Source organism: Urtica dioica, chromosome 4 (assembly GCF_054948205.1).
Source record: "Urtica dioica subsp. dioica isolate 48M chromosome 4, U.dioica_male_clone48M_v1_H2, whole genome shotgun sequence".
Taxonomy (NCBI): Eukaryota; Viridiplantae; Streptophyta; class Magnoliopsida; order Rosales; family Urticaceae; genus Urtica; species Urtica dioica.
Window position 1 is genome coordinate 14667335 of NC_142759.1, and position 143048 is coordinate 14810382.

The 143048-nt window shown below is 36.3% G+C and overlaps 11 protein-coding genes and 1 pseudogene across 20 annotated transcripts; 7 read left to right on the forward strand and 5 right to left on the reverse strand.

The window, feature by feature from the left end:
* Positions 1-5598: 5598 nt before the first annotated feature.
* LOC149400730 (uncharacterized) lies at positions 5599-15188 on the forward strand. 2 transcript variants are annotated; one of them, XM_089611378.1, is made up of 23 exons: positions 5599-6689; positions 7241-7356; positions 7598-7806; positions 7926-8045; positions 8300-8428; positions 8519-8644; positions 8797-8852; positions 8928-9030; positions 9140-9257; positions 9426-9635; positions 10253-10586; positions 10894-10987; positions 11436-11544; positions 11698-11963; positions 12060-12187; positions 12308-12542; positions 12782-12970; positions 13053-13342; positions 13431-13614; positions 13721-13963; positions 14065-14153; positions 14235-14413; positions 14655-15188. In XM_089611378.1, the coding sequence occupies exons 1-22, from the start codon at positions 5869-5871 to the stop codon at positions 14380-14382; spliced, it is 4317 nt and encodes a 1438-aa protein (XP_089467504.1). In that variant the 5' UTR covers positions 5599-5868; the 3' UTR covers positions 14383-14413; positions 14655-15188. The 2 variants fall into 2 exon arrangements, with proteins under 2 accessions (XP_089467504.1, XP_089467503.1); XM_089611377.1 differs by lacking the exon at positions 14655-15188 and having other exon boundaries at positions 14235-14634.
* Positions 15189-16322: 1134 nt separating this feature from the next.
* GGT4 (gamma-glutamyl transpeptidase 4) lies at positions 16323-19039 on the forward strand. The gene is made up of 7 exons (XM_089611484.1): positions 16323-16516; positions 16664-17001; positions 17102-17620; positions 17713-17948; positions 18033-18297; positions 18366-18503; positions 18591-19039. Exons 1-7 carry the CDS (start codon positions 16402-16404, stop codon positions 18861-18863), a joined length of 1884 nt encoding a protein of 627 aa, XP_089467610.1. The 5' UTR covers positions 16323-16401; the 3' UTR covers positions 18864-19039.
* Positions 19040-19202: 163 nt separating this feature from the next.
* LOC149400732 (SNARE-like superfamily protein) lies at positions 19203-20115 on the reverse strand. Its single transcript, XM_089611485.1, has 4 exons — positions 19883-20115; positions 19724-19810; positions 19562-19630; positions 19203-19465 (listed from the first exon to the last, which is right to left on the reverse strand). Exons 1-4 carry the CDS (start codon positions 20111-20113, stop codon positions 19331-19333), a joined length of 522 nt encoding a protein of 173 aa, XP_089467611.1. The 5' UTR covers positions 20114-20115; the 3' UTR covers positions 19203-19330.
* Positions 20116-23114: 2999 nt separating this feature from the next.
* LOC149400733 (ATP-dependent 6-phosphofructokinase 3-like) lies at positions 23115-26151 on the reverse strand. The gene is made up of 13 exons (XM_089611616.1): positions 25837-26151; positions 25687-25733; positions 25564-25603; positions 25338-25400; positions 25120-25257; positions 24882-25040; positions 24731-24784; positions 24572-24640; positions 24352-24481; positions 24010-24275; positions 23883-23931; positions 23636-23790; positions 23115-23501 (listed from the first exon to the last, which is right to left on the reverse strand). The coding sequence occupies exons 1-13, from the start codon at positions 25939-25941 to the stop codon at positions 23301-23303; spliced, it is 1476 nt and encodes a 491-aa protein (XP_089467742.1). The 5' UTR covers positions 25942-26151; the 3' UTR covers positions 23115-23300.
* Positions 26152-62292: 36141 nt separating this feature from the next.
* On the reverse strand, positions 62293-64448 carry LOC149400734 (nudix hydrolase 8-like). Its single transcript, XM_089613156.1, has 9 exons — positions 64333-64448; positions 64014-64255; positions 63865-63930; positions 63640-63777; positions 63482-63556; positions 63342-63392; positions 62976-63010; positions 62770-62878; positions 62293-62688 (listed from the first exon to the last, which is right to left on the reverse strand). Exons 1-9 carry the CDS (start codon positions 64421-64423, stop codon positions 62512-62514), a joined length of 984 nt encoding a protein of 327 aa, XP_089469282.1. The 5' UTR covers positions 64424-64448; the 3' UTR covers positions 62293-62511.
* Positions 64449-68392: 3944 nt separating this feature from the next.
* Positions 68393-70922, forward strand: LOC149400735 (SNF1-related protein kinase regulatory subunit beta-2-like). 2 transcript variants are annotated; one of them, XR_016296283.1, is made up of 6 exons: positions 68393-68700; positions 69186-69364; positions 69437-69599; positions 70055-70320; positions 70458-70583; positions 70774-70912. XR_016296283.1 is itself a non-coding variant. In XM_089610264.1 (6 exons), the coding sequence occupies exons 2-6, from the start codon at positions 69186-69188 to the stop codon at positions 70882-70884; spliced, it is 828 nt and encodes a 275-aa protein (XP_089466390.1). In that variant the 5' UTR covers positions 68393-68700; the 3' UTR covers positions 70885-70922. The 2 variants fall into 2 exon arrangements, 1 of the variants encoding a protein (XP_089466390.1); XM_089610264.1 differs by having other exon boundaries at positions 70475-70583; positions 70774-70922.
* A 4765-nt stretch (positions 70923-75687) lies between these two features.
* Positions 75688-79879, forward strand: LOC149400736 (mitochondrial-processing peptidase subunit alpha-like). Its single transcript, XM_089612024.1, has 13 exons — positions 75688-75883; positions 76423-76653; positions 76760-77056; positions 77153-77320; positions 77421-77588; positions 77682-77762; positions 77904-77970; positions 78118-78215; positions 78371-78443; positions 78537-78607; positions 78727-78776; positions 79300-79412; positions 79507-79879. Exons 1-13 carry the CDS (start codon positions 75845-75847, stop codon positions 79557-79559), a joined length of 1509 nt encoding a protein of 502 aa, XP_089468150.1. The 5' UTR covers positions 75688-75844; the 3' UTR covers positions 79560-79879.
* A 3798-nt stretch (positions 79880-83677) lies between these two features.
* On the forward strand, positions 83678-89663 carry NAC075 (NAC domain containing protein 75). 7 transcript variants are annotated; one of them, XM_089611973.1, is made up of 7 exons: positions 83678-83746; positions 85028-85427; positions 85728-85905; positions 86228-86733; positions 87191-87514; positions 87718-87846; positions 88721-89663. In XM_089611973.1, the coding sequence occupies exons 2-7, from the start codon at positions 85299-85301 to the stop codon at positions 88811-88813; spliced, it is 1359 nt and encodes a 452-aa protein (XP_089468099.1). In that variant the 5' UTR covers positions 83678-83746; positions 85028-85298; the 3' UTR covers positions 88814-89663. The 7 variants fall into 7 exon arrangements, with proteins under 7 accessions (XP_089468099.1, XP_089468102.1, XP_089468096.1 ...); XM_089611976.1 differs by lacking the exon at positions 83678-83746 and adding an exon at positions 84394-84658 and having other exon boundaries at positions 87721-87846; XM_089611970.1 differs by lacking the exon at positions 83678-83746 and adding an exon at positions 84395-84658 and having other exon boundaries at positions 85025-85427.
* Positions 89664-100541: 10878 nt separating this feature from the next.
* LOC149400738 (Phosphotyrosine protein phosphatases superfamily protein) lies at positions 100542-102904 on the reverse strand. 2 transcript variants are annotated; one of them, XM_089613063.1, is made up of 7 exons: positions 102694-102904; positions 102322-102615; positions 101870-101992; positions 101527-101620; positions 101340-101422; positions 101160-101249; positions 100542-101090 (listed from the first exon to the last, which is right to left on the reverse strand). In XM_089613063.1, exons 2-7 carry the CDS (start codon positions 102517-102519, stop codon positions 100818-100820), a joined length of 861 nt encoding a protein of 286 aa, XP_089469189.1. In that variant the 5' UTR covers positions 102520-102615; positions 102694-102904; the 3' UTR covers positions 100542-100817. The 2 variants fall into 2 exon arrangements, with proteins under 2 accessions (XP_089469189.1, XP_089469188.1); XM_089613062.1 differs by having other exon boundaries at positions 102322-102598; positions 102694-102903.
* Positions 102905-110408: 7504 nt separating this feature from the next.
* Positions 110409-112079, forward strand: LOC149400739 (uncharacterized; annotated as a pseudogene).
* A 25977-nt stretch (positions 112080-138056) lies between these two features.
* On the forward strand, positions 138057-139795 carry LOC149400740 (Leucine-rich repeat (LRR) family protein). Its single transcript, XM_089611885.1, has one exon. The coding sequence runs from the start codon at positions 138227-138229 to the stop codon at positions 139493-139495; it is 1269 nt and encodes a 422-aa protein (XP_089468011.1). The 5' UTR covers positions 138057-138226; the 3' UTR covers positions 139496-139795.
* A 508-nt stretch (positions 139796-140303) lies between these two features.
* Positions 140304-142107, reverse strand: LOC149400741 (acid phosphatase 1-like). The gene is made up of 3 exons (XM_089611886.1): positions 141599-142107; positions 140663-140872; positions 140304-140566 (listed from the first exon to the last, which is right to left on the reverse strand). The coding sequence occupies exons 1-3, from the start codon at positions 141988-141990 to the stop codon at positions 140389-140391; spliced, it is 780 nt and encodes a 259-aa protein (XP_089468012.1). The 5' UTR covers positions 141991-142107; the 3' UTR covers positions 140304-140388.
* Between the last annotated feature and the right edge of the window lie 941 nt (positions 142108-143048).

Consider the following 143048-nt stretch of genomic DNA (forward strand, 5'->3'; position numbering starts at 1 on the left):
TTTCTTTTTTTTTTTTGTAAAAAAACGTTATGAAGTTCATTTAGCCAACTTGGGCAAGTTTATTTCAGCCCACTTTTTCTTTTTCATATAGCCTACTTGGGCAAGTTCATTTAGCTCACATTTTCATTCAGCAAACTAGGGCTTTTAATACTTCCTTCTCTAGACGCAAGTCATGCATCACAAACAACAGTAATGCCGCTTAAACAAAAAAAATGAAAAACAATGCAACCAAGACCAAAGCTGCCGTTGCAATTTTCTTCTTACTGATATGGTTCCCATCTCTCTCACTCTTCAGCCTCATCTTTAGGACCCTCCCCAGCATCCAGAAGCTCTCTGTTGCTTCTCTGACAACGACGAAAATTGCTCATCTTCGCCGTTTTCTCCTTTTTTCCTCAATGTTCTTTGATTTTAACTCATTTTTTTACTTAAAAAGTCACGGAATTTGTTGATCGTTTTTTGGTCGATCAACGCATCGTTTCGTTGACAATTGAACGAAAAATGACGGCAGAACGAAAAATGTTCTCTTCGACGACTGCTAAGCCACCGACAGCGGCGGCATCAGCAACTTTCGCCGATTTTCTTTGGCATTTAGAATATTGAGTTAGACCATCTTCAAATTTCACCTCTATTTTACATCTTTACATCAGTGAACGATGTTTTTTTTATCTACACTCCATCTCTATTTTACATATTCTTCAAAGAATATCCTAAGGATGTCCTCTTCCACTAGAATCTTTATAATTTAGTTTTAACCCGTTATTATTTTTATATATTACAAATTTGCCCAACAAAATTAATTTTGTTCATATTAGTCCAAAGACATATATTTGTCTTGATATTTTTATTTTTATTGTCTATGTAGTATTGTGACTTAAGTTTTTAATTATGTAACTTTTAAATGTCTTGATTTTGTTTTAATTGTCTATGTAAAATATTGTGATTTCTATTGTAGTAGTTTTAATTTTTTCAAGTATAAATTGTATTTGAATTAATGTTCTTTAGAATGCACTAATTTATAAGTAAATACATAATAGATATAAAGTATTAAATTATAATTATAATTTTGGGCTAATTTTATAATTTTGTATTAAAACAATTTATATATATATATATATATATATATATAGAATAGTACATCTTCATATTTGAATATGCATTGCACATGCTCTTAGTTCACTTTCTTAAGAAATTAAATCCATTTATTGTTTTATTTAAGAGAATAGTCAAGTACTTCAAATCATAAAATTTAAGTATTCTCAAAATAACTTTAACCTAAAAATAAATCAAAACTAAATTCCTCAAATGTAAAATTGAACCATTTTTTTTATGAAGATCACGAATCCTCAAATCCAAATATATTATAAAAAATTATTTTCCCACGTTTTCGTAATAGCTAATATTATTACTTGTGATGGTCTCACGTTTTCGTAATAGCTAATATTATTACTCTTGACGGTTGTTTGAATAAAGTGAGACACAAATGGATAATAAAAAGTGTTATTTATCAGGCAAGCTGCTGATTTTTGGAAAATATTCGAGCGGATCAATTCAACAAAATTGAATAATTTTAACGTATTCTTATTCCGTGCAGAAAGAGGTATAATATCGAATATCGATGATTAGTTTTCCGAAATTGGAGCTATAATGAATGAGAAAGTATGCTTAACAGAAACACACTAATTGTGTAAACGCATTAGTTGTGTGAAAGAAGTGAGATGCAACCCAATTGTACTCAAGGGTTTGGGTTCCAAAATGTAACCCAATTTTGTAGAAGGTCAAGGACTTAGGCAAGCACAAGTCCACAACCAAGGTTTAAAATATCGATACCGATATCCATACCGAGGTTCTGATTTTACGGATATATCGAGTATCGACGGATATATCGACGGATATTCTATAACAATTTCAATACCGATTACCGATGATATCGGTGATATATCGATGATATATCGATTACCGACGGATATATCGACATAAATCCTATAACAAGTAGATATTTTTAAATAACCAAATATATATATATATATATATATATTATATATATATATATATTTGTATATATATATATATATATTTATATATATATATATATATCATGGAATCCAAATTATGAAAATACAAAATCAAATACTACAAAGTTCATGACAATTCCAATTTATCTATCCTAATTTCAATATCACATATTCCCGTCCACAATCATAAATTCCAATTCACACGTTGGAATATCATAATTTCTACACTAACCTTTATAAAGATTCTGAAAATTTTCAACTCGCCGGAAAATTCTCCGGCCGCCGTCAAAATGGGTGGCGGGTCGTCGGAAAATTGAAAAACTCGTCGGAAATTTAAAAAAAGTTGGGGATCTAAAAAATAATCAAGTACTAATCTCAAATATGCAAAAAATTTCAACAAAACTAGAGTTAAATCGATGTAAAAATGAAAAAAAAAAAATTCAACAATATCCGAACTTTATACTCATACCAGAGATATATCGGCTGATATCGGCGATATGGCATAACAATCCTTCATCGTCCGGTGATTTTTCACGGATATATAGGGATATACCGATATATCACCGATATTTTATGGATATTTTATAAAACGATAACGATTATTGATGATTTTTTACCGAGACTTCAAAAAAACCTATATATCGGCGATATATCCCTATATATCGCCGATATTTAAAACCTTGTCCACAACACACGCGCGCGCCGTCATGTCGGTCGTGCTTAAGGTTGTTTATGAAAATCCTCAACTCTTTATTGCAAAATTCATTTCTTAAATTTTTTATTCCGTAAATAATTCTTTAGTTATTTGGTAATTAATCAAAATTGTGTTGTAAGTTGTAATCGTGTGCATTACTGCATGGTTTTTGCACATGTGTGCATTACTGCAGGGGTTTTTGCACATGAATAAAAAAACGTATCTCTGGTTCAAACCTTATAATCGAAGGTTGATTTGGCCTATAAAAAAGGAGGCTTCTTCTCTCATATGAAACACACAAAATACATCTCTTCTCTTAACTTTTTTCTCTGAAATTGCTTTTCTATTTTTTCTTTGCAATCGGTGATAGTTTTCTTTACAGGTTTAGTTCGCTGGAAAAATACTGTTGGTGTAAAATTCCTCTTAAATTTTTCATTCCGTAAATAACTCTTTCGTTATTTGGGAATTAATAAGAAATTGTGTTGTAACCATGTACATTAATGCAGCGATTTTTGCACATGGATAAAAAAAACGTATCTAAATGTTTGCATGAATATTATCTAAACTATTATTAGGCTGAGCAGTTTTAGGTTTAAACCTTGTAACCGAAAGTTGATTTGGCCTATAAAAAGGAGGTTTCTTCTCTCATTCGAAGCACACGGAATACATCTCTTCTCTCAACTTTTCTCTCCGAAATTGTTTTGCTATTTTTTTAGTCTGTGGTAATTTATGTCACAGGTTTAATTCACCGGAGAAGTACCATTCATGTAAATTTTTTCTCAACACTGTTGTATCCTAAGAGTTTTGTCGCTCATCAACTCCAATATCCATGAGAGAGCGATATAAGCTTTAAAGAAATCGTCGAACGCTCTTCAAAGTCCTCTGATTTCTTTTTCTATTTTCCTATTTCCAGTTTAAGGTTTATTTTTGTGTTATTTTCTTTATTCGGTTGTTTCTTTTCTCTCTATTATTCTCGCATTATAAATATATATATACACACATATATTTTGTAATATTTCCAACAATGGTTAACTAACCATGTTATATCCCTCAAAGTCTACGCTTCAGCTTTACCTTGTATATTTTATAAGCTATAAATTATACCATGTTAGTTGCGATTTATTTATGTTTACGTATATAATCCTATGATATACGTCGGCATCTGAAGTAGTAATGTTATGGATTATTTACAACAATGCCCCTTGAACTCCTGCACGTGTAACACTATGCCCCCTCAATTTGAAAACCGTACACAGTCAACCCTGAAATCTTGCATCGTAACAAATATAGTCCTTCCGTCACATATTCTTGATGGACGTTGGGTGTGTGGTCACGTTTTTAGCATGTGACAAAGGAAAGTATCAAAATGCCCCTATTGTTAAAGAGAAGTTAAAAAAAAACTTAGTTCATCTTCTTCTTCAATCTTCTTCTTGGAACTCGTCTGCAACTAGAGTCTTCGAGAGGACCAAATACTTCCGGCAAGAGTTGTTTTGGCAGAGAGAGCATGCGGTGAAGAGTCCCCAGCACTCGACGCTGTAATCGTCTTCTTTGATCTTACAGAAGTGTCGAGAACCGGCGGAGAGGGAAACGAATCGGGTTTTGATCGGCGGGTTGTTTCCGTTGACTATTTTGCCGAAGCAAGTCAACTCTCCGATGAGCTCCGAAATGGCGCAGAGAGAGGATTTGGAAGCGACGAGCGAAGAGTGTTGAGATTTCGGTCGGGATTTTCAGATCGCCGGAGTTCGGTCCAAAGAAGAGTAGACCGTCGTCTCTTGTATCGCCGCATGTGAATCCGTATCCGGCGACGATGTTCTTGAAGATCGTGGTTTGGTTCAGTGTTAGGGTTTCAGCGGTGATTTGGTTAAGGGTTTTGACTAATTTCCAACAGTCAATGGTGCCGTAATTCTTCTCAGACTAGTACCGCCCTTTGATCGCGCACAAATGGGACTTCCCGGAAGCGATGTCGGAGTAGGTAGTGGCTCTGAACTCCTAAGGAACGAGGAGATCGTCGGAGGCTTTGGTACGGGGTCCAGCAGAACGCTCGAGAGGTGTTCGACGAAATGCCGCAGAGAAAACCTTCACCGCCGGAGAGCGTGAACATGGCAGGGATTTCGTCGAGGTTTTGATCGGGGTCCAGCAAAACGCCTGAGACATTTTTGGCGATAGAAAAAAAAGAAAAAAATACGTTTTTACCCTTGTTTGTTTAACACCGTCAGATAAATTTTGACAGAAGAACTATGTTTGTTACGATGCAAGATTTTAGGGTTGGTTGTGTACGATTTTCAAATTGAGGGGTATAGTGTTACACGTGCAGGAGTTCAAATGGTATTGCTGTAAATAATCCTAATGTTATACATAGCACTGTGCTATTAGCACACCTCTTACTTAAAGTTAAAATCAATCCAATTTTCAAAAGGCAAGTATAGCGATCAGTTCTGACATCTGATGAAGTGGACTCCTCAAGGCGAGACACGTTGAATTCATACTCGATTATAGACTTACAACGATGTGTCACAACTCACATGCCACGACTCGAGCCTTTGATATCAATCCTGGTTTAATATCATTATCTTTTACTTAATCACACCATGCAAGACAAAACTTTGTTGTTGGGTTGTTACTTGTTACCCAGCTATTGGGTCGGTTTATTCTTTTATATATTCCGTTCCCACAATTCCAACTTTTCAAGTTTTCTTTATTGTCCGGTCTTTGTATGGATAATTTAAAAAAAAAAAAAACCGAAAAGGGAAAAGGACAGGGATATTGGGCCCAAGCAAATTGTCTCAAGGCCTAAGGCCCAATAGGCATCTTCGCTGCCTCGTCATCTTCCTCCACTGTTTCTGTTTTCGTGCTGTTATATGCTTCTCTGTCGAATATTTTTTATTCGACACCTTCACGATTTCCATTAATGGCATTCACGAGGGTCTGGTTCTCCAGTGAATATTCCTGTTCAATCTCCTGAATTATTCTCGTACCTCGAAGAGAGACTCGAATTTAATCATATTCGTTCGGCTTCTCAGCCAGTCGAGTCGCTCGGCGAGCTCGGACGAGCCTTGCTCTCTCCACTGCCAATTCAAATTCGGAAGCTTTTCTATACCCTAATTCTGCTTCAATTACAAGAATTTCTTTGTTGGTGATGAGTTTGAGTTTTGATTCCTCGAAATGGCTGGGACTTTCCTCATCCTTCTTCTTTTCCGTGCGATTTTGGCGGCAACAGCGACTCAGTCCCTGAATTTCGAATCGGACGACGAATTTTCAATCGCCGGATTCGATTTCGACACGTTTCGAGGCGACTACACTCCTCCGGCTCCGCCTCCCCCGTCGCCGCCGCCGCACCCTCCTTCCGCCGCCTGCGACGACGGTCTAGGCGGAATCGGCTCGCTCAACACCTTGTGCGAGCTCAACTCGAGCCTCTCCTTCGAGGAAGACGTATACATCGAAGGAAATGGAAGCTTGCACATTCTCCCAGGCGTTACCATTAGCTGCCTCACGCTCGGTTGCTCGATTCTGATCAACGTCACCGGAGAATTCAAGCTAGGTCAAAACTCGACGATCATCGCCGCCTCGGTCGGCGTAAGCGCGCGAGTCGCGGAATTCTCCGAACGGTCGCTGATCAACGTCACCGCCTCGGCCGGAGATCCGCCGGAGCAGACCAGCGGGACGCCGAGCGGCGTCCAGGGAGGCGGCGGCGGACACGGTGGCAGAGGAGCCAGCTGTGTTTCTGATAACACGAAGCTTCCTGATGATGTTTGGGGAGGGGACGCTTATTCATGGTCGTCGCTGGACAAGCCGGCGAGCTATGGAAGCCGTGGAGGCACGACAAGCAAGGAGGTCAGGTACGGCGGTGAAGGAGGTGGTAGAGTTTGGGTTGAGGTCGCCGAGGAGGTCGAGATCGCCGGAACTCTCTTGGCCGACGGCGGTGATGGCGGCCTCAAAGGCGGTGGGGGGTCTGGAGGTAGCATTTATATCAAAGCTCATAGAATGTAATTGCTAAATACCTTCTCTTTCCTTCTTTTTTTTTTTTTCTGTGTGGTGTTATGTCTTTCTTATCATTCATTGTGACTTGATCGTTGATTGTGATTGAATTGAATTAGGTGGTTTTGTTTGCCTCGTGAGTTTTAATTGGTATTGCCACATTATTTTTCTCCTCTTTCTTTTTACGGGAGAGAGTGACGTGTGATTATGTTTTTCAATGACTTTGGTAAGTTGATTGCTTATTTCAAAGCGACTCAGTATGTATTTGTTTTTTGCTTACTTTGTTGGATAAGTAGGAATTGTTCTTGATGTGTATGCGCTTCTTTCTTATTTATTGGGCATGTGCTGTGCAGAAATGAAAGTAGATAATTTTCGATAACCTTGAATTTGTGGTTCATGACATGTCCAAGTGAGCAAAAGATGAAGTGATATCTTGAAATTAGATCTCTGTATATTATAACATTGCCTAGATTTGGTTCGGCTTGTGTCATATGAAGCTCGCTACTTTGGGCAATGATCTCTTAATTTCATGTAAACCTTGTTTACTTTTCGACGGCAGGACCGGAAGTGGCAAAATCAGTGCTGCTGGGGGTAATGGATTTGCTGGAGGAGGCGGTGGGAGACTTTCCATCGATGTTTTCAGCAGGCATGATGATACACAGTTTTTCGTGCATGGTAATAATTCATTGCTAGAAAAAAATAGAAGTAGTCTGTTTTTAAGCATATATTTCTATGGCCAGAGTTGTCAAATCTGTGGCTTACTGTAATATTTAGTATGGCTGTTTTGTTTTTAAAAAATGTAAAAGCAGGATGTGAGATAACAGTTGTACACGTAAAGGGAAATTTATTTTGGCCGATAGGATGAATTATGTTTAAGAGTTTAGTCTTTATTCATTGTGGATTTTCCTTACTACAGGTGGAAGGAGTTTAGGGTGCCCTGAAAATTCAGGTGCTGCTGGGACATACTATGATGCTGTACCTCGGAGTCTTATAGTGAGCAATCATAACTTGTCTACTCAGACCGACACGCTTCTGCTAGACTTCCCTAAGCAGCCACTTTGGACAAATGTGTACATAAAAGATCATGCTAAAGCTTTGGTTCCTTTGTTCTGGAGCCGTGTTCAGGTAGTCAAAGCTAAAATCTTTCTTTATGCAATTTACTGTATTTCTTCATGGCAAACGGTTAACTAGTCTTTAAATGTCGTCACAAGCACGCATGGTTTAAATATTTATTCATCATATAGGTTCAAGGACAGATTCGTTTGTCATGTGCTGCATCTTTGAGCTTTGGACTTGCTCATTTTGCTTCATCAGAGTTCGAGCTGATGGCTGAAGAGCTTCTCATGAGCGACTCTGTTATTAAGGCAAGTACGGTGAACACATGTGCACTTAGTTCCTTGAACTCTATGGATATAGGACTCTGAACTTATATTAACAGATATTATTACCTTTAAGGAGTCATTAATATATTATGTTCCTACAATTTCACTCTTTTTTTTTTCTTTTTTTTTTCCTCATTTGCAATCATGCAAATCGTGATTTGCCTATTTGGCTATAAGTGTAGCATACCGTTGTATATTTTCATTGTATTTACCTCCATCATTACATGAAAATTCAGATCTTTGGGGCTCTTCGTATGTCTGTCAAAATCTACTTGATGTGGAATTCCAAAATGATTGTAGATGGCGGAACTGATGCAATTGTTGCAACATCTTTGCTCGAGGCAAGCAACTTAGTTGTTCTCAAGGTATTTTATCCTTGCGCGAGACTTGGTGTCTGTTGAACCTGTATATCATACTATGTTCATCTCTGAATTGGTCCTTGCCTTTTGTTTTAGGAATCATCTGTGATCCACTCTAATGCAAATATGGGAATTCACGGACAAGGTTTCTTGAATTTGTCAGGACCAGGAAATCTGATTGAAGCAGAACGTCTGATTCTCTCGCTATTTTTTGGCATAAATGTGAGACAATAGCCCGTCGTTAAAATTTGATTTGGATCCATTTACTTAAAGGAAATACACTCAGACGCGTGCATGGAAACACAATCCTTGCGAGAATTTCACATTTAGCATTATCTGACATGCTTGTTTGATTTATCTTTGTAAATGCGCAGATAGATCCTGGATCTGTTCTTCGAGGTCCCTTGGAGAAGGCTAATGGAAATCATATGTAAGTTTTAGCTTTCTTATTATTAATTTGTTTATGCTATCCATGTTACGATGTATGTAATTTGAGGGATTTCAGGACACCACCGCGGCTTTACTGTGATCGCCCAGATTGCCCCCTTGAGCTGATTCATCCACCTGAAGATTGTAATGTGAACTCTACACTGGCATTTACTATTCAGGTGTTCAATCAGCCCATATTGACAGCAAATTATTTCTTGGCACATTGATTTATGTTTGTTTTATCATCTGTGTTTCTGAAAAAAGTGTAAATTGTGTTTGCTGATTCAGATATGCCGAGTAGAAGATGTTCTTGTTGAAGGCAGAGTAACTGGATCTGTTATTCATTTCCACCTGGTTAGATCAGTAAACGTCGCCTCTTCTGGGGTGATCAGTGCATCTGGGCTAGGTTTGGCTTTAAATTCATCTTTGATACAGGGCTTTTACACCATATAAAGTATGGAAATTTATTCGGAATTAGATTTTCAAAAGATATTTAAAAATATTGGCGTGCTGTGAAAGCTCATGATTTGGTTAAAAACAAATTCTTATTAAACATTTTTGGGACTGTCCTCAGGCTGCACATATGGAGTGGGCAGAGGAAAAATGTTAGAAAATGGTATATCTGGTGGCGGTGGGCATGGTGGAAAAGGTGGTGATGGATATTATGATGGAAATTTTATCGACGGTGGTGCAACATATGGAGATGCTGGCCTACCTTGTGAACTTGGCAGTGGTAGTGGAAATGAGAGCCGAGCTGGATCTACTGCAGGTGGTGGTATTATAGGTAAGTTTTCAACGCTTTTGAACTTCTAGATTTTTATTGAAAGAAACAGTGGTATATCTATATAAAAAATTGGCAAGAGGCTGGTTACATCAACTTTTGGATTTTTATTAGATGGAACAAGAAAAGTACTGCAACAAACTCTTTTGACACAATCTTGTGAACTTTTCAAAACCCAATGGTATTACATCACCCCGTGCTTCAATCATACAAAATCCTAATTACGGGCTAGAGCCTCGAATTCTGCAGCCTATAAAAACAACTGTCTGCTTGAAGCAAGCTGGAATTTGAAGCAATCTGGATAAAAATAATCAAAATTGACATGTTGACATATTTCAGCAGTTTTTTATCCTTTAATCTAGGTTACATATCTTCTATAAACCAACTCACTTGGGATTAAAATTGTTATATTGGTTGTAAACCAACTCACGTGGGATTAAAATTGTTATATTGGTTGCTCCCCTGCCCTTGATATGGACTTCAGTTTATTCCAATCTTGCCACAAATTATTGATCGAGCCCTTTAAACAGATTTAGCCTCTTCTGCTTTTGTTACTTCCTGATTTTTATTTGTTCTTGCAATGATGGACATTGTTAATGTGGTCTTCTCTCCTTGGACAGTTATGGGTTCACTGGAGCATGCATTGTCTAGTTTGTCGCTTGATGGTTCACTTAAGGCTGATGGGCAAAGCTTTGGAGTAGATTCGGCGAAGCAAAATGATAAGAAGTTTCTTTCAAAAATAGGTCCTGGGGGTGGCTCTGGTGGGACACTTCTTTTATTTATTCATACATTGCAACTTGGTGACTCTTCAATTATCTCCACTGTTGGTGGACATGGCTGCCCCAATGGTGGCGGTGGTGGTGGCGGAGGAAGGGTTCACTTTCACTGGTCAGAAATTCCAGTTGGGGATGCATATCTCCCAATAGCCACTGTGAAAGGAAGCATTCTTACTGGGTATCGTTCATACTTATGTTCACTTCCATGTGGCTAATTATAAATAAGTACCATTCGTTGATTTTCCTACTGTCTATTAGTAAACACACTAGTTAGTCTGTTACAACTGGGGATATTATTCACTCGCATTGATTTCTGCCAGTAAGGTTATGAATCACGATTCGCCGAAGAAATGGCTAACTCATATATCTTTTACCATCATCGTGGATTGCTTTGGTCTTCTACTGGGACTAAATCTCAGTTCTAGAATTGCTTTTAGAAAATTCATTCAGTTTGAATGCCTTTTTTTTCGCTCTCTTGATGGCAGGGGAGGATACGGCAGAGGTCAGGGTCGTGCCGGGCAAAATGGGACAGTTAGTGGAACAGCCTGCCCTAAAGGGCTTTATGGCATCTTCTGCGAGGTACCTCTCCAACTAATCTTGTCCCTCAATCTCCAACTAATGGCCTTATTTAAAAAAGAGATGAACAAAAATTCATTGTCTATGCCATTTCTGACATTAAAAGAAGTAGTTGATAAACCTACTTTGATGCTGATTGTACTTGTTATTAATAAGATATTAATTGGTGTCATCAACTGCAAATATTGTGAACTCCATCTGTTCCTTATCTTGTTTATATGTAAATCTGGCTTGTGCCACTATTAATAGAAAAAGTTACTGTTTCAAAAAAAAAAAAAACTGCAAATATTGTAAATCTCTTTATTGAGTTGTCTTACTCCAACATATCCTGATCTTAAACTAGTCACCAAACAGTCTTTGCTATATGGTTGGCCCATCTTATTTAATATTGTGTGGGATGTGTCTAAGGATCTGGTGAAGCACTATTTAATGTTTTTCTCACGTACCGCAGGAGTGCCCAGTTGGAACTTTCAAGAATGTTAGTGGATCTCATAGAGCACTTTGTTATGATTGTCCAGCCTATGAGCTTCCGCACCGTGGCATATATGTTACTATTCGAGGTATATAGTATATACATGGGTGGATATACTGTGAAATTCTTGTTCTTATTATCTTTGAACAGAAGGATGTTGTATATTGTTGGATGCTTTATATTATGGTTCTGTAGTAAAATTATTAGTATAGCCTAAAATTTTTGTCATTCTTCACTACAGGGGGCGTTACTGAAGCTCCTTGTCCATACAAGTGCATTTCTGACAGATATCACATGCCAAACTGTTACACGGCGCTTGAAGAGTTGGTCTACACTTTTGGTGGGCCTTGGTTATTTGGCTTTCTTCTATTAAGTATCCTCATCCTTTTAGCTCTGGTTTTAAGTGTTGCACGGATGAAGTACGTCAGCGTGGAAGAGATTCCAGCCCTTGTCCCTGCTCGACATGGCTCTCAAATAGACCTTCCTTTCTTGGAATCGTTGAATGAGGTCCGACATTTATTTATCGTGGCATATATTTTCTCAAGGACTTGTCTCTTCCCTCTAGCATTTATCAATAAAGTCATCCATCCTATTTTTACCCAGGTTCTCGAAGTAAATAGAAATGAGGAATCCCAAAACCACGTGCATAGGATGTATTTCATGGGGCCTAATACCTTCAGTGAACCCTGGTACCTGCCTCATTCGCCTCCGCAGCAAGTTAAAGAAATTGTGTAAGTTCGCATGAGTGTTTAGATTGATAAAAAATAGATCCTATTTCATTTGAATAATGCGTAAGCTCATTTAAATAGACACCACCCGTTTTGACATTACTTATCTTCCTTGCATGGTAGATATGAGGATGCATTCAATAGATTTGTGGATGAGATTAATGATTTAGCACCTTATCAATGGTGGGAAGGGTCAGTTTACAGAATTCTATCGGTCCTTGCATATCCACTTGCATGGCTTTGGCTACAGCGATGTCGAAAAAATAAGCTTCAGCAGCTTCGTGAATTTGTACGATCAGGATATGATCACGCTTGCTTGCGTTCTTGTCGTTCACGTGCTCTATATGAAGGACTCAAGGTTTATTTTCCCTCTTAGCTGACATTGAAGCATGCACTCTGAAAAATAAAATATTAACTGTTGTGTGCAGTTACTAAATATTTCTGCATGCACATGGACGTGTTTTTGTCCAAATGTCATGATGCAACATCACGAGTTAAATAAAGAGTAGCGTATTTTAGTAGTGGTCTATATAAAGAGTGTGTGTGTTTAAAAAAGAATAAGGGGGTTGAAGTATTTTATTTATTTTCATTTTGAAGGTGGCTGCAACAGCTGATTTGATGCTTGCATATGTAGACTTTTTCATCAGTGGAGATGAAAAGAAAGCTGATCTTCCTCCTCGTCTTGATCAACGCTTACCAATGTCACTCATATTTGGAGGAGATGGAAGCTACATGGCTCCTTTCTCTCTCCATAGTGACAACATTCTCACCATTCTCATGAGCCAGGTATGTAAACTTCTGTTGCTATAATTGATATGTAGTTCTCTCTTCTAGACAGGCGATCTCAAATATTTGACCCCCTTTTCAGTCTATCCCACCTACCATATGGTATCGACTTGTGGCTGGTCTAAATGCTCAACTGCGCTTAGTTCGTTCTGGACATTTAAAAATGACGTTCAGTCATGTGGTCCAATGGCTTGAAACGCACGCGAATCCGAAATTAAAAATATACGGCGTACGCGTTGATCTTTCGTGGTTCCCACGTACTGCTTCTGGGTATCGTCAGTTTGGCGTCGTGGTGTATGCTACTGAAAATCAAAGCAGCCTGGTATCTCATGAAACTCATCAGATCTCACCGCTCACTGGACAGGGATCAGGGTAACAACTTGCCCTTGATATTTTTGGAACGTTAATTTTTGTTAGCTACGCTAACTTTTCTATTCTATGGGCCTCGTATAATTTGCAGTGGGCCAAGATTTGATCGGGAAGATCAGCCAGACAACTTGAAAAGTGATGAAGACCGCATGGCAGATAAAAGGTTTTCTGGAGAGATTTTGAACGCCAGAAGCATAAGAACGCTGAAGGAGAATAAATCTATGTATTACCCTTTTTCTTTCGTATTGTACAACACCAAGCCTGTTGGGCGTCAGGTATATGAATAACCTTATTTGCACAAATTTCTCCCTACTATTGACTCTCGAGTTAAAATTCGGGTCAGGCTTCCTAAACTTTTCCATCTTTGTCCAACTGTTGTAGGATCTGGTTGGTTTGCTAATCTCCATTCTGTTACTCGGAGATTTCAGCTTAGTCTGTCTCGCTTTGCTCCAACAATATTCCATTTTGCTACTCAACTTCTTTTTGGTGCTATTTGTCCTTCCTTTCGGCCTACTTTTCCCTTTCCCCGCCGGAATTAGTGCTTTATTTAGTCAAGGACCAAGACGATCAGCCGGTCTTGCACGTGTATATGCCTTGTGGAACATCACGTCCTTGATCAATGTCGTATGTCTTTCTAGACTCAAAAGACTTCTGTTATTTCTTAAAGAAACCCATGTCTTTAAAATATGCACTCCTTAAGTTCTGTATCTCTTTCTCTCCCTCAGATAGTAGCTTTTATATGCGGATTCCTTCATTATACATCCCGCTCAAGTAAGAAGCACAAAACAGACTTTCAGCCCTGGAATTTTAGCATGTAAGTAAATTTCTGCTTGCCTGCTATTTAAAGAAAATACTCGTCTTCTTAATAGCGCATTTGCTAACTGTGAAAATGCAGGGACGAAAGTGAATGGTGGGTACTTCCGTCAGGATTGGCAGTGTGTAAAATAATACAAGCACGTTTTATCGACCGCCACGCGGCCAATCAGGAAATTCAGGATCACTCTTTGTATAGCAATGACCCTGAAGTCTTTTGGCAGTCCTGAATACCGTAATTCACAGTGTACAGTTCTGGGAGTTAGTAATCCATTCTTTCTTTCTCTTTTTCTTTGCCTTCTTCCATATTCTTTATTGTTATGTTTTCTTACTTCTCACTGATATGGATAGAGAACATTTGGTGAAACCCAGTGAAGGATTCCTTTTTGAGTTTTGACAAATATGTATTGAGTAGCTTCTTTTCTTTACAATTACCCTGTGACACTTGGTGGTGTTATATTGTAAATGTGATTATTATATCATTATCTTCCCAATCTGGCAGTTTTACGATGTTTTTACATGTCCTCGTAAGCCGTGGTGGTCTGGGAACCGGATTTTTTCATGCAAGCAGCTCGGGTTTTTGTGGAGAAGGTTATAGTTGCTCAGTAATTTTGATTCGGTCCTTTTAGTGGTAGTAAGTAGAATACCTTACTGTCAGTAGTGTTGGGGTAAAGCTACAAATATTATCAAAAGCCAAAAATCAATTTCTTAAAAGATTATTTCTTTTGAGCCAACTGTTTTATAGTTATACATCTCGAATTTTATCATACTCACAATAAAGGTTTTTCTCTGTAAAAATAGACGATGGAAAGCTGATTTTGAAGGTCATGCTAATATGAATGAAAGCTGTGATTAGTTATGAACGGAAAGACACGACCAGATATGAACGGAAGCCTTTTACATTCAATCGGTTTATGAATGGAAAATGGACATGAACAATATTATGTACCATGTTTATTTCTCTGAATAAATATTTTGCTTGGCCTCTTCAACGGTTCAACCTTTAAAATATGCGCCGCAAGATGGGTGTTGAGTGTGCAAAAACATGTATGTCGTAGTACTAGTTAGCGTGACATAAAAAAATTTGGAAAGTTGTTTTCATGTCATCGCAACTTTTTTTTTTTTTTTGTTGTTGACATCTGATAGGCCTTCGGAGTAGATATATGATTAATTATTGATTGCAACCTGAACAAGAAATTCAACCTCCTCATTTGTTGCGTAAATAAGTAGTCTGCTTATTAGTCGTCTTAACAAGTAAGATGGTGTGTCAAATGATTAAGGATTATAAAAATACAAAATAACCATTCAAACTAATTAATTTATTTACAAAATAGCCAAATATTTAAGTTTTAGTAAAAATCGAAGTTTTATTTTTTTTAGGAAAATAGTTAAAGTTCGACACGGTTAATAAATTTATCATCATGGCCGATAAATTTTTTACACGTACAACTAATGCTTGCGAAGTTTTAAATTTTGTTTATTTTAAACAAAGATCAGCTGTTTTGTAAAAAAATTAGCTATTTGTTTTATACTTAAAAGTGAAATTCAACGGATAATTTGTTGGTATGTTTGTGAAAACGCAGTATATGGATAATTCAAATGAATAGGTTCCTACAAACATGTACTGCTGCATTTAGAAAATTATTAAGTTTGTCTATATATGATAACAATAATAAATAATGATGAAGATATGATATATGTGTTATACTTTTCTTTAAAATAGAATATACGGGTAATTAAATATCAAAAAATTAGAAAAATAACCAATTTAAACGTTTGACATTGCTAAATAGTCAACGTTTGGTAAATCTTAAGTAAATAGCCGTAAATAATAACGTGGCCTAAAATACGAAAGTGTCTATTTATCTAAGATTTACATCTGAAAATACATGAAAATGATTATTTATTTAAAATTTACCAAACGTTGATTATTTAGCAATGTCACACGTTTAAGTTTGTTATTTAAAATTTACCGAACGTTTATTGTATGTATGCGTTTTTATTGTAATAAAATTATACAAAATCTCTGCCAATCAGAGAACACATTGCCATTTATACACACACAGTGTTTTTATTGTAATATAATTACGAAAAATCTCTGCCAATCAGAGAACACTTTGCCAGCGGGACCAGCAGTATCGTAACCAACGGACAAATACTGATTACGTGGGTGAAGTGAAGGAATAAGTCTTCATAGTTTTATGTTAATTGTTCTTAGGTAGCTCTCTCTCTCTCTCTCTCTGAGCTTGATGGATCAACAGAGCTTGGAATCCCCGCTCTTCCAAAGCACTGCCTCGGCTGATCAAAACAAGCGATGGAACAAAGCGCTAGTGATTGTTCTCGCTGTCACAATCACCATCACAAGTTAAGCTTCTTTCCCTAAGATCTCTAAACACTTTCTTTCTCCTCATTTTTCCCCCTCTCTGATTCGTGAGACAAATTGGAATCGGAGACCAAAAAAAACGTGGGTTTCAGTTTTATCATCTACGTGTTTCGCAAATCTTTCCTCAGTTACAGCCTGCTTTGTGGTTGCAAGCAATCAGAGTCGCATTTGGGCGGAGAAGTCGAGAGTCAGCGATGGGATCGGAGGAGGGAACGATGAGGTGGTGGAGTCGGAGGAGGGCGTGGTGGCGGCGGACGACGGGCGTTGCTCGGAGGTCGGAGCGGCGTTTCTGCGGCGGAACGGCCACGCTGTCGATGCTGCCGTGGCCGCCGCTCTGTGCGTGGGTGTCGTTAACCCGATGGCCAGCGGGATCGGAGGCGGCGGTTTCCTGGTTCTCAGGTCCGCTTCCACTTCGCTGACCCAAGCTTTCGATCTCAGGGAAACCGCCCCGTTCGCCGCTTCCGAGGTTAGAAATCACGATACTCGTTTGACGCCGAAGTTCAGATGAAAATCGACACACTTTTCGACGAGTTTTTGTTTATTTATTTTATGCATAAACTTGGCAGAATATGTATGAGAAAGATCCCGAAGCCAAGACTTACGGCCCGTTGTCAATGGGGGTTCCGGGCGAGATAGCGGGCTTGCACGAAGCCTGGTTGAAACACGGTCGTTTTCCGTGGAAGACTCTGTTCGGACCCGCCATAAAGCTTGCCAAAGACGGCTTCGTAGTCGCGCCTTATCTCGGGGGATATATAAAGAGCAAAGCCGATATGATTTTGGGAGACCCGGGATTGAAGCGAGTCTTTGCGCCGAACGGGAAGCTCTTGAAGACAGGCGATACGTGCTACAACGCGGAACTCGGGCGCTCGCTCGAGGAAATCGCCGAGCTCGGACCGCAAGCCTTGTACAACGGCAGTGTCGGCGAGAGGCTCGTCAAGGATGTGAGGGAAAGCGGGGGGATTTTGACGATGGAGGACTTGAGGAGGTACAAGGTGAAAGTAACGGAGGCGATGGCCTTCGATGTGATGGGCTACACTGTGCTGGGAATGCCACCGCCTTCCAGCGGAACTCTCGGACTTTCGCTGGTGAGTTTTTTTTTTTTGCACAATTGAGCCGAGCTTGATGTGATTGTTTTTTTGGAATCTGAGTATCCGAAGTTCTTGGTTGATTGAAACAGGTTCTGAATATCATAAATAGCTATGGAAGTCTTGATGCTGCGAAAGGGAATATCGGCCTGCACAGGGTGATCGAAGCACTCAAACACATGTATGCCGTCCGAATGAACTTGGGAGATCCCGATTTTGTGAACACGAGCCGATACGAGTCTGAAATGCTTTCCCCGGAATTCGCAAAGCATATTCGGGAAAAGATATTCGACAACACTACTTTTCCACCGGAATACTACACGAACAGGTCTGTTGTTTCACAACCGGTGTAATCTCTCTGTAGCTGTATTGACTCCGTAATTTACTTTTTTTTTTTTTTTTTAATTTTCAGGTGGAGTCAACTGCGAGACCACGGGACCAGCCATCTCTGCGTCGTGGATAAAGACCGAAATGCCGTGTCGTTCACGACAACTGTAAATTTCCCTTTCGGGGCTGGAGTTATGTCTCCGTCCACGGGAATCGTGCTGAACAATGAAATGGACGATTTCTCTACACCCACAGAGATAACCGCGGACGATCTCCCTCCCGCCCCTGCAAACTTTATCAGGCCAAACAAGAGACCTTTGTCTTCCATGACGCCCATCATCGTCACAAAGGTACAGAGAAGAACAAAAAAAATTCTTAGGTTCACATCTCGCTAATGACATTGGTGATTCTCATACAGGATAATCAGCTAGTCGGGGTCATCGGTGGAAGTGGCGGTATGAAAATAATCCCTGCCGTGCTCCAAGTTTTCCTCAACTATTTTATCTCGGACATGGACCCACTAACGGCGGTTCAGAACCCACGGGTCTACCACCAGGTTTCTTCTAGTTCCATTCAATTGATCCAAATACTTACACGGACATGTTTCTAAACCTCTAGATTGAGCCCGATTCATTGCTCGCAGTTGATTCCCAACAAAGTCATCTACGAGAACTGGACCGTGATTTGCGGAAATCACATCGAGATTTCGGAGGGCACAAGGCTTTTCTTGAGAGAGAGAGGCCATGAATTAGAGGCCAGGGCAGGAGGTGCCATCACGCAGCTTATCGTTCAAACCAAAGAAAACCCAATGAAAACGGGTCAAAGAAACAGAGACGGGTTAAATGCAAAAACTTTCCAAGGTACACTCATTGCCGTCAGTGACCCGAGAAAGGATGGGAAACCGGCAGCCTGCTAATCGCTGCCTTTTTTTTCATGTGTATATATCATCAATTGCGCCATCGAAGAATATGTATAATTAAAGATGATTTCAAATCTCGGGCAATCTGTATTTTATTAATCAAGTTCGTGATCATGTTGATCCTACAACTGAAAATTAAATAATAAAACGCAATCACCGCTTCTCAGGTCTCACCATGTTGATCCTACTCGTCATACGACACGAACCCTTCCTCCTTCGAGGGAGAGTAGTGATGAGACACAAAAACGAAATGGGTCCTAGATTTGTTGACAAGTATCGACTACAAATATATCAGCATCGCAGACAAACGAGGGTGAACTTTATTTATAAAAAATAAAAAAAAATAAAAAAAGATTGATTATACAGACGGTTTAAAAGGATTGACAGATCAGATCACATACAAACACACACAAAAAAAAAAACATCATCTCCGAGTTCATAGAGAAATTGATACAAACAGGTATTCAAGTTGCCTTGTCCATGAGGTGGATTGGGGCGAGAATGTTGGTCTTGCTGGTCTCGACGATACATCCGTTCATCACCATCTCCTCCAGCATGAAGTGTGCTTTCTCTAAGTGGAACATTATGTCAAGCTCGCACTGCAACACAGCAACAATACGAGCCTGTAAAACAAGGAAAGAAAAAAGAACAAATGGAACACAAATTATCTTCTTCTCTTTCACTACTCAACTCACCACATTGCCGAAATGGCGGTCCATGGTCTCAACCAACAGGTGTATGAACTCCAAGATCGCCAGTTCGTTCTGTGACGTGTACGACACGCAAAGACAGTTCAATTTTGAGTTTCCAATGATCGATCAATGTTAAGCGGTCGTAAAAACCTAGATGTTAGTTACCTCGTCGTTGTCGACTCCGACGAGGAAGAAGAGAGAGGCGTAGCGTCTGTACACGATTTTGTAGTTGCGGTGCTCAACGAATGAACACTGTTTGGTTTGATCGTTTGTTAATGGAAATTTTCAGAAGGAAAAAGGAATGAATCGATGAGGGAGAGAGACCTGTTGGTCGGTGCGAGCAAGGCATTTGCGGACGATCTCGCCTTCGAGGGCTCGGCGTTCTTCGAGGGTGAGATGTTCGTAGTACTGAGCAAGTCTGGTCTGTCCCTGCTTGTTCACCATCAATACGAATCTGATTCCCATTTTCTTCTTCTTCTTCTTCGATCTCGATTTTCCCTTCTCGATTCTTTCTTCTGAATCAGACCCGGTCTCTTTTCTTTTCTCATTGCCCATTCACGCTCCAAACGACATGCCTTTTGTGTCGTTTTTGTTATTCCCCGGAAACGACCTGGTTCTTCATGTTATTACTTTCTTTTTTTTTTTTTTTTTTTTTAATTACTTTTGTGGTTTGTTGGACACGGTTATCTCATTTTTTCTGTGCGGTAACCATCTATATCTCACTCTAAATTTGATTATGAATCAATCTCAAATTCTAATGTAAAATTAATATAAATTATAACGTATTACTAACATAAAAACGTGAACTAGGCAAAGAAGTTTATCATTATAAATACATGGGTTTGTTTTTACATTTTTTTTTTGTTCGAAATTCTTCTTTGTTATCGGAGCACAACGAAATGAACATTTGAAACGATTTATATGTTACATTTAAATTTAGAATTAATGACATTCTTGTCCCCTATAATATGGCACTCATGACAATCCACCCTTTATAATATAAAATCGATCACACTGCCCCTCAATATCATCAGCAATAATGATTTTGGACCTTCCAAGTATTTTCAGCCCAAAACGTCAGTTAAATACTCACGTGTTACGCGAGTTGAATGATATTATTGAAATGGCCTTGGGTCGGATATAACAGCTGATTTATTAATCCCCAAAATTATTTTGTAAAATCAATTGTTTGTAAAATCCTTTAAAAAATCATTTTGTTTTGTAACATTATTGCAATTGTTTTGTAAAATCCTTTAGAAAAAATCCCCAAATCGAGAGAGCTAGGGTTCCGTCTTCAAACATCTTCGATTCGAGTTCAACAAGTGAGATAGGGTACGGTCAGAATCTCTGTGACTGGGTGTGAAAGAGAATCGACCGGGAGTTCTTTTCGTGATGGAGAGAGTCATAGCAATGCGTCTAATCGCAAGAAAGCCCGCATCATTGTTGACCAAGCGTCAGTGCGGCGGTCAACTTGTTCTTGCAGTTTGAGCAACGTTGAGAGGACGTCACAGATGGGGCATAACCCAGCAAGACGCTTTTTTGGATGTCCTCAGTACAAAGTTAGTCTTGCTTCTCAATTTGGGTTTTTAAACAGTTTGATATTTGTAATTGGCCGGTACTATTGGTGATTGGCTGGTACTATTGGTGATTGACTAGTAATTGTTTTGTTCCTCATAATAGAAACTCATCCACGTGTTCATAATTGACAAAAGTTATTCCAGATTTGCTGAAGACAACCAACACAAAAAAAAATGATGCACAAGCTTCGGCAAATGAAGAGTTTGAAGTCCACAGTCCATCTACATTCATTAGTACTAACGACAATATGATGGTGTTGATAGCTAGCGAATCTCTGAAAATAAAGTTGTTGCTTGGTGTCATTGTATTTCTTTTGTGCTGATTTTGTTGAAGTAGAAGTGTTGGAAGTGGCTTGTCCTCTTTTTCTTTTTCTTTTTTGTTCAAAGGACATAAAGTTGTATTTCTTGGTATGAATTTGACATGAATTTGAAGTGATGTTGCTTGTGCCATGGTAGAAGTGATGTTGTTCAAGTACATTGTTTTAAGTTCTTTGACATGAATTTGAAATGAATGATTGAATGAGAACTTGTTTGACAAACATTTTTAATAGAATGACAGCATTATGAACATTGTAAAACTGGATACACAAAGCAATTACACAAACACAGATTCATTACACATTCTTACATAGATCAAGTTCCAAAAAGGTTTGTCGAGTTTTACATATCTAATTAACCTTATCTCAAAATACAGCTATAGAATAAGCCTAAAATAAAGTTATAGAATAAGCCCGATTTTTTCTTCGATGAAAATTTCTTCGTCGCTTGTGCTTTCCCTTTTTCCACTGTCCGACTTCGCACGAGACGATGACACAGACCCAGATCTTCCACCATGTTTTTTCGCCATAGATGGCTTCCCCGGAGATTTCCCCTTCGCCATTCAGAGAGTGACGATTTAGAGATTTAGGGTTTCTCCCTCAATTCGTTCGATTGACATTCACATATTTGTTCGAGATTAGGTTTTCTTTTTGTTTTTCTTTCATTTAATCCATTTCGTTTTTATTTGAATATTATTTTTATTTCATGTTTTATTTTATTTTTTTTAAAACGGGAATTATTGACTCATCTCGTTCGAATTAACCATAATACTCTTATTTCGGATACCACGTGCGTGCCACGTGCAATTTTAACTGACGGTTGGGCTTATTTTTTTACGAAAGGACGAAAATGAAACTAAAATGAAGATTAAAAGAAAAATATCGATATTTTTATAGATCAGGGGTGGATTGTCATGAGCGCAATACTATAGGGGCAAGAATGTCATTAATTTTGAAATTTACTATCATACCATTACTTCTTTTGTATTGAATTATATTAATATAAGATATCAATATGAGACAAACGTGCATGATTTTTTGTTCAATTTTTCATCTTGTGACTCTCCAAGTTCTCACTTTGTTGGGGTCTTCAGATTAGTCAGGACTGTTCCTCACAAGTTGGAAGAGGAAGAGACTGAACATTTTTCAAATTGATTTTGTTTTTATTTATTTATTTAGATATGATAAAATCTAGGGTACTATACATAATCATGAGACATTGAGAATGCGACCATATAGGTATTATGAACTCCATGCTCTACTTATTTCGGTAAATGAGTACATTGCAATCTTAACTAAACAGGGACTATTGTAAAATCTATAAGTGTCTGATTGACTAATTTGCTACACTATCTATATGTAAATGTGATTTTCTTTTGTTATTTTCTCCCAGATTAAGATTATGAGAAAATGATTGATAAAATTAATTCTATAATAAATTTTGTCCTCCGCAAATAATTGCCATTTGTGTAAAATACAGAGAAATCCATATCAATATATATCTATGTGTACTCTTATATAACACTCTCATCTTCTCTTACATGTTACCAAATCACAATTAAATATTAAAAAAATCATTTTCTTTCAAATTATTCCACATTTCTTATATTTTTATGTTATTTACTAAAGATATCTCAAAATTTAAAGACATGGAAAATAACAGGAAAGAAAATACTTGATTATGTTCTTCATTATGTTACAAAAATCATAATGCATTAGTTAGAACACAAACTTTATTTTAGAGCTTTGTAAAAACACTTGGTATAAACACAAGCTCTAAATAATTTATGCACATCTTAGTTACTTATATAATATAGCGATAAACATATGAAAAAAAAAACAAAATAGTCACATAAAACTAATTTCCTTATTCACCAAATTGTCATCGGCGCAAATTTCTTCCACGGCTACTTGGCACTGCAGCTCTTCTTCTTGTTTATCCTCGATGATGTCTTTGACACTCAGAAAACTCGGCTGGTGAGTCGACGATAGAAGCCTAGCCCACATTCTATCAGTTATAACAACCTTGTTCATCTTCTCCGTGATTCTCTGCCAATGTGGCAAACAAATTTAACACAAATCCCAATAAGATTGAGGCCTCTAGTAAACAATCTGGTTTAGCATATTGAAATGTTTTTGGAGTGCATACGCAATCATTTTTCGGGTGTAAAAAAAAAACTCACATAAAATGGTATGTAAGAATGTCTTCCATTGACAAGGCCTACTGTGATACCGGTGTAGCCCGCCATTGCTCCATGAACCGCGCTTTGAGCAAGAAGCGTGCAGTACACATTATCGGACGCGTTACTCGGAATAGCTCGGATCATATAAGTAGGATCTGTGACATGAACACGTGTAAACACCCATAAAAAAAGGAAAAAAAAAAAAAGTTATTCTAATTAAGATCAACATTGGGTGGATATTACTAACCAATGTATTTGAGGTTTATATTCATTTTACGTTTCTTCGCAAAATGATCCTGCAAAAATAGCAAAGTTACCGTGAGTAAGACAAAACAAACACGGCAACATACAAAGTCTAGAAAAATAATATGAACCTTGATTTTCTCGGAAATCCATAGGCCGACATCTTTGAGAAGCTTGTTCCCTGAAGCATCTTCTTTGGCCATGGAATTTATGCTCTCTTCAAGCAGCTCTTGCCCAGCTCCTTCTGCAACAACGATCACCATGTGCCCGTTTTCCTTGAGTCTCTTCTCTATGTACTCGAAAAGTCCTCCTGGGCCTTCGAGATAGAAGGGCGATTCCGGTATTAAGCAACAGTCCACGTCTCGGCTAGCAAGAGTAGCGTACATAGCAATAAACCCTAGCATCATAGAACACAAAAATCAGGCTTTTGATTATGGAACTACAAAATCTAGCTAAGAAAGAAAGAACCTTACCACTATAGCGACCCATCAACTTCACAACGCCGATACAGTTTTCGAAGCTTTCACTTTCAACATGTGCTGCGTTGATTGCCCGCTGAGCCTCCTCAACGGCCGTGTCGAATCCGAAAGACTTGTCAATAACCTGTAATAATAACATGAAAAGTTCTTTGAGCATTTATTAAATAAACAAGCCGTGAAAAGCAAGTGAGACTGGGAAAGCCGAGAAGTGTACCGGGATGTCATTATCAATCGTTTTCGGAATCCCCACGACCGCAACTTTGAGGCCTCGCCTTCTGATCTCCTGGGTATATGAACAAGAAATCTAATTCTCAATTTCTTGTATCAAATAAACGAACATTTTGTTTTCCTTTTTTCAAGTAAAATATATTACCTCGAATATCACAGAAGCACCTCTCTGAGTTCCATCTCCTCCAATAATGTAAACCTGTGATATGCCCAAACCAAATAAAAGTTACAATTTTTTTTTTTAATGTCCACTCAATGGCAAAAAAAATGAAGATTGAAAAATATTAATAACAAACCTGATTGATTCCACGATCTTGAATGCTGTCGACAATCTTGGGCTTATCGTGACCACCTCTGGACGTGCCGAGTATCGTTCCTCCGCGCTTGTGAATGTCGTTCACGAGCTTCGGGGTCAGATTCACCGTGTTCCGAGCATAGAAACCCCTATAACCACCCTGTAACAAGGCTCAACGTGAGTAAATTCACATTCAAATATAGTAAATAAATGCAAACAGAAAATGAGTTCACACTCACATCGATACCCAGAACTCTCTTGACGCCATACATGTAATACAACCCACAAACAATCTCTCTTATGACTGTGTTGAGGCCGGGACATAAACCCCCACACGTCACAATGCACGCATGAACTTCGTCAGAATCAAAATACACCTGAAAACCAATCAATAAGTCAATTAATTTCGTCTTAATTCATCAAAACCTGCCTCAAAATTAATATGATGAAAATATACCTTTTGGCGCGGACCAGCGCGCCTAAAATGTACGCCTCTGGGAGTGTTCTTGTGAACAATAATCTTCACAAGACAAAAGTCAGGAAATCACTTTCAACAATTAGAATATTACCCAAAAATACGTACAAAAGAATCAAAATTTATTAATTACTCTTAAAAGGGAAAGATTTTATTCTTTAAATTAAAAAAAAAAAAAAAAAAAAGGAAAGTACCGAACCAAACCGACCTTTTGTGTTACAGTGTCGTCGTCATGGACGAAATACTGCCTGCAACGAAATTGAACTTTGGTCTCAATTATTAAAAAATTAAAAATTAAATAAAAAAACAAAAATAAAAACTGACGCCGTACTTTACAACAGAATACGCCGGATTGTCCTGCAATGGATTTGGATAAGTCTGTCACCACAAGAACAAAAAAAAACGTCAGTTTTTCCCTTAATTACTCAGTATTTGACTAATTTACAAGCTGACGTCAGCGAAGTGGCTTTGAGAGACTCACTGGAAGATCGGGAATGTAATCGGACAAGTGAGGGACGTCCTCGAGCACATAGCCAGCTTCGCCGACCACGATCTTGGCGTTGCAATCACCACCGTTCATCTCCATCGCTGGTGAGAGATGATGATCGGAGAGCAGAGATTTGGAACGAGACACTTGAGGCTGTTATATGCAGCTTCGAGATTTAATCGCTCTTTGTTCGTTGTTAGTTGCTAAGAGCGTACGTGTAAGGATCTGAAACGACAACGCGTTGGCGTATTTATAGGAGATGGGATTTAGATGAGATAAAACACTGGATTCTATTATGCCTTGGTTTGACTAAAATGAATATGCGAATAATCAGAGTGTTCAACCTAAAAGTAAAAAGAAAAGGAAAAGGGAAATTCAACCCGTGTGTTTAGTTGTGGCTTCGTTGGGTTTCATATCTGTTTGAGTGGTTATTTATTGAGGGTTGAATTTATATTATATTAAAAATAAAGTTTAACAAACAGAAAAAATTTGAAGAACATTAAGTTCTTTTACATAAAAATAAAAAAAAAGAACAATAAGTTCTTTGGTTCCATATTCAGTCTGACTTGGTGGAGAGAGAAAGAGGGCGGTTTAGGTGGATTAGTATAATTGACATTTTCTTTTTTATTTTTTTAATTAATGATTATATATATTTTGTATAACCTTGAAAAACAAGTTGTTCCATATGTTGTTAAAAAAAAAAAAAAATGGTTTCATATGTCTTTCCTGATATGTTGGCGCAGATGATTGAGTCAATTAGAGAACTGAGTATATTGAAGAAAAAATTTAATTCGTATATATTTAAAGCTATTAACATATGAAAATTTTCAACGACATTTTCATATTTTTTTAATCCAATCCGACATTCACACGTATATGCAAGTTTTCTCATATTTTTTTTCTAAATGAAATTAGTAAGAAAAATAAAACAGAGATCAATGGATTGCGGATGGGATATGAAAATTAGTTTGATTTGAGCATAAAGCTACTTGAATCTTGAAAAATTTATAAAATTCAAAATTTTATATACAACAAGCCACTCGTTTGAGATTTTGTCCAAAAATTATACAACTTTAACAAAAAGACGCAAATGCCAAATTCTCATAGTTCAAACTTCAAATGCTAATAGTGACGCGCAAAAAATCACTTGTTCATAAAATTGTACGATCATCACGAATGAAGTGATCTAAAAAAATTAATTTTGTTTTGGAAATGTTTTAGCTCATATTTTTTTTACCAAAGAAAGTAGTTCAAGTGGTGAGCATCTATTCACAAAAGAAAAAAAACATTTATATGTTCTCTCTCCTTAAAACAGAGAAAACCCTAGATAAAACAAGGGTGGTATCAAACACGATCAGTCACTCTAATACCACTTGTTGTAATTACAATAGTGGTATTAGACGCGAACAATCGCTCCGATACCACTTGTAAGGATCGCTCCGATACCACTTGTAAGGAAACGAGGAGGTATCAGACCAAACGATTGCTCCGATACAACTCGTCGGGATTATGTGGTCACCTTGATAACCATATAAATTGTGGAATAAATTAATCACACTAACAAGAGCTAATTAAAAGGATGGTTATCTAACAAGATATAGATTTACTTTATTAATTAAATAATGAAAGCATTCAAACATGTCAAGCAACCAATAAGATCAAAGAACAAGGTTCACAGAGAACTTACGGATTGAGCTCACGAACATAAACTTCTAGCTTTCACAATCCGTCTTCAAACGCCTTGATCTCATTCTTCATGCTTTCAGATCCTCGTCTTTGAATGTCTTGATCTCCTTCTTCAAGCTTTCAGATCCTCGTACTCCTCTTGATGACACCTAGTCTTCCGAAACGTAATCTCCGGATGAATAAAGAAATACGGCGTGGGATCACACTCTTTAATCTCACACGATCAAGAAACAAATATTGTTTCAAGATCTCACTCTTGTTTTCTAAGAACGGAATAGAGCGATTCCAATGGGTAGAGAGAGAGAGAGAGAATCAGCCAAGAGGAGATGGAGAGCTCTTGGTCGAATGTATAGAATCACAAAAGTGTGTTTTTCTCTTCTCATGAACCCCCTATTTATAGTAGTGGAAATGATATATTATTGGTAGTTTCCAAAATATATTATTTACTTTTATTGTGTTCACGCTAGTGAATCTAAGCTTGGCCATTGGATCTTATCTCATGAATCTTATTTTCTCTCTTAGTCATCAGATCAATACCTATGAGATTTTATTTCATGTTTAAATAGAGAATATTTATTAATGAGAGAATAAAGGAAATATCTTATTTCCTTTTAAATATTATTATCTCATAAGAGAGAATAAATGACAATATCTTATTTCATTCTAAATATTATTCTCATTAATATTCATGAGAGAGAATAAATGATAATATCTTATTTTCTTTTAAATATTATTCTTTCATAATATTCATGAAAGATAATAAATGACAATATCTTATTTCCTTTTAAATATTATTTTCTCCTCATATTCATGAAAGAGAATAAATGACTATATCTTATTTCATTTTAAATATTTTTCTCTCTCCTTTATTTAAACAACTAAAGAGAAAATATCGGTAAGTACCAATATAGCATGGATGATTTTTATGGCACACGGCCAAGGGGTTTTGGCGCAAATTAAATTCGTCCCCTTATTTAATACAAGGTCCAATTGCTTAAAAGCCAATTAATTATTTATTTACTTGGTCCAACAATAAACAAATAAGTAATTGATTAATTATTTACTTGATCAAACAATAAATAATTAATACTACCGTAAATAATTATTTAATTCTGCAAATACCCATATATCAGAATTGATGTTGTCAATCACAATTACATCTTGTGAGATTATAATAATGAAACACATTATTATTAGAGGTTCTTTATTCGTCTTATCAAAGCCAAATCAGGGACTATGGACCTAGTAATAGAAGCTTAACAAATCCGATGAAAAGACAAAAAAGTATTTTCTCTTTTCCACATCGATTTGTCTAATCTTGGTCAGACTCAACCTAGGTAAACCAAGACTAAACTCTCTTTTATAGTAGAATTATATTTACTCATCGTGACGAGTGTCCACTGATCTAGTCAGTACGTGATCAAGATCCTCCAGGTTCAACCCGTATCGAGAAATGTCAATTAATCCGTTATACCTTTCTTGATACATATATACCCTAAGCATTGTTGCTTCCCCAGCGAAAGATTCTTCCGAACGTACATACTTCGGAAGTGCATGCAATCTATCGGTTCTGGAATCAACCCTTAGGTGAGTGAACATTGACCTTCTTTCATGAAGGTTGGATTTCGTATTTGTCAACCACTTCCCACTCGAATCATGCTCCGAAACTCCCAAGACATAAGCTGTGATTAACATGATTGTAGCCTTTTAGCTAATGAGTCAAAGAGTTTGGTAACATGACACAATGTCCATGATCACTTCAGGATTTAGATCAATTCTCACTGTGACCATCATAGCGACCCTGGTTAGTGTGTCGTCATGGTACTTAAACGACACATCTATAACCAAAGTCTGTCTGGGTCGTACACTTACCACAAGTATAGAATTCTCGCATGTCGTGATCAACTTTCACTAGTGTTCCGCATATATGACTTTAGATACAGTTGTCCAAGCATGTATCAGTCATCGACCATGTTTTAGCAACACCGCCCGAACTCAGGTGTCCAACACGTGACTCAGTTTAATACGGAGGCTATGAATGATAGTTGCTATTGATTCTGATATTCAGACATCAACCCACTAACCATATGATGCTAATAAAGTAAGCCATTATTCTATTTAGTAATCATTTATTTATTATCTCTCGTGGACAAGAATTCCTAACAGGAGACACTCTTCAACGGAAGTTGTCCAGATCTTGTCACTGATATGGGTAACATCATCTATGTTCCCCTTTTGGCCGATACCCGATTATCTGAAGGGCGGATCTGTTTTTCTTTGACAGCTTCTCATGGTTTTTGGAAGTTGAGGTTGGTTGATGCTGAAAGTTGCAGAGGAGTAAGGCTGATATTAGATTTAGGGGGAATGGCTCTGTGTGGTAATTTTGGATTGAAGGATTTTATTTTTGTCAAGTTAAAATCAATTGGTTTGTGTTTTTTAGGTTTAGGTTTTTTTGGTTAAATTAGATTTATCTGATTTAGATCAATGTATTGTCTTAGTTTATTTGCTAGTCAGCCGAGTCTCTCTTTTTTTTCTCTATTGTGCGTTTTTCCATTGAGGTTCATCTGCAACTTCAGACGCACTTTATTTGAAGAGAAGATGTTGGATTGGTCACCGGCCTCATGCTTTCGAGCTCCCGCCGTGAAGGTTCGCTTAATCTGCGGGAGTGGGAATTGAGGAGATGGTCCTCTAGTGGGAGCCTATGAGGGTGGAAGGTCTTCGGTTGGTTGTTGCTCGGGTGAGCGGCATCCTTAGTTCTGTAGGAGTTTATCTCCGTTCGAGAGACAAAGAAATGCTTTGGCAAATATTAAGAGACAGGAAAATGTTTCAGTAAATCCCAAACATACATTGTCATGTACGGCTGTCTCGGGTATGATTGTCTCGTTGGTTCTTAGGTGATAATTTCGGCTTGATTAATCGGTTTAATTTATGTGATCTTCTTCTTCGTCGTATCGTTCTCATTAGTAGCATTTTACTTTGAATGGAACTTCTTTGAAGAAAAAAAATGCGATGAGCATCTCTTTAGAAAATATGTTCCCTTAAAAAAAATGAAAACTTTTAAAAACTATGATTATGTTGGTCATTATAAATCGACCAGTTAGTTACATTTTACTAAGACGGAATTTTTTTGAAACAATCAAGTAATTGCCATTCTTTTGTAATGATATGTTTTTACACACCACTTTTATAGTATTCTCAAAATAATGTTACATATTTACATATAATTTAGCATTAAAAATAAATATTGATTTATATGTGAATTTAAAATATGGCATAAACTCTATCGCTTAGAAAAATAAGACATCTACGTCCAAGAACCAAAAAAATAATTTATTTACTCAAGTGATGAAAGCATTCAATAATTCATATTAAATTTTAAAAATTCTGATAGCATTGTATCACTTGTTTTATCGCGTGTGAGCGTGACAATGTACTTTTTTGTTTGACAAGCTTCAAGACTAACTACTATTTTATGTAAATACGTGTGGATTTTTTTTTTTTTTTTTTCTCTCTCTCTCTCTCTCAAAATAGTCCGGCATATGGGTCCTTAGTTATAAGTTATAACTTATAGCGATACTGACAGTTTTAATTCATGCGAATTTGAACCCGTCATAATAATAAATTATTTAGCCTATTATTATTAGAAGCGCTTTAAAAATGATAAGTGATTGGACTATTTTAAAGGTGTTAGTCATGAACTCATAGTCGGTGGACGGAATTATCAAATCAATAATGACTAATTAAATTGATATTCAATTCAGTTGAATAAAGCATCTCTTTTGAAAGTCAAAGTTGAGATCTGTGGAGAATATTCAGTTTGAGTATTGTTCTATTATGCATATATATGGGCTTCTTCACTCTGCCAAACTGCATGTGAATGACCTCTGTATCGCGCCACCGGGCTTACAGAATAACGTCATGCTTATGGTAATCATATAATAATATGCCTAAATATGCTATAATAATAGTATATACGACTAAGGAGGTAGTATCAAGTATCAACTTGCATCAGCTGTACAACTTATCACCGCTTGTAATGTAGTTAATTACACGGGTGACAATTTGGTCCGGACACGAAACACGAAACGGTTACGACTCGATTTAAAGCGGATTTGGATCTCAATAAATAGATCGGTTCTTAATTGCATCGAACACGCTAACACAATTAAATAATAGTTCAAAACAACACGATTACAGTAACACGATAAAAAGCCGATTAACACGATTATTAAATGGTCGACACGAAACACGATTACGACCCGTACGAATATGATCCAATTAACACGATTATGAGTAATATCACGATTACGATCCATTTAAACACGATTAATATTATATATGTAAAATTATAAATTTATAACTATAAACATAAAATTATAATTATAAACATAAAATTGATATTAGAAAACATGATGTAATAAATAAAGTATATTCGTATAAATATCAATTCACATATGATAACATATAGTCAATAGAATACCAATTGACATAACGAGAGCAAAAAGAATCTCAATTCATTTCGAACAATCACAATTACTATAGTCTCATAATAACGTATCATATTCAATTTTGTTTTATTTCAATTCATATCGAACAATTTTCATTCACAATCACAATAACTATCATCTCATAATAACGTATCATATTCAATTTTATTGGATTTCAATTAAATTTATATTGAAAAATCAAAATTTGAAATTGACAGTCACAATAACTGTAGTCTCATAATATTGTATCAATTCAATTTTATTTTATTTCAATTCAATTCATATCGAACAATTACAATTTACAATCACAATAACTATCATCTCATAATAACGTATCATATTCAATTTATGTGATTTTAATTCAATTCAATTCACAATCACAATAACTATCGTCTCATAATAACGTATCATATTCAATTTTGTTTGATTTCAATTCAATTAAATTCATATTGAAAAATCATAATTTATAATTGACAGTCACAATAACTATAGTGTCATTATTACATATCATATTCAGTTTCTTTAAATCGTATGAGTATTGGTTAGAGAGTCACTCGTAGTGTATTTGTTGAATATGTGAATGTGAATTTGGGTATTGATTATGTACTTGTTGAACTTTTGATTTTCGGTATCGTTGAACTTCTGGTCTTGGGCATTGTTGAACTTCTGATTTTGACTTGAGTTTAAAGTGTGTTTGTTCTGGTGTAAGTGTTTTTATTTTTATTATTTTACAGGCTATAAATGGATTGTGATTCTAAATCAATTGAACAAACAGTGTCGAGGTATCGGAAGTTAGTACAAAAAGAAATATGACAATTCTGATCTAATGACTGCTATGTTTTTTTATAATTATATCGCAACTAATTGAGTCCGAATGTCTAAACACGGTTAAATACCCATTTAACACGACTATTAAATTATTTAATTTAAACGGTTATGGATCTGTAAAAAAAATAAACGGTCGGATTTGGATCTAGATTTCAAACATGATTAATAAATGGTCGGATTTGATTATAGCAATTATTTATACAAACACGATTAACACGACACGATTACGACACGAACACGAAATTGCCATCCCTAGTTAATTATACATAATATTTGACATAAAATCTATATCTCTCTCATAAGTACTTCGGAGTTAACTCTATTATACCAGTAATAACATGATAAAGAAATTTTTACCAAATAGCCCAAATTATCTTCCTCGTAAAATAGTCATGATTTTATATACTTAGCAAAATAGTAACAATTTTAAGCTTTTTTTTTTTTTTTTAACAAAGCTAAAATATGACATTGATAATAAAAAAAAAAAAAAAATTGACACGTGCATGTAAGATATTTACCCAACATATAACTTGACATATGGTCAAAAATTATATTTTGCTCATTTTTAAACAATATTTGTACTATTTTGCATATATATTCATTAATTTTAATAGACAATTTAACTAAAACACCCTATAATTTTTTCAATAGCTCGAGGCAATTCATTTAAGAATGGGCATATACAAAAACTCAAGAGTATAAACACCAAACATTTTCCAAAATAATAGAAAAATACCTCAAGACAACAATGATTTAAGACTAGAATTCGATGAACGTACATCATGTAAGAACTCTTGGCAATCGAAAGATGGACCACGTAGAAAATTGAGGAACTAAATGTGTATTTCCCAATACCCTCCGAGAATAATGGATGTACCAAAATGCCCAAAGATCACCAGCCATGGAGAAAGACGTTGAAGTGTCTGATATGCCAAAAGACCGACAAAAAATTGAAACTAAAACTTGAAAGACTACATAATATTCGGGATATAAAACTCACTTAAAGACATTGGACAAGGTTATAAACTCTAAACACCTTAAATGCAACCGAAAAACTAAGCTAAGTGAAACAACAAACAAAATCATAATTCCATAAAAAAAATAAAAACTAACCCATCCAAAACAAAACTCATCCACAAATCCACCCCCAAAGTCCGTCACGAACAATCCCACCATTATCCACCCTAGTCAGTGTTGTCAATGGTGCCCACAAGAAGAGTTGTAGTCTTTATTTTGTACATTTGATGTAATAAAGTCTCATGAAGACTCTTGCTTGTAATTGCCTATCTATTCATTAATAAAGTTGAAACGTTCATTCATTCTTTCTTTGTTTGAAGCTTTATGATAAAACCTTAGTCTTTTAGTCCATAAACAAACTTAACAACTTACGAAGAGACAAATGTAGATTTGCATGAACAAACTCTTCGTAGTTTGCTTAAAACGTTATATTCGCAATCTTAGGGTCAAAGGACTATTGACCTCAGTATGATTGTTAGAAGAATCTATGATGTCTGGTTATGAGGCATTGAGAGTTGGGGACTCTATAGTTCTTCTAGGTATCTTCCGAAGATACTGAATTGACCAGTGCACTTCTAGAGACAATATAAGAACAAACCATTTAACCTCTTATGTCTCGAAGTCACTATGTATGAATTGCATCATGCTTACCTTAATCCTGAAATGAGACATGCCATTTCACACCTTAGTATTCTCATTTGAGAAAGTCAAAGTTCGGACTCACTATGTGATTCCGAACAAGGCCTATTGGTGAAGTACTAAGTTGTGAGTCTGTCATGAGTAACTTTGTGAAGTTCTCATAGATATGGAATTCATGTACAAGATTGCTGAAATGCAATGTATGTCACCTCATGCTTTGTTCCTTGGAGTGTGAATAAATGAACTGGCCAGTGTCCAAATTGAGTCCTGACTCTTTTGGATGAAACAATGTGACTTGTTAGCTCCTCGTCAATACATTGTTTCTAACTTATTCACAAGCGACAAAGGAGTTGAGGAAATAACAGCTAGAAGGGTAAAATGGTAATTTAGTAAATCCCGACTAGCTGATGACATTCATGAAGGGTAAACATAGATAATATTCAGTGGATCCGCTCATCATAATTAGGTCGAATTCTTGAGTAGAAAATAAATTCATTTGAACCGAGAGATTTTCAGTGTCAGCTCTTTAGTGGAGTCAGTTGGCATTAAGCTAAACTTGGAAAAGGTTTGTGAACTTTTGAGTCCAAGTGTTTAGCTCAAGCTTTGTTCATTTGGGTCCATGAGGTCACTGTCACGAATCACATCGATAGGAATAGTTAAACTGGAAGCTAAGTCAAAACAAGAACGAAAATTGTCGAAAGGGTATTTTTGTCTTTTGAGACATAAGGATGAAATGGATGTCAATAAATTTTGACAAGTTCATTTGATGACTTAATGTCACTCGGCCATAATATGATTAACTGGGCCTTGTGAATTAATTTCATTTCATAAGAATTTTATTGAAAATTCTTAATGGGCCTTTCTCATGTTGTCACGAACAAATGAAGAAGCTTCTAGAAGCTCCTTCTAGAGAGACTTGGGCGCCTACCCTAACAGAGAAATAGGAGAGTTTATTTTGTGCATAAATGTATTTAGATACTTGCCAAAAGAAAAAGAGGAAACAAATTTTGCATATGGGATGCATAAAGAATCGGCCATGTTGAGAGAAAAGGCAAGCCTTGAACAAAATAGGAAACAAATCAAGGCTTCTAGAAGCCGTAGCTTGGCCGAGTGTCTCAAAGGGAAAGAGAGGAATTTGGCTCATGAATATGTGATATTCTATAGAAGAGGAAACTACCTTATTGAAGGTGAGACCTCTCCTATAAATAGGAGCCTCATTTCCTCACATTTCAATCATTGATTTGAGAGACTCTCTCTCTAGAACTTTGGCCGAAAATCCTCTCTCTCTCTCTCTAGTTTATTTTCGATTTTTTCTTGTCTTGGCACCTAGGTCCTCACTCGACCTAGTGTTTAGCTCTGCGACTTCGAGACTCGTTCTTAAGTCGTAGTGTTTAAAAGTGCCCACTCACTGATTCCTTCTTTTCGAGTGATTTAGTGATAGAAACTTTCGTGGTTGCTCGAGGTGCCGAGGAAAGAAAGAGAGACGTGCTGCGAGGGGAGACGAGCGTTGCAAACTTTCCACAAGCTTCTTCAAAGTTCAAGCTTCAAGAAAGGTTAGTAAACTTCTAGCTCATATTGGTTTTTAATTACATGTACTTGCACTTGTCTAGGTTAGTAAAAACCGTTTTTACTTGTAAAAGAAAATTTTTAAAATTCCGCCGCTTACCGAAGCGTTAATTATTTTCTCAAACCCTAGATCGATTCCAACAAATGGTATCAGAGCTATGGTCAAAGATTAGCATGTACATGTTTTTAAAATTATGAGCTTGAAAATCGTTTTCGAAAGTTTACTAATTTTGTGACAAGTTAGAATTGTAATCTTAGATTTTTTTTTAATTTAATGCTCTTGTCTTTAAATTAAAAAGCATGTTGATTTTCTATGAGTTTGTGATGTTTTTAAAACACATTAGAATCAGTTCTAAAAGTTTTTAATTTTTTATATTGAAAAACGTGTTTTAAAGGTTTGAGAAATTTCGGTGAATTTTGTGACTAGTTACTTTGTCTTTCTAGTTTCTTTTATTTACCGTATTCGTTTTATGCTTGTTGTTATCTCTTTTATTCTATGTTATTACCCTTCTAATAAAACACAAATAAAAGCTTTAAACAACATCTTAAAACGTTCCGTTACACTTGATTCTTTTTCGCACCTAAGTAGGACCAAGCTTTAATTTATTTCTTTTTCTTCGAGCTGGAGTAAACCCGCATTAAAAGTGGCATAACTCTCTGCTCAGAAATCGAAATTTAATGATTCTTGAATCAAATTAAAGCTCTGTCTGTTCTCTGTCCAATGCCACCGGTTTCGGCTGAAAAGGACATCGGAGCCGCCAGATATGGCGATTTTACTCCGAGGTACGCGGCTGTCTGAAACTCCAGTTTTTTAGAAATCCGGATTTTCAAACCCCACTACCATGAGTTATAGAACTCTAATGAGAAAATTTTCTTGAGCAAAAATGTTTTTCATATGATTATAAACATGATGTGTAAAGATTAAAAGTTTTGATTTTTGAAAGATTAATTGAAATTGAATTTTTACAAAACTAGTTTGAATTTTGAAAAATTGTTTTCACTTTCAAACTTGAAAAATATTTTGTCATCCAAATCAAATAAGTTTTCAAAATGTTTTCAAAACTATATCTATATGACATATGTTCAAAATCTTTATGCTCTTGAAAATTTGAGTGGGAGGTCTCTTTGTAGACAAAGCCGAAAAATAAAAGGATGTGTAATCTCAAACTTTCAAGTGTTCGAGTGAGTTGAAGTTCACACTTCCCTCACGCACTTTCCCGAAATAGAAAATAGGAAAAGATCGAGTATGTACCTTGTGCCTTTATGCACTAATACTGCTCTGAACATGTCGATCTAGGATTCTCTTCTAGTTGTCCGCTCTGTCGCTCTCTAACTAGGAAATCTGTTTCCGAACTTAAAAGAGTCGATGAACCAACTCCAAAAACTAAGTGGGAGGGTTATACTCGTTGTTTGTAACCCGCGATCCCCAACACTAATGAAAGATGCAATAACGTGGGACTAAGAGCCGCTCTTGCGACCCTCACTTAAATGTGAGTACTCCAAGGCGTTATTGCTTCGATCATTGCTCAATGAGCTACGTCCGAGAGTGATGCAATGATGGCAAGGCCTCCCCTTGGGGGATTGTTTTTCAAAGCTGATCTTTTGGACTAAGTGGTTGGTTGCACGCTTAGGCTCAATCCCTAGTATCCTCCCTTGAGGCTCTGCGAAAGGATGTGAGTGATCAAACCAATTTACAAGGTGGCTAGTCAAAATAGATGTATTGACATCTTGGCTTAGCATTAATGATGTGTCATTTACTTATAAATGGAGATTTTTTGCGGCCTTCTCTTGAGGGAGTAAATTATCGTTTGGTTTATAACACCTTTGGATTTTACAAAAGTCTTAATGAAACTTAAATCCTAAACCAAAGACTAATCATAAACTTGTTTCAACTTTTATAGGCAATATGTCTCTCAACCCTCTCTCTACAATTCTTTCCTCGAATAAACTCGAAGGCGACAATTACGTCGACTGGAAACGTAACCTCGACATAGTCCTTACTGTCGACAAGCACAAATGGGTTCTCACCACCCCCTGTCCTCAAACGAATGATGATTCGACGCAAGAGGAGAAAGACGTCCTGGCGGCCTGGCTTCGATCCGATGAGATTGCGAGATGCTACATTTTGGCATCGATGAACAATGTGTTGCAACAACAACATCGTGATTATGAAACTGCCACCGATATGCTCTACAATCTCCATGAGATGTTTGGAGGGCAAGGACGTCAAGCTAGGCAACAAGCGGTCCGACAATTCATGAACTGTCGTATGAAGGCTGGAACTCCCGTTAGAGATCATATGATGCTGATCATTAGCTATCTCAACGAGATGGAGATTCTTGGATCTGAGATTGATGGGGAGACTAAAATAGATATGATCTTGGAAACTCTCCCCGAAACCTTTGATACCTTCAAGTTGAATTATTCCATGAACAAGCTAGAGTACACGGTTACCGAGCTCATGAAGGAACTTCAAACCGCTGAGGCACTCACTAAGAAAAAGAGGGCTCAAGGAGAAGTACATGCTACTGCCTCCACCTCTGGATCTAAGAAGAGACCTCGCAACGCCGAGAAGAAGAACCAACCTAAGGTTCACACGAAGAAGAAGGCGCCAAAGGCTCCAAAGGTGGACAAGTCTAACGACAAGTGCCACCACTGCAACGAGCCTGGTCACTGGCGTAGGAACTGTCCTGCCTACCTCAAAACCAAAGCAAAAGGTATTGTACTTGTTACTGAAGCCTGTTTAGTAGCTGATAATGTATCATCGTGGATTGTTGACTCCGCTGCTACTAACCATATTTGCTGCTCCTTGACTGGTTTTAGGAAAAGCAAAAGCTTAGAGGATGGCGACTTCTGCTTCAAGTGGGGTGATGAAAGCGTGGTGTCTGCGAAGGCTGTGGGATCCGTGACGCTATCTTTTGAAGATCGAACTTTAAATTTGAATAATGTTTATTATGTTCCTTCCTTTGGGAAAAACCTAGTATCTGTTGCTCAACTTTTCGAGCAAGATTATTATTTAAAGTTTATAAAGAATGGAATTCGTATTTCTTTTTCTAATTCTTTCGTCACTGATGCATGTATGAAGAATGGTCTTTTTTACATCTATCCCACTCAACCTTCTCTTTTAGACACCGAAATAGATAACGATCTAATTAGGGAGCCAAAGAGGATCAAACTTTCTGAATCCTCCGATCTAACAAAATCAACATACCTCTGGCACTTAAGACTTGGTCATATCAGTCTAGATAGGATTAAGAGACTTGTGAGGGATGGTCCACTCCAAGCCTCTGCAATAGGCTCACTACCTACTTGTGAATCCTGCATAGAAGGAAAAATGACTAAGCGACCTTTCTCCGATAAGGGTCGAAGAGCCACTGAGTTGCTGGAACTAATACATTCTGATGTATGTGGTCCGCTCAACCAACAGGCACGTGGAGGATACGAATACTTCGTTACCTTCACTGATGATTACTCAAGATATGGGTTTGTCTATTTGCTTAAACACAAATCCGAGACCTTTAACGTATTTAAGGTCTTTAGGGCTTTAGTGGAAGAGCAAACTGGCAAAGTGATCAAAACCCTTCGATCTGATCGAGGTGGTGAGTATATGTCTGGAGAGTTCGATGACTTTCTTAAAGAAGAAGGTATCGCTTCTCAGCTTACCGCACCTGGCACACCTCAACAAAACGGAGTGTCAGAGAGAAGAAACCGAACTCTTATGGAGATGGTTAGATCGATGATGAGTTACTCATCACTCCCGCTTTCCTTTTGGGGATATGCCCTCGAAACAGCCGCCTACATTCTGAACCAAGTTCCGTCTAAAACGGTTCCTGGTACTCCTTATGAGAGATGGACTGGTCGTAAAGTGAATCTTGGCCGCATCCGAATTTGGGGTTGCCCTGCACACGTGCTGAGGCAAAAGACTAGCAAGTTGGCTTGTAGGTCAGAATTGTGCCTGTTTGTAGGATATCCGAAGGAAACCAAAGGTTTTACTTTCTATAGTCCCGAGGACGATAAGACTTTCGTTAGCACGAATGCTCGTTTCCTTGAGGAGGACTTTATGAAGGATCCGAAACCTAGAAGCAAAATTGTGCTTGAAGAAGAGTTGGGTGAGGAAGCTTCTACCTCATCTGTAAGAACTGTTCTTACCCCAACTGAAACACAACCTAACTCATCAGAATCTCGTCAAGTAGTACTTCGACGTAGTGGGAGGGCTACTCAAAAGCCTGACAGGTACATGTCTTATGGAGACTCTCTTGTAACCGTCTCCGACATGGATGACCCTGTTTCCTATAGCCAAGCAATGGCTTGTTTTGAATCAAACCTTTGGCTTGACGCCATGAAAGTTGAAATGCACTCGATGTATGTCAACAAAGTCTGGAAACTTGTAGACCTTCCTGAAGGGATTAAACCCGTAGGGTGTAAGTGGATATACAAGAAGAAAATTGGTCCTGATGGGAACGTCGAGACGTTCAAAGCACGACTTGTGGCAAAGGGTTATTGTTGGAATCGATCTAGGGTTTGAGAAAAAGTTTAACGCTTCGTTAAGCGGCGGAATTTTAAAAATTTTCTTTTTAAGTAAAACTAGTTTTTACTAACCTAGACAAGAGCATGTGCATGTAAATAAAAACTAATATGAGCTATTAAAGTTACTAACCTTTTTGATGCTTGAACGTTGATGAGCCTTTGGAAGGTTGGCAACGTTCGTCTCCCCTCGCAGCACGTCTCTCTTTTCTTTCCTCGGGAACTCGAGCAACCACGATAGTTTCTATCACTAAATCACTCGAAAAGAAGGAATCAGTGAGTGGGCACTTTTAAACACTACGACTTAAGAACAAGTCTTAAAGTCGCAGAGCTAAACACTAGGTCGAGTGAGGACCTAGGTGCCAAGACAAGAAAAAAAAATCGAAAATAAACTAGAGAGAGAGAGAAGAGGACTTCGGCCAAGTTCTAGAGAGAGAGTCTCTCAAATCTCTTAAACTTGGATGATTGAAAATGAGAAGAATGAGGCTCCTATTTATAGGAGAGGTCTCACCTTTAATAAGGTAGTTTCCTCTTCTATAGAATATCACATATTCATTAGCAAAATAACCCTTATTTCCCATTCCTCTTAGGCGCCCAAGGCAGCCTTCTAGAAGGCTAGGATTTGTTTCCTTTTTTGTTCCTTGGCTTGCCTATTAGTCTCTTGGCCGATTCCCTTGTGCATCTAATATGCAAATTTGTTTCCCCTTTTTCTTTTGACAAGTATCTAAATACATTTATGCACAAAATAATTTCTCTTTCTTGGGTATTATGGGCGCCCAACATGTCTAGAAAAAGGCTTCTAGAATTTTCTTCACTTGTTCAAGACAACATAAGAAAAGGCCCATTTAGAATTTTCAATAAAATTCTTATGAAATGAAATTAATTCACAAGGCCCAATGATCAAGTCATGGCCGAGTGAAACATGTCATAAAATGACCTTGTCAAAAAAATTTATTGACATTCATTTCATCATTTGTCTCAAAAGACAAAAATACCCTTTTAACTATTTTCGTTCTTGTTTTGGCTTAGCTTCCAGTTTAACTATTCCTATCGATGTGATTCGTGACAGTGACCTCATGGACCCAAATGAACAAAGCTTTAGCTAAACACTTGGACTCAAAAGTTCACAAACCTTTTCCAAGTTTAGCTTAATGCCAACTGACTCCACTAAAGAGCTGACACTGAAAATCTCTCGGTTCAAATGAATTTATTTTCTACTCAAGAATTCGACCTAATTATGATGAGCGGATCCACTGAATATTATCTATGTTTACCCTTCATGAATGTCATCAGCTAGTCGGGATTTACTAAATTACCATTTTACCCTTCTAGCTGTTATTTCCTCAACTCCTTTGTCGCTTGTGAATAAGTTAGAAACAATGTATTGACGAGGAGCTAACAAGTCACATTGTTTCATCCAAAAGAGTCAAGACTCAATTTGGACACTGGCCAGTTCATTTATTCACACTCCAAGGAACAAAGCATGAGGTGACATACATTGCATTTCAGCAATCTTGTACATGAATTCCATATCTATGAGAACTTCACAAAGTTACTCATGACAGACTCACAACTTAGTACTTCACCAATAGGCCTTGTTCGGAATCACATAGTGAGTCCGAACTTTGACTTTCTCAAATGAGAATACTAAGGTGTGAAATGGCATGTCTCATTTCAGGATTAAGGTAAGCATGATGCAATTCATACATAGTGACTTCGAGACATAAGAGGTTAAATGGTTTGTTCTTATATTGTCTCTAGAAGTGCACTGGTCAATTCAGTACCTTCGGAAGATACCTAGAAGAACTATAGAGTCTCCAACTCTCAATGCCTCATAACCAGACATCATAGATTCTTCTAACAATCATACTGAGGTCAATAGTCCTTTGACCCTAAGATTGCGAATATATCGTTTTAAGCAAACTACGAAGAGTTTGTTCATGCAAATCTACATTTGTCTCTTCGTAAGTTGTTAAGTTTGTTTATGGACTAAAAGACTATGGTTTTATCATAAAGCTTCAGACAAGGAAGATTGAATGAACGTTTCAACTTTATTAATGAATGAATAGGCAATTACAAGCAAGAGTCTTCATGAGACTTTATTACATCAAATGTTCAAAATAAAGACTACAACTCTTCTTGTGGGCACCATTGACAACAAACTCCCACTTGACTCAAAGAAGGTGTGTGTAGTCCTTCATGCCTAATCCCTCACGATGTTGGTCGAAGACCTTGTTCGCTAGGGCCTTGGTGAATGGATCTGCGAGGTTGTCCACCGTTGAGATCTTCTTCACTTCCACGTCTCCGCGCTGCACGATCTCTCGAATCAAATGGTATTTCCTCTCAATATGCTTAGAGCGCTTATGGCTTCTAGGTTCCTTTGAGTTAGCGACAGCCCCACTATTATCACAATAAAGGGTCATGGGCTCGTCGACGTTTGGAACAACTTCCAAATACTTAAGGAACTTTCTAAGCCATACAGCCTCTTTGGATGCTTCACAAGCAGCCACATATTCTGCTTCCATTGTGGAGTCAGCAATGCAAGATTGCTTAATACTTCTCCACACAACAGCTCCACCATTAAGGATGAACACAGATCCCGAAGTGGATTTCCTGGAATCCTTATCCGCTTGAAAATCGGAGTCGGTATATCCCGTCATAGTCAGGTCAGTACCTGAGTATGTAAGCATCAAGTTCCTAGTTCTTCGAAGATACTTAAGAACATGCTTAACAGCAATCCAGTGCTCGGGTCCAGGGTTGGATTGGAAACGACTAACTACGCCAACGGCGAAACATATATCAGGTCGGGTGCAAAGCATAGCATACATGAGGCTTCCTACGGCAGAGGCGTAAGGAATTTTCCTCATGTCTTCAATCTCTTGTGCAGTCTTGGGAGACTGGTCCTTAGAGAGTGAAACTCCATGCCTAAAGGGTGTTTGACCCCTCTTGCAGTCTTGCATCGAGAAGCGATCCATCACCTTATCAATATAAGATGCTTGAGAGAGCGACAGGGTCCGGTTTTTCCTATCTCGAAAGATTTGGATTCCCAGAATGTATGCAGCTTCTCCTAGATCCTTCATATCGAATTGCTTTGCCAGCCAGACCTTAACCTCAGATAACTTACCCACGTCATTACCAATGAGTAGTATATCATCGACATATAGTACCAGAAACACAACTTTGCCTTCGTGTATTAACTTGTAAACACAAGGCTCATCTATTGACTGTTCAAAGCCGAAGCTCTTTACAGTTTCATCGAATCTAATATTCCATGACCTAGATGCTTGCTTTAGTCCATAAATGGATTTAAGCAACTCACAAACCTTGGTCTCTTGACCTTTATCCACGAAACCGTCTGGTTGAGCCATGTAAATGCGCTCGTCAAGATTGCCATTCAGAAAGGCTGTCTTGACATCCATTTGCCAGATCTCATAGTCGAGAGCTGCAGCTATGGATAGGAGTATGCGGATGGATTTAAGCATCGCGACTGGCGAGAAGGTTTCTTCATAGTCAATCCCTTCTTGTTGGGTATAACCCTTTGCCACAAGTCGTGCTTTGAACGTCTCGACGTTCCCATCAGGACCTCTTTTCTTCTTGTATATCCACTTACACCCTACGGGTTTAATCCCTTCAGGAAGGTCTACAAGTTTCCAGACTTTGTTGACATACATCGAGTGCATTTCAACTTTCATGGCGTCAAGCCAAAGGTTTGATTCAGAACAAGCCATCGCTTGGCTATAGGAAACAGGGTCATCCATGTCGGAGACGGCTACAATAGAGTCTCCATAAGACATGTACCTGTCAGGCTTTTGAGTAGCCCTCCCACTACGTCTAAGTACTACTTGACGAGATTCTGATGAGTTAGGTTGTGTTTCAGTTGGGGTAAGAACAGTTCTTACAGATGAGGTAGAAGCTTCCTCACCCAACTTTTCTTCAAGCACAATTTTGCTTATAGGTTTTGCATCTTTCATAAAGTCCTCCTCGAGGAAACGAGCATTCGTGCTAACGAAAGTCTTATCGTCCTCGGGACTATAGAAAGTAAGACTTTTGGTTTCCTTCGGATATCCTACAAACAGGCACAATTCTGACCTACTAGCCAACTTGCTAGTCTTTTGCCTCAGCACGTGTGCAGGGCAACCCCAAATTCGGATGCGGCCAAGATTCACTTTACGGCCAGTCCATCGTTCATAAGGAGTACCAGGAACCGTTTTGGACGGAACTTGGTTCAGAATGTAGGCGGCTGTTTCGAGGGCATATCCCCAAAAGGAAAGCGGGAGTGATGAGTAACTCATCATTGATCTAACCATCTCCATAAGAGTTCGGTTTCTTCTCTCTGACACTCCGTTTTGTTGAGGTGTGCCAGGTGCGGTAAGCTGAGAAGCGATACCTTCTTCTTTAAGAAAGTCATCGAACTCTCCAGACATATACTCACCACCTCGATCAGATCGAAGGGTTTTGATCACTTTGCCAGTTTGCTTTTCCACTAAAGCCCTAAAGACCTTAAATACGTTAAAGGTCTCGGATTTGTGTTTAAGCAAATAGACAAACCCATATCTTGAGTAATCATCAGTGAAGGTAACGAAGTATTCGTATCCTCCACGTGCCTGTTGGTTGAGCGGACCACATACATCAGAATGTATTAGTTCCAGCAACTCAGTGGCTCTTCGACCCTTATCGGAGAAAGGTCGCTTAGTCATTTTTCCTTCTATGCAGGATTCACAAGTAGGTAGTGAACCTATTGCAGAGGCTTGGAGTGGACCATCCCTCACAAGTCTCTTAATCCTTTCTAGACTGATATGACCAAGTCTTAAGTGCCATAGGTGTGTTGATTTTGTTAGATCGGAGGATTCAGAAAGTTTGATCCTCTTTGGCTCCCTAATTAGATCATTATCTATTTCGGTGTCTAAAAGAGAAGGTTGAGTGGGATAGATGTAGAAAAGAGCATTCTTCATACATGCATCAGTGACAAAAGAATTATCAGGAAACGAAATACGAATTCCATTCTTAATGAACTTTAAACAATAATCTTGCTCACTAAGACGAGCAACGGATATTAAGTTCTTCCCAAAGGTAGGAACAAAATAAACATTATTCAAGTTTTAAAGTGCGGTCTTCAAAAGACAGCGTCACGGATCCCACAGCCTTTGCAGACACCAGGCTCCCATCACCCCATTTGAAACAGAACTCGCCTTCCTCTAAGCTTTTGGTTTTCTTGAAACCATTCAAGGAACAGCAAATATGGTTAGTAGCAGCGGAGTCAAGAATCCACGTTGATACTATATCAGCTACTAAGCATGCTTCGGTAACTAGTACAATACTATGTTCCTTTGCTTTGAGATAGGCGGGACAGTTCTTTTTATCGGCCTTGTAAGGTTCTTCACAGTTCCAGAGGCGGAGGCTTTTTGCTCAGTAGCATGTGCCTCTCCTTGATTCCTCTTTCTCTTATTGAGACCTACAGCAGTGTGAAGCTCCTTCATAAGCTCGGTAACAGTGTACTTTAGTTTTGTAATGGAGTAGTTCAGCATGAAGTTATCAAGAGACTCGGGGAGAGTTTCTAAGATCATATCTATGATATTCTTCCCATTAATCTCAGATCCTAGGATTTCCATTTTATTTAGAAAACTAATGATCAGTATCATAAAGTCTCCAGCAGGAGTCCTAGCCTTCATGTGACAGTTCATAAACTGTCGGACTGCTTGTTGCCTTGTTTGACGCCTTTGCCCTCCAAATATCTCATGGAGATTGGTGAGCATGTCGGCGGCAGTCTCGATGTCACGATGTTGCTTTTCCAGCATATTGTTCATAGATGCTAAGATATAGCACCTCACAATCTCATCGGATCGAAGCCAGGCCGCTAAGGCGTCATTGTCCTCTTGAATTGAATCATCATTCGTCAGAGGAGGACACGGGGTGGTGAGTACCCATTTGTGCTTGTTAACGGTAGGTATTATGTCGAGGTTACGTTTCGAATCTACGTAGTTTTCGTTTTCGAGTTTGATCGAGGAAAGAAAGATTGAGAGATGGTTGAGAGACATATTGCCTATTTAAGTTGAAACAAGTTTATGATTAGTCTTTGGTTTAGGATTTAAGTTTTATTAAGACTTTTTATAAAATCCAAAGGTGTTATAAACTAAACGATAATTTACTCCCTCAAGAGAAGGCCGCAAAAAATCTCCATTTATAAGTAAATGACACATCATTAATGCTAAGCCAAGATGTCAGTACATCATTTTGACTAGCCACCTTGTAAATTGGTTTGATCACTCATATCCTTTCGCAGAGCCTTAAGGAAGGATACTAGGGATTGAGCCTAAGTGTGCAACCAACCACTTAGTCCAAAAGATCAGCTTTGAAAAACAATCCCCCAAGGGGAGGCCTTGCCATCATTGCATCACTCTCGGACGTAGCTCATTGAGCAATGATCGAAGCAATAACGCCTTGGAGTACTCACATTTAAGTGAGGGTCGCAAGAGCGGCTCTTAGTCCCACGTTATTGCATCTTTCATTAGTGTTGGGGATCGCGGGTTACAAACAACGAGTATAACCCTCCCACTTAGTTTTTGGAGTTGGTTCATCGACTCTTTTAAGTTCGGAAACAGATTTCCTAGTTAGAGAGCGACAGAGCGGACAACTAGAAGAGAATCCTAGATCGACATGTTCAGAGCAGTATTAGTGCATAAAGGCACAAGGTACATACTCGATCTTTTCCTATTTTCTATTTCGGGAAAGTGCGTGAGGGAAGTGTGAACTTCAACTCACTCGAACACTTGAAAGTTTGAGATTACACATCCTTTTATTTTTCGGCTTTGTCTACAAAGAGACCTCCCACTCAAATTTTCAAGAGCATAAAGATTTTGAACATATGTCATATAGATATAGTTTTGAAAACATTTTGAAAACTTATTTGATTTGGATGACAAAATATTTTTCAAGTTTGAAAGTGAAAACAATTTTTCAAAATTCAAACTAGTTTTGTAAAAATTCAATTTCAATTAATCTTTCAAAAATCAAAACTTTTAATCTTTACACATCATGTTTATAATCATATGAAAAACATTTTTGCTCAAGAAAATTTTCTCATTAGAGTTCTATAACTCATGGTAGTGGGGTTTGAAAATCCGGATTTCTAAAAAACTGGAGTTTCAGACAGCCGCGTACCTCGGAGTAAAATCGCCATATCTGGCGGCTCCGATGTCCTTTTCAGCCGAAACCGGTGGCATTGGACAGAGAACAGACAGAGCTTTAATTTGATTCAAGAATCATTAAATTTCGATTTCTGAGCAGAGAGTTATGCCGCTTTTAATGCGGGTTTACATTCCAGCTCGAAGAAAAAGAAATAAATTAAAGCTTCGTCCTTTTAGGTGCGAAAAAGAATCGAGTGTAACGGAACGTTTTAAGATATTGTTTAAAGCTTTTATTTGTGTTTTATTAGCAGGGTAATAACATAAAATAAAAGAAATAACAACATGCATAAAACGATTCAAGTAAATAAACGAAACTAGCAAGAAAATGAAACTAGTCACAAAATTTACTCGAAAATTCTCAAACCTTTAAAACACGTTTTTCAATATAAAAAATTAAAAACTTTTAGAACTGATTCTAATGTGTTTTAACATCATCCCAAACTCATAGAAAAACAACATGGTTTTTAATTTAGAGACAAGAGCAATAAATTAAAAAAAATCTAAGATTACAATTCTAACTTGTCACAAAATTAGTAAACTTTCGAAAACGATTTTCAAGCTCATAATTTAAAAACATGCACATGCATTCCTTTGACCATAGCTCTGATACCATTTGTTGGAATCGATCTAGGGTTTGAGAAAAAGTTTAACGCTTCGTTAAGCGGCGGAATTTTAAAAATTTTCTTTTTAAGTAAAACTAGTTTTTACTAACCTAGACAAGAGCATGTGCATGTAAATAAAAACTAATATGAGCTATTAAAGTTACTAACCTTTTTGATGCTTGAACGTTGATGAGCCTTTGGAAGGTTGGCAACGTTCGTCTCCCCTCGCAGCACGTCTCTCTTTTCTTTCCTCGGGAACTCGAGCAACCACGATAGTTTCTATCACTAAATCACTCGAAAAGAAGGAATCAGTGAGTGGGCACTTTTAAACACTACGACTTAAGAACAAGTCTTGAAGTCGCAGAGCTAAACACTAGGTCGAGTGAGGACCTAGGTGCCAAGACAAGAAAAAAAAATCGAAAATAAACTAGAGAGAGAGAGAAGAGGACTTCGGCCAAGTTCTAGAGAGAGAGTCTCTCAAATCTCTTAAACTTGGATGATTGAAAATGAGAAGAATGAGGCTCCTATTTATAGGAGAGGTCTCACCTTTAATAAGGTAGTTTCCTCTTCTATAGAATATCACATATTCATTAGCAAAATAACCCTTATTTCCCATTCCTCTTAGGCGCCCAAGGCAGCCTTCTAGAAGGCTAGGATTTGTTTCCTTTTTTGTTCCTTGGCTTGCCTATTAGTCTCTTGGCCGATTCCCTTGTGCATCTAATATGCAAATTTGTTTCCCCTTTTTCTTTTGGCAAGTATCTAAATACATTTATGCACAAAATAATTTCTCTTTCTTGGGTATTATGGGCGCCCAACATGTCTAGAAAAAGGCTTCTAGAATTTTCTTCACTTGTTCAAGACAACATAAGAAAAGGCCCATTTAGAATTTTCAATAAAATTCTTATGAAATGAAATTAATTCACAAGGCCCAATGATCAAGTCATGGCCGAGTGAAACATGTCATAAAATGACCTTGTCAAAAAAATTTATTGACATTCATTTCATCATTTGTCTCAAAAGACAAAAATACCCTTTTAACTATTTTCGTTCTTGTTTTGGCTTAGCTTCCAGTTTAACTATTCCTATCGATGTGATTCGTGACAGTGACCTCATGGACCCAAATGAACAAAGCTTTAGCTAAACACTTGGACTCAAAAGTTCACAAACCTTTTCCAAGTTTAGCTTAATGCCAACTGACTCCACTAAAGAGCTGACACTGAAAATCTCTCGGTTCAAATGAATTTATTTTCTACTCAAGAATTCGACCTAATTATGATGAGCGGATCCACTGAATATTATCTATGTTTACCCTTCATGAATGTCATCAGCTAGTCGGGATTTACTAAATTACCATTTTACCCTTCTAGCTGTTATTTCCTCAACTCCTTTGTCGCTTGTGAATAAGTTAGAAACAATGTATTGACGAGGAGCTAACAAGTCACATTGTTTCATCCAAAAGAGTCAAGACTCAATTTGGACACTGGCCAGTTCATTTATTCACACTCCAAGGAACAAAGCATGAGGTGACATACATTGCATTTCAGCAATCTTGTACATGAATTCCATATCTATGAGAACTTCACAAAGTTACTCATGACAGACTCACAACTTAGTACTTCACCAATAGGCCTTGTTCGGAATCACATAGTGAGTCCGAACTTTGACTTTCTCAAATGAGAATACTAAGGTGTGAAATGGCATGTCTCATTTCAGGATTAAGGTAAGCATGATGCAATTCATACATATTGACTTCGAGACATAAGAGGTTAAATGGTTTGTTCTTATATTGTCTCTAGAAGTGCACTGGTCAATTCAGTACCTTCGGAAGATACCTAGAAGAACTATAGAGTCTCCAACTCTCAATGCCTCATAACCAGACATCATAGATTCTTCTAACAATCATACTGAGGTCAATAGTCCTTTGACCCTAAGATTGCGAATATATCGTTTTAAGCAAACTACGAAGAGTTTGTTCATGCAAATCTACATTTGTCTCTTCGTAAGTTGTTAAGTTTGTTTATGGACTAAAAGACTATGGTTTTATCATAAAGCTTCAGACAAGGAAGATTGAATGAACGTTTCAACTTTATTAATGAATGAATAGGCAATTACAAGCAAGAGTCTTCATGAGACTTTATTACATCAAATGTTCAAAATAAAGACTACAACTCTTCTTGTGGGCACCATTGACAACAGTTATACCCAACAAGAAGGGATTGACTATGAAGAAACCTTCTCGCCAGTCGCGATGCTTAAATCCATCCGCATACTCCTATCCATAGCTGCAGCTCTCGACTATGAGATCTGGCAAATGGATGTCAAGACAGCCTTTCTGAATGGCAATCTTGACGAGCGCATTTACATGGCTCAACCAGACGGTTTCATGGATAAAGGTCAAGAGACCAAGGTTTGTGAGTTGCTTAAATCCATTTATAGACTAAAGCAAGCATCTAGGTCATGGAATATTAGATTCGATGAAACTGTAAAGAGCTTCGGCTTTGAACAGTCAATAGATGAGCCTTGTGTTTACAAGTTAATACACGAAGGCAAAGTTGTGTTTCTGGTACTATATGTCGATGATATACTACTCATTGGTAATGACGTGGGTAAGTTATCTGAGGTTAAGGTCTGGCTAGCAAAGCAATTTGATATGAAGGATCTAGGAGAAGCCGCGTACATTCTGGGAATCCAAATCTTTCGAGATAGGAAAAACCGGACCCTGTCGCTCTCTCAAGCATCTTATATTGATAAGGTGATGGATCGCTTCTTGATGCAAGACTGCAAGAGGGGTCAAACACCCTTTAGGCATGGAGTTTCACTCTCTAAGGACCAGTCTCCCAAGACTGCACAAGAGATTGAAGACATGAGGAAGATTCCTTACGCCTCTGCCGTAGGAAGCCTCATGTATGCTATGCTTTGCACTAGACCTGATATATGTTTCGCCGTTGGCGTAGTTAGCCGTTTCCAATCCAACCCTGGACCCGAGCACTGGATTGTTGTTAAGCATGTTCTTAAGTATCTTCGAAGAACTAGGAACTTGATGCTTACATACTCAGGTACTGACCTGACTATGACGGGATATACCGACTCCGATTTTCAAGCGGATAAGGATTCCAGGAAATCCACTTCGGGATCTGTGTTCATCCTTAATGGTGGAGCTGTTGTGTGGAGAATTATTAAGCAATCTTGCATTGCTGACTCCACAATGAAAGCAGAATATGTGGCTGCTTGTGAAGCATCCAAAGAGGCTGTATGGCTTAGAAAGTTCCTTAAGTATTTGGAAATTGTTCCAAACGTCGACGAGCCCATGACCCTTTATTGTGATAATAGTGGGGCTGTCGCTAACTCAAAGGAACCTAGAAGCCATAAGCGCTCTAAGCATATTGAGAGGAAATACCATTTGATTCGAGAGATCGTGCAGCGCGGAGACGTGGAAGTGAAGAAGATCTCAACGGTGGACAACCTCGCAGATCCATTCACCAAGGCCCTAGCGAACAAGGTCTTCGACCAACATCGTGAGGGATTAGGCATGAAGGACTACACACACCTTCTTTGAGTCAAGTGGGAGTTTGTTGTCAATGGTGCCCACAAGAAGAGTTGTAGTCTTTATTTTGTACATTTGATGTAATAAAGTCTCATGAAGACTCTTGCTTGTAATTGCCTATCTATTCATTAATAAAGTTGAAACGTTCATTCATTCTTTCTTTGTTTGAAGCTTTATGATAAAACCTTAGTCTTTTAGTCCATAAACAAACTTAACAACTTACGAAGAGACAAATGTAGATTTGCATGAACAAACTCTTCGTAGTTTGCTTAAAACGTTATATTCGCAATCTTAGGGTCAAAGGACTATTGACCTCAGTATGATTGTTAGAAGAATCTATGATGTCTGGTTATGAGGCATTGAGAGTTGGGGACTCTATAGTTCTTCTAGGTATCTTCCGAAGATACTGAATTGACCAGTGCACTTCTAGAGACAATATAAGAACAAACCATTTAACCTCTTATGTCTCGAAGTCACTATGTATGAATTGCATCATGCTTACCTTAATCCTGAAATGAGACATGCCATTTCACACCTTAGTATTCTCATTTGAGAAAGTCAAAGTTCGGACTCACTATGTGATTCCGAACAAGGCCTATTGGTGAAGTACTAAGTTGTGAGTCTGTTATGAGTAACTTTGTGAAGTTCTCATAGATATGGAATTCATGTACAAGATTGCTGAAATGCAATGTATGTCACCTCATGCTTTGTTCCTTGGAGTGTGAATAAATGAACTGGCCAGTGTCCAAATTGAGTCCTGACTCTTTTGGATGAAACAATGTGACTTGTTAGCTCCTCGTCAATACATTGTTTCTAACTTATTCACAAGCGACAAAGGAGTTGAGGAAATAACAGCTAGAAGGGTAAAATGGTAATTTAGTAAATCCCGACTAGCTGATGACATTCATGAAGGGTAAACATAGATAATATTCAGTGGATCCGCTCATCATAATTAGGTCGAATTCTTGAGTAGAAAATAAATTCATTTGAACCGAGAGATTTTCAGTGTCAGCTCTTTAGTGGAGTCAGTTGGCATTAAGCTAAACTTGGAAAAGGTTTGTGAACTTTTGAGTCCAAGTGTTTAGCTCAAGCTTTGTTCATTTGGGTCCATGAGGTCACTGTCACGAATCACATCGATAGGAATAGTTAAACTGGAAGCTAAGTCAAAACAAGAACGAAAATTGTCGAAAGGGTATTTTTGTCTTTTGAGACATAAGGATGAAATGGATGTCAATAAATTTTGACAAGTTCATTTGATGACTTAATGTCACTCGGCCATAATATGATTAACTGGGCCTTGTGAATTAATTTCATTTCATAAGAATTTTATTGAAAATTCTTAATGGGCCTTTCTCATGTTGTCACGAACAAATGAAGAAGCTTCTAGAAGCTCCTTCTAGAGAGACTTGGGCGCCTACCCTAACAGAGAAATAGGAGAGTTTATTTTGTGCATAAATGTATTTAGATACTTGCCAAAAGAAAAAGAGGAAACAAATTTTGCATATGGGATGCATAAAGAATCGGCCATGTTGAGAGAAAAGGCAAGCCTTGAACAAAATAGGAAACAAATCAAGGCTTCTAGAAGCCGTAGCTTGGCCGAGTGTCTCAAAGGGAAAGAGAGGAATTTGGCTCATGAATATGTGATATTCTATAGAAGAGGAAACTACCTTATTGAAGGTGAGACCTCTCCTATAAATAGGAGCCTCATTTCCTCACATTTCAATCATTGATTTGAGAGACTCTCTCTCTAGAACTTTGGCCGAAAATCCTCTCTCTCTCTCTCTAGTTTATTTTCGATTTTTTCTTGTCTTGGCACCTAGGTCCTCACTCGACCTAGTGTTTAGCTCTGCGACTTCGAGACTCGTTCTTAAGTCGTAGTGTTTAAAAGTGCCCACTCACTGATTCCTTCTTTTCGAGTGATTTAGTGATAGAAACTTTCGTGGTTGCTCGAGGTGCCGAGGAAAGAAAGAGAGACGTGCTGCGAGGGGAGACGAGCGTTGCAAACTTTCCACAAGCTTCTTCAAAGTTCAAGCTTCAAGAAAGGTTAGTAAACTTCTAGCTCATATTGGTTTTTAATTACATGTACTTGCACTTGTCTAGGTTAGTAAAAACCGTTTTTACTTGTAAAAGAAAATTTTTAAAATTCCGCCGCTTACCGAAGCGTTAATTATTTTCTCAAACCCTAGATCGATTCCAACAGTCAGTACCAGACTCGTAGAGTCGGTGGTTGGGGAAAGTGGTCTTCCCCTGACAACAATAAAGACCCATCAGCAAGGTGAACAACATGTTCGACGTATGAGTTCACCACCAAAGAGAGCGGACTCAAATGTGACAAACTAGCAATCTTTTATCCACAACGGTCCTCATATGCTGCTGGGAGGAAGAGAGTACTCAAATATTCGAGGTTGGTAGTCACCTCGAGAGTACATACAGTGATGGAGATTATCTTAAAAAGCCCAATGCTCCTCGTTAGTAGCAAACTCGACGACTAGCGTCCCAGACTCGACTAGAATGAAGTACTCATTCACCACTACCACCATGGAGTTTTGGTGCACGATCTTGTTAAGGACGTCGAGCTCGGAGGCCAACTAGTGGATGTTTGGGATGCCATCAAAGGAGGAGCCGTTAGCGCCACGAGCGGCGAGCGGGGTGAGGTAGTAGTGGAGCCTCATAAGGTAGGTCCCCTCAGGTGTCTAGTGGCCCTCTAATAGTGTAGTTCAACGCCTCTCCTCCAGTGAAGATCTCGGTTGGTGTTGTAGATCTCTGCGATTGAGTGGTCTCTGATCGACTCTACACAATCGACAATCCCTCTACGAGAGAGGTGAGATTAAGGTTGACGTTCAGAGCCAAGCCGTCGACCCAAACCCTTTCGTCAATGGTCACACTCGATTTTGCTCCATAGTTCATGAAGATGGAGTTGGTTTGAGCTTCCACGAGCACTTGCACATAGCAGCCATAAACAAGAACACAAATCTATATACTGTAATCTTCATTAGGATTAGAACTAGGAATGGCAACGGGTACGGGTTTTAGCGGGTACACCATTACCATACTCGTACCCGCCAAAAAAATACCCGTTAGCCCATACCCGTTTATTTAAACGGGGCGGGTAACGGGTATATCCGCCGGGTGACGGGTGTCAAAAATATGCACCCGTTAACCCGCTTTTTTTAATAAAAAAAATTGACTCATTTATAAGAAAAAAATTGTCACTACTAAATAGGTTATATAGTAGTATAAAAGCTGAAATTATGTGTGAGAGTACGTATAAGTTATATCAAAATTCTAGGATTTTTTTTTTAAATGTTTACGGGTCGGGTATGTTATTTCCGCCACCCGACCCGTACCCGCTAAAAATGATAACGGGTATTACCTGTTAACCCATTTGAGCGGGTATCACCCAGCCCGTTTAACTCGGATACCCGACGGATTAACGGGTTTCGGATTAAACTGTCATTCCTAATTAGAACCCAACACATGCATAATTCATCATTCCATTCGTTCATAGAATATCACAGCCAAACAAGCTTGCACATTTGAAGAAAGAAGTATGTAATGTGTTTTTTTTTTTTTTTCAATTTTTTTTTAAATTAAAATGTTAACTAAGTAAATGTAAAATCGAATTTTCAAAAAATTGTCAACCATCAAAGTCAAAATAAAATATAGAGATTTGTAACTAATTAGGCCACTTTAAACATGTGATTTTAGATCTAGTCTATGTTTGATAATTTTTAGGGATATAGCCAAATAGCTTATGTGGCAATAATTAAGGTCTTATTTGCCCTTATTTATTAATAAATTCGTCACTTTCTCTCTCCTATTTTTTTCAAATAATTTTTTTTGCATCAAAACTTCAAAAATTTGTATCTTTCTCATACGAACTCGAAATTGAGTGATTTCAAATCCTACAAATTCGTGGCGTCGAGATCTTCAAAAATAGACTCATTGTGTTTGATAAAAATTATTTTTAATGCATCATATTTACATTTCCATTTATTTTTTTGATAATTTCAAAAAATTTCAGTTATTTCCATATTTAAGGTAGATTTTTCTACATCTATGGTATTAAACTTTATTTTTCATCAAACACAATGGATCTATTTTTGAAGATTTCGGCGTCACGAATCCGTAGGATTTGGAATCACTCAATTTCGAGTTCATATGAGATAGATATGGCTTTTTGAAGTTTTTATGTAAAAAAAGTGTAGGAAAAAAATAGGAGAGAGAAAATGACGAATTTATTAATAAATAAGGGTAAATAAGACATTAATTATTGCCACATAATCATGTTGGCTATTTTCCTAAAAGTTGTGAAACATAGGCTAAAAATAAATTTTATAGTTTTATTTTGGCTATTTCGGTACAATGCCATATATGAATGATATAATTCTAAAGTTTAAAGTATATGTTTTTTATTTATGGTAAATTGAAGATACAAACATAATATTTCAAATAAATAAAAAATCGAAACGTAGCATCTAGTTAACCTATGATATATATGTGTTGTGTGTGTGTTATTATTATTATTATTATTATTATAAACGACATTTGTATTCATGGCCAATCAACTATTAACAAAAATATCATTTTTCAGGAATTTTTTTTAACATACAATAATTGTCAAATTTCGACCGCTTTCCACGGAGGCAGCTCTCTCACAGGGAGTCTGTGGACATTTAAAGTCATGAAAAGAAATAAAAAGCAAGAATTAAAATAACATTTGATTCCCGGTTTAAAAAGAAGGAGAACAAGCAAAAAAAAAAAAAAAAAAAAAACAACAGTGTGATTTTTGGAGGTTCTGGAAAGGTGAAAGAAGGATGTAGAGACCGATTCACGATGTTAAGTAAAGTCCATAAACAAAGAGTGTCATTTTCAATAATTTAATTCAGTTATACAGCATCCTGAAATTGTATGGACACCCATTGGCAAATGAATATTATTTAGCAATATATTAATTATCCAAATATACTACGTCACGTGATACATTATTCACGATGTACGATTAGTTCTATTGGTGTCTTCCAATGACAGCAATTAATATCAAAGAGTGTCATTTTCAATCATTTAATTCAATTATACAGCATCCTGAAATTGTATGGACACCCATTGGCAAATGAATATTATTTAGCAATATATTAATTATCCAAATATACTACGTCACGTGATACATTATTCACGATGTACCATTAGTTCTACTGGTCTCTTCCAATGGCAGTAATTAATATCATACCAAAAAAATGTTCGATTTTTTAAAATCAGAATTCAGAAATGACGTGTTACTTAATTCAATTAAAGACAATCAATCGTCATCGATACATGTCAAATTATTTTATTTTATAATTTTTGTAGAAATTTTTTCCGAAAGAAAATAAAAAATAACAAATTTGGTCTTAATATCTTAAGTAATCAGTATCGTCATCCGCTTTATTTATTTTTTTTTAAATAACGTAAAAGCGCATGAACGTTATCAACCTAATCAACTTGTGCGTATACGATACATACCAGCATGAGTGCAACAATATACTGCCTATTCGTCTTGTAATTAAATAAAGGGTAATTTAGCAAAATAGTCAAATCAAACCTTTAACATTGCTAAATAGTCAAGGTTTTGTAAATACTAAGTAAATAGCCAGATATCATTTAAGACACTTCTACATTTACTAAAAAGCCCAGGCATTTCCCGCCCATAAGCACACGGTTTACTTAATAAAAAAAAAAAGAGGTAACGTGTAAACGAGAATCAAGGAAGTAATAACTGCAAATTAATTACTGATTATCTCTCCACCAATATTCAATCTGCCATTAAGAAAAAATCTCTGTTAATGTATCTTGATGCGTTGTAAAATGTAATTATGTTTCAGTGTTAATGTATGGGAAAAACCATTGTGAATGCGTTTAGAATTTTGGGTGTTTGGATGTTAGAATGAAAAAATAGGTGTTGGCATATTTTGCAGTAAATCTGAGTAAATATTGGGCAGTTTAAATTTTTGTCGTGTGTAAATCTTTATTTACACATATTTACACCGAGTATGTCAATCCTTGGATTTTACAACAATGTATGGTTGTTAATATCTGTAGTAAATGTGTGTAAATATTAAGTACTATTATATTTGGTTATCTGGAAGTGTTTATTTACGCATATTTACTGCATAAGTTGTCATAACCTTAACTTATTTACATATATTTAAAAAATAAATGATACAATATATTTCTGGCCGAAAATATCAGAAATAATCTATAAAAAAAAACAAATAAATTACAACTTCCACGTCCATTTAGTTCCTAAAATAAAGGGAATCATAAATTGACTAAATCATGTTCACACTTATATCAGGAAAACAATTCAAAAAATTTCGGGAAAAAATTTAAACCGAAAATTCAAATATGTAATTCAAAATTCAAACGCACATGGGCAATATTCGGAAATAAAAAAACATATTATTGGGCCACATCATCGGCATGGCTATTTACTTAGTATTTACAAAACCTTGGCTAAATAGCAAATCATAAGGTTTGATTTGGCTATTTTGCTAATTTTTTGTTAAATAAATATATTCGGAATCGGAATCGGAATCGGAATCGGAAGATGTAAGACGAAAATAAATAAAACGATAAATAAAAGGTTTTTACAAGTATCTTGCGTTCTACACTATTTTGATATAAATCACATTTGTTACCATATTTTTTTTCAGAGCAGAAAACAAGTAGAAGAACAACCAGAAAAATAGCAACAATACTTGAACATTATCGATGATCGTCAACCTCTGCATAACAAGGATCGAAATATCGTTATCGTTATCGTTTCGAAGTTCAAAATTTACTAGTAACCACTGGTATCCGAAAGGAATACCGTGAAAAGCAGAAAAGAAAAAGGAAAAATGTACCATTGAGAATATCGTTACCGTCGAGGAATACCATCAAATACCGTACTTACCGAAAGGAATGTAGTGAATAAATATTTTTAAAAAATTCATACATGACATATGATAAAAATGGAAAAAATCTACAATAATAGCTCAACAAAAATCCAACGCAAACTTAATGACATAGTTCAATACAAAGTACAAAATCAAAATAATGATGATATTCATGTTAAAAATCAACTAATTATACATAAAATTTCATATTCTACAACTAATTTAATAAAAAAAAAAGTCAAAAGCACATTCAAATCTAAATCTTATTTTCTAATATAATAAAAAAAATTTAAAAAAATTGGATACAAACTCCAATTAAAGTTTAAACACAATAATGAAGTTAGAAACTAAGAATTTGAACTAAATCATAAAAAACTAACGACAAATTTTGTGGAGAACACTAAATATCATCAGATTTTAAGAATTGTCGGTATTTGACCACTTACCGGTAAGTTTACATCGGAATACATGAAAATTTACCTAAAGACAACCGGAAAGTAGACGGTTTTGTACATACCGGTACCGAGACTTTGAAAAAAACGGTTTCCGTCCATTTTCCCCGGAATTTCAAACCTTACTGCAAAGTAGAGTTAGAAACGACAGCATTGTTTGAAAACGATAACTTTATCATTATTAGTTAATTTCAAGTCCCCAAATGTATTTTTAAGCAAGTTAGAGCATTTCCAATGAAAAACTCCAAAACTCTATAAATAGAATTATAGTTCTCCAATGGTTAAAACTCTATATTTTGTGTAATTTTGACATCAGATGAATTTGGTGTAACACTGTTCATTTAAGCATTATTATAATCTAATTAATTCATAATTCATTATTAAAAACATATATTTTAGTTAATATAAGTTTAATAATTATTTTTTAATTGTTTAGAGCTTATTATTTCATTCAAAACAACTTAAATAATTTAGTGTGCTAATTTTTTTATGTAATTAATTTAATTAATAATATGCAATTTTTATATTTATGTTTTTTTAATGGTGTATTATTTATACCCAAGAATAATATTGTACTATCTATGTTATGAAGTTTATTAATTTTTAAATTTTTTATAATTATATTTTAAAAGAATCTATTATTAATTTATACTAAATATTACACATAATTAATAAATAAAATATAATATAATTACATTATTATATATAATTAGACATATATTTAGTGTTGAAGTCAGAAAGATCAAATCAGTCACGAGAGATCGATTTAATATTTCTAAAGTGGACCTCAAATTCTCACGTCATAGGTATTCTAATTCAAAGATAAGCGACTAAAACTAGAGAAACACGAACAAGCGAAAAGGATGATTTTATTGAGACAATACGAATAATATGTGAGAGAAATGTAGCAAAAAGTAACGTACCTTCACTTTATTATTGTGCGCTATTTATAGAACAAAAGAACGTAATTTAAAAATGCGATCCTAAAAACGTGGATGACATGTAGATAACTGTTGTTTCTTTAGATCGCCCACTCGCCTCATATGTCTTTCCTCTTCTTGTGGGCTGAGTCATCAGTCACTTGACTTGAACGAGCTTGCTTTTTGACTCTTTCTTATTCTTTGGCTGTGTCTCTATCTTTCTCTCTTCGCGGGCTTCCTCTACTCGCTGGCCCATCCCGAATAGGCATTTCTTGTGAAAACCTAATTGGGCCGTACGAAGCCCAGTCTTAATTTTGGAAATTAATCCGTCCCCTACAATTAGCAACTAATAAAATTAAGAAATTTAATCTAAAAGCATATTCTAAGAGTATTCTCTTTAGTGTAAAGTTTAGTATTTTACCATTGGAGTAAAATAAAAAATTGATGTAAAAGTTACATTATATTTGGTGTGAAAATTACACTAAGTATGATATTAGCATTGGAGATGCTTTTAGAGCAACTCCAATGCAAGTTGTCAATGTTGATGTGGGATAGAAAAGTGACATCGAGGGCCCCACTATAAAACGAGCATCAGTACCCTCATTTGTTATCGATGCTCAAATATTTTTAACCATTTAACAATGAATAATAATACATAAATAAAATAATAAATTACAAAGGGAGCCTATATTGAGCAACTAAAAAGGTTACCTACCATTAGAGCAGTGACGGATCTAGGTGGGGGCCAGGGTGGGCCAATGCCCCCCCTCAATTTTTGAAAATTATTTTTTTAACCCCAAATTTTTATACTTTTTTATAATTTTACCCCTAAATTTTACTAATAATTATGTTTTTGACCCAAATTTGTAAGTTTTTTTTTCAATAATGCCCCTCCTAAAAAATATTTCTCAAATTTGCCCCCCCTTGATTGAAATCCTGGCTCCGTCACTGATTAGAGTATTTTCTTTGTCAAAAGTTGTTAATAATGACGTGGATGAACATTTAATAAAAGTATATTCTTAGAGTGGGATGTGTCAAAATGAGCACCTCTTAACACCTCTTAACAGTGGAGTGAGAAGTAACACTTTTAGTGTAGTCGTGTAAGTATTGCTCTAACCCATACTAATTTTTACATCAAATTGGTGTAAAATTTGGTGTGATGATTAATATCACACCAAATTTAGTGTGGGATTGTTCACGTACACTAATTCGATGCAACAAAATTTTAATTAATTGTAAATTCATCCCCCAAAAAATAATAATTTATAATTTTGATCATAATTTAAATAATTTATAATAATAAATTACATATCATTAATTAAAAAAGAGAGTAAATTAGATAACATTAATAAAGTACATAACACTAATTAAACACAATACATACTAAATAAAATACCACACCAATTATACTCAATACAAATTAACATCATAGAAAAAAATAAAATACAAGTGCATGCATCAAATAAGAATAATATATTGAAATGGAGTCAAACGAGGATGTAAGATTTCAACAATTTATTGATTGAAATAGACAAATCAAAGATAAAGATGCTCACATATCCCTTCGTAATGGGCTAATTGATCATTTATAGGAGGAGTATTAATGGTATAGAGCTACGAGTTCAACGTTTTTTGTGTGTTTTTATTTTATTTTGTATGTAGTCTTTATTTTGTAATTTAATTTATGTTGAGTATTTTACCAATAAAATGCAATTTTTTTGTAATCTTTAACCTAATGTTATCCCAAAATATGTTTTTTTTTTCAAGAAGATTTTTTTAATTAATTTGTGATAGTAAATAATATTTAATATTATTATAAATTAATTTGATATTGTTTGATGTACAAAAACAATATAACATTTGATAAGATTATTATTGGCATAACAAATTAATAGATGAGTTAACATGCCGTTGATATGAAGTAATATTAAAAATAGAAAAAAAAGAATTTTTTTTTTAATGTTGGAATCGGTGTTGTTGATTAGAAATGAAAATATTGTTTTGATGTGACAATTACACTAAATTTAATGTAAAAAATTATATCAATGGGTTGAAAATGTTCTAAAAACATTTCATAAGCACGTATATCTATACTCTATAGCCACCAAATATCACAGTATGATTTATTTACATTGTATGCTATTCATCAATATATTTTCTTTATATAAATTTATTCTATAGAATTATGCTCATCATGGGTGTCATGACTCATGATACTGTAATTCATATACGTACATAGAATACTTCCAAATTCTTTAATTTGTTGCTCTTTATATTCAATCACATTTTTAGGATAATAGAGTTTAACACGTGTGGTACAAGTAGGTCAATTTACTGTCAAGTTTTGAGGCCATTTGGTATCCAATATATGATCCACAGTAACGATCCTCGTGAGCTGCCATGCAAATCTCAAAGACCTTCTTTGACATTGTGTCGTCTTCATAAAAGGGTTGCTCTATAAATTCATCAACACCCATCCACTAAAAAAAAAAAAAAATCAAGGTATCATGATCATAAGCTTAAAGATGATAAATATATTTAATTATATAAATAATGTATACCCTGGCATCTTGAATTTCTTTCTCATCTATAGTGATCTCATATGACAACGGCTTCAACATGCAAACAAAGAGCAGGTCCGAATTCTCGAAGGCCAATTGGTGGGCATGTCTTCAGATTTGAAATTCCATTAACATTGTAAGTTAATTAAACCAAAGACTGATATAAGCAAAAAGAATAAGCTCTTTTTTTTTTTTTTTTTTTTTACCTGAAAGCCACTATATGAAGGAATTGTGTGTCAATCTGTTGAATATCCAAAAGTAAAAAAGACTAGTTAGAGCTGTCAACATTGGATCATTGATTCATTATAATGTGTGAAACCATGGTCAAATGGTTACTTAGTCGCAAAGTCGGAGATCTGTTTCTTTTTCTTGTTCAGTTAGGCTATCATAGGTGTTTAGAGAGTTTGATATAGCAAGTGAAATGTTAGTATTTGTAAAACCGTCTTGTTCGTTAGTTTCTTGCGCAGGAAGTCATCTTCTCATCTATAATTTAAATAGGGACTGTTTCATTAAATTCTACACAATTTTTCTTCTATGAAAATTAAGATAATGAGTGTTAATAATTTTCTTACACCAGTTTCCTCTTTCACTTCCCTTGTAGCTCCACAGAATATATCTTCCGACTGAAAAAAAAAACAGTTAAATAAAGAAGAAATATTATTCTCTTGTAGATACATTTTTTTTTTTTACATCGTGTTGAAAAATTGCTCGCCTTGTCGATATAGCCGGTGGGCAGCTTCCAAACACTGGAGCAACTACACGGACACTTTTCTTTAACGACAAGAACCTATTTTTTAAAAATTAAATTAAATTCAAGATTAATTGATAATCAACTTTTAATTAAGCTCTTTCTCGAGTAACATAACGTACCTCTCTTTTACCGTTAATCACGAACGAACAGACTCCTATATGGTGCGAAGGGCTGCCCGGAAGCAAGCAGAGACTCTCCGGTATCCAATATGTCAACATCACGTATCCAGATTCGGCATGGTGGTAATTAAAACCCTCCTGAAAAAGAATAAAAAAAAATCAACAATTTATAATAAAAGCGCATTAAATTATAATCTTTCTTTGACGATGCTAGTTTTATCATACTTGAATTGCGATTGGGACAAGCTCAGCTTGGTCTCGCAGTATTTTGAGCCACACTCCTTTCTTGCCCTGCAATTTTTCACATGAACTTTGGACTCATCACAAATCAACTTCTTTAAAAATTGTATTTTTATTTTATTTATTTGTTAGACCTTCAACTTCCAATTGGACAGGGAAGCCCTAAGAGCGGACACGAAAGCGTTCGAACTCATAGGCAACCTCTCTGGATTGACCACAACTCCGTTGTAATCGTCGTTCCAAGCGGCGAGTAATTCTGGGGTAGTCGAGGTTTCTGGAGTCATCACATAGACACCTTTTCTCTTCACAATCTTTTGAGAAGGGAACGGAGACGGAAATATCTCATTTCTCGAGAAAATATCCACCTTCGAAAACCCTGAAAAAAGAAGAGAGTTTTAATATTTGTGCTTTGCTATATAAATAATTTTATATTATTTTTTTCTAAAAACTCACCCTTATTAGGAAATTGATGGTTGTGATTATGCTTTTTCCGAGGAAGTGAAGCGGTTAGCGACCATTGCGAGCCTCCGATTGCCCTTGTCATTATATTAAAGGTTAACTGTCAAAAGTTAATTTCAGGCTTGAGTCGTACGTATATTTTGCTGGTTATTTATAGCCGTTCGAGAATGAGAATGTTCTTCAAATTGATATGTACCCAAAAGAGCTTGTGAAAGTCTTTGTAGAGAATAGAATTCTTATTAAAAAGAAATATAGAGATACAAATATGCGTGTTCTTCATGTGTTGGCACAATAATTCTATTTTTTTTTTTTAACTATCAACTAGCTTATCAAAACAGATACTAATTGGTATGAGAGGACAAGGAAAAAGCTGATATATTTCTCACTACAGTGCTTATTGATATGTTGATGCGAAATAATGAGAGAATAGTATCTTTAATCCTGGTATTTCGTGGGGTTCTCATCAACTTGTTGAGTACTTTAGTCATACTCATAGGTACTTGGGAATATTTTGAAATCTTATAATTCCATGCTCTATTATTTATCATATTCCCAAAAAGAGGATTTTCTTTTATTTGTATCGTCATGGATTTGTGGTTTTCTAGCTGGATAGTTGAGCGTTTATTCATTATTTTTTTTCATCCGAAAATCAATTGTCATTTTCTTTTTGACGTGTTTTCTTTAGGAATTTGATTTTGTCTAAACTGGGAAGAATCCCAATAGATGGTATTAGCAACTATTAAGAAACATTGGAAGAAGAAGCACATCTGATTACGGTTAGAATAAATCAGTGCATTGCCTTGTGCCGATTTAGTCGAACAATTCTTTGATGCCATGATGGCCTATATGACCAGTTGCTAAACTTTCGTGGCTCAAATTGGAATAATAAGATATATACATATATATATATATATATATATATATATATATATATATACACACATATATATTCCAAACAGTAGTCCATTAATACCTAGCCCCAGCTAACAAAAAGGTTCCGAACAACGGTCTGAACTTTCCTTGCGTTACAAAATGAAGCCGCTTCATTTTTTTTATCAGGAAGTCTCACATCGACTGAAGAATGTATCCTTCGTGCTCCTTATACAAGTCATGAGTTACTCCTCCTATTGTCAATTGGTTTTAAGATGAAACTCATTGATACTTTAACATGGTATCAGAGCCAAACCCATTCTCAATGTTGGGCCACCCGTTTCTACAAATTTCACGCACCAGTTGTTCAATCTTGGGCATGAGTGAGGTGTATCAAGAAGTCCCACATCGATTGGGAATGTAACATTTGTGCTCCTTATAAAGATCATGGGTTACTCTTATTGTCAATTGGTTTTAAGATGGAACCCCACGATACTTTAACATTTCTCGATCTCAGAACCCAAACAAACTTAACAGAAATAAATTACTTATACGTAATCAACTCGTACAAAGGAGAAGGAGGCCAAAACAGACAGACCATCAACTCATATTTGACGAAGCTAAGTAGTTAATATGCAAAGAAAAAAATTAGAGGGGATTGATTTATAAACTTTTAAGGTATAAAAATAAAAACTAAAAACTAAAAAATAGCAAAAAGTGGGAAAAAAAAATACCGGTGCTAAGTTTTTATCCTATAGTGCCTTGTTGTCTTGCAATAATTAAATGCTTCAAGTTTAAGAGCCAAAAACAGCTCCCAAAGCTCTGGCTTTAAGATGGAACCCCACGATACTTTAACATTTCTCGATCTCAGAACCCAAACAAACTTAATAGAAATAAATTACTTATACGTAATCAACTCGTACAAAGGAGAAGGAGGCCAAAACAGACAGACCATCAACTCATATTTGACGAAGCCAATAAGTTAATATGCAAAGAAAAAAATTAGAGGGGATTGATTTATAAACTTTTAGGGTATAAAAATAAAAATAAAAACTAAAAAATAGCAAAAAGTGGGAAAAAAAAAATACCGGTGCTAAGTTGTTATCCCATAGTGCCTTGTTGTCTTGCAATAATTAAATGCTTCAAGTTTAAGAGCCAAAAAAAATACCGGTGCTAAGTTGTTATCCCAAAGCTCTGGCTCATGAGACGAATAAAAACTATAAAGCTACACCACATCTAGCACAACTAACCATCTGCAGCAACTCCGTCTTTGAACACCGCATTCATGTTTATCTTGACAACTCCTCGATCAAGTTTGTGCACCTCCGCTGGTATGGCCAAGGAATGAAAAGTATGTAAGCATGATTTAATAGATCCCTAATTATGCAAATCAAGAATCCTAATATTGCACGGAGATTGTATAATAACTAAGATCTTTAAACTAGATGATTTTTACGGAGAAATAAAGATCAAGAAAACATACCATGATCCTAGACGAGAGCAACGGCGAAAATGATTGATTTCCGGAGGTGTGTTTCTCCCTTCAGGCTTGATGAGCTTTCTTTGATAGAGATGAAAACCTATCTAATAGGTTGAGAGAAAATCAATCTCTAAGGTTTCATTTATAGATCTTAGAAATTTATCAATATTTTAATTAATTAATTACTAGGATTTAATAGTACAAAAAATGAATATATTTATATATTGTATAATACAATGTGAAGTGTGACATTAAGGGAAAAATAGAAGAAAATGTGTGAAGTGTGAGTGTGAACATAAACTTATGAAATAAAAGGTTGCAAAACTAAAGTCCCGCATTGCTAAAGTAATACTCCAACACATGTTTCATTTTAGTATAAAACGCAAAGACATCGTTGAGAGTGACTAGGTTATTCATAGCCTTTAGGCTATGATAGTTATAAGCCCTTGTAACATCATTGTATTGGGACGAAGAGAATAATTTAAAATGATTTGAAAGTTCACTCTAGAAGAAAGTTTAGAACGTTTACAATCATCTTTCGGGCTGAAACACCGAAAGCCCCTCTGCGAGATTCAAATCACTCTTTGCGGTCACATTGCTGGCTATAGGAGACCTTTGTTCACTGCTTCGACGATTCTTCGCCGGCGGCAAGGGACGGTTGTTCTTATTCGATTGCCTTTTTGCTCTCATCCTAGTCTCTCTACCCATGTGCTTTTTACCAAAAAAAAAATAGTTCCTTTTCAATATATAAATAATTAAATATCTACATAATGCTATGTCTTTTCTTTTTTCTTTCTCTTTTGTGCATCACCTAAATACAAAGGGAAACTTGATAAACCAAGCATTGTGTGACACACCATTTGAGAATAAAACCATATTTTGGTAGTCTTAGGAAAACCAAGCATTTTTAGTGATGAAAAGTCATAAATGCCCTTACTTATTTTCTTCCTTCATAAGAGTACATGAGTTCCCAATTAAATCAGTTTAACAAAATAGAAAAAAAAAGGGGAGCAAAACCCACACCCACGCACGGCGAACCCACGGCAAACCCCCACGCACGAATGGGTAAGTTTCGATCCCTAATTCGACGATATTTTGTAAGAGATTTGTTTGATTTCCTGAAAAAAAGAGTTTGGGTTCGTCATGTGGGATCCAGGAAAAAGTTCGAATTTGTTGTCTGTAATTTCAAACTTTATAGCTGTTATTTTGATTGCATTTCGAAGCTTACGATGCTCACGCCCTAATTCCTTTAAACTCAAATTTGTTGGGCCTTCTATGTAGTTAACCAGTTGAGAGAAGAAAAATGAGTAAGTTTCGATCCCTAATTCGATGATATTTTGTAAGAGAGTTGTTTGATTTCCTGAAAAAAGGAGTTTGGGTTCGTCATGTTGGGTTCAGGAAAAAGTTCGAACACTACTACAAATACAGTTTTTCGGTGCGGATAACTTTTGGGTGCGACTTTTCGCACCTAAAAGTCGCACCAAAATTACTTTCGGGTGCGACTTTTCGCACCCAAAAGTCACTGAAGTAACCAAAAAATTTCGCTAATTATTTTTACATTTGGGTGCGAAAAGTCGCACCCAAAAGTTCATCATACCTTTGGGTGCGACAAAGTCGCACCCAAAAGTCCAAAACATTTCGTCTAAAAAATTAGCGGGATTTTGTTCCCTCTCTTATTTCACTTCTAAAATTTCACTTCTAAATCTTGCGAAAAGAAAAGAAATAAAGAAAAGAAAGAAGAGAGAAAGGGAAAGAGAGAGACCGAGAGAAGGAGAGAGAGAGCCGAGAGAAGGAGAGATAGGAAGAGAGCGAGGGAGTGAGCGACGGGGGTGAGCTCACGGAGGAGGAGGAAGCTCGACCAACAGCAAGCCATCGAGACCCGAAACCATCTCGAGCGCGCGCGTCTAAGCCGAGAAGACGAGGACGCCTTGAGCCGCCGAGGACGCCGGACCGAGAGGAGACGCCGGAAAACGAGGCTGAGAGCACCGGAGGGTTGATTCACAACCATAAAGGTGAGGATTTGTTTCCCCCAAATTTGAATCCGAGATTATGCTTGTGATGAAAATTTGGAGTTTCCTTATCTGGATTGGATTCGATTAGATTGGATATGGTTTGGATTTTTTTGTTCTACTTGCCGCTTTCTTTTTTAGCCTGTTGATTTGATGCCCTGTAGACGTTTGATTAAAGCTCACAGAGAGGAATTATTTTTGGTGTGTTTGTTTGCTGTACTGTATTAGGAACTTAGGGATAGTATAATTATAGCTTTGCTTTGGCGAATTAGTTTCTTGATTGATTTTTGAAGTGTGAGCAAACGAAAGGGAATCGAGTTTCGGGCTCGGTTCATTATATGATATACTGCAACGCTAGATGTAAAGTGGCTGAGAAATCATTAGGTTACGTACACGTGCGATTCATGGTTTGTTATTCCTATTTTCGAGACTGATGATCGTATTGGTTATGTTCTCATAGCACAGTTTTGGTATTTTTTTTTCCTCAGATGCCTGTAGTACCACTACAAAGGCCCGATGAGATTCACATCCCGAATCCGTCGTGGATGCAAACTAGTTCGGGGTTTGAGGACACATCCAGTGAACAAGGAATTCCAACGATGATCACGTGGAGTTATGGAGGCAAGGACGTTGCTGTCGAGGGATCATGGGATAATTGGAAGACAAGGTTCGTTGAAACATATAATAACTATATATGATATGGTCTGGTATCTGATTGGCTAATGCTTTCCGTTTTCAGAGTTCCCCTTCAGAGATCGGGCAAAGATTTCACGATCATGAAGGTTCTGCCATCGGGAGTGTATCAGTACAGATTTATCGTCGATGGCCATGGGAGGTACGCCCCGGACTTTCCCTGCACACAGGACGACGCTGGAAATTCGTACAACATTCTAGACTTGCAGGTGAGTCTCTTCTCTTCCTGGCCTTTGACATTAATGGCCTGTTGTTCGACGATTCCCTCTTTGGATATGGTTGAACATTAAGAACATTGCTAGGCTCTCAACTATTGATTAGTTATTCCAGGTGTTATCTCTTCATGTTACCAAGTGGTAAATAAATAGGGAATGTACCTCTATTGTTAGACTCGTAACTTTATCAGGAGGGGAAAGGTAGTCATTTTATCAACTTATGACAATTTTTCTTTTTCTTTTTCTTTTTACGACGGGTCATTTAAAGTATGCGAGAAAGAGTCCTTCAGTTGCTATGTTGTTTTACTTAGTAGTGGTTCACCTTTTCAAATAGCGAACCGAGTTTCATCAAGAAAATTATCAATATGTGCTCTTTAACCACCACGGTATCTAGACTTAGCCTTGATTACCCCCTAATGGACGGTTCTAAAAACCTTATGAGGTTGCAGGATTATGTTCCGGAGGACATAGAGAGCATATCGGGGTTCGAAGCGCCGCAGTCGTCGGAGTCGAGCTACAACAACGTGGCGTTGGGGACGGAGGACTTTGCGAAGGAGCCGTCGGTGGTGCCGCCGCACCTGCAGATGACGGTGCTGAACGTGCCGGCGGCGACGTCGTCGTCGAGGCCCCAGCACGTGGTCCTCAACCACCTCTACATGCACAAGGGCAAAGCCGGCGTCCTCGCTCTCGGCTCCACCCACCGCTTCCTCGCCAAGTACGTCACTGTCGTCCTCTACAAATCCTAATCTCGGATTCAAATTTGAAAAGAAAAAAAAAGAGCTCGCTATCGTTATATGGTATCATAATTGACCGAATTGTTTTTGAGTTTTTTCTTTCTTTCTTTTCCTTCAGTTTATTGGAGCTGCCAGTTCATCGCTCGTGCGTCGACTGATGGAAAAAATCCCAGAAATAGTTGCCGTGGAGCCCATCGCAGACGAAGAGACGGGATTGGAGCTTAACGAAGAGAACATAGAGAAGGTAACGTTTCACACTCGCAACTTCTTTATCCTGATTGCTTGTTTAGGATTGTAACTGAAACGAATATAGGATTCAGTGTGAAGTCATTCGCTGTAATTCTCCTAGGCATAGGCTTATTCATTTGCTATGAAAAAAAAAGACACGGTAATAAGTTGATAAGTTTTGTTGGTGGCGGTGATAATGATTTCAGGTACTAGAAGAAATAAGGCCGTACCTGGTGGCGACGGCAGGAGGGTCTCTGGAGCTGGAAGGGATTGAGGAGCCAATTGTCAAAATCCGTTTATTGAGACCAATCGCTTGAACTTGTGAATTGCTATAACAATTTTTTTATTCTGTGTATTATGGGTATAATTTTTATTTTTCAATTAAGCAATTCAATATAACAAGTTTCATTCAGCCTTTTATTTTTAATTGCTTATAACAGGTTTCATTAAATTAAATCAAGTAATGTCATTTAATTGCTTTTTATTTTATAAATAAATTAAGAATCAAAGTCACTTTCAAATCAGATGACAACTAAATCACAGTTAACAATTACATTTTTCAAAGATTTAAAGTCACTTTATAATAGAGCGACGTCTAAAGTACTATTTTTTCCCCAAAACTGACTATCGGGTGCGACTTTTGACTATCGGGTGCGACTTTGTCGCACCCAATGCTCTTTTACCCGCCTTTTCAATGGATTTTTATGACATTTTAGGTGCGATTCTAGGTGCGAAAAGTCGCACCTAAATGTCGCACCCGAAAGTCATGACTTTTGGGTGCGACTTCTCGCACCCAAGGCCTTTAGGTGCGGACTTTCAGGTGCGGAAAAGTCGCACCCAAAGGTATCTTTGGGTGCGGAAATTGACTTTTGGGTGCGAAAAAAGTCGCACCCAAAGATCTTTTTTGTACTAGTGGAATTTGTTGTCTGTAATTTCGAACTTTATAACTGTTATTTCGATTTCATTTCGAACTTTTTAACTTGTACATATTTGACTCCTAATGTATACTTTTTAACTTCTTAACAGGTTCAAACGTTAATATATGTTGTTTATTTGATGGTACTTGGGTGAACAAAGGTACAAAATGGGAATATACTAATGAATCGCGATTCGAACTGCGTGCACTCGCGAAAGACATATATCGGGCGGAGCTATTAATCGCTATGTACGAAGCTTTTTGTGTCGATGAGTCGTTATACGATTTGAAAGTTGAAGCTGCGTATGTTTGGGCTGGAAGACTCTGAAATCTATTACGTAATGGATTTCAGAGTTTTCAGTTATTTTATGTAATGGATTTAAGAGTTTTCAGTTATTTTATGTAATAGATTTCAGATTTTTCAGTTATTTTATGTAATGGATTTCAGAGTTTTAAGTTATTTTATGTAATGGATTTCAGACATTTCAGGTTATTCAAGTGTTGAATTTCAGACATTTCAGTTATTTTTTGTAAATGATTTCAGAGTTTTGAGTTAGTTTATGTGTTTGATTTCAGACATTTCAGGTTATTCATGTGTTGGATCTCAGACATTTCAGGTTATTCATGTAATGTATTTCAGAGGTTTCAGTTATTTTATGTAATGGATTTCAGAGTTTTAAGTTATTTTATGTAATGGATTTCAGACATTTCAGTTATTTTTTGTAATGGATTTCAGACATTACAGTTATTTTTTGTAATGGATTTCAGACATTTCAGTTAGTTTATGTGTTTGATTTAAGACATTTCAGGTTATTCATGTGTTGGATTTCAGACATTTCAGGTTATTCATGTGTTGAATTTCAGACATTTCAGTTATTTTTTGTAATGGATTTCAGAGGTTTCAGTATACATTACAAACCCAAATTTCATCCAAAAAACTAGTCTCCAAAACTACCAAAGTAATTATCAGTAAACATTAGAAGGCATAATGAGAGGAGGCATTGGTCTTCCAGCCCAAACATACGCAGCTTCAAGTTTCAAATCGTTTAACGACTCATCGACACAAAAAGCTTCGTACATAGCGATTAATAGCTCCGCCTGAGATATGTCTTTCGCGAGTGCACGCAGTTCGAATCGCGATTCATTAGTATATTCCCATTTGGTACCTTTGTTCACCCAAGTACCATCAAATAAACAACATATATTAACGTTTGAACCTATTAAGAAGTTAAAAAGTATACATTAGAAATCAAATCTGTACAAGTTAAAAAGTTCGAAATGAAATCGAAATAACAGCTATAAAGTTCGAAATGCAGACAACAAATTCGAACTTTTTCCTGAACCCAACATGACGAACCCAAACTCCTTTTTTTTTTTTTTTTTTTTTTTTTTCAGTTCAGGAAATCAAACAACTCTCTTACACAATATCATCGAATTAGGGATCGAAACTTACCCATTTTTCTTCTCTCAACATGTTAACTACATAGAAGGCCCAACAAATTTGAGTTTAAAGGAATTAGGGCGTGGGCATCGTAAGCTTCGAAATGCAATCGAAATAACAGCTATAAAGTTCGAAATTACAGACAACAAATTCGAACTTTTTCCTGGATCCCACATGACGAACCCAAACTCTTTTTTTCAGGAAATCAAACAAATCTCTTACAAAATATTATCGAATTAGGGATCAAAACTTACCCATTCGTGCGTGGGGGTTTGCCGTGCGTGGGGTTTGCCGTGGGTTCGCCGTGCGTGGGTGTGAGTTTTGTTCCTTTTTTTTTTCTATTTTGTTAAACTGTTATAATTGGGAACTCATGTACTCTGATGAAGGAAGAAAATAAGTAAGGGCATTTATGACTTTTCATCACTAAAAATGCTTGGTTTTCCTAAGACTATCAAAATATGGTTTTATTTTCAAATGGTATGTCACACAATGCTTGGTTTATCAAGTTTCCCAATACAAATACTTTCGGTTTGTGAGACATTTCAACAAACAAGAAGGTCAATATGTCAAACTTAGTATGATTAAACACTAGAAGAATAAAACTCAAAGTGCAAAAATCAAAATTCATCAGCTTATTGATCATTTCCTCTTTCATCTCTTTCCTCTTTTCTTCTACAAGTAGTTCGAAGTGACAAATTGACTTATTGGCCTATTCATTTGAGAGATCTAGGTCCAATATATTTTTCATATATCTAAGAGTCAAGGATGTTAAAACTTAGAAGAGAACAAAATCGAATTTAGTAAAAACAATAATCACAGCCCTTTTAAGAAATCAGGCACATATAGTGCACAAAGAGAATTGTACATAGTTTGAAGTGAGGGCGGAGGACATGGGACGTAGACTAGAGTTTGACGACCTCTGGGAAGGTGTTGACGGAAATGGAGATAAAGTAAGAGAGAAAGAGCGTCAGTGAGAGACTAAGATGGAGTGCGAGAAAGAAAGAGAGACTTACCATTCTTATTACTCCCGTGAGAGTCGACGTCAAGGTAACGATAAGATTGCGGCGTGGTGATTGGCGATGGGTGCAATAGGACAGCACCACGGTGGCTGGAGAAGTTGCTATGGTGGGTTTCGAGTGCAATCTTAATTTTTTTTAACTATATCTTTTGCCTTAAAATGGAGTTTGTTAAAATATACTACGGTCGCCCTTTATAAGAGGTATATTAGACTCCATTCGAATATAAAAATGAAATGATTAGCTTCAAATCTAATACGATTAATATAAAAACGTAGTGTAGATCTTTAAAAAAAAGTTATCAAAACTTTCACTGAGGAGGGAAAATTCTCTTCTCTATTTCATTTGAGCGGTAGAATATATTTCACATTAATTAAGTATAGATTAGATTTTCAATCCCCATTTGTAAAGAAAAACAAATAAAGGAGGAGACGAGATTCTTGAGAGAGAGAGAGATGGAGAGAGAAAGCTCAAGAGACTCGAAACCCAATTTAGGGTTTTCTTCTTCTTTTGCTTCTCATCCTGTACTCGAAACCCACCATAGCAACTTCTCCAGCCACCGTGGTGCTGTCCTATTGCACCCATCGCCAATCACCACGCCGCAATCTTATCGTTACCTTGACATCGACTCTCACGGGAGTAATAAGAATGGTAAGTCTCTCTTTCTTTCTCGCACTCCATCTTAGTCTCTCACTGACTCTCTTTCTCTCTTACTTTATCTCCATTGCCGTCAACACCTTCCCAGAGGTCGTCAAACTCTAGTCTACGTCCCATGTCCTCCGCCCTCACTTCAAACTATGTACAATTCTCTTTGTGCACTATATGTGCCTGATTTCTTAAAAGGGCTGTGATTATTGTTTGTACTAAATTCGATTTTGTTCTCTTCTAAGTTTTAACATCCTCGACTCTTAGATATATGAAAAATATATTGGACCTAGATCTCTCAAATGAATAGGCCAAGAAGTCAATTTGTCACTTCGAACTACTTGTAGAAGAAAAGAGGAAAGAGATGAAAGAGGAAATGATCAATAAGCTGATGAATTTTGATTTTTGCACTTTGAGTTTTATTCTTCTAAATTGGGTTTAGAGTCTCTTGAGCTTTCTCTCTCCATCTCTCTCTCTCGCTCTCTCTCAAGAATCTCGTCTCCTCTTTTATTTGTTTTTCTTTACAAATGGGGATTGAAAATCTAATCTTTACTTAATTGATGTGAAATATATTCTACCGCTCAAATGAAATAGAGAAGAGAATTTTCCCTCCTCAGTGAAAGTTTTGATAACTTTTTTTTTAAAGATCTACACTACGTTTTTATATTAATCGTATTAGATTTGAAGCTAATCATTTCATTTTTATATTCGAATGGAGTCTAATATACCTCTTATAAAGGGTGACCGTGGTATATTTTAACAAACTCCATTTTAAGGCAAAAGATATAGTTAAAAAAAATTAAGACCGCAGTTGTTAAATAGTTTTCTGGTAGTGTCTATAGTTGTATAGCCATTGTAAACATCAATAAAAATGGCTCAATAGCCATTTGATGAAGTCAAAACCCTTTTTTTTTTTTTAAACTCCTAGAGCAATTTCCCTACTAATATTCCTGTCTACATCCCCAAAAATAATAGGGCCTAGGCTTCATTTTCCGGCCCATAAATGCAGTGACAGGCCTTGTCGTTTTGGCCCATTCTAACAAACAAAACGGTATTCGGTCCGGGTCCAATCCACGGACGACATTACAAATTCTTAGGCCCCGCACGAGGATTTCTTCACACGTGTCAAAATCCCCTTCCGTCTCCTTCCCAAAGACTCGATTTTTCTCTGAAATCTCAAAGACCTCAACAGAAACAGCGGGGATTCAGAATCGAATCGAATCGAAACTAGGGTTTCGTTGTGATCGCTCATCGCTGCCATGTACCGGATTACGGCTTCGCGCCTCAGGGCTCTCAAGGTGGGTCGTGTATATGTCGCTGAACAAATTTCATCTTCGTTCCATCGTACTTGATCTCGTACTTTTGGCCGTAATAAACATTGAAAATATTATGATTTTTTTTTTCATCTGCAAAATCATTGGTTTGAGAGGATTAACAATGCTCTATGGCAGCAGCGAAAATATTGTTGACTCGATTAAAATTGATTTTTCAGAGCCGTGAAGCTTGGTTTGTTCTGCGCCAAGTTTGTGTATTAGCATAGGTTTTCGAATTGAAACAAATAATAATCTGATTTTGTGACGGAAAAAAGAATGATTTTATAAAACTCAGCTAATACATGGTAGTAGATTGTTGAATATTCTGATCAACAATAGAGTATACCCAATAAAGTAGATTCTAATCTGGAGTTCTTGTATTGTATATCAGAGAAGCATCGAGCAATTAGTTAGTTGGTGCCAGTGTGTGCGTAGGAAATACCGTTTTGCCTTTGATTATATATCGAGTATATTTCAGATAGAGTGAGGATGGGTTATAATACATTGTAGAACAATAATTATAGGGTCGGAACAGCAATAGAGGACTCGCCTCAAGTGCTGTTGCGGCGAGCTCATCCAGCTCTGGAGGTCTCTTAGGGTGGCTCACCGGAGGTGGCTCGAAGGGTACACCTGCACTAGAGTACCCACTGCCAGGTGTTACTCTTCCGCCTTCATTACCGGACCATGTTCAACCAGAGCCCACCAAGATCACAACTCTTCCTAATGGCCTCAAAATAGCTTCCCAGAACGCGGCGGTATGTTTTCCCTATGAAACCTGTATTTTGATGGGTTTCTTTCTCTCTGTGCTCTTTCTTATACGGGGAAATTACCTTATGCTGGGTTGTATTGGTTGTTAATCAGAATCCGGTTGCTTCGATTGGATTGTATGTTGATTGTGGATCGATCTACGAGACACCGGATTCGCTTGGAGCGTCGCACCTTTTGGAGCGAATGGCCTTCAAGAGTACTAGAAACCGGAGCCACTTGCGGGTAGTGCGAGAGGTCGAGGCAATTGGCGGACATGTGCTAGCCTCAGCCTCTCGGGAACAGATGAGTTACACCTTTGACGCACTTAAGACCTACGTTCCTGAAATGGTGGAGCTTCTTGTTGACTGCGTTAGGAATCCTGTTTTTCTGGATTGGGAAGTCAATGAGCAGGTGAACTTTGTTCCTTCTTAAACACACTGCGGTGCGAATTTTGATGTATAAATATTAATTTATTTTTTTGTTCACCCTACATTTTATCTTCTGCAGCTTCTCAAGTTGAAATCTGAAATTGGCGAAGCTTCCAACAATCCCGAAGCTTTGGTTTTAGAAGCAATCAACTCGGCTGCTTATTCAGGTGGCTTGGCCAACCCACTTCTGGCCCCGGAATCTGCAGTAGCTAGATTGAATGGTACACTTTTGGAGGAGTTTGTTGCTGTAAGTACTAAAACTATTCTCCACCCATGTAGGTTTCCATGTATTTCTGTTTATGTGGGCACTTACATTTTTACTAAATTATTCTGTGAAAACCCCACAGGAAAACTATACTGCCCCACGGTTGGTGCTCTCAGCGTATGGAGTTGAACATGAAGAGCTAATATCCGCTGCAGAACCACTTCTATCTGATCTTCCTGGTGTCGCTCGTAGCCCGGAGCCGGAATCTGTGTATACAGGAGGTGATTATCGTTGTCAAGCTGATTCAAGGGTGTGTATGTCTGTTCCATCTAGTTATTTATTTCGACTCACTAATTATTGTATTCAATAAATAATAAAACTCGCACATTCCTTGTTTAACCAGAATACTCATTTTGCTCTTGCATTTGAGCTTCCCGGTGGCTGGCACAAGGAGAAGGAAGCCATTACGTTGACTGTTCTTCAGGTTTACCTTTTGGATTTTGCTGCTCAATGTCCCAAGCATTAACTTTGTTTCCTAATGTGATGTGTTTTCGGACTGCAATTAAATTTAAAAGTATGCTTTTATGTACTTCTTGACCTATATGGATAATTGTAATATTATAAGATGCTATTGGGAGGAGGCGGATCTTTCTCTGCTGGTGGACCTGGAAAAGGAATGCACTCAAGGCTGTGTAAGTTGCAAACTAGAAAGTTTCACGTACAGACGTCTATAATCTACTCTGTAAAAATAACCATGCTTTTGATTAATAGACTTTTTAAACAACAATGAATTAAATAATCTTCTTATTTGAGTGTATATACTTTGATGTGATGATCAGATGCACGTGTCTTGAATAAGCATCCACAATTCCAGTCTATTTCTGCATTCAGCAACATTTACAACAATACTGGCATTTTCGGCATTCAAGCCACCACGGTAAGCTGCTTTTTGGAACCGCTGACACGCTATTTCATTAGAGAATCAAGTCATATTGAAAAAATTCAGCTTTCAAACTTCTGAATATAGCTGACTAGAGCACAAGTCATCTTCTTTTGTGATTGATTGATGATTGGTACTTTCTTTGCTTTCAGGGGTCTGATTATGCGGTAAAAGCAATTGATGTTGTGGCTAATGAGCTCACCTCAATTTCGAAACCAGGAGAAGGTTTGTAAGCGCACCCTTTTGTGTATGGGCGGTTTCTTTATACCAATTTTACTTCGGTCCCATTGATAAGATGGTGTCTTGTATTGCATGCAGTTGACCAAGTGCAGCTGGATCGAGCCAAAAAGGCAACAAAGTCTTCCATTTTGATGAATTTGGAATCTAGAGTATGCAAAGCATTCCCCGTGTTCATTCTCTTTAATCAATACAGGCCTCTCTTTTCATACTAGAGCTCTACCATACATAACACGCAAATTCTAAATTTGTTGGGCTGTATTTTGTTTAGGTGATCGTTTCAGAAGACATCGGGAGACAAGTTCTGACATATGGGAAGAGGTATTACTTGAATCATGTCCATTTATTCTTGTCTTGGCATGTCTCACCGCACTGAGACAAAAACAAAAACAAAAATCTTATTAGTTCTTTAAAAATGGTTCTTATCTTGTATCTCGTGTGTGTGTGTGTTTTTTTTTTTTTTTTAAATGAAGTCGTTGATTGGGTTTATGATCAAGTTACCTGTCTATTTATCCGAGATGGTGACTTGTATTGGTTTTTCCAGCTAATGGTGCTTGAGTTTGCTTGTTTATCTTATGTCATTTATTATCTATCACAAAATTGAGCTCAAATTTTCACTCATAATGCTGAGAAGTTATGTCCTGACCCGAAATCCAATTCTGCGCCTGTTCTTTAGTACAATACCCTGCTTCTACTTTCAAATCCTTCAAGGAACTTGAAGAAAGTTTTTCCCCCAAAATATTTTATGCACACGATGTTTACCTTGTCCTTGTATCTCTATATTTTCTTCACTCTGCTAAGCAAGATGAGCTATATCATTTTAAACTACTTTGTTTTATGTTAGGATGGAAGTCGATCATTTCTTGAAGGCCGTTGATGATGTCACTGCAAAAGATATTACTTCAATCGCTCAGAAGCTTCTCTCTTCTCCTCTCACAATGGCATCATATGGAGATGGTACTTACCCTAATTCGTGGAAGTTTTATTTAATCAAGCAATAAATTTGGTGGGATTTATCATAAACCTACGTTTTTATTTTTTATTTTTGCAGTTCTCTACGTCCCAAATTATGATTCAGTAAGTAGAAAGTTTGGGTCAAAGTGAAACTCTTTTTGTGGATGGTAGTCAAGCACCCGAGACATGCACATCGCCGGGTTCTCTCTCCAGCCAATTTTTTTTTTCAAATAATGATGAAATCTTCTTGTTGGTCATTACTCAATAAATAGGCAGTTTTTGGCAAACATTGGTTTGTGTTCCTTATCACTGCCGGTTAAGTTAAACCGGACTTAAAGAGTGTAAATTTATGCTTCCTTTGCTGTTCAGTAAACAATGCATGCCATTGTTTTTTCGAGGTTTTAAGTTGCGGAAAGGGAATTCTTAGAGAATTCAAGTTATTTATACCATTTCGTTGTTTGCCATTTTAATCTTTATTGGTTTTGAAGAAAGTTGAGCAGCATAACTGATCTCTAGTGTTTGGTCCGAGATTTAATTTTTATAGGATAACAGATCTTTTAAGGTTTATTCTCGTAGAGGGTTTATAGTGCCGTGTCTGATTCTATCTGGTGGGTGATATATTTTAATTTATAATGAATGTCAAGGCTGAAAGGTATATATGATTAAAAGAAAGAAAAAAAAGGCTTAGGGTTAGTATTGTAAATAGGTTTTGGAGGCTGGAAAACTGGATAGTGATTGTGATTGTGATTGTGATTGGATTGGATATGATATATTTTCCCATCCATTTTGGGCGACGATAGGTGGGAAAATTTAGTAAATTATGGGACAAGAGAAGATGTTAGAAGAATAAAGATATCCGTCTTTAATGAAAGGATTTTCTTGTTTTATAATAATTCATGAATTGTGAAGAATTTTCAGAGTAAAAAAAAAAGAATTGTGAAGAATTTATTATTATTATTACTGCATGCAAGCATTTATATTACTTAATCTTTTTGGTCTCATATAAACAAAATGATTATGGGGACAAGCCGATTCAGACATGCTTTGGGATATGATTAATTAAGTTTTGGAATTATTTGTCACTCCCATAGAAAAGATAGAATGTTTACATGGTATCAAGCAGAAATGCAGAGATACCTAAATAATATAGAAGAAGCATTAATAATTTAAAAAACAAAAGAAGCACCAAGATAGAGCCGTGGTACTGTATACCTTACACGCAAAAGCTTAGAAGAAGAAGAAAAAAAAATGCTTGGAAACCTCTTTTTGATTTGTCCATAGCCACTTTTTAACGGCTATGGAAGCGAAGATACTCATCTTTTTCCAAACTTGAATTTTTGTCCATTTTCAATTGGAAAATAAAAGGAACAAGAATATATTCCTTGTGGGCAATTTAGTGGTGAGTTTGGCAAGCTTTAAATTCCGTGACCAAAATTCATTCTCAACACCATTGGCTGAGCTTAAACCTTAATAAATTAAGAGAAGGCTATGTATAAGTCAAAACACAAAAAAATAACTATAAAAAAAACGTTGAATATGAGGCAAGTAATAACAAGGGGCAGATATATTAGATGAACCTAACACCATCACTTCTTTCCCTTGCCTTACGAGTCATACCCAACTCACATAACTCACTTGACAGTTTGTTTTCTTTGTAGCCTCTTACTTCCAAGTGGCTTGTGAAAAATGTTACATAAAAGAGGAAAATTTTATCATGGGATGGACTATCTACATTATATTTGTGAGAAGGAAATGCACGTTTTTTTTTTTAATTTATAAATAAGGAAATGTACGTTATCCATTAGATTTGATAGGACAATTATATAATACATTGTTTAATAGCGCACACAAAATATTTGAAATGATCTAAATATGGGGTATCCCTTGTATTTGTAAGGAAGTGAATTTTTTTTGTTCAGTTTTGTGAAAACAGAAAACACTTTCCTACGTTGTTTGTGTTTGTCGCATCAGTTTTCAGTCTCCACATTTAGTTATGATTATAGATGTCCCATGGGGATGTGGTTTTACTTGTTTGTGCCAAACACGTATTGCCGACCACTCACTAGCGGTTTTAACCTACACACAATGGCAAATTTCGTAAAACATGCACAAACACCATTATGAGTTATGACTAACTTATTTATGACTCTATTTTTTTTTTTCATTTTAATATGTCATCTCTCTCTCTCTCTCTCTCTCTCTCTCTCTCTCTCTCTCTCTCTCTCTCTCTCTCTCTCTCTCTCTCTCCTTACGCTCACTTTATCTCAATAAAACCCGTCTTTTTCTCATTATGAAACAAAATGTTTGGAATCGCATTCAAATTAGATTCATGTGCTATGAAATTTTCTTTTCTTTTTGTCAGCTTTAAATTAAGACAATCAATTGAATTGAAGCTTGATACTTTCCCAATATCATTTTTAGGAAATAGTAATTGGAGAGAAATTGTTGGCTAATGAGAAAAAAACATGTGCTAAAACTCATACACATATAAGCTCCTCTTTTTTGTTGTTGTTGTTGTTGTTGTCGTCCAATGGTATATGTTTATTTCATAAAAGTATCATTATTATTATTGATAATTATTATTATTTTTTTATTATTGTTGTTTTATATTAGCTACACAACTTTACTTTGTTGTGGAAATATCACACACTATTGAGTTGTAGCTTTCCTCCATTTACAGATATATATTATTCTTGTCACCACTTGTGAGTATCGATTAACTTACAAAGTTATGTTTTGAACTATTTGGGTGGGATTTTAGGTTTTATTCCTCATTCAATTATTTCTTCGAATCTTAACGAAATATAAGTCGTAGTATTATTCTCTATATAAGAAATATTCCCGTACATATACTATATACCAACTTAAAACAAGTATTTGCCTCCATAAAGATGCCCCGAGCAAATTGCATTTTGAGAAGTTAGAAGAATATTTGATAACATACGAATGAATTTCAAGCCTTCTCAGTTGTTTGTTCTTAATATTCTCTATAAATAAATCTTCAAAATAAAATTATATTATACAATGCCAATGAACATTCCAAGAGTCATGAACAGTGTTATGTATGTAGGTTCTCGTATTTCACGAGTCAAAAAGGTAAAATAATAATCAGATTATCCGATTCTTCAATTTCCTCTTTAGGGACAAAAAGAAGAAAATAAAAACAAAATTAACAAAGGCTGTTTACCAGTTGAATGGTGTTTATGTAGCTATATTCACACACACACACACACACACACACACACACACATATATATATATATATATATGCATAATGTCTCTCTCACTCTCTTAGGATTATACATAATAATATATATATATATACTCCTCAATGTCAGTGCTCATATAGACCAACCAAACAGTCAAACATAAATATTGATTTTATTTTATTTTGACATAAAAGGATATCAGACAAATGAGCAGTAATCATGGTAATCTACATATATATTTTGTTCTTCAAATGAAACGTTATTTTTGGACCATCCATCATTTAATTGTTGACTGCCATTGGATCTATGATATGAATGTTATAAACGTGAAGCTTAGCCCATCATCAGATAATGTCACTTTTGAGGGCAGAAGATTACACCCTTGGGCCCACCTATTTGGGGGGTCCACTAAGCTTGTTATTTCCATTGCATCTGGGTAATTTTAATTTTTCATAGCTAGCGTAATTTAATATTATACATACAATATACATATGTATAGCTACACGCATAGTACACGTAGTATATATACATGATGAGAATTAACTTGCTAGTTTTTCTTTTCACAGTTAGGATTTGTTTGTGCTTCTGCATGAAGCTTCGTTCATTTTAGATTTTGTTTATTTTGCTACTTTTCATATGATATTTTTTATTATTATATTATTAATATATATATATATATATATATATATATATATATATATATAAAGGGTTATTAAGTTATATAGCCACACGGTTATAGTGAATTGTGATATAGCCCACCTTTGGTTAATTTCTTGTAAATAACAAAGTTAACTTATTAATAAATTAGTAAAACACTTATTTAACTCGGCCAAACATGTAAAAAAAGATAATTAATAGGCTGCCACGTATGCAAGTTGACTATTTATAAAATATTTACCAAAAGTTGACTAATTTACAATTCTTATAGTTTAGGTGGCTTACGTAGCCAATTTTTTGATATATAAATGTATATATTTTTTGTAATTACTAATTAGAAGGGATGTGGTGGTCCATCAAGTGTACTGCTCATTTTGCCTTGCATATCAAGCAACCATCTAATCTCTCTCTCTCTCTCTCTGAAACATTCATGGCAAAAGCATCATGATCAGCACTCCAGCTCAAAACCATGTGAGCTCTTATCATTTTTTTTCCTATCACTACTATTTACATATGTATAATCTCACTATTTTATTTCTCCTTCTCTCCCTTTATTTCCTGTGGAAAAAAAAAAAAACTTCTTGTTAATACTATTTACTGCTATATATATTTAATTAAAAAAAAACTATATGCAAAACTATATTATGATCTGACTTCTTCTTGATTAATCAAACCCTTATACTGCTTTCCACAGGGTGATCAAGTGCTTTTACAATTTCCAATTATGCCCCATAAATCCAGTTAAAATGAATTAACCTAGATTGTCAAGAAAAGGAAAGGAAAAAAGAATCAGCCAATAAGATAACTACGTAGAAGTTTTTTTGGGTATTATTAATTTAATACAGGAAAGTATGTATTAAGTAATGATATTTATATACAGAAATAAAGATGGGGGTTTTCTCTGCTTTTGAGCGGTGTTTTAGTAACAGCTGTGAAGGCCGTTTCGTGGCCTTTTGCTTTTGTAGTCAAGCCTCAAACAAAGGTGTGTTGGAAGAGAAGACCTTAAGTGAGGCTATAGCTGTGCTTAGTTGCTTTAGCCCAACCCCAAAAATAAAATAAAATAAAAATAAATTCTTATTATTTGTTTTTGTTTCTATTCTCTTCTACCACTCTAGAGCTCTCTATCTCTCTCTTTCTCTTTCTCTTTCTCTTTCTCTTTGTGTTTCTCTCTCATCCCACACAAACCGCCTACAAAACAAATATACGGTTCTTAAATTAGGAAAAGGGGTTATTAAAGGTGGTGTAATAGTATAGGAGGGTCTTGTATAGCACATGACTCTCTTTTTTCCTTTTTTTGCTCACTTGGCTTCAGTTAAAGTGTAGAGAAGAGAAAGAAATTTGGATTCTTCACGGTGGTCATGTTTTCCATGGTAAAAGCACCAGGTTTATAGCTCAATCTCACTCACACTTTCCTCTTTTTCCTTCTTTCCTTCCACATCTTCTCATCTCGGTTTCTCTCTTTTCTTTTCTTTTCTTTTTCCTCTCTACAAACTCTTCACCTTCTCTGATATTGATTCACAATAAAATTACATAAATTTAAACCTGTAAAAAAAAACGGTATGTTCTTATTATCCATTTTCATTTCCAAAAGGGTACAATTTTTCTTTTCTTTTATTTCCTTCTAGCTTTATCCCATGTCTTATATTCATTTATATGCATATTTGTGTGATTGATAATTTTTTTGGCATATGCTACTCAATTAATTATTTTATGTCCTATTCTTATACTACGTTCATGAATTATGTGTAGCAGATTGAAGGAGGGCTAGCAAAAGAGGGGCTATTATTATGATCAGAGGCGAGGTGTTGTATAGATCATATCATTATTATTATTATTGCTATTACGATGAATCCCTAGAGCTTGTTCATGACAAGCTGATAATTATTAGTTCTACTGCCTTGAGAGAAGAAGTTAAGAGATACTTGTACATAGAATTACCGAGTTATTATCCACGGCGACCGTGAATTTAATCGAAGAAGCAAGGAATCTATTAAGCTCAATTTAATAATTAAGCTCTCGCGATATGAATAGAAGTAGCAGCAATCTGGGATCGATAAGCAGTTCGGATCTCATTGATGCGAAGCTTGAAGAACATCAGATGTGTGGGTCCAAGCACTGTCCCGGTTGTGGTCACAAACTTGAAGGAAAGCCGGTATGAAAATAATAATAATAATAATTGCTACAAATTCATTATTATAATATTCTTTTAAACCAAATTCTGAATTAAACAAAAGTGTTCTCTTCGCTCTCTTTTTTATTTCTCTTTTTGCTTTACTATATAATTTATTATCTTTTTTATTTTTTCTTTTATGGTAATTAATTATATCATGGTTAAATAGTTTTGCTATTATGTTTTTTTAAATATATATTATTGGTTTAATTATAAAGGTGACCGGGTAATTGTCAGAAAGAAATGAATGAATGAATAAAATAATTAATGAAAATGTTGCAGGATTGGTTAGGTCTACCAGCAGGAGTGAAATTTGATCCGACGGACCAAGAACTGATCGAACATTTGGAAGCTAAAGTTGAAGACAAAGACATGAAGTCTCACCCTTTGATTGACGAGTTTATCCCTACCATTGAAGGTGAAGATGGCATTTGTTACACCCATCCTGAAAAACTCCCAGGTTGACTCTCTCTCACCGTACATCATTTTCATTTATCATCTATTAATTTATATCACATTATACACAAATCACTCTCAGTTTTCCAAGTGTGCCACAAACATTTTGTATATGAGAGCGTTTTATCAACTTTATGGATATGATTTAATAAATTCTTACCAAAATAAAAAAAAGATGTACCTTGCATGCTTTATTTCTTACTGCCGGTTACGACTTTTACGCATAATAACAAAACCCCCCCAAAAAAAAAAAAATTGTCGCATGTTTGTTACACCTAAGAGAACCTAACTTTGAATTATTTATTATTTTTATTTTACGGGGACAGGAGTGACAAGGGACGGCCTAAGCCGGCATTTCTTCCACAGGCCGTCAAAAGCTTACACGACCGGAACAAGAAAGCGTCGCAAGATCCAGACTGAGTGCGATCTCCAGGGCGGCGAGACGCGGTGGCACAAGACCGGGAAGACGAGGCCGGTGATGGTCAACGGGAAGCAGAAGGGTTGCAAGAAGATTCTGGTCCTGTACACCAACTTCGGGAAGAATCGGAAGCCCGAGAAGACGAACTGGGTTATGCACCAGTACCACCTCGGACAGCACGAGGAGGAGAAAGAAGGCGAGCTCGTCGTCTCCAAGATCTTCTACCAGACCCAGCCCCGCCAGTGCAACTGGTCCTCCTCTGACCGCCACGTCACCGCCGTTGACCACGCCAACTTGAAATCCTCCGCCGCCACCAGTGCCAGTAGCTACAACCCCGCTGCTATTGATATTCCTGCCCACTTGAAATCCGACGCCAACTTCAGTTTTGTTCCCTTCAGGAAAAGTTTTGACGAGGTACGTGAAATATATTCGACTATTTTATATCAGCAAACTTGTCCTCCGTTCATTGGCTTCTTAGGATTTATAAAAAGATTATGAAATTTAACACCTAATTAGATGCGCTTAGAAGTTAGTCTTGTAATACCTATTGATTTTAGTGAGTTATAATGCTAATTAAAAAGAAATGTCAGATGTTTAGTGTGGGATTTTGTTCTAATAAATTCATTTTTGTAAATATGTTTCAAGTTATACAAGTGTTGAGTTTCGTCACAAAAGATTTATATATACTTTTATATACATATATGAATAAATGGCTACTATTAAATAAATAGGTCAAGGATCATTTTGCTACCAAAATAAATAATAATGTAGCTAGGTTGAAGACTAAAGATACTAGCATGAAAGTTCGTGACGATTCACAAGTCAGATATGTTTCATGTGTGATAATAAATTAATATATATATGTGTGTAGGTGGGAATAGGGGATGGGTCAAGAGTAGTGAGGGAAGGGTCATCAGGCACGTGCGAAGAAAGCATGCAAAGGGCACACAACATGACTTGTACTACGCAACAAGACCATCACGGCTTTCATCATCATCACCACCAACAACAACAACAACAAATCAACCATCAGATCGGCGCAACGACGGTGTTCCACGTCAGCAGACCGACTCAGGCGGTGTCCAACATCGTCACGGCGGCTCCTCCGATGCACTCTATCATGCTCGATCAGGCCGAAGCCTTCCACGTGTCCCGCATCATGCTCCAAAACGACGCATTTCATCACCACCAACAGGTATCAACCAATAAAATCATATTATATAATATATATATATATATATATATATATATATATATATATATACACACACACACAGACGTTAGTACTTAAAATGAGTGTGTATGATCATTTAGCATCCACCCAATATCTTCATATATATGTGTAGACTTTCATATCATCCTCATGGTATTTTGTGTAATGCTTGAATTTTGATACAGCAGCAACAACAACAACAACAACAGCAACAGCAACATCAACAACAACAGCAAAAAATGGGAGGAAGATCTTCTTCTGGTTTGGAAGAGCTCATTATGGGATGTACATCAAGTACCTCTAGTATTAAAGAGGTGAGTTTACATGCATGCACATTAATCTATTTATACTATTTTTATAGTGCTTTGTCTTATATGATAGTTAGTGAAGGAAAAGGACATGGTAATGGAAAGAAGTTAACGGAGTACGAAAAAAGGAATATTTTATAGTGAAGTTTAAATTAAAGATGGGAGTTCCTTTTCTTCTTTTACTCTTTACCCGCTTTGCATATAATATGTTTCGGCTGTTTTTGAACGATTTGCATGAAATATATATACATTAATATTTCTTAGCAGAAGGAAATTTGAAATAAATATAAATAGAAAAGAGAGGTAGAGAGAGGATATAGAACTAAACCTAATACAGCATATCTAGACTAGAATATTTTGTCACCAAATTAGAAAAAAAAAAAAAAAAAACATTGTCGAAGACTTTCAAAGGAATAATATTTGAGAACACTAGACATATTCCTTTTCAAGTACACTTTATCGTCAACTTGATTTTTTTTCTTTATAGATTGGATAGTCTTTAGAGATAGAAAATATTATTTCCATGATATATTGATCATATATATATATATATGATAAAATAAAAAGTCCACAATTAAAGACCTAGAAGTGAAGCATCTAAACATAGATCTCACTCTCTCCCTCTCTCTCATAAATATAGATTTTGTAATTTGACTCAAAACATGCATAACCTAGGAATACTACGTACGCAGATATTTGTGAGGAAAATAAAATAAAAAGATACCTTTTGGTTCAAAGAAATTTCTTGATTATGGTTCGCATGAATCATAACAGCATATGATGAACTGTGTTGATTAAGGTAGTTGAGCACTGAGTTTCTATAAATGAAGAGAAACTATTATATTAAGTGCATGGTTATAATTTGGATATATTGTTACAGGAGTCACCTATTACAAATGTGCCACAAGAAGCAGATTGGATGAAGTACTCGTCCTTCTGGCCTGACCCTGACAACCCAGATCATCATGGGTAGGAGTGAAAAAAAAAATAAGTAAAGTATAAATGCAAAAAAATGAAAAATCAAAAGAATGAAACACCCTCAAAGGCAACATCATTATCTCCATCATTATTACTTGAAGCCTCTTTCTTTATGAGTCTTTTTCTCATTATCTCAAGCTCTTTTCAATGCGGTGAGGCCAAGAAAACCGTCCATCCACTGTTATTTCTTTTTTTTCTCTTTTCCCTCTCTGGGACCAGGGTTCTATATTTATGTATGTATGTGTATATATGTCCCTCTCTCTCTCTCTCTCTCTCTCTCTCTCTCTCTCTCTCTCTCTACCTCAACTGAAAATAACTGTGTAGCAGTTCATGTTGCAAAGAAAAGAGAGAAAAATAAACAAATAGAAAAAGATATGAGAGAGAGAGAAGGAAAAAAAGAAAGCAAAGGAAAAGGTTGTTTCGCTTCTGACAAAAAATGAAGGAGAGAACCAAAAGAGTCAAAGCAAATCCCATATCCCCCCTCTTGCATGAAAATCATCACCGTTATGATTACAGTATAATATCTTTATGCTCTTATATATATATATTACTATATAAATATTATTCTTATATTGTTTTATTGGTTTAAGCTTTTTTGTATAATGTCTTTTTCTTTCTCTCTTTTTGTTGTTCATTTTACAGAGTAAATACCAACAGATCAGTTTGAGCAAATTGCAACATGTATACTTAATTAGTTACTTATGCTGTTTGTTGCTAACTGCTTAGTAGGGAAGGAATTCTTCTATGATTATTTATCTCTATAAAATTGATGATGTTTATTCATTCAATTTTTTTGCGTTAGAAAAAAAATTGTTTTGATTTCTCTATATATGCTTAATATACAAATTGTTGGACAATCCTATGAATTTATATTAGACATGATTCATTCATGTATACAATTTCTTCAGCATATATATATATATATATATATATATATATATATATATATATTATCTTTCTGTTTCTTATATCTAGATATTATTGCATAGCCAGTCAGTTTGGTACCATGGTATACATGAAAATTTCTTGAAACTATATAATAATTAGTCTTCTACTGTATTCATTACAAGCTAATTTCATACACTTTAAATACTTGAAAGAAATTAGTCGCTAAAATATATGGGAAATGTACATCTTCCAGTACTGGTAAGAGATCTCCTGTTTCGTGCTTTATATATAGAAAAATATCCCGGATTAGGGCACTTAAAATGTTAGATTTACAATTTAACCAACGTTTTAATTATGTTTAAATTTAGTCATATTTAGTAACGTGATCTCATTAATCAAATAACATTTTACATGATTGTTTTAGCATTTTTATATTTTTATTATAAATTTTGATCAATGATTAATATACTAAAATAAACGAAACGTTAGCTTGTTCTTTAAAATTAAGTTTGAAATTAATTAAATAGCTATAAGAAAGCAAATGGAAAGAAATTTCTGACTCAACTGATCAACTGAGTAAGTCTCTAGCTATAATGGGATCTGTGTGTATGAAAAGGAAATTAGCTTTAGATTGTTATGAAGAAAAACTTTAGTATTAATAGTTTTTAGAGACTTTTAAAAGGCCCTTGTACGCTACTCTTGTAATTATTACCTTTCATTTATTTAAATTCTTTTATATATAACAAGTTCGCTACTAAACATGCATACAAATTGGCTAATCAGTAAGTAGTTACGAATGAGGCGCTGCCATGTAGGCTATACTTGTTTTTCTTAAGGTTTGAACTTCAAATCAATACTATAGCTTTACATTTTCGAAAAGGATTTTATGAAATACAGTGGAAAAGGAAATGGCTAAAACGAGGAAGAGCTTTCACTATGTCGTCATTGAAAATATTATCATTGAGACATAGAATCTTCAATGAAATAAGTGGATGACTTGTTGTTTTTACCCTCTCTCTTTCGCTATTTATTTTTCCTACTGTAATTACACGAGAGTCTAGAAGAGCATTCTTTATTGCTTTTATTCGGTTCTAGATTCGAGCTTTTCTAGATGCTATTATATTAATAGAGAAGATGTGTTTACATATCTCTATATCTCTGTGTGTACGTATATATATATATATATATATATATATATATATATATATAGAGAGAGAGAGAGAGAGAGAGAGAGAGAGAGAGAGAGAGAGTAACGTGCATGGTATCTTTTCCTTCATGGGACGTGCATGAAATAATAAAGTTGAAAACAACAACATGAAAACTTAGGCACAGCATTATCTTTGTTTCCGAGGGAATAAAGGGTAAACAGAGAATGAGAGGACAAGAATCAACTTTAGCTCTTTTAAAGTCACCAACTTCACCCCTACCAAACATTGGGAATTGTTTTACTTAGATTATATTGATTTCCATTTTTATTCTGCAAATATTTAATACAGTGAAGTAAATACTACCGCAAAGATAAGTATTGCATAAGTGTCAATACTCAATACTATCAAATGTCATGTAACTCGTAGAAAATAATATGATTTTTTTTATAACATACTTGTATTTTAAAACATTAATTAAAAATTTATCTAGCTATCTATAAAATTTGTTAGTCTATATACCCAAGTTTATTTTAAAAAATCATAATTTTATTCTCATTATCGCCAATATATAACTGTATAAGTTATAATACCATAATTTTAAATTTGAAGTTCAAACCTCCGGGTGTATCTTTGAAATGGTACGCGTGTGTTAATATTTAACTATATATATGCATTATGGTTTTTATTGATTTATTATTGTTTTGTCCTTTTTTTGTCTGTTTGGAATTCTCTTGATTAAACAAAAAGAATAAGTAAAACTTTAAAACCATATTTTCATCATATAGTTTTGTGGTACAAATACAAATTATTATTTCGTCTATATATCTTAATTTAAACATGATAGAAATACTCTTATTTCCAAAAGGGTAGGAATTCAGATTTAGATCACTTAAACTAATTCCTTATTTCACAATTAAATTTAGAGCAAAGTTGGAAATGAATAGATTATAGAAAAAAAATTATACAAAATAGCCATTTTAATTAATTACTGAAATAGCCAAAGTTTCAAATTTTCAGTAAAAATAACTATAATTACATTGTCAATTTTTTAACACCAAGATTAAACTTTTTTGACGATTATTATAAGTAATTTATTACTCTAAAAAAATTAATCCTATGGTCATTTTTTTTTTGAAATCCGGTTATTGTACATTTGGATTATTTTATTAATTTTAAACAAACTTTTAACTATTTTGCAAATCTATTATTGGCTATATAGCAAAATTACTCTAGAATTTATAGGGCCTTTTAATGGGTCTTTCAGTTAACGAGTTGAACTTGAAATTATAATAAGGTGTTAGAAAATCAAGGTAACCGTCCTAATAATTTAAAAAAAAAAAAAAAAAAACTGGGAAGAATGAAGTGTTTTTTTTCGGATTTAATAGATTATAAACATATAAATGTATAAATGAAGGAACGATCTAAAAAGGTGACAATTCAATCCTTTAACTTTATATGAAGATTTTGGAAGCTTTTAAAAGCTAGCTGGGCAGGGCTATAAGGGACGATATTTTTTTTCTAATAGGGCTGATATATGTATATATATATATATATATATATATATATATAATATATCCATATATATACACATATATTCATAGTTTACAGATTTGGTCCCATAAAGAAGTTGCAGAAGGAATTATGTTAATGCGAGGAGGAATATCACAACATGGCCGAACTCAACCTTTATCGGATTCTTCCTCACTAAGAATTCAGCCGCTTTTGTTTTTGAAACTTAAATATAATGTGCCCCACGTACCTCCGTCGCTATAATTTTACGCGCTTTCAAGTATCTTAAATTTCAATTTACAAGTAATGTGCTAGTTGTTCTACTATTTATAAGATTGGTCATTCATCTCCTCGTGTCAATCACACCTAAACGCTTCACTTGACTGGTCAAAACTAATAATTTATTACATAATATATCATACCAAGGCCCTGTCGAATTAAAGTCAATGATTCAAATGTTACGGAGAAGTCCACAAGACGTATCGATGTCCTCGACGGACCTCTCAGCGAGACAAAGAGATCCAACAGGCGTATCAATGTCCCCGACGAACCCCTCGACGAGATGGAGAAGCTCACGAGGCATAACGGCGTCCCGACGGACCCCTCGGTAAGACGCATAAACCCACAAAGCGTAACAGTATCTTTGATGGACACCTCGATGAGACGAGAAGCCTATGAGATGTAACGGCGTTCCCTACGAACCCTTCGGCGAGATGACTAGAAAAACCCTTTGAGACGATCATGATGACCCTAAAGATTTGGGCGAGAACGTCTTTTTCCCATGCGATGAGGCTCTCTGCATAAGCCCAGGAGAGAACGTATTCTCGTCAGATAGATTAGCCTTCACCCCATAGACGGTCCTCTCATCAAATACTCATGCGAGAATATATTTTCTTCCATACTCAGTTCATAACTCTCATCAGCCAAGAACAAATATCCACTTGACAAATGTTGTACAAATAATGACCTCAAACACCATTTTGAAGAAGAAATCTATATCTCTATAACTAGACTATGCCCGATTTTCTACTTAACTATTTTTCTCACAAAAAATACTTTGAGTCTAAAATCAAGAGAAACCAAGAGAAATCAAAACCACTCCACTCATATAGTATCACACCAAAAAAAAAAAAACCAAAGACAAAAGAGGAATAATCTACTTTCATTCTCTCTAGAATGGGAGAAGAAACATTCACTCTCTCAAACACTTTCTCTCGTAAACAAATGCTAACAATGCCAAATTATATTCCATCTACAAGAGTGTCCAAAAGCTTGAAAAATCAATTATCGTGTTCTTCACTTGATAAGAGGAATATTTCACCACTACACCCAAACCCTATTTGGGTTCTCCTCCCAAAACACGATTCAAAGATTCCTCTGAAGCTCTTTGATACTTTAGGCCTTGACCTAAACTTCCTTGAGCCATTTGAAACTCGAAGAGTGATTTTGGGCTCATCCAAGACCGGGCCCGTGACCATTCCAAGAACACCACGTGCCCACAAATGTTAAATCCAAAAAACGGCTTGACATTTTGGCTCTAGAATGAGGAGATCCCGAGAACAAACACGTTCTCAAAATTCCAACAACAAACTAGGAATCTCGCACGAATACAAACCCTTGGCCGGCGAGGCCCGCTCCATGACGTGCCATTGCCTGGCGTTCCACAACAAGTCCTTAGCTGGACGAGCCACTTCCCTCCGAGTAGTTATCCGCCGAGAGACCTCCCGCTGAGCGGCTCTCCGCTGAGAGACCTCCCAAAGAGCGGTGTCCCGCCGTCCTCGCCACAGACCTACCCGCCGAGTGAGTCTCTACCCAAGATCTCTCGACAAAGGCGACGAGGCCCAAGCCGCGAGACAGAGTCCCCAAAGGACCGCTTGGCGAGGCGATGAGTCTCGAGCCACGAGACGGAGTCTCCGATGAGCCACTCAGCTAGGCGACGAGGCTCAAGCCACGAGACGGAGTCCCCGACGGAGATCACTCGACGAGGCGACAAGGTGCGAGCCATGAGACGGAGCCCCCGACGGACCGCTCGACGAGGTGACGAGGCCTTAGCCGCGAGACAAAGTCACCAACAAACCACTCGGCAAGGCGATGATGCCCGAGCCACGAGGCGATATCTCCAATGGACCATTCGGCGAGGCAACCAGACCTGAGCCACGAGACGGAGTCCCCGATGGACCACTCGGCAAGGCAACGAGGCACGAGTGTTGTGAATAAATCACACACGCAAGCACACGTGCTTCTCGAGTAATATAGTGTACGGAAGCGAGTATTGATCTCACGAGGATTAGTAATTTTAGTGATTTTACTCTAACTTGATGCGAATTGATTCCAAGGAAAGCTGGATGTGATTTGGTATGAAAACGAAATTAAACAAAACTAAAACAAAATTAATCACGAGTTTTTCAATAGGCCGTCTAAATAGGCGATGATCTCACTCTATCAAGAATATTCACTAGTCTTTTGAGTGTTCAAACAAGCCCATGTAGTTGACGGAGTGTTATCATCTCGGCCTCTAATCCTATTAAAACAACTATGCGCAATACGACAAGAGTTCAAACGATTACATAAATTGTCTATATTTTCTACTAATCTAGGTCAACTATGAAAACATTAATAAAAAACATGATCATTTGACTCTCTCCCGAGTAGCAAAACTCTCTTAGGATTGAATTGGATTAATTATTTTTCTTTTTGGTCAATTCATGCCGGCCTTACTCTTAAACTTGTCTCTCTACCTTAAAGATCTTCATAGACAACATGTTCAAGATTGCTTGCTATTGTTGTACTATATTTCTACAGTGAGTGAGTGTTTTGCATTGACATGTTGTGTCAATCTTTGGGAGAGGAATGCGTGGAAAAGTGCAAGAGTTTCTGATCTAAGGGGATCTTAGATTGTAATCTATTAGAGGATCAAAGAAGACAAGCGTTTGAGAGAGAGTCTGCAAACTTAAGTACTTGTAACTTTAATTGAGATATAGTGGATTGTTTTTCACCACCTGACATATTAATTAGTCTCAATGAGTAAGTGTTTTATCACCGAGCAGGATTACCAAATCTCTGTGTCTTTTATTGTTTTCTGTTTGTGATTACTTGTTTTATTATTTATTTATTTAATCGTGCATAAAGAATGAGTTGTTCAATAAGTTATCAAAACCACTAGTTGAACAACCATCTCATAACACATATAGTAATTTTGTATGAAAATATTGAACACTCTTAGAAATAACTTTACAGTTATATCAAAATTATTTAACCCGATTCCAAAATTTAACAACATTATTATATATCATTGATATAATACCTACATACCATGCAGAACGAATTACAAAAAGATGAACTGATAGTATTAATCAAAATTAACAATAGTAACTGTTATGCCGTCATTTTCACAATATAAAAATGATACCCCGAGAGCAAAAATGACAAGAATTGGCGAAGTTCAAGACCTAACTATCGACGTGTTAAAATCATCGTCATGCAAACCATCGGCAAAGTTCAAGATCAAACTATCGGCGAAGACAAGAATCTTTAAACCATCGGCGAACTTCATGACTGAGACTCGGCACAAAACCATCGGCGTTAGACCATCGGCGAGCTTCATGGCCGAGACTATCGGCATAAAACTATCGACGAGCTTCATGGCCTAGACTATCGGCGTGAAACTATCGGCGAGTTTTATGGCCGAGACTATCGGCGTGAAACTATCGGCGTGGAACTATCGGCGAGCCTCTAAATCCAAGGCACAAAAATAATAACTATCGGCCATCCTTTGTCTCTGCCAAACCATCGGCCAAACCAAGTCTCAAGGCAAAAATTGCCTCCAAGGCCCATGTGCCTCAAGCTCAAAAGCTATAAATACCTCCCCCCCCCCTACTCACTCACAAGGTAAGCTTTCTCGACTTAGAAAATCTCTGTTTCACTCCCGAGTCACTATATTTTCCTCTCTCGACACTCGAGACGAGATATGCCCCCCACCTCGACTAATGTTGAGCGTCGGAGTGCGCGCCAGGGGAAACCCCTCCGCGTCCCTCTAGTTCACGTTTCTTGTGTTTTCAGGCGAAGACCACAAAGAACGCGAAGAACCCGAAGATCGCGAAGAACCCGAAGAACACGACGGGCTCGAAGGACTCGTTGAACCCGAAGAACGCGAAGGTGAACTAATCACGGAGTGACGGAAAACCGGAAACCTCTTTCCGACGAGGCAAAGACTACGAGACGAGAAGATTTCACCACACTCAACCTACGTGCGGTCATAGGGTCCGGCCCTAGACCGAACCACAGACGGTTCTAAGTGTTGACCCAAAAACGGCGTTAACATTTTGGCGCTAGAAGGAGGGGACCCGAAAACAACCACGAGTTCCCACCGGTAAATCCAATTCCTTCGCGGAAGATCATTAATCCGACGAAGATTGAGCCCGAATCTCACTTCACAAGGGTTTCCAACCATGACCTTAGCCTTCACCTCGACATCTCTCGCCTCGGTGATCAGAGACTTTTTCCTCAATGGGATACTTAACACGCTTTGATGGTCTAGCCTCAAAGATGGCCAAAATACTCCAAGTCGGAGGCGATCAAGAAGCCCCGAAAAGAGATGAAAACAATATCCCGGCCAGGGTACGACCAGGCCATCCAATCGGTCACAGAGTCAAAAACCCAAAACGGAGAGACACTCCGACCCCAAGTAGCTAAAATGGAATCTTCTCGGAGTGGCATAATGACTCCGAACCAATATGACTTGAGTTAGTCCCAAGAAGGGCAAATCCCTAACCCCAATGGGTACGAGCGAGCCTAGTCCAAGAGGCACTAGCCTTGTCCATAACTGGTTTGAGTCGTCACGCTACCCAGGGTTCATTTTGCTTACTTCCGACGGTTCAGGAAATAGTCGGTCCTAAGACAGAGATCCTTGCAAAATCTATATTGAGGAGTGCAACGCACCATGCCACTAGTGACTCGAGTTAGTCCCAAGCAAAGCATGCCTTACGAGGCAAGGTCTCCCGTGACCCTGATCTTCCGAGATCTGGCACAGCCACAAAAGGGACTTACTCAGCCACAAGAAGTTTGAGACGTTGCATCACTCAAAATAGATTTTGTTTGGGTCTCTCGATCTTCCGAGATCGAAGTCTTACGAGACTCGGGCTTTCTGAGGCACGATCTTCCGAGATCAAAGTCTTCCGAGACTCACGCCTTCCGAGGCACGATCTTCCGAGATCGAAGTCTTTCAAGACTCACGCCTTCCGAGGCACGATCTTCCGAGATCAAAGTCTTCCGAGACTCACGCCTTCCGAGGCACGATCTTCCGAGATTGAAGTCTTCCGAGACTCACGCCTTCTGATGCACGATCTTCCGAGATCGAAGTCCCACGATACTCAATCCCGCGGGATCAGCCCTACGCGACCGCGTCTTATGAGAAGCAATCCAACAAAGTCAACCTTACGAGGTCACGTCTTGCGAGACAGAGCTCCACGGGGTTACATTTTACATATCCGTAGCCTACAAAGCGCCCCGGTACGAGATACGTCTCCAAGTCAAAAGATCAAAAGACGTCGACAACAAAGCTCTCGAGGAACACAAGACAAGTTTCTCGCACGATAAATCGCACAAGAAACTGGGGGGTTAATGTTATGCCGTCATTTTCACAAGATAAAAATGATACCCCGAGAGCAAAAATGACAAGAATTGGCGAAGTTCAAGACCTAACTATCGACGTGTTAAAATCATCGTCATGCAAACCATCGGCAAAGTTCAAGATCAAACTATCGGCGAAGACAAGAATCTTTAAACCATCGGCGAACTTCATGACTGAGACTCGGCACAAAACCATCGGCGTTAGACCATCGGCGAGCTTCATGGCCGAGACTATCGGCATAAAACTATCGACGAGCTTCATGGCCTAGACTATCGGCGTGAAACTATCGGCGAGTTTTATGGCCGAGACTATCGGCGTGAAACTATCGGCATGAGACTATCGGCGTGGAACTATCGGCGAGCCTCTAAATCCAAGGCACAAAAATAATAACTATCGGCCATCCTTTGTCTCTGCCAAACCATCGGCCAAACCAAGTCTCAAGGCAAAAATTGCCTCCAAGGCCCATGTGCCTCAAGCTCAAAAGCTATAAATACCTCCCCCCCCCCCCCCCCCTACTCACTCACAAGGTAAGCTTTCTCGACTTAGAAAATCTCTGTTTCACTCCCGAGTCACTATATTTTCCTCTCTCGACACTCGAGACGAGATATGCCCCCCACCTCGACTAATGTTGAGCGTCGGAGCGCGCGCCAGGGGAAACCCCTCCGCGTCCCTCTAGTTCACGTTTCTTGTGTTTTCAGGCGAAGACCACAAAGAACGCGAAGAACCCGAAGAACACGACGGGCTCGAAGGACTCGTTGAACCCGAAGAACGCGAAGGTGAACTAATCACGGAGTGACGGAAAACCGGAAACCTCTTTCCGGCGAGGCAAAGACTACGAGACGAGAAGATTTCACCACACTCAACCTACGTGCGGTCATAGGGTCCGGCCCTAGACCGAACCACAGATGGTTCTAAGTGTTGACCCAAAAACGGCGTTAACAGTAACCTTCAAATATTAATTACTAATATAAATAAAAGTTCTCATAGATATCCATGTAGATCAGACAGAGGCACACGGATATTAATCATTACTTACCAAAATTTACTAAAGTAACAACTTCATACCTATACCCCCATTTGAAACAAGAATCACAGAAAAGCTCGGAATAACATCAGTAAAACTAATTAGTTTTTATTTCTCAACTTCGACATATATTTTCATTAACACGAATGGTTGTGTGTGGGTTCTAAGAACTAGCAACTTTGGACATTTTATCTACTTTGCTACTTGATTATGAATTGACATTAATACTATCTAAAATTTATATTAATAAACAAATTTGACATTTTTATTATTGATTTTTATTATTAGTTCATTGTATGTGTATGCTAAGAGATGTGAGAACTTATTTTTAAAAATACATTTAACATTGAAAATATTTCCATCAGTATGAGATATATCCACCCATCGGGCTAGGGCAGATTAACCTTCTGGTAAGGAGGGCACGTTTGTAAACAGTTTACCCATCATATTTTGATAATCTCCGAAATATCAGTGGATATGCATATTGGTACACGTAATATTCTATTTGGTGTTAAAATGAAGTTACGTTGAAAAAGAATTACTGCTTAATTGATATTTATAGTAAATTAGTATAAAAATGATTTTTTGGATTAGAGATCTGCTAGCATTATATTATTCGTCAGCGAAACACAGATCGCATACTTTTATTTCACGGAGCATTCATATTTTCATGTCACGTGTGAGGTGCTGCATCGTCTCCATAATTATATATAGCACTCATCATGAATAATTTGTTGTTTATGATATTATGAGTCCAAATCAATTTTACATGTGTGATGTGTCGTTGCCCATTTCTCTTCTTGTGTAAGAAACTACAAACAAGGTGCAAATGGATAGTATATACTTTTAAAAACAAATGTATTGCAAAAAAATATATATATCGAAAAAAGGAGTTCTATAATATACAATTGCTTTGTTTCTACTCTCTCTCTCTCTCTCTACTATATATATATAGTAGAGATGTAGAGATTTGATCCTAGACACAAAATCACTTTTAATTTTACAGTGAATTTTTTTTTTTTTTTTTTAAATTGTCTCCAAAAAACTTTACTCATTTTTTCAATATTTCTTAATATATTTATTCTTTCAGATTAAAATATATTAATTATTTTATTCTTATATATATATATATAAGATCACTGTTGAAATATAAAGAAAAACAAAATAAAGATCACGATAAGATAGGATAAGAAGGAGATGGAAAAACAAATGCCAGACAAGTCCAACTAAAAATATGACATAAAAAATGAAGCTGCATTGAAAAGTCTGTTACATGCGTAGTACTAAACAATCCATAACATGAAAAGGAGACTTTATATGGAAGGAATTAATATATATCTATATATTTGTCCCGAAATGATTGCATCACAAAGTTATTAGAGTCACGTCTGTTATCTGTTACTCGACAAAAAAGTTAAGGCTCAGAACGAACTACATTTATAGCAAAGATCTTCAGCTAAAATACCCTTTCAAACATGAAAATAACCATTATTATAGCTGGTTAGTAATTTTGCTGAAGAAAGAGTGATTATTATATACTAAATTATATATATAAGAAGATAAAAAAATTAAGCGAATTCTATATGTACACTGGAATCGAAACTGAGATAGATTCCTCAGCCAACATAAACTGTTACACCCACGCTTAATAGAATTCAGCTGGGTTTTTTTTTCGCTTTTTTTTTCTTCCACCAGAAACTTACATTCCCTTCACTGGAACTTGTAATTATGAAGCTTATGGCCTTATTTCTGATTACACTGTTCTGTTCTGTACAAGCATAACAATCCCACAGCGAGTTCCTCAGCAAGCACGCGGCTCCGGCACAGGCAATCGCCTCGAGATGGTCCCGATATTGCCCGAAACTTTCAGCGAAGCAAAGAGACACGACAGCCTCGCTATCATCGGACCGGCTCTCGGGACCACGGCGAGCTGTTGCTTCTTCTCCCTCACGGCTTCCTCGCAAGCCCCGTGGTATCCTTCGAGGTCCGCTTTCGTAATTAGCACCGCGTCCCCCGAGGGAGACTGTGCACTCGCACCTCTCACCGCTCTTCTTCTGCTAAATTTTTGAACAGCCTGAAACACATGCACATTCATCAAAAACCCGAGAAATTAACCTTCTCCGAATCAAATAAATGGATATACCTTCCACTGAGTGGGCGCTAGTAAAACACGGGGCCTTCTAGACCGTACGTAATCTAATGCTGCGGCGGGTGTCATGCTCTTGTACTCGACCTGAAAAATTCAGATTCATCGTGATCATCAACGACATGCCATGAATATTGAGTTTCAAGTTTTTTTTTAAGCCAGAGATTAGAACATTACCAAATAGCAGAGGACGATCGTTGTGCTCCTACCTCGCCCGGCTTTACAGTGGACGTAAGTGGTTTTACCACAACATGCGTTCCCTGATCAGAGGGAAAAAAAAAAAAAAAAAGAATGCGATTTTGGCAAGCAAACGGTTCATAAAAGTTCAAGATCAGATTGCCACGTAAATGTAGACATCTCTTACTATGAATAAACTCCACTGCTCGAGAAATATCCACTAGCGAGGGAGCAAAAAGATAATCTCTCGTTGGTATTACTAGGTGGTCGATCCCATGGGCCTGAAAACTTGCAAATGTTATACACGGGTATGAAAAGTTTATCAAAGGCAAAAGAGAATGCTGATGATAACACCAATTTGAACGTCCATAAAATCCACTCTCAAAGTCAGTTTTTCGCAACAAATTACCAAAAGAATACATCATAGGCAATATGTGATGACCGACATAATCCATTAGTAGAGAAAACATAACACGAAAGCTAGAGGGTAAACAGAAACCAAGAGTTAATGTTATCATGAAAGTACGCACGAGATACAAAGATGTCGGGACCAATGTTTCGTAAGGTTCGTTAAGAGTGATGACACCACCAACACCGAGCCGTTTCAAACGCGGAACGTCTTTCGGGAATGGAACTGCACCCAATAGCAGGAACTGAAAAATAACATCATCGGTTAGTGAGAATCGAATTTCTAGTTTTTATTTACCCAAACCATCTCTGAAAGTAACACCGTTAAACATTCCAAGGATAGCTTATCATCAACGGAGAAAGAACCGTGACATTGACTCAGCTCAATAAGCTACTCTATTAGCATTAAATTTATCGCTAATCAAACTGATCAAGGCCTATCCTTTTTTCTTTTCTTTTTTTCCTTCAATCAAAAGCAATGATTCTATAAATAAATTAAAAAGTACAACATAGATTCAAACTTTTCTTGTATTAGAAATAGAAATGAACGAATTGAAATCCTTGAAAGAAAAACCTGGTCAACTTCGTCCCACCATCTGAACTCGGTCTCGATCTTGTTGCGAAGCACATTATAAAGAAGCGTCGGATAGAACAAGATCCGAGCACCGGCTCCGACCAGAGCTCGCTTAGCGCCATCGACCTCCACAATCTGTTTCCCCAAAACGCCGTCGTTCCCATCCGAATCCTTCGCGTCCAGCTCCTCGATCCTCATTCCACACGACTCCGATCTCCGCCGAGAGAAACCCTAACTGCACGGCTGCGATCGGATTACCTCTTGCAACGATGATCGCCTGAAAATACGAAACGCCTAACGTAATTGTATATAATTATTAAAGAAAAAAAAAGCTTCAGGAGAATTGTTCGTTGAACGAGTTGAATCACCCACCTACTCGGAAGAGAGAGAGAGGGGTGCGAGAGAGTGAATAAGGTAAAGTTAAGGGATTGGATTCTAAATTCGAGGAGAGGAAGAGATAGAGAGAGGAAAATTCCTTGGTTCTCAGGCCAAGTGTGAACGCTGTGATGCGAGGGAATCTGGTTTTAGTATGCGAATCGTTTTCTTTTTTTTCTCCTTTTTTTTTTGGCTAATATGGAAACAGTAAACAGTCAAGGGAGAAAATGACGATAGATTTGCAGATTAGCCTTGAAGATTCGTTTATTTACGTGGAAGGACTAGAGTTAGTGATGATGATGTGGTGGAGAGAGGTCTAGTGTCCTTTATGATTACGATGGATTTTTTTTTTCCCCTCATCCTTGTTTCTTATCTATCAGTCAAAAAGTTAAACTAACATATGTAACTTGTAACTTGTATCTCACAGTCAACCGTAAACGGGTTGTTAAGGTTTCGAACAAAAATTAAAAGAAAATAAAATATTGAAAATTGCATTTATAGCAAATGTGGATTTTTGCCTAGAAGTATTTTCTTTAAATAGATCAGAGATATATGTGGCATGCAACAACTAGATCACAATCAAAAGTTAACCTACATATAGTTAGCCATTTTAACTTTAACACTCTTATTATTAACCAAATTAAAACATCATCAAATTGACTCATTTTAGCTCCTACTAATACTTGTCATATCATCAAATGGACTATTTTTCAATTATTAACCCAATATTAGCTAAAATACAATTGACAAATTTTAAGTGGCTTAATTAGTGATATTTTGTTAAAATTTTAAATTAAACTTAATCGCTAAAAACTTAAAGAAAAATTTTTACTCCAATTTTTTTTAAGTCTTTATAAAAAAAAAGGCTTCAAATATTTTGGGTACAGTTTATATTTTTTCGTTATTAATTTATAAAAATAATAACTGTTACTCAAATGTTAACCCATTTCTAAAAATAAATATTTCAAATAACTATAACTAATACTTTGTATTGCTACATGCCTCCAATAGTTTGCACTGCAGTTGAGTGCTCAATCATCATTGGTAACGTAAAGCAATAGAAGTAGAAGATTGGTTAGTTACAACAAATACTTTATATATATATATATATATATATATATATATATATATATATATGTATATATATGCAGCGGCGGACCCATAAATTCAAGTTGATGTTGGTCAAAGATATATTATTAATATAAAATATCATATAATAAAAAAAATGTTCAAAATGTCTAATTAAAATCATTACATAAAAATAGTGAATCTCGTAATGAGTGTGTAAAATGGTTGGTCTTAGCTAATTATCACATGTGAATTGTAAGAGAATCATAAAATCTACATTCGCAAAAAAAATAATTGATATAACTTATCACCTTAATCACCGATTGAAAAAATTTGATTTTTTATAAATGATTTAAACGGTCTTAATTTTTGTTATCATATATTAAAGTTAAAATTATTGAAAATTGACTACGTATTTTCGCAAATACTATATTAATTTGGATATTCGAATGATTCCACCATTCTAAGTTACTATTATTATTATTATTATTAGTATTATTATCCATCTACAACAATATTGGACGTGTTTTTTAAGTGATTTACATTGTTAAGCTGATAGGTAGCAAGTAGTTAAACCCTATAAAGCTTATATAATAATGAGATAGTTATGAAAGTTTATAAATCAAATGAGACAATTACTGAATTTTATATATTAATAGGCATTTATGAAATAACTGTATTAAAATAAGGTACTTATGGAATTTTTCCAAAAGTTGGGGGGTGGCCCAGACCACCCTCAGCCTCTACGTGGGTATGCCCATGTATATATGATAATCTAGGGCATTGCACAATAAAATTCTTCTCACTAAGAGCAACTCCAATGTATAAAGCATCTTAAGTTAGAGCTTAGGTGCAGCTTAAGTGGAAAGCATCTTAAATTGCTATTACATTGTAGACAACGTAGAATGTCATAATCGTTAGGGCAATGATCCTCATATATGGCACAAATGCTCCTAATATTTTATACAAAAATAATTATGAAGTGAATATAAACTAAATAATATGTATTAAAATAATATTATAGTGAGCAACTTTTAAAACATGCACACCTTGGAGTATTTCATAAAAATATTGCTCATAAGTGATTTATAATTAAATATATTATTTTTTTTATGATATGTTATGAGTGAGCATCTATAAGCATTTTTATACTCATATTATTGCACATTTCTCACAATTTTTTCTCTCCTCAACATTTTTCTCTCAATAACCCAAAGTTTTCTTTTTGCAGCTACCCCCCTCAGGACACAGATGTCAATCGCATGACTCCGACCCAGTGGAGAAGGCGAGGTCGCGTTCTTCGCTAATCTGGTTTCTCCGGTGACGAGCTTCACCAAACTTCACACGATTACCGAGTGCGTTCCTTCTTTATTCTCCTCCATTGCATCGGGCAGTTCTGCTCCCGACTCTATGTCATGCCACAAGTCCAAGACAACTTGGATCTTGGAAGGGTTCATGGTCCAGATAGAGGAAGAGGTGTGATTTTCAGATCAAATCTCGGAACCGGGATCTGGTCAGGTCCGAGCTAGGGACTCACTTTTGAGTTTCTTCAGCCGTAGACGTGGGTCGTGGTCGCTAACATTCTCAGCAACGTCGTAGATAGAGAGGTTTTTCAGGGTTGTCCATGGTGAGGAGATGAGAGTGTGGTTCGGGTGCAGATCCGTGTTTTCTTTCTTGTTTTGCTTTGCTTTGGTTTAAGTTATTGTTATTTAGGTTTAAGTTTTTCCAAGTTTATTTTTAGTCATGCTTCAGTTTTAGTCTATTTTCAGTTCATCGGGAAAAAAAAGATTTGAGAGACATATTCCGTTTAGTCTCTGTGTAAGGTCTGCAGTGCTTCTTGCTCATTACATGAATGGCAGAAGATCCATGTTGAACAGGCTAAGTGAGTTCTTGTCAGGATTGGAAATTTCGAACAAAATTCATCATTGTCTCATTTGTTTGCTTTGTCTCTCTTCTGCTTCTCATTTTCATTTCCGTACATCTATTAGTTGAATGAGGTACCGGTCTCTGTCCGATATCTTTGTATGGCCGAAGCCAATTCTGAATAGTTAATGAAAAAAAGCGTAAAAAATGGGCGTCAATGCCCCATGCCTAACACTAATATCAATTTTTTTAAACAAATAAATAAATGAAAATCATTCATTAACTAATTGAACTTAAAAATAAATAGTGTTGTTATATACAAAACTGTGTTGTTTTTTATTTCAAAGTATTCCCATAAATTGAATTTTACCATATTCATTTTATTTTGCATACACTCTCATATTTTCAATTTTCCCACACTCCCACTATTAGAGAATTTATATTTTAGCCAAAATCAATATTTCTTTTCCAAAAATTAAATTAAGTTTCTTTAAATATTAGAAATCCATTCTAGCCAGTGCTTATTGATTTTTCAATAAATTGTCAACCTAATAACATGAAAGTGAAGCAGATTATTTTGTAACGAATATAGTCTCTGAAGGCGTCACCCATCCGAACATGGATTTTACGACATAATTAATTAAATTTTCTCTCTTGATGTTATGAAATTAAAATTCGGAAATATGAGATGGATGTAATTAAAATCCAATGATTATGTACGTAATCTTTATGTACATGGATTTTAAGCATATAGTGTCATATTAAGGAAAAATTATCAACAAAGTGAAAGCATTTTACTTATTTGTAGGTGAACGAGCAAGTGCACAAATTTTAAGCCTAACCCTATTGGCTATCGGAGAGTCTTACTGGTATAAAGGTTGATTATTTAACTACTCATCACTACCAAATGAATATTTAAGGGCCAAATGCATAATATGTTTCCTATTAGCTATTGCCAAACTCTGTTGGAAAACTCTAGCTGCGTGATGAAGGGTTGTTTTTTTAGTTTTTGGTTAAGGGAAAGTCATCTCTAACCATTTTTTTTTAATATGGATAAACTATATGATTGTAACCGCGTTATAAAATAATATATTTATTTTTGTTATAAGAACAATTTAATATATACATTTTTTTAAAATTGTTACTGTGATAGGGAATGGATAACAAAAGCTGATACCATTACGAGCTTCTAGCTTGAAAAAATTATTGCACAAAAAAATCACCAATATTATAGCAAATTTGAGCATTTATGTTTGGAAATTAAGACTCATAATATTGTTTTGAGTTGAATATTATTACAAGGAAAATCTGCTTCGCTTGTCAAAATAACTCTAGATTTGTTTCTTTAACGTGTGACACAATCATTATTCTGAATTAATCCTTATTTTCAAGGGAAAATATCAAGAGTATCCCTCGTGTTTAATCGAAATGTGAGATTTATGCCTTCGATTTCTAAAAATATCATACATATTACTTCAGTTTAATATAAATGACATATACATTCCCTAAAAAAATGTTATATTACAAATATCACCATTTTTATTTATTTTTTACAAAAAAATAATTTGAACTCCCCAAAATACCCTTAATAGAATAAATATTTATTTACTATTTTATTAAAAAAAAATCAAAATCTCTCTTTATAAAAAAAATCCTTAACTTTTTATAAAGAAATTTTTAATTTAATTTTTTTGTATATAAAATAGAAAATAAAAAATTATTTCATTAAGAGTATTTTGGAGACTTCAATTATTTTTTTTTTTGTAAAAAATAAAACGAAAATGGTGATATTTATAATATAACATATTTGTAAGGGAGATATATGTCAATTATATTAAACTGGAGAAATATGTCTGATATTTCTGAAAGTTGAATATATAAATCGTGCATTTCAATTAAACACAATGGATTTTGTTGATATTTTTCCCATTTTCAATATACGCGTTCTTGATTTTCTTGAAGAAAATGAATCCAATGGCCCGAAATTCCTAAAGTTTTTCTCATGGATTTGGCAAGTCTCTATCGTTTATTCACGTACGTAAACAGAGAAAGATCAATAGGAAAATAAATTCATAATTTCACTATGCACATTTAGGAACTTTCACAAACTTTCGACCTGAGTCATATATAATTTGGTTCTCACAAATCGGACCGGAACCAAATCCACTTGTGGATGGACTCAGCTCCAATTTCGTTTTGCTTAGTTCATATATAAAGTTATAAACACAATACAAAAAACTTACAAATGTTTACTCCACAAAGTGTATTAAAAAAACTAATGAATATTTTTTGCTCAATACCAAACCAAATATTTACAAACTATTATATAGCTTTGCTTATAGCTATATTTGACTATAAAAAAACAAAAGGTATGCTATAGCAAGTTGAAGACAAACAAGTAATACAATCAGCAATGTATTTATAATGCACATGGTTTCAACTGATGGACTCGATCTTTAGTGTCAATTTCTTACTAATACCATGAATTTCAACTCGAACTCTTTTTCAATTTGAATCCTCTTACTTCTACTCAAACACTTTCTCAACTTGAGTATCTAACATACATATAAATATTTTGCGAATATTTAAATCACAGTCACAATCCACTCAGTACGCAAACTCTCAATGATATTTACCCAGTCATCGATTATCGAAACACACTCTTAATGAAATCAAAACCCTCTAGCGACATTGCATACACAGTTATATAGAGATTAGCAAGTGTTGAGATGTCAACTAGGATTTCAAAAAGGATTTTGGTCCGAGATAGTATGCGCAATATAATGAGAAATTGCATATAGTAGACATATTAAATGGTAAAATATCAAGATCGGGCTTGTTATATGCACTTGAAATTGCATTTTGTCACTTTTTTTTTTTTACAAAACACTCCTCCAACAATTTTCTCATATCTCTATCTCTGTAACTCTCTCGGTTCTTACTCTTCTGACGACCTCCGATGATCTCTAGCAATCTCCAATGACTTCTGATGATCTGTGACGATGTCCGACGAACACGGATAAAATTATTATTTTTTTAAATAATTTTTTCATTTTTTTCTACCGTTGAAAAAATATTGAATTTATCGCAAATAAATTGGAATTAAGAGTAAAATCGACTTATTATTGAATTCGTCTACATATATAATTACTTTGGTCCAGTTTAAAATGAAATAATAAAAATAACCAAAACCATATAGTAGTTATTGATTTAGTCTAAAAGAATCTAATTTCAATATTTTTAGTGGTTCTCGATATTTAAGGGTTGATGCTCACTTAATTAGGTTCTTTTATATAGGACTTTTATATGAGAATTTTGTATATGCATTGTTTTTTTTTTTTTTTTTTTTTTTTTTTGAATTCTTTGTAGATGCATTGTCTGACAGTTAAATGAATGAGAATAATATGCAGTATTAAATCGTATGAAACCAATTTGAAATAACTCAACGATTGCAGTAAATTAAAATATAGTCCAATTATAGCCCAACCATGCCTAGTTCTTCTATGATATGGTGCCTGCATATATCTCTTGTAAGTCGAATTTTTTTCTAAATAATTTCATAGTTTTAACTAAAAATCTAATATAAAGGATCTAAATAGATTATACAAGTTGAAATGCCTTGCGAGTTGCTGCGTAATTTCATTTTTCACCAAGAAATAGTTTATATAAGGTAAGAAAATGCTTAAACATAATTAAAGTTAGTAATAATGCATAAATCTTATAATATACATAACAAACACATTTAAAATAAATCAACATCATATTCATATGATTTACTACACTTATATGTATATGTGTAGAGTTCTTTATATATTTTTTATTTCTTCACCAATTAATAGATCATGGTTTAAAAATAATCACAACTTACTATTTTAGCTATTATATAAATATAGTAAAATATAATAATTTTACCATTCTTTTCTATATTTCTTCTTTAATTTAAAATTATAAAATTTCACTATTCCATAAAAATAAAAATAAATTAACTCCGTTACGTTATCATTTTTTATTTTACTTCTCTATTTATTATTTATTTTACTTATCTCCATTTCTTATTGCGATTTTACAAATCAGCTGATTTCAATTCGCTATTTAATTATAACCAGGGCCGGCCACAATGATAAGCAATGTAAGCATATGCTTAAGGCCCAATAAAATTAGGAAAAAATAAGGCCCAAATTTTTGTATTTAATTGCATAATCTAATAAGTCCCACAAAATATGCATAAGGCCCACAACTTGTATTGAATTCTATAAGGCCCACCACGAAATTGTCATTTAAAATAAAGAAAAAAAGGCCCTCACTTAAACGCTCAGAGTCAGAGCACCCATAGCTGATAGCCCTTTGGTCTTCTGTGCCGTTGCACATCTTCTTTCTTTTTTTTTTTTTCTTGCTGCGGTTGCACCTTCATTGTGACATGACAAAGACTTAAAATTTAAGGTAAATTTTGATTCATAGAGTTTTATTTATTAATGTTTTATTTTCATAATCACCAAATTGTTTTTATCTCAAAAGTAGTGATCATTGGAGAAGTTTAGAGACAACAAGTACATTGAATCCAAGATGGGGAAAGCAAAAAAGAGAAAAACACTCATCCATTGACTTCAAGCAAAGGTTTTATCTCTCTAACTTGATTATTTTAAGTGTTGATGATTTAGTTTAGTGCAAGTTGTTTTTTTTTTTTTTACTTGTTGTGTGATTTAGAACATAGAAAAATCATGTCTTGTCGGAAACATGTTTCCGGTTTTGAAAAACTTAAAAAAAGAAGAAGAGATGAAGAAATGGTTAACTCTCAAAAAGGAGCTCTTGAAAAATTTCTAAAGAAAAAGGATATTGTAATGAATGAAGAAGTGCATGAAAATAAAAATGGTGAAACGGTGGTAGAAAAATCTAGAGATACAATGGGTAATGAAGAAAACATCGGTGATTGTAATGAAATTGAAATTGAAATTGAAGAAGAAGTTAACAATCATACGAATGACGAATATATAAATATTTATGATCCGGGACAATGGAATAATATAGATAATAATTTTAGAGACATGCTTGTGGAGAAAGGTCCAATTAGAGAAAGTGATGTTAGTTTTCCGAAAGATGAAAATAGTAGGCATTTTGCTCATTCTTACTATCTTAGAAAACTACCAAATGGGGAAAAGCATGATAGAAGATGGTTGATTTATTCAAAAGATCTTGATAAAGTGTATTGTTTTTGTTGCAAATTGTTTAACATTCATAACAAGAATCAATTTGGTGATGAAGGGACAAATGATTGGAGAAATCTTAGTAAAAAATTGAAAAGTCACTAGATAAGCAACGATCACATAAAAAGTATGAGTTCTTGGTTTGAATTAGAACAAAGATTAGCAAAAAATAAGTCAATTGATAAACATGCTCAAGAAATAATAAATAAGGAGAAGGAACATTGGAGGAATGTTTTGGTAAGAATAATTGCAATCGTGAAAAATTTAGCTAAGAATAATTTAGCATTTCGTGGAACGAATGAAAAGATTTATCAAGAAAATAATGGGAACTTTTTGAGTCTTGTTGAAATGATAGCGGAATTTGATCCTGTAATGCAAGAACATGTTCGACGTATTCAAAGTGGTGATATTCATAATCATTATTTAGGACATAGGATTCAAAATGAGCTTATACAAATGTTAGCACTTGAAGTTAAAAGCCAAATTTTGAAAACTATAAAAGACGCAAAATATTTCTCGGTCATACTTGATTGTACTCCGGATTCAAATCACATAGAACAAATGTCTATCGTTTTAAGGTGTGTATGTATGAAAAAAAATCCAATAGCCATAGAGGAATATTTTTTGGGATTTTTACAAGTTGATGATACTTCCGGTGAAGGACTTTTTGGTACACTTGTAAAAGAAATTGAAAATCTAGGATTTGACATACATGATATAAGAGGACAAGGTTATGATAACGGATCTAATATGAAAGGAAAACATCAAGGTGTTCAAAAAAGATTATTAGATATAAATCCTCGAGCATTTTATACACCTTGTGGTTGTCATAGTCTTAATTTAGTACTTTCCGATGTTGCAAACTCTTGTGTTAGGGCTATTTCATTTTTTGGGGTTCTTCAACGAATATATTCATTGTTTTCTTCTTCTACCAAGCGTTGGAAAGTGTTAAAAGATAACATATCCGATTTGACCGTTAAATCATTGTCGCAAACTCGTTGGGAAAGTCGTATTGATAGCGTTAAGGCGATTAGATACCAAGCTCCAAAAATTAGAGATGCATTGCTTGAGTTAGGAGAAACTTGTGATGATCCTAAAATAAAGAGTGAAGCCAAATGTCTAGCGGAGTATGAATTAGAAAATTTTGAATTTTTGCTTGGCATGACTATTTGGTATGATATATTGTTTGCTATCAATGTTGCAAGTAAAAGCTTAGAAAGTGAGAGTATATGCATATTGAGATTGCTATAGATCAATTGAGAGGTCTTATCACATATTTTCAAAATTATAGAGAAAATGGGTTTACAAATGCCATTATTTCGGCAAAAGAGATTGCAAATGAGATGGAAATTGAACCCAAATTTCGAGAAAAACGTGTGATTCATAGGAAAAAACAATTTGGGGAAAGTGTTGATTGTGGTGAAAAACTAACCCCCGAGGAGTCATTTCGAATTGAATATTTTCTCTTCATCGTTGATCAAGTTATATCTTCACTTACCAATAGATTTGAGCAATTTGAAACATATGCAAATATTTTTGGATTTCTTTTCAATTTCAAAAAGCTAAAATCATTGGATGAATGTACTTTGAAAAAAATTTCATTGAATCTTGAAGATGTGTTAAAATGTAATGGAGTTTCTGACATTGATGGGTTAGATTTGTTTTGTGAATTAAAAGTGATAAGAGAAATTTTGGTGAGGGAAAATAGTACTCCAATTGAAACACTTGATTATATTAAAAATGTGGATTGTTTTTCAAATGCATGCATTGCTTATAGGATAGTACTAACTATTCCTGTAACCGTGGCTTCCGCCGAAAGGAGTTTTTCAAAGTTGAAATTAATAAAATCTTATTTGAGATCAACTATGTTGCAAGAACGGTTGAACGGGTTAGCCATGTTGTCAATTGAAAAAAATATGTTATCCGAGCTTGAATTCAAAGATCTAATTAATATGTTTGCATCACAAAAGGTTAGAAAAGTTCAATTTTTATAAATATTTATTTGCTAAATCTTTTGTTTGTATGTTTATCTATTTGTTAGGTATTTGGATCGAAAAATGGACAAGTTGAAGACGCGTGCTCACAAAGATCTTAATAGATATTTTCTCTTTTTGTCTTTTAAGTTAAGAAGATAATATTAAAAATTGTTGTTAAAAAATTGATATTATTACTTTTGAATTTTATATTTATTTATTTTTATAAGGCTTCATTTTAATGTTTCGCTTAAGGCCTCGACAATCGTTGGGCCGGCCCTGATTATAACACCCTTAAATATTTACGTTGTGTACAAATTATTTATACTTGGGTAGTTTTGGGTGTTATTAATTCTTATTCTGAACTATTTTGCTACTTTTAAAATCAATCATTGCTATTTTACAACTGCTAGTTCGAATTTTTAGCTAAAAAAAAACTGTATTATATATGATTATCACATCAATGATTTTTTATGTGTCTCTAATATTATTTTTATATTATTATTATTTGTTGACATTCTTACATTATATAGGCACAAAAATATTATTAATCAAGTTAGACGTGAATGTTCTTTAATGCATATCAAGGAATCTTACAGATTTGTTGTTATAGTTCTTGAATCAAAACCAATTTTGAAAAATAATTATTTAAAAGAATCTTCAAGAAGATATATGTAACCAAATTAAAGTAAATTAAAAAAAAGTTATATAAAAAGGGCGGGTTAGGTATCTAGCCCAAACAACAGCTCTCATATCTTAAAATTATAGCCAACTATTAACATATTTAGGAAAATAACCAATTTGTTATAACAATATTTCAATATTCCAATAATACCTTTAAAAGTTGTTATTATTAGCTGAGTAAATAATATTAACCGCCATCTACGGCGCCGGAATCGGAGTTTTCATCAAAGTTTCAAACGACGAAATCTCAACCCTAACTTCATATTTCAACGCCGCCGTTAACTGGATCGTCTCCAATGTTTCTTCATTCTCCGGCGAAATCTCATTCATCTACGTCGAAAACGAGGTCTTGACATTCGGCGACGAAGCTCTCAAATCTTAGCTTCTTCCGGCGATTTCAAGACTAGACTTGCGACCTTCAAATGGTCGGATTAGCGATTCCGGGACTCGCTGATGTTCGAGATCGTTTCCGGAGGAGGATCGTCACCGTTAATCGAATTAACATTCACAGTTAATTCGATTAACTATCACAGTTAATATGCAAAATTGGACTTGCGACTTTCGAACGGCCGGATCGGCGCAACGGCGAGACTCGCCAATGTTCAAAATCGTTTTCGAAAGAGGTTCGTCACAGATAATCAGATTAACCCTGACAAGTTAATCCGATTAACTGTCAAACGAAAAGCCCTAAAATATGAAATCGCACATCCACTGCCGCGAGCGCCGGCCCCGCCTCCGCCGCCTTCTAGTTCGACACGCAATTCAATCCGGAAATCGGTGACCCGAGCGAAAACCACGTCGGAATCAACATCGGAACCACCTTTAGCAAGATTTCCACTGTCTTGGCGTCGGACAGCAACGCTGCCGCGAGGTGCTCAATTGCGCCGGCCGACTGCAGGCGCTTCGTGCCGCACTCGTCACCCTCGGCCGCGGCGGATCTGATCGCACCGAGGTGATCGGTGATATTGGCTGGATCGGCATTGAGGGCGCGTCGGAGGAGCTTGGCGGCTTCGAGGGGCAGGGGCACATCGAATCTTGAAGATGATGGTGAAGGCGATGAAGGAATCCCAGCAGCTCGATCCGAGATCGTCGCCGTCGAGAGAAGCTGAGTAATCCTCGAGAATCACGTCGGAATCGTTGGTGGCTTCGGAGAGAACCAGCGAAAGTAAATCTACTTCCATGTTCGCACATATCAGATCTGTTTGGCGAAGAGAAAAATATATGTACAACACACTAATTTATTTGGGGAAAATGGTATTTTAGAGAATTTTAATTAGTGTTGACTATTTGTCTAAATAATCTAATAATTTGATTATTAATTTAATCTCCCATATAAAAGAGCTACTTACGAGTTGGATAGTTTTATTTTAGTTATATAGGATTATCTATATATAACATAGTAATAAAGAGAACCGGAAGTTACAACTCTTCTCCAGCGTACGGCATGCGGCTATTCATACGGGCAACATGTGGCTATGAACAAAAATAAAATCTTATATCCTGCTTGTGACCTTCCCACTTCTGCCATTTTAATTTTCTAAAAAAAACAATTTTTTTACGAAAACTTCATATAAAATCCCACGCACTCAATTCTCAAACACACACACTCTCTCTCTCTCTCTCTCTCTCTCTCTCTCTCTCTCTCTCTATCGACCTTCCTACTTCTTCTACCTCTTCCTCTTCCTCTTCCTCATCCTTCAGTCGATATCCACGACGAAAAACACATAGAGAAGAGAGAGAGAGATATAGAGAAGCCGATTGAGAGAAATTGAGAGAGAGAGAGAGGGCTGAATCTCGCCGGAAAAATGAGGAATATGATCGGCATTTCTCTGGCTATCTCGTCCAAGGTAAGGACTAATGGTTTTTTTCTCCTTCCTTGCTCGAATTTGATTTACGAAATGCTAACGTTTGAGTTTTTTGGCTTGGATTTGTTGATATTTGAGGATTTCAATGCGAATTCGGGAAGGAGACGTGGAGAGGAAGGCTCGTCGATGTTCACCTTCATGATGAGGTAATGGGAACCTCGATTTCTTCTATTTGTTGCCGAATGTATAGGGGTTTTGACCCTTTTTGGTTTATGTATCTAAATTGATGAAATTTAGTGTGGTTCTTTTTTATAGTGGAATGAGGTTTTTATTATTATATTACATCTGTGGTTTTTCCTTATTTTGATTTTACGGGTGTGGGTTTAGATTGAAAAATTGTGTTTCCTATATATTAATCTGAAAGTTTTGATTTATTAAACCCTTTTGATTCGTAATGTTGTTCATGCGTGTTGAATTTGAGATTGGCTCGGTTGTTGTTTCTGAAATTAAATCGGAGTATTTTTTTTATTCTTGTATTAATGTGTGTGTATTGATGGTATTGCTGTTGCTGATTTTTGGATTAGGCGACTTCTATTTGGGGTTTTTATATCTACGGCTCGGGTTTTAGGAGATATCCCAAGAATATGTTTGTTGGTGTGTATTTTGCTGAGATTTGAGATTAGGCCGTGTGTTTGGGTGTTGAATCTGAGAATTTATTTGTGTGTGCTCATATGTGTTATCGAATTTAAACGTCTTTGTTGATCTTGTGTCCTATTGTGTGTCCGAGATTTGGTTCAACGCTACTCGAGGACGGCGGAGGTGCTGTCTGCTGACAGCGATGAGCAGCGCAGGGATCGCGATGGGGCTGAGAAGCGCACTGATGACGCTGGCCTGCACTTGGAGACTTCATCCACTTGACTTATTCCCTGTTTTCCAAATTGCCTGCATAAAATCCAAAACCAATGCAGAACCCTGACAAGAATGCAATTTGGATCGGATTCGAAAGAGAAGGAGCGATGACAAAGTCGGCGATATTTCAACCAGCTTTGATGTTCCTATTATTCACTTCTATCAAGTACGGGCAGTCATTATTCCTTAAGTCGTTCCAATATTTTCTGACTCGTTTAATTCTTTGAATGCGTAGCTTTTTCTTTTAGCAAAGTCACTGATTTGAAGCATAGCAATGCCAAACTATCACGATAACTTAATTGTCTCTTCTTGCATTTTATTAACATATGTTTCCCCCTTTTTTATTTTTCCAAAGAAATGGTTCTATTCTTTAGCATCTACTCTTTCTCCCTTTATTTTTTGCATTTCTCTTACTTTAGAAATTCATGGATAGGAGGATCGTTTCAGGTTTTAGAAACAAACAGAGTCGAAGAATCCCAGACCCATGTGTAAAGGATGTACTTCATTGGTCCTAATACTTTCACTGATCTATGGCAGTTTCCTCATATTCTCCTTCAGACCAAATTAAAAATATTGTGTAAGTTGTCTGTTTTGTGGATTGATTAGACCAACAGCTGTGCTATGCAATTTTTATGCCCACCTAACAATTTAATTATGTCTCAAAGTTTGTTATGTATAAACTTCAACATATTCGATATTCCCCGAACTTGTTAGAGTCGGCAGAAACGATGCTGCATTCAATGCGTTTGTTGATGTGATCAATGCAATAGGTACATACCATTGGTGGGAATGAGCTGCCTAAGATCTTGCATGGTTGTGGCAGCAATGGCACCGAAGATTGAAGTTGTAGCGTTTGCATGAGTTCGTTCGATCAGAATATGACCATGCTGGCTTAAGATCTTGCCAATCTGTGCTCGCTACAAAGGAATCAAGGTATTTTGCAAAGTTTTAGGTTAAAATTGCTATTGGAAGATAAGTGCGTGAAAGCTTCTCATTGAAAATTACTACGAACTTGTCGAGAACAAGGTTGTGGACACTGAGACCGCATAGGTGATTTATTCACTACTCATGATGACTGTATAGAGCTGAGAGTTTGTTTAATAATTTTAACGTCAAATTTATTCATTACTCATGATAACAGTATATAGACTGTGTTTCATCAATAAGTAATTTAGGTGGTCTCCCTATTTTTGTTGTTGTCGAGTTCAGATTTGTGGCATTGTGAGTTTGTTTAAAAAGTACTCTTTGTTTAATGGGTTTGTTGCTTTCCATTTAATTGAATTTATGGTTTGATGATGTAGATATAATTGAATTTGTGATTATTTTTTTTATGTCTTTTGATTTAGAGTGCTCGGCGAATTCAGGTCTCGATTTTGCGTACACATCTTCTTCTACTACATGAGATTCGTAATATTGCATCATATTTATTTACTCTTGTGTAGTGATTTTCTTAATAATTTCACCTTAATCTACGTATACACCAAAGGTATTATAAAATTTTCTCTGAATTACGTTGGTGCTGTTATTTTTATTACAGGTTATTTTATTTTCTTTTAACTCACTCTCTTCATTGAGGTTTAATGTGGGCATTGTTCGCTGGTTAAAGATTTAGAGGTTATAACTTCAAAATAATAGGCATCTTTCATATAAATTCGTCCGAGTCCTCTCCGAAAGGGTTACGTCTATTTGTTATTATTTGTGGTAAGAGGTAGGCAAAGCGTTTGCAAGTCCTCTTTTTTGTTTGGATTTTTTTCCCGCAAGTCCTATTTTCTTCTTTTTACATTAATTTCTTTAATCAAACTTTACTGGGTTCTTCTCATTTATCAATTTTTTTTTTTTCTGGTCTAATCATATTTTTCTTTCTTTCTTATTATAGTAAAACTATTTTGGGGACAAAAGAAATGGAGAGAAAACCAAACGAGGGAAATCTGCCTAGGGTACTATGATTCCTATTTCAACAATTGAAGAGACATTGACAAGAACAAGGATAGTTCTTTTTAGTACGTAGTCGCTTCTTTGCAAGTGTTTTTGTGACGACCCGACTTTTCGGACCGTCTTACTTATCTTACTTTTTAAACTTTAGAAAACTTGGAGGAATTTTTTATTTTATTTTTTAAAAACACATCATACAAAGGTGAACCAAAATTTTAAAGATTTTAAGAAAGAAACAAAAGCTTTAAAGAAACATATAGATTGCATTTCAAAATATCTTGAGAAGTACTTAAAGAAAACAAGAAATATGAGATACCGATTTTAAACCAAAGATAGTAGCAAAGTAAAACGTAATCCATAAAATAACTTTCAATGAACTAGAAAACCCTAACTTGTAGTGGAAAACATATTTCTTAAAAAAGAAAAAAAAAACCATCAAATTTATTTCTTAATAACTTATAGCGGAAGACTTATTTCGTGAATGGAAACCATGACCCGCCCTCTCGCTATCGACGCTGCTAATCCACCCTACTCAGTTCTTTGTGAGTTGTTTACCTACAACACAGACGCATATTTTTTTCGAAAGGATGAGCTTACGCTCAACGAGAATAATATAAAGCTCACAAAATAAAGTAATGCAATGCATGAACCGTTTATTAGTATTTTGAAACTACTCGGTAACTTGATCTTTCTTTTCTTGATTCTATCAACTTTTAGCTCGGGGTGCCCCTAGGGTAGTCGTATCAATTTCAGTGTACACTTTAGATACGAAGTGATGGGGGTTATAAAGTCCCACACTTCGCTCTATCTTTTAAACTTATTAGGGCCTCGGCCCGAGAAATTTCTCCATTAGAGCCTCGGCCCGAGAAACTTCTCCTTAATACCTCTCGAGGCGATACGACTCCCTTGCTTATCTCTATCTTTTCACTTTTAAGATAACATTACATACTGATATGACATGTACATAAAAACTTTCAAACATATACTCATACAATACATGATAAACAAATAAACCATGTACATTCTCAAAAAAATCTACTTTAACTTAACGCTTCATAGTTGACCAAACATAAATCTAACTACTACAATCAATCACACAATAAAAAGAAAAACATACTCCAACATATAAAGCTTTAAACAAACTATAACATGAATTACAAAATATCATATTTAATTTTGAACTAATCTGTGTTGTAGTGAGATTATTCTCACCTTCGCTTCAGAACTCACGACCGTTGGTCGAGGATGGCTCGGGAAAACTAAACGGGTCGGAAAAGCTACGCGGCCCGGAACCTAATCGATGAGAAAATATTATTAAGCTACTGATAAAGAAGTTCTAAAGACAACTCAGGTTCTGGAATTTTAAAAAACGACTTTCAAAGTGAAATTACCAAAATACCCTTGGCTATTAGGGTTTCGGTGAAAAACTAAAACTCTGAGAAAACTTCTTTAAAAGTTCCAGTACGTATAAAACATAATTTTGATCACTTTTTGTAAAGGCACCACGGCCAAAATAATTTTTTAACTATTTATTAAAAATAAAAGAAGTGCTAAAATCTAACTTTAAAATTTTTGTCAAAAATTGTCTGCGCAACTTTTTTAAAATAATCAGAAAATATTCCGTATTTCATGAAAATATTTTTTGATTAAAGCTTTAGATAAAAGACATTTAAACCTAACATTTCCAAAAAGAATCAACGCAAAACCAAATTTGTTGAATCCACAGTAAGCGTTTAAAGGCTGAAAATCGGAAATAGGTCTCAGGTCTGTGCACTGATTTGAAAATAATCAGAAAATATTCTGTATTTGATAAAAATATTTTTCGATTAAATATTTAGATAGAAGAAACATAAACCTAACTTTTCCAAAAAGAATCAACGCAAAACAATTTTTTTTTTTAAACCAGGGCAAGCGTTTTAAAAAAACGTTTTCAAGAAATCCGAACCAGATAGAAAAGAAAGCATACCTAATTAGAGCTACGAATTTTCAAACCAAAGGGATGGGGGAGGGAGAGCAGAGAAGAAGCGTTAGAAGAAAATGATTGGATGCTTAAATATGGTTTAATTAAACCCTAAAAACTCAAACCCTAATCCTACTTCTTAATATATTAATAATAATTATTATATATATATATATATGCGTGCACTATATTTATACGTGCACTACTAACCTGACTAATATATACATAGTATAATATTATATTATTTATATTATATTATATATAACATAATTATATATGTACGTATAATAACTTAACACATTAATCTTATATATATATATATATATAATATATATAACTTATATACAATATATATATATCTATAATATGTAATCTAAAGAGTATATTAAATTAAAAAAAAATACCTAAAGTATACATAAAAGAAAAACTTCAAAAACTACCACATAAATAAAATCATTCACTACTACTTTATTAAAAAAAAATACTAACGTCACTCGAACACCAAAATTTTAGCTTTTTATTAAAGCTTAAAATTTGGGATTTCACAGTTTTTTTTTTCTTTTGTTCTTTATTTTATAACTAACAAAATGCCTTATAAAGTCATATAATATAAGGTATGTTTCCATTTTTTTAAAGCTTCATGTGAAATAGACTCAAAAGTGCTAAATACTCAATCGAAGTGTGAAACTTCAACGCCGAAATTAATGAAATTCGCTCAACTTGATTTGGATTCGGACGAAAAAAAGAGGGAGTTGATAGAGACCGAGCAATGGTACTATCTCTCGAAATGTCATATTGAAGAGATAAAGATCAATGATTATTTTCTATTGATTACATGGTAGTCTTTCTATTTTCTATTTTCCTCTTTTTCTTTCTGTTTGTTTGATGAACTTGTCTTTAGGTACATTAAAAAAAAAAACTATACAATTGCTTTGTAGTGGTATGTAGAGTAGAAAATAATATAAATTAGTTTCATTGAAGCTTTTGCATTTCCTCTTTAATGTTATAATATATTCCTCCAATAGAGTATAGCTTTTACCCTAAACTATACAATTTTTATTTTTGAAGTTTTTTAAGGATGTATTTAAAAAAATTAAGTTTAGTCAGCTAGATTTTGCAGGTATTTGGAGTTTAGACAATGTAAAAAAAAAAAAAAAAAAATCAAAATGTAATAGTTGGTTGTATTTTGAAGTACATTTTAGATCGACAACGAGAACTATGTATTCATCTTTTGATTATCTTTTATTTCTTTTTTATGTCTCAATATTTCATTGGTACTTAATTTTTTACCTCATCAATTATATGTAACTTTTTTTTAATTGCCATTGTCATTCAAGGACTCGTGCCTAATTATATATTTCAAAAGATAAATTTTATTCAAAATTATTATTTATCATGTCATAAATCATACGCGTAACGCGTTTCCGAAACTAGTGTCTAGATAAATGAGACGGTTTTGGTTGTATGTTGGACATCGGCTATTCAATATTATATCATTTGAATTGAACGCTAATTCTTAAACTTTAAATTTGGCATATCCGTTATTCATGTAACTTGCAAACACATGTAACATGTTAGAAGCGTTAGCTGAAATAATAAAGGTAGATGATTATAGTTTGTAAAAATGATAACTAACAAAGAGTAAAAAGCCCTGAGTTCTACTTCCTCCATTAGTTATTTGGAATTATTCCTATGACATTTTTTGAACCAAATTTAATAAGTATATTTTAATTCAAAAATATGATTATCCATTTATCTCTTTACCTTTTTAATCATTTTACTCTCTCTCTCTCTCTCTCTCTCTCTCTCTCTCGTACATGGTTGATTTTGTTTTGTTTTTCGATTGTTGAATCTTCATGGCGTTCACTTTCTTTCTCATATAATCGTTTGAATTTTTTGTTTTGTTTTTTCATTTGAAAAATCTGGGAATTCATTTGAAGATTTATTGACATTTTGTCAATTTATTGACATGGATGTCAATAAATCTTCAAAAATTTTAGAAATTTCTTTGAAGATTTATTGACATCTTTGTCAATAAATTTTCTAGATGTCGATAAATCTTCAACAAACCCAGAATCTTCAAACAAATTCCCAGAATATTTGAAGATTTATTGACATTCATGTCAATAAATTAACAAATGTCAATAAATCTTAAATCGAATTCTCAGATTTTTCAAATAAAAAAAATCTTCAAACGGTTCTATATATGAGAACGAAAGTGAAAGCCGTGAGGATTCAGCAACTTAAAAATGAAACAAAATCAGCCACGCACGAGAGAGAGAGAGAGAGAGAGAGAGAGAGAGAGATGATTAAAACGTATATACACAAAATGGGTAATCATATTTTTAGATTAAAATATATTTATTGAATTTTGGTAAAAAAAATATTTGAAAGGTCATATTTGTGATATAATCCCTAGTTATTTTGAGTGGATATACATAATATTGTTTTAGGGTTCAGATGCTGCTGAAACGAGCATTGAGCAAAAATAATGAGATTAAACTCAATATGAGTAAAATAAAAAAACCACGATCTTGAGAGACATGAATCACATTTTAAAACTTGTATAAAAATGAACTAAAAAGATTATACAATTATGAGTTACTTCAGCACATGTACAGTATAAACAATCCATGACATTTTGCAAAAATAGCATAAGTTTGGGCAGGGCACATTTTGCCCATCAGATGTGCATGTGTTCTTTCATAGGATCCCCTGTTTGTTTTCAAAGCAAAACAACTAAAAGCCCATTCATTTTCTTCTGTGGGTCTCTCTTAGTTTGTTTTGTGGGCCATTAACTCCTTAACAAGATGGGACCTTAGACTCTATTTGTGAATAACAACAAGATCGTTAATTGGACTATCTATCCGACAAACAATACATTGCGTCGGTATGTTGTTTTGCCGTCTTCAAAAATATTGAATCCCTGATTGCTGAGGACATCAATTCAATCCTCCAGACGGCCGATTTATCTTTATTATTTAATCTTTATAAGATTTGTTTTGTAGTTTGAGCATAAATATTCTATATAATCAAATATATGAATGGTATAAATAAAAAAGGCTTTTTATCGCATGTGATTTTAATTTTTTTTTTTTTTGAGGTATTTGGTCCTTTTTTTAAGGAGAGGTATTTGGTCCTTAACCTTAAACGAAATCGTCCACAATATTATTTTACACAATTAATCCCTCATGTTCTTTGCTTAACGGAATATTCACGTGAGAGGAATTTGTAAGGGAAAAAAATTCGTATCGTCCTCAATTCGCCAAAAAGTTGTTGTAAACAATGTACAAGCCGTGGAAAAAAACACGATCTTCGTATGGAAGTATACGTCTATGCTTTTATATGATTCTGACATTTTCCATAAGGCGTTTTAATTATATCTCTTCTCTTATGCGCCAAGGACTCGGTATTGTGAAATATATTTCAACTGAATTTTATAATCTCTCATTCGATTGATTAAATTCTATTAATTACCTCGACTTAGCAGTAAGTTGTCGGTAATATTACTAATTAGGGCCATTTTGTGCTTTGAAACTCATAGATAAGCAATGACAAGGGAAATGTTAACTTGGATTAAAGTCGCCATCCTCTTACTTACCATTCGTTTTCCTGTTGTACATATAAACTTCATTTGAAGATCATACGTTTTTTTTCCTCATATGATTTTTAAAGTTGTGAGCAGTTTAGAAGAAATATCTTTGGGAATTTTTTAATGGGTCCTTTAAGTAAAGAGAAAATATCAACAGTATCACATGTGTTTAATCGAAATGCGAGATTTATCTATTCGATTTCTAGAAATATCAGACATATCCTTTAAGTTTAATATAAATGACATATACATCTCCTAAAAAAATGTTATATTACAAATATCACCATTTTCGTTTATTTTTTACACAAAAAAAAATTGAACTCCCAAAAATACCATTAATGAAATAATTTTTTATTTTCTATTCCATATAAAAAAAAATTAAATTAAAAAAAAAAATTTAAGGATTTTTTATATAAAGAGAGATTTTGATTTTTTTTTAATAAAATAATAAATAAATATTTATTCTATTAAGGGTATTTTGGGGAGTTCAAATTATTTTTTTGTAAAAAATAAACGTAAAATGGTGATATTTGTAATATAACATTTTTTAGGGGAGATATATGTCATTTATATTAAACTGAAGGGATATGTATGATATTTCTAGAAATCGAAAGGATAAATCTCGCATTTCGATTAAACAAGAGGGATACTCATGATATTTTCTCTTAAGTAAATAGTCACATTAACAGTTTGACAATACTAAATATTCAGCTTTCGTCAATCTTAGGTAAATAGCTACTTTCATATATTTACAGACGTAAATCTTAGGTAAATAGTCACTTCCATTTATTAGGCTACATCATCTTTATGGCTATTTACCTAAGATTTACGAAACGTTAGCTATATAGCAATTTCAAATATTTTAGTTGTCTATTTACCTATTTTTTTTAATTGAGGACAAAATAGTTTTTTTTCATACAATTAAGTCTTTTCACGTGCCAGTTTTTTTAAGCATATTTAAAGCATTAGTGATAATTATCAGCACGCTGATGACGATGATACACTTACAAAGAGTAGGTTTCATCTGACAGATGGTACTATTGGAGAGCCTAGCTGACGTGGCCTCTCTCTCTCTTTTCCTATTGCTTTATTTCCTTTGCTTATGTGGCGTGTATTCATTTGTTTAGACTGCATAGGTATAAATACCTTTCTGTACTCTGTTTTGTATCAAGACAATAGTGAATGAAATCTTTCTCTTCTTCACTATCTCTCTTCCTCGATATGGTATCAGAGCCATTTTCCGGTAGCGGATTCTAGGTTTCCGATCTGGTCGATTTTTTTTCCGATCACTCTTTTCTTGAGCAATGGCAAGCGTCTACACTACAGAGGTGGAGTCAGATTCAGCAGTTTCTCCTCAGAAATCGGCTCCAATTGCCTTCAACAACAACATTTCAACAAAACTGGATCTCAACAACTTTCTCGTTTGGCGGAGACAAGTTATATCGACTGTTCGAGGTCATGATTTGGAAGAATTTCTTCTCGGAACTTCGGCTATTCCAGAGAAATTTCTTCAGCTTGGTGATGAAGAACTGGAGAAAGTGAATACGGAGTTCAAGCGATGGATGAGGCAAGATCAGCTTCTCGTCTCGTGGCTTCTGGCTTCGATGACTGATAACGTCCTTGTTCGAGTTGTTAGCTGCGAATCTGCATCGCAGGTTTGGAAAACTCTTGAGACCTATTTTTCAGCTCAGATTAAAGCGAAGGTATCTCAGTTTCGGCTTCAGCTATGTCGAACTAAGAAGAATGATTCAACTATGAACGAATACCTGCTCAAGATTCGCAAATTAGTTGATCTTTTGGTTCTAGTTGGTCAGCAATTCTCAGTTCAGGAACATGTCTCAGCGATTTGTGATGGTCTATCAGATGACTATGAGACCTTTGTTCTGACTACAATTGCACGAAATGATATTCACTCGGTTGAGGAGATCGAGGCACTTCTCTTATCTCAGGAGGTACGTATTGAACGCAAGAACGATGAATTAGATGTTCATCACAGCAGATCTCCCTCCTTGAATGTCAACTACTCTGCTGTTCCTCCATCGTTTGATCGTCGTCGTGGTGGAAGTTATAATGGAGGTTCCTATGGTGTTAATTACTCTAACTACCTACCTCACTCACATTCTCGTGGTTACAGTTCATCTCACAGCTACCATCCTCAGAACTTCAGTCAGTTTGGTTCTGCTGGTCGAGGATTTCAGACTCGAGGAGGTACTAGAGCACGTGGTAGAGGCTTTGGCAGAGGCTTCACCAACAATTCCAGACCGCAGTGTCAAGTCTGTGGAAAGCTAGGTCATACAGCTTTGCAGTGCTTCTACAAATTTGATGATTCCTTCAAAGGACCGGCTCAGCTAGTAGCTTCATCTGGACATGGTCAGTCAAGTGGCTCTATTCAAGGTCATGTTGCTGCTCTTACTCTCTCATCTGAGGATTCACATAATGCAAATTGGTACACTGCTGGTCCATATGAAAGTCAGTGGTACAGTCCTTATGGTGAGTGGTTCCCGGACTCCGGTGCTACGAATCATGTTACGGCTGACTCTCAGAATTTGGAGAACAAGGTGGATACTTTGGTCCAGAACAGGTTCATATTGGAGATGGTAAGGGCTTGGTAATTAAACATGTTGGGCATTCCTCTTTTCATTCTCCTTTTCATTCTCAGAAATTAGACCTAAAGTCTCTTCTTCATGTTCCTGAAATCACAAAAAACCTCCTTAGTGTGTCTAAGTTTTGTATTGACAATGGTGTTTTCTTTGAGTTTCACTCCAATTCCTGTTTTGTCAAAAATCAGATTTCCAAGGAGGTTCTTTTGGAGGGCAGGCTTAAGGATGGTCTCTATGTATTTGACAAGGACCAAATTAAGCTAGGAGAGCTATCCAGGTCTAACCCTCGGTTGTCTTCACCCTCACAGCCGCATCATGTGTCAAGTCTATCTAGTGAGTCTAATCAATCTTGTACTGTTTTTCTTTCTACTGTGTCAAATGTGTCTCCAGACTCACATTCTGCTTTGATTTCTGCTCGTGTGCCACAATCTTCTTTGTACAAAATATGGCATTATAGGTTGGGTCATCCATCTAGTAAAGTAGTTCAACAGGTTTTGAGTCACTGTAATATTTCTTGTTCATTCAATAAAGAGGCTGTTGAGATTTGTCCTGCTTGTTGCTCTGGGAAAATTCACAAATTTCCATTCCTACCTTCTGAAACTAAATACACAGAACCATTGCAACTTACATATACTGATTTGTGGGGTCCTTCACCAACTATGTCTAGAAATGGCTACAGGTATTATATCTCATTCATTGATGCCTTTTCTAGGTTTACCTGGATTTATCTCCTCAAAACAAAATCAGAGGCTTTGACTACATTCAAACACTTTAAAGCCCAAGTTGAACTTCAAACTCCCTACAAGATTAAGTGTGTTCAGTCAGATTGGGGTGGGGAGTTTAGACCATTCTCTGCATATTTAGAGTCTTTTGGAATACTTCACAGAAATCCATTTCCTCATACTCATGAGCAAAATGGTGTTGTAGAGAGAAAGCAACATCACATCGTTGAAAATGGTCTAACCTTGCTTGCTCAATCTGGTCTGCCATTTAGGTATTGAGATGAGTCTTTCAGGACTGCTGTCTATCTTCATAACCGTCTGCCCACTCATGTCCTGTCAAACAGTACACCCCTTGAGGTCTTGTTCCATCAAAAGCCAAACTCTGCTCTTCTCAAGGTCTTTGGTTGTGCGTGTTATCCCAATATTAGGCCATATAATAAACACAAGCTTGCCTTTAGGTCCACTGAGTGTGTATTCTTGGGGTTTAGTTTGAATCACAAAGGCTATAAGTGCCTTGATGGGAAAGGCAGGATCTATGTCTCTCGAGATGTTATTTTCAATGAACAGTTATTTCCTTACACTAAATTGTTCCCCACTCCTACCTCTATTCCTGATTTTTCTCATTCCTTGTGTCCTAGCCTCTTCACTCCTCTTGTGCCATCACCACATGAGTCTAGTCCAGCTCCTCCTATGTCCAGTCCTAGTCCTATGTCCAGTCCTAGTCCTAGTCCTATGTCCAGTCCTAGTCCTGATATGTCCAGATCAGCTCCCAGTTCTTCTTCTCAGTCTAGTCCACATGTTTCTTTATCTCCTCCTGTCTCTATGCCTGTGAACACTGATTCTGCAGGTTCTCTACATGAGTATGACTCATGTTCTGGCCTTCGTGTGGCACCTCCATTTGGAGCTGATCCTGGTTTGGCACTGGCTAGTTCCTCTGGAAATCAGGGGGGCAATGTTCATCATATGTTGACAAGGTCAAAATGTGGGATTAGCAAGCCTAAGGTCTACTCAGCGGCAGTTATTCCAAGCTCTGTTCGTGAAGCTATGGCTCAAAGCCACTGGCTAGCTATTATGGATGCTGAGTATCTTGCATTGATGAGAAATGAAACATGGTTTCTCACAGACCTGCCACCAGATATAAAGGCCATTGGAAGTAAGTGGGTGTTTACTGTAAAAGAGAACCCTGATGGCTCCCTCAACAAGTATAAAGCACGGCTGGTTGCAAAGGGGTATACACAAGTGCCTGGTTTTGACTTCAATGAGACCTTTAGTCCTGTTGCAAAGGCCACCACAATCAGGGTTATTCTGTCTGTTGCCTTGTCTAAAGGTTGGCAGGTGCGCCAGATTGATGTGAACAATGCATTTTTGAATGCTAAACTTGATGAAGAAGTTTATATGGTTCAGCCACAGGGATTTGAGGATCCTAACTACCCTAAGCGAGTTTGCAAGCTCTTGAAGTCGATCTACGGCCTTAAACAGGCGCCTAGAGCCTGGTTTGGTAAGCTGCAGCCTGTTCTACTTCGCCTGCGGTTCAAGGCTTCTTGCACAGATCCTTCCCTGTTTATTCGTGGCAATCCTCAATCTCAGGTCCTAGTTGTGGTTTATGTGGATGACATTTTGGTCACTGGTCATTCCACTTCTGAGGTTGAGGCTGTTATTCGAGAACTCAGTGCTGCCTTTTCGCTTAAGGATCTGGGTCTGTTGAGTTTTTTTCTTGGCATTGAAGTTGTTTCCACTCCCACTGGATTCCTTCTCTGTCAGGAGAAATATGTGAATGATCTCCTGGTCAAAGCAAAGATGCAACATGCTAGATCATGTGCCACTCCAATGACATCTGGATTGAAATTGTCTTCTTTTGGCAGTGATTCTGTTCTGGATGCTCAGCTGTATCGTAGCATTGTTGGTGGATTGCAGTATGTTACAATTATGCGTCCTGAGATTGCTTACTCCGTTAATCGTGTGTGTCAATTCATGCACAACCCTCTTCAGTCTCACTGGGTAGCTGTCAAGAGAATTCTCCGTTATCTCTCTGGCACACTGTGTTTTGGGTTGCAGCTTTCTCGTTCTGATCATTTCAATGTCACTGGGTTCAGTGATGCTGACTGGGGAGCGGATCCAGATGATCGGCGGTCTATGTCGGGTCACTGTGTATTTTTAGGGGCTAACTTGGTTGCTTGGAGCTCAAAGAAACAACACACTATTTCCCAGTCCTCGGCTGAAGCTGAGTTTCGTAGCCTTGCGAGTGTTGTGTCTGAGGTCACTTGGCTTCAATCTCTGGTTCATGAACTAGGCCTTGTTCAATCTCGTGTTCCTGACATATGGTGTGACAACATCAGTGCTGTGATGCTTTCTGCCAATCCAGTTCTTCATGCGCGCACGAAACATGTTGAGATGGATCTGTACTTTGTGCGTGACAAGGTGACTCAAGGACGTATTCAGGTCAAGCATGTCCCACCTGCTGATCAACTCGCTGATGTGCTCACTAAGCCTATCTCCAGCTCCAATTTTGCTTCCTTGCGTTCCAAACTCAAAGTCGCTGAGAAGCCTACTTTGAGTTTGAGGGGGGCTATTGGAGAGTCTAGCTGACGTGGCCTCTCTCTCTCTCTTTTCCTATTGCTTTATTTCCTTTGCTTATGTGGCGTGTATTCATTTGTTTAGACTGCATAGGTATAAATACCTTTCTGTACTCTGTTTTGTATCAAGACAATAGTGAATGAAATCTTTCTCTTCTTCACTATCTCTCTTCCTCGATAGGTACCCACAAATATGTATGTGTTGATGTACATGTGGGACCTACAAATGTGTTTACGTTAATGCATCATCATAACAGTTCTCTATGGTACCGCTCTCGCAAAAAAATTTGAAACCGCAACCTATGATCTTTAAACTTATTTCTGCATATTAGCCTCTTTACTTTAGATTTTCTTCATCCTAGGCAAAGGTAACAACACATAAATGAAGTGTCATTACCGCAACCTTTTTTTAGCTAACGAAAGTGCCAATTTCCATGGCTTCGGAAATGGCAGACAAACTTCCGACACCTGGAGGAAGTGGAAGTGTGGCAGGCAGAAAAATTCAAGATAATAGTGTACCGTTAGCTGAGGGGAAATTAATGTCCAACGGTTGATTTTAGGCTGTTGAATAAATCAGTTTTTTTTAATTAATTTGAGGCGTTGATGATGCAACGGTTGGGTGATCAATGGCTGAAAATAAATGGCCATTACATGTTATCTTACATTTTTACAATATAAAACGCTATGTTGGCAAAGATTACGTTGCACACGATCATCTAAGGATCGTGGAAGAGTTGTACTCATTTTTCAATCATTACCAAGAATAACTTCCAACTCCTCCCGAGCCGAATCCATCCCGAAACGCCTCAACGAGCAAATGAATGTATCATGAAATGCGACATTTTACACGAGGTGGGAGTTCGTCTCCAAGATCGTCACCACATCCCAACAACTCTCAAGAGACATCTAAACACAACGAGATCTCGTTATAGAACTCTCAACGATTCGTCTCCATGAACCACGACCTCAACTTACTGGCATTGTGGAGACAATACGAAAACATGTTTTCAATATTGTCTAAGATTGCTCGAGATGTAAATTCAATCCTGGTTTCAACAGTTTCATCTGAGTCCGCATTTAATAGTTCGGGTCGCATCATTAACGAACGAAGGCAGAGCTTGAAACCCAAAATAATCGAGCCATTGACCATTTTCAAAGATTGGTGTCAACATGAAAAACGTGCTTCAGAAACATTTGTGAACATTGATCTTGTAGATAATTTTAATGTAAACTTTCAAAACATGAATATTCATGAGTAGAATTGTAATGTTGAACATTTTTTTTTAAGTTATTAATAAAGATGCAATTCAGTTTATATTTTAATCTTTTGTTTCAAAAGTTTGAACATTTTAATACATTTCATTTCACATTTAAAATTGATTTTTTTTCATTATTATAACGAAAATTATCGAAAATCCATATTTTCGTGAAGTTTAACGGTAATACCGTTATCGTTAAGTCTCGGAAGTCAATCAAATGCTTAACGAAAGTGTCATTTCTGTTAAGCACCGGACGGCACACTAACGATAATGGTGCTACCGTTAGCTTCCGTTGCCCAGCTTGAAGATTCCTAGAATTATAGGATGGTCCGTATTAATCACATCGCCTTATAACTTCATCAGCGTTACTGGATTTCTTAGCGATATTCACCTTTAGCTGTTCACTATAATATCCCGAGATGGTTTTGAATTTGATGACTCAAAAGTCAAAAGAACTATCTTTCAACCTGATTTCATCGGAAAGTCGGTAGTTGAAAAAGAAACCCCCCCTCCTTTCATATTATATATATAATTAAGATTACATTTACAGAGAGATAATGCATTTTTTATATTATTTAAAAAATAATATTAGCAAAGAGGCATTATGAAGTGGGCGCATTAACACCTGGGCGCTGCATTAATACCGACACATGATATGTATGGCATCGTATTCTATGATGGACCATATGTGTGTGTAGTTTAGATATATATATTAGTAATAGTACTTACACCCTCTTGTCTCTCTCAAAGACTATGACACTAACCAACTCACAGGCAATGTTTGCCTGCATAAGACCCAAGTGTAAATATTACAAACGATAATGTTATGGAATTTGTACACTAACCAATCAACACTCACTTGGAAGGAAATATTCCTTTTTGTTTCTATTTTGTTCTTCTCTAACACGATAATTCAGATTTCTTGCGTTCAATATTATTGAGAAGAAGAATAAACTCTTTCCAAAAAAATAAAAATAAAGGAAGAATAAACAATTATTTATACACTCTAATGTGCAAGCTATAAATTACCGTAATTAGTCTGTAATGCTTAAACTTAAAAGTTATTCGTTGTAATTTACATTTATAACATATATAATCGATAATGTAAATGAAAAAAAAAAAAGACTAAATTATGTGTGTAGAGAAGTTAATAAAGCCCCCTGTGATTGTTTTAACTGATTAGAGGCCATGCATAATTGTAACACAATATGTATGCGTGACAAAAAAAAAAAATTATATGTACGTGTGACATTTTCTTGTGGCCAAGCTTGAATTTCGCATCTAGATAGTTGAAACTTAAAAGGAGTATATATATAGCCAGGCACATGAATATGGAACTCATTGACCACTAAATTATAATTTGACTTTTTTTTTAATTTGTAACATTATTCATTTGATGGTAAGTGTAGAGAGCGAGAGAGAGAGAGAGGTATATGTGAAAATGAGCGTGGAATATCTAGCTGCTATCCATGACAAGCAAGCATGCTATTGCTTTGTGCTCTAAATCCCACACTCAACAAAAATAAAAGGCAAAGCCTTTCTCTTTCTCATTATGATGAAGCTCAGGTTAAGAGAACATGGATATGTAGTCACTTAGAACCTCTACTAGTAAATTATAACACACTCAATTCTTTTCCTATAAAAAAAAACACACTAAATTCTTTCTAGACGTTGGAAGAAAGAATACCTTATAGATACGAAACGAAAGGAATATATAGTGGTGCTTGTGTCAATCATTTAGGTTTTTTTTTTTTTTTTTTTTTTTCGAAGTGTCAATTAGTAGAATAATTATAAGGGGGTTATAAAGGCAGCCCAGCTGCTTCTTTTCATGTGCAAATCTTTAAACATAAAGAGTCTATTTGAAACCCGAAAAATAAAAAAAGAAAGTTAAAATACAAGCGAAAATAAAATTATGATGAAAAACAAGAGAGAAAATCAAAATTTTATATTGTGTTTAAAGTCATGAAATATATGAGAAAAATTTGAGGGAAAATTAAGAAAAATATACACAAATGTGGTCTCTCCATAGACAAATTTGGAGTGATTCTCATTTTTCATCCGATTTTCCGGGGAAAATGAAATCCACACTTTAGTTATACATTTTCCCGCTTATTTCCCCTCATACTTTCATTTCCATCATATTTTCCTTGCATCTAAACAACAAAAAGAAAATAAAAGGGATTTCATTTTTTTTTCCCACTTATTTTCCGGGGGTTCCAAACAGATATGGTAAATTATTTGGTGACGTTTCTTTGTAGATAAATGTCATTTCTTCCGCTGGATTTATACTATGGTTCACATTCATGTGAATGAAAAACTTGTGAAATTGGTCTTTTTTGCCTTTTTTTTTTGCACAAACAGACAAAGTGGAAAAACCCTACCAACGAAAAAGAACATTATGGTAAAGGCAAAGCACTCCAACTGAGACAACACAAGAAGGAAAAGACATGTCAACCTTATCAAGTTTGATACGAAGAAGGTCTAGAGAAAGTCGTCGCTAGTAATTTTTTCTTAGTAAATTTTTTCGGATCAACACTCAAGAGCACACGTATACGTGATAATGAAGAAATGTACTTCAAATGTCACGACTCATGAGAACTATAAATAGATTATTAATATCGTCTTTATGAAAGGACGAATTTGAAATGCCAAGATCCTTAAAGAGTTCTTTGTAAGACAAAAAAAATGGGTCAATCCGTACTCTCGGCCTTTTGCTCGCCGAAAAGTGGTATTCTGATACTACCTCACCTTAATATAGCAAAATAAAGTGAGTTCTTCAGCCATGGGGGTTTCTCTAAAACCACACTATAACACTCAACATTAATCCTATGAAATGTGAGGGGATGATATTTAGCTCGTCTCTATAGCCAGAGATATAAAGTGGGATATATATATAGATAGATAGATAGAGAGAGAGAGAGAGAGAGAGAGAGAGAGAGAGAGAGTTGGAGATTTAATTTCATAAAGTTTTGCCCAAAGAATAGTGATAGCTCGTCCCATCGTCGAGGTAGGATCATGACTTCGGACCAAAGGTCAAAAAGCCTAGAGCTAGGGGATCTTTGAAAGCAGTCCTTAAGTCTTGATGAACAAAGACCAATGGGAGCACAAGCGCACAATCTCGAGTGCACACAATCTTCAGTCGATGATTGAAAATAAAAATGATATTTCATAACAAAAACTCAATCAACGAGGTTCCATGCGAAGATTATTGATCTCAAGTGAGAGATTTTGAGCTTGGGCGAAGATCATTGACCTCGGGCTAGGATCTTTGACCTTGCCCTTGTCAAATAATCTATGTCTTTCGCGAGTCCTTGCTCAAAAAGGGTTCATGTGAGAGATTTTACTAGGTGAGGAACTACAATTTCAGGAGAAGATTAGATCTTCACCGAAGATCGCATTCGAGGATGGGAAAAGATCCTCGTGCGAGATTAGTCAAAGATCAGGTCTTCGATGAATACCTGTGTAAAGGATGCATAGTCGATGATTGCAATGTATCTGAAGACAATGATTCGCTCGCAGCTCTTTGGAAGAGACTTAGAGAACAAAGACCATAGAGCTTGCTTTGGTAAAGACCGAATACTATCGAGGCGCAAAGGCAAGCTCTTGATCCTTGCATATGGATGAGATTCACTTCGGCAAGGGACGCACGGGTCTTTGGTGAGACTTTATTCGAAGATCTAAGACATTGCACTAGGATGGAGAGGACCTCCAATCCATAAAAATAAGTGAGGATCAACCTTCAATGCGGACCTTCTTGCGAGGATGGGTGAAGACCATTGTCTAGAAGTACTTCATGGAGACCGAGAGACTTAAGGGAGAGCCTTTTATTTGCGTGTAGATCTTACACTTTGGGCGAGTTCTTGATTCCTAACATCTCATATTAGGATTTGGGCTTATTTGACTACCTCTAGAGATATTGGAATGGCTAATCAATTCGCACTTATAGGTCTTGAAAACAACATAATAATCAAATAAATATAAAAGCAACACAAGTCTTATGCATTTCAAATTAAGGAAATAATCAGTTTCCATTAATTTACAAGTTATTTAATGCAACTACAACACAACACAACGATACGATTTTTTTTTTCATTTCTCGTTTTCAAAACGATTCAAATGAATTAGTATAACAAAAAATTAGAAAAATAGTCAACTTAAACATTTGATATTGCTAAATAATCAATGTTTGGTAAATATTAGGTAAATAGACATAAATGATGACGTTGCTTAATATGGCAGTGACTATTTACCTAATATTTATGTTTGTAAATATATAAATTAGTTATTTATCTAATATTTATCAAACCTTGGCTATTTAGCAATTTTCAACGTTTAAGTTAGCTATTTTGTTAAATTATCCTTAATATAATATAAGTCCACTAAATCCCTGGTATATGTAATTAGTTGTTGAGAGATGCATAAATAAGAGGTAATATCTATCTATCCCCACAAAATATATGTTTTGTTTAGTAGTATACAATCGTCAGCTCAACTCACCGTCACTAAGAAGTCAACAAGTGCACAGTAGAAGAAACGATTGTGAAATTAAAGATCTGCACATGAGTACAAATTGAATCAAAGGACTTTATAGAATAAGTTAATAATGCTTAACTGCTTTCTGAGCCTCCCTTTCTCATTGGACGAATGTTGGGCTTACATTTTTTTACCATGCCACTGCCACGCTAGCTATATTAGAATCTATAAATTTTGTTTCAGAAAATAAAATAACATATGTATATATACGATATTAGAGAAAGAATATATATATTCGTGGTCAACAGGAGAGACAGAGAGAGAGAGATATACGTATATTGCTTTTTTTTCGGTTGTAGTTTAGTGGTATTTATTGTGAAAGTGATTTATCGACCTTTTGACGTTGTTCGTATATCCTATTCGCTACACTTCGATCTAAAACCAACAAGTTAGAGTTCGTATTTTTTTTTTCTTGACGTACCGTCAATTAGTCATATATATATACTCATAAAATGGGTAAAATACTCATAAATACATAATTGAAACTTCTTGATACAAAATACAATGACTTAAATCGGATCAAATCTAACTCTGGTTGCAGATAATCGTCCATTATGTACACACTTCCGTGGCGAGGAAGAACATGAGACACATGAAATTTCGAGCACATATCCGACTCTTTTAATAAATCTTTCGTAGTTTGTGTGAAGATCCAGCCAATCGCAATTCGTCGACGATGAGGAAGAAAATTCTTCAGTCTACATAGAAAAATTTATAATAGAAATTTCAAACAGAATGGTGGATGATGATGATAAAATCATCTCCAATACAAAATAAAGCAACCATAGTACAAAAACAACACAAACTAACGAGTATAGATAATCAACAATTACAAAAGTAAAAAAGAAAAAAAAAACATCATAGAAACTCTAGATTGTCTACGAACCACACCCAAAGACCCACTCGAAGAAACTGCAGAAGAACGATGTCGAAAAGATAAGGCAGGCGAAACTTGCCGGCGGTGAAGGTGAAAAGACCGAGTAGGCACGACGACAGAGAAGACTTGCAGAGAGGGAGCAACGTTCACAATAGACTTCCGCGAGGAACTCGGAGATACCAAAACCGACAAATCAGAGAATAATCTCCAGACCCAACCTCCTTCACCGAGATCGACGATAAATAGACGAATCCCGGTGGTGGCGAAGTAGATTTGAAAAAATAAGAAAAAGAAAAGAGGAAAATGAAACAATAAGGAAGCAAATAATCGGAGCAACAGCCGCCCAGGGGAGCGGCGGAGGCCAAACAAGAAACATAGAATGAGATTGTAATATAAATGAGGATTCGTGCACGTATTATTACCCGAAGTACCGTGGTTTTTTGGTGAACCTCTCTCTCTCTCTCTGCAAAACCCTCGTTCAAAGTTCAAACCCTCTGCTTTCTTGCCGCCGTCCCCCTGGGAATCGGACGTTGGTAGTACGACTCCGACCCGGGGGAAGGCGAAGGTCGCGTTTCTTCGCGAGTGGTGGCTTCTCCGGCATCGACATTCTCTTGACCTCGCACGACTTCCAAGGCCGTGACCGAGAGGCATTTTCAGATCTGAAATCTCAGATCTGATTTTGGGGCCTTAGTGGAGGTTGGCTCTGTCTTCTTCTCCGACCGGGGCTGGTGCAGCGCTTCCGCCGGAGGTTCTTGCAGCAGCCGTGTCCTTCATCGTGCTTCACCGGAGAAGGCAGAAGCGGTCCATCGGGGGTCCATGGCTCAGTTCGACGCCGGCCTCGTCGTCCCGATGGTTCGGTTCCTCCTCGACGAGGGTGCCTCCGTCGCGGTCCTTGTGGGGTGGGATGTCTTTGAGAGCTTTTTCTTTTTCTTTGAGCATGACGAAGATAATATTAGTTTAGTTTTGTGTTTTGATTTCTTAGTATTAGTTCATGCTGGTACTGTAGTGAATCTTTATTTTTATTGTTGTGCTTTGGTTTTTTTGACTTGTTTTGGAGCCGGATTAGCCGTAGTCTCCTTATCCGTAGTGGATTTCCTGTTAGGTTTTGATCTATGCAGGTGGAAGAGTCATCTTCTTCGTGGTCATCGGACCAAGATTGGTTGGATTTTTCCACCGCCAATCTTTGGGTTTTTGAACGAGTCTCTTGTGTGCTCTATTGGTGCTTGTAATTTTTCTCGTTGTCGGAAGTATGCACATTACGTACTTTTACCGGATCTTAGTGTTAGATTCACTTCGATTTAGGTCTTAGTGTTCCTTGTACTAATGTGTTATTCCCCTATATTAATGTGTTTTTTTACCCAATTTTAATGGAAAATCCGTTTATTAAAATATATATATATATATATATATAAATATATATATATATATATTACCCGAAGTACCCCATATATATAACTTCGCATGGTATTTAGAGAAATATCTGAAGAATAGCACCAGGTATAGTAAAATAAAAAATAAATAAAAAATACATCATATTAGTTGGAGACAGAGGTAATAATGAATTTTTACAACTATTTTACAGCTTATCTCAATTTAGTATTTCTACTATTTTTTGCTTCACTTTTGCATTATTGGAAACCCTATATCACACATGACACTCTACATCATGTAGGCTACATCTTCTAGCTCAAAGTAAAAAGTGACGGTGCATAAAACACAAATTATTAATTTTGGAAATGGAAGAAGAAGAAAGTTAAAAAAAAAAAAAAAAAAAAAAAAAAAACACGAGAGAAAATATAAAAAGAGGAAAAGTAAGCCCACCATTTTTGCACCATTAATTCTTGCGAGGCCGTTCGAGGACGAAAACAACAACTAAACTTCCGAAAGCTCGCAAATTTCAAAAAAAAAAAAAAAGGATCAAAAGACTTTTCACTTCACTCTCAATTTTTTGTTTAGCCAAAGAAGTAGAAATAATCAAAATGAAAACTCACTCAACCCTCTCTCTCGTCTTCCTTCTCCTCCAAATGTCATTCTCCTTCGCCTTCACCGTCGGCATCGGCGGCGGCGTCGGAGTCGGAGTCGGCGTTAACGGCGGACGCGCCCGAGGCGGATTCTGGTACGGTGGAGGAAACGGTAACGGTAACATTAACGGAAACGGAAACGGCAACGCCATGAGCCGAGCCTTCACGGCGCTTCAGGCATGGAAGTCGGCGATCACGGACGATCCAAACGGCGTCCTCGCCACGTGGACCGGCCCAAACGTCTGCTCGTACCAAGGAGTGTTCTGCGCCGCAGCGCATGAAGATTACGGCGGCGCGTCGTCGTCAAGCCCGGTGGTCGCCGGAATCGACCTGAACCACGCGAATCTCCAGGGAAGGCTCGTCGGCGATCTCTCGCTCCTCTCCGAGCTCTCTCTCATTCACCTGAACTCCAACCGATTCTCCGGCGGAATTCCGGAGGCTCTCCGAGCTCTAACTTCTCTCCAGGAGCTCGACCTAAGCAACAACCGATTCTCCGGACCTTTTCCGGCGACGGTGCTCGAGATCCCCAACCTAATCTACCTCGATCTCCGATTCAACTCCTTCTCCGGTCCGATTCCCGACGAGCTCTTCTCCCGGAGGCTCGACGCTGTTCTCCTCAACGATAACCAGTTCGACGGCGAGCTTCCGGAGAGTCTGGGCGGTTCGCAGGCCTCGGTGGTGAATTTAGCCAACAACCGATTCTCCGGCGAGATTCCGTTCAGCTTCGGGTTCATGGGAGGCGCATCGAGGCTCCGCGAAATTCTCTTCCTCAACAACAAGCTCACCGGCTGTATCCCCGAAGGCGTCGGAATCTTCACCGACATTCAGGTTCTCGACGTTAGCTTCAACGCCCTAGCGGGTCACGTTCCAGACACAATGTCGTGCCTTCAGGACATCGAGGTTCTTAACCTAGCTCACAATAAGCTCTCCGGAATGTTGCCGGAGATTGTCTGCGATCTCCGGAGACTGATCAACCTCACCGTGGCGTATAATTTCTTCTCCGGCTTCAGCCAGGAGTGCAGTAAGCTTAACTACAGGAATGTTGGATTCGATTTCTCGCTGAATTGCATTCCCGGGAAGGATATGCAGAGGCCTCAGCCGGAGTGCTCCGTCATCCCCGGCGGAAGCTTGAACTGTCTCAGGATTCCGGCGGCCAAGCCGTTCGGCTGCGGCGGAGTGTCGATCGGGTTCGGCGCCGGCTTAGGGTCGTCGCAATCGCCGCCGTGAAACTATAAAGGCGAAAAATGGGTGAAGTGAAAACTGGAAGTTGGTTGTCTTGTTAATTATGAGCAATTATGATCAGAGCTACCTCCCACGAGCCACAGTTTCTTTCTTTTTTAATTTCTTTTATGGAATTAAATTAGGAATTAAAAAAAAATTCACAAGACCCGATTACCTCCCTTTTGTAGACTTTCAGGTAAAAACAAAATTAGTTTAATCACTTATTTTGACGACGTTAGAAAAAAAGTTCCAACTTTTTTTTTTTTGGTTACTATTTACTACTATTATATATTATATATATATATATATATATATATATATATATATATATATATAATAAGAAGGTATTTATGAGGTTCTGTCATGTGACTCTCGAATGTTGAACTCACATGTGGATGAGTTCTTCATATACTGCGTTGTATATATTATTATGGATAAAGATAAACATAAAAGTATCCATTTTTTTCTTGCTGTATCGTACGGGTTTGTCCGCTTCTGCCATGAAAGTCGAGTTGCCATAAATATTTGCTACAAAAAAAATATCATATTACTTGATTTTGAAGCTCGGCAATGATGTAATTAATGTCCTATTCTCCGGCAAATGTTTGACAGCTGAACTTATTTAACTTGGTTTCCTAACTACGTTACTGATAGCACGCAAATAAAGTTAAATACTTTCTTTTGGCCTCTTTTACTTTACAAACATGAACGGTCAATTTATTTGTTGGATAGTGTGGCAGAAAATATGCCTTCACGCTCACAACCTTTTTCCCAATCTCTGTCCATGGCCAAAACGAAACGACAAAAAGACCAATTCACTCAAATGTCGTTTTTACGAATCATGGCAAGGAATCCAAGTCATTTACAAGAACGCAGAAAATAACAGCCATGTGTTGAATTCAAGCAATGTAGTACATTGGGTTAGGAAGCTTAAACGACCTACGAGCTAATGCGAAACCCATCAGGTCGCTCCACTGGTCTCCTGAGCTTCCGTAAATGGTGTAACCCTCGTTTACGAGCTCCGATCTCTTCTCGGATTTGTAGACAGTGGCCGGTGTGTTTTGATCCAACGGTCCTCTGCGTAAGTTAAACAAAGAACACGTCACAAAATTGGGTTGTATTTGTTTTGGGGACTCTAAGCACTGAAATAATTGGTTGTGTTGTATTGTTTACCTTAAGAACAGCTTCTCCCAGTTTGTGTAGCCTGAAAAACGGAGGTTTTGCTCTGTCGCGTTTCGTTGAAACTCGCTCCGTCCAGTCAAGAGAACTATCTTGAACCCCATTCCTTGTAGTTCCTTATACAGACTCAAACTTGAAGGCAGAGCCGGTGCCTCGGCCAAATTCACCCAATCGTCAAAGCTCTTCTCGTTAAAAATCTCCGATCTAGTTTAAAAAAAAAAAAGATGATTTGAGATCAGACACGCACTGTTTACATAGAGTGAGCATGTTAACCAACCTGATTTTCTAAACATTTGCCCACATATCATGAAAGTTTTGGTCCAAGGAATAATAAGATTCACTTATGAACCCTGTAAGAACCTACTATCATAATACTAATGACTTTATCAGAATCTCTCTATATTTGGGACACATCTTTGTATGATAATGTTGGATTCTGAAATCAAACATTCATCAACCCTCAGTGCCCCTCCACAAGTCAACTTAGCACATAACAATTCTAATACTAGCTCTTTGTTTTGAGAAAAAAGACGCATATATTTCCGGTGTATCTTTAAATTTCAAGTAAAAGGCATATATATTGCATTGAAAATGAATAAAAACCCTAACAAAAATAAGGAAAAAAACAATTCATCTTTCTATGTCACTCTTTACCCAAACATTTCCAAAGAGTCACAGCAGAAGATAATCAAAACAGAACAAAATAAATAATGCTGATAGAATTCTGATCATATAATGATTAGAGCCAAGCTTTGAAAAGTCATTATCTCAACCGGTCTTTGGGGCGGCGATCGCATGATGTGTCCGAAAGATCTTGGACACCAACGAAAATCACATTGCATTATCAACAACCCGAGAATAATGATATCTACAAAATTATTTCCTAAAATCTTCGCTAAATCCTAGAACCACATGTATTCATTCACTTACCCAAACCCATGAGCCTCGTAATAAGGCAAGTTGGACAACAAAGTCTCGTCGATGTCAAAAATCCAGGCGTTCTTTCCGTTTCCGTTCATCTCGACCGACCTAGCGAAAGCGAGAGAGTCGGCGGCGACGAACTCCGAGTCGGATCGGAACCGGTTTCCGGTGACGTAATCAACGACGTAATCCTTGCATCTGGCCGGAATGGTGGCCCAGAATCCGGCGTCGTTGGTCTCAACGGAGAATCTCCAGCTGTCGCAGTACAGAAGGTCGTCGTCGAGGACCACGACGGGGTTTCTCGGCGAGAGTTTGATTACGCTTTGGGAAGAAGCGACCGAGATTTGGTCGACGAAGAGGAAGAACACGATGAATATCCCGACGATATTTATGGCCGCCATTGACGGGGAACTGGAAAACCGGATCGATGTTCTCCCGGATTTTCTCTCTCGCGACGACGACGATGAGCGAGAGAGAGAAAAAGACAAGGAAATGTCGGCCTATGTGGTTGTTATGCGTTGACTTGGACCAGGACAATTCTCCTCAACGACAGCGTTTAGGATAGGCATTTGAGATGAGAAATTTCATTCTGTGGACCTCAAAATTAGAGAAGTATCAAGAGTAGACCCAAAAATTAAAAAATATTTCAAATTGGACTTTTGACCCAAATTTAAACAAAAATGCCCATCAAGTCAAATAAACACCATTTTCACTTCTGTCTCTTCCTCATCACATTCGAAACATTAGAGTGATATGATTACATAATTTGATTATTTGTGGAGGTTTGGATCGATTTTACAAAAGTTAAGATTTTGAATTCGGGGCTTTTTCGATAAAAATCGATGAGGTCCGATTATTTCAGATGAAACTCATAGTAAAATCCGATCTTTTTCGAAGAGTTAAGATGAATGCATAGAATTTTTGAAATATTTTCCGATGGGATCTGATGAAAATTTCAACACCTGCCAAAATCCGGACGATGCTTTCAATCTTGGTCTTTGTGTCTTCGTTATGGAATATATACTTAGACTAGAACATAACAAAAGCATCGAAGATAAATACCTGCATATGGTTGAAAACCTCCCGTTCTTCTATAGTCTGCCTTGGGAAAATATCACTTGGACCGAGACTTTTGCGTCGCTCTCGGTCGATTTGTCGAACTACTGTGACAACTTTCAGAATAAGTTGGGGAATGATAGTATTGAGCAAAAAGAGGTCAAATATACATTGACGAGAAATTTGCACGTCGTTCAATATTGGGCCTATGAGGTTATCCTAGAGATAGGATAACATTTCGATAAGAATGACGATCATCGAATACCGAGGATGCATTCATGGACCTGCGAGTGAATCATCACGAGCAAAGACCTCGAGAAGATTAAAAAAAAATGGTAACTACTTTTAACCTAAATTCATTATTGTCAGTAACATTGAAATATTTACAAAGTTTATTGTGTTG

Bases quoted from the DNA above. Each gene is read 5' to 3' on its own strand.
- LOC149400730 (XM_089611378.1), top strand. From the start codon at position 5,869: ATGGCTGGGACTTTCCTCATCCTTCTTCTTTTCCGTGCGATTTTGGCG. The intron at 8,429-8,518 runs GTATTTTATCCT...CTTTTGTTTTAG, and splicing joins GCAACTTAGTTGTTCTCAAG to GAATCATCTGTGATCCACTC. The intron at 11,545-11,697 runs GTATATAGTATA...TCTTCACTACAG, and splicing joins CATATATGTTACTATTCGAG to GGGGCGTTACTGAAGCTCCT.
- GGT4 (XM_089611484.1), top strand. From the start codon at position 16,402: ATGGATCAACAGAGCTTGGAATCCCCGCTCTTCCAAAGCACTGCCTCG. The intron at 16,517-16,663 runs GTTAAGCTTCTT...ATCTTTCCTCAG, and splicing joins TGTCACAATCACCATCACAA to TTACAGCCTGCTTTGTGGTT. The intron at 17,002-17,101 runs GTTAGAAATCAC...TAAACTTGGCAG, and splicing joins CCCCGTTCGCCGCTTCCGAG to AATATGTATGAGAAAGATCC.
- LOC149400732 (XM_089611485.1), bottom strand. From the start codon at position 20,113: ATGGGCAATGAGAAAAGAAAAGAGACCGGGTCTGATTCAGAAGAAAGA. The intron at 19,811-19,882 runs GTCTCTCTCCCT...CAAACCAAACAG, and splicing joins TTGCTCGCACCGACCAACAG to TGTTCATTCGTTGAGCACCG. The intron at 19,631-19,723 runs GTAACTAACATC...TACACGTCACAG, and splicing joins TCGGAGTCGACAACGACGAG to AACGAACTGGCGATCTTGGA.
- LOC149400733 (XM_089611616.1), bottom strand. From the start codon at position 25,941: ATGGAGATGAACGGTGGTGATTGCAACGCCAAGATCGTGGTCGGCGAA. The intron at 25,258-25,337 runs GTATATTTTCAT...ATTGGTTTTCAG, and splicing joins GCGCTGGTCCGCGCCAAAAG to GTGTATTTTGATTCTGACGA. The intron at 23,791-23,882 runs GTTAGTAATATC...TTCATGTCACAG, and splicing joins TATAAACCTCAAATACATTG to ATCCTACTTATATGATCCGA.
- LOC149400734 (XM_089613156.1), bottom strand. From the start codon at position 64,423: ATGACAAGGGCAATCGGAGGCTCGCAATGGTCGCTAACCGCTTCACTT. The intron at 64,256-64,332 runs GTGAGTTTTTAG...TTCTTTTTTCAG, and splicing joins CCATCAATTTCCTAATAAGG to GGTTTTCGAAGGTGGATATT. The intron at 63,393-63,481 runs GCGAGCAATTTT...TTTTTTTTTCAG, and splicing joins CCACCGGCTATATCGACAAG to TCGGAAGATATATTCTGTGG.
- LOC149400735 (XM_089610264.1), top strand. From the start codon at position 69,186: ATGCCTGTAGTACCACTACAAAGGCCCGATGAGATTCACATCCCGAAT. The intron at 69,600-70,054 runs GTGAGTCTCTTC...ATGAGGTTGCAG, and splicing joins ACAACATTCTAGACTTGCAG to GATTATGTTCCGGAGGACAT. The intron at 70,584-70,773 runs GTAACGTTTCAC...TAATGATTTCAG, and splicing joins ACGAAGAGAACATAGAGAAG to GTACTAGAAGAAATAAGGCC.
- LOC149400736 (XM_089612024.1), top strand. From the start codon at position 75,845: ATGTACCGGATTACGGCTTCGCGCCTCAGGGCTCTCAAG. The intron at 75,884-76,422 runs GTGGGTCGTGTA...CAATAATTATAG, and splicing joins CGCGCCTCAGGGCTCTCAAG to GGTCGGAACAGCAATAGAGG. The intron at 78,216-78,370 runs GTAAGCTGCTTT...CTTTGCTTTCAG, and splicing joins TCGGCATTCAAGCCACCACG to GGGTCTGATTATGCGGTAAA.
- NAC075 (XM_089611973.1), top strand. From the start codon at position 85,299: ATGAATAGAAGTAGCAGCAATCTGGGATCGATAAGCAGTTCGGATCTC. The intron at 85,906-86,227 runs GTTGACTCTCTC...TTACGGGGACAG, and splicing joins CCATCCTGAAAAACTCCCAG to GAGTGACAAGGGACGGCCTA. The intron at 86,734-87,190 runs GTACGTGAAATA...ATATGTGTGTAG, and splicing joins TCAGGAAAAGTTTTGACGAG to GTGGGAATAGGGGATGGGTC.
- LOC149400738 (XM_089613063.1), bottom strand. From the start codon at position 102,519: ATGAGGATCGAGGAGCTGGACGCGAAGGATTCGGATGGGAACGACGGC. The intron at 101,621-101,869 runs GTGCGTACTTTC...GCAAGTTTTCAG, and splicing joins TCCCGACATCTTTGTATCTC to GCCCATGGGATCGACCACCT. The intron at 101,423-101,526 runs GTAAGAGATGTC...CCCTCTGATCAG, and splicing joins AGCAGTGGAGTTTATTCATA to GGAACGCATGTTGTGGTAAA.
- LOC149400740 (XM_089611885.1), top strand. From the start codon at position 138,227: ATGAAAACTCACTCAACCCTCTCTCTCGTCTTCCTTCTCCTCCAAATG.
- LOC149400741 (XM_089611886.1), bottom strand. From the start codon at position 141,990: ATGGCGGCCATAAATATCGTCGGGATATTCATCGTGTTCTTCCTCTTC. The intron at 140,873-141,598 runs GTAAGTGAATGA...TTTTTAAACTAG, and splicing joins TACGAGGCTCATGGGTTTGG to ATCGGAGATTTTTAACGAGA. The intron at 140,567-140,662 runs GTAAACAATACA...TAACTTACGCAG, and splicing joins TGGGAGAAGCTGTTCTTAAG to AGGACCGTTGGATCAAAACA.